Below are 144,179 nucleotides of genomic sequence, written 5' to 3' on the forward strand. Positions count from 1 at the left end.
TCTAAATTATAATGAAAACAGGCCTAATTTGAGTAACCGCCCCTTGTAATCCAACCCCTTTAAATCAGGTATCATTTTTGTAAACCTACGTTACAATCCCTCCAAGGCCAAAATATCCTTAATTGCAGTGTTAATGTAAGCCTAATTGAAATGAAATGAAAATCACTTATTGTCACGAGTCGGCTTCAATGAAGTTACTGTGAAAAGCCCCTAGTCGCCACATTCCAGCACCTGTCCGGGGAGGCTGGTACGGGAATCGAACCGTGCTGCTGGCCTGCTTTAAAAGTCAGCGATTTAGCCGAGTGAGCCAGAACTGCTCACAGTACTCCAAGTGGGGTCTAATCAGGGTTCTCTATAGCTGCAACCTAACCCCTGTCTTTATACTTCAACCCACTACATATAAAGGCAAGCATTCCATTAGCCTTTTTGATTATTTTCTGCATTCGTTTGTGGCATTTTAAGAATCTCTGCCCCTGAACCCTCAAGTCTCTTTGGAAATTCACTGTACCTAACCTCTTTCCATTTAGAAAGTATTCTGCTCTATCCTTTTTGCTGGAAAATGGATAACCTCACACTTGCTTACATTGAATTCCATCTGCCACAATTTTGCCCATGCACGTAGTCTATCAATATCTCCTTGCAATTTTCTGCTATCATCTAAGGCTGTCCACAATGCCAACTAACTTTGTATCATCAACAAATTTGGTATATGACTTACTATGCCATCATCCAAGTCATTAATTAATAGTGTGAATAATTGAGGCTCCAACACAAATTCCTGTGGTACATCACTAGTCACTCCTGCCAATTGGAGTAATTACCCATTATCCCCACTCTCTGTCGCCTACAAGGCAACTAAATTCCCAACCATGTCAATAATTTGCCCTCAAATCCTTGGGCTTCCACCTTAGTTAACAGTCTCTTATGTGGGACTTTATCTGGAACTACATAAATAACATCCATAGAGGCCTGTCTGCTACCTTACGTCACCTCTTCAAAAATTCAATATTAGTCAGGCATGATCTCTTCTTCACAATGCATGCTGGCTCTCCCTGATCGACTGAAATTTTTCAAGATGTTCCGTTACCCCATCCCTGATTATAGACTCAAAAGCATGAAATGGGAGCCAAGTCTTGGCATTTGTAATGAAGGAGTATGAAGTGGGGAGATACATCTCACTGCTCATTTTTTACTCTCTCTTCTTTCGTTATCAATTGTTTGCTCTTGGTATGTGTGACATTTGAACACGAGAAGTTTACATGTATGAGATGATCATTTTTGTGTGTTCAGAATGATTCCAGTGTTTTTCTAATGTGTATAATTTTTTTAATCTTTCATTCTGGTTTAGAAAACAAGCTGTTTGTACAATTTTAACCAGTCCTGGTAGGTAACTTATTAAAACAAAAAGTATAAAAAATTGACTCAATAGTAAATTCACCATTGCTTTTTGAGGACATGACTGTTTAGCACAGGGCTAAATTGCTGCCTTTGAAAGCAGACCAGGCAGGCCAGCAGCACGGTTTGATTCCCGTAACAGCCTCCCCGAACAGGCGCTGGAATGTGGCGATTAGGGGCTTTTCACAGTAACTTCATTTGAAGCATACGCGTGACAATAAGTGATTTTCATTTCACTTACTAGCCTAACTTGTTAAATAGAATTACTGTGTCCTGGTGTTTTAAATGCCACAGCCAATGGAAACAATTGCTCAGTGTTCACCTGTCAAGCCCCTTCAGAATTGTGTAGATTTCAATTAGATGATCTCTTATTCTTCCAATTCAAGAGAAAATAACCCCGATAAATTTCGTGTCTCATCATAACATAACCCCCTCATCCCACGGTCAATTTAACGAATCTTGCACCAGGTTACTTTTGCTGTTTCACTTTGGGGACCTTTAGAGTCACTTACTGAAATCCACCTTTTTGACTATTACCTATCCTAATACCTCTTTTTGTATCGCTATGTCAAATTTCGTCTGAAAATACGTCGATGAAGCTCTTTGGGGCGTTTTGTTTTACAAGGTTAAAGGTGTCCGCAGCAGTTGTGGGTGTACAGGCAGTACAAGCAGCCCCTTTACCAAGATGGCGGCCGGTGGGAGCTCATGGGGTCCTTTCTCACTTTTTGGCGCCAGCGGAAAAGGAGACTAGTCATATCCCTGATAAGCCACGTCGGCACTTTGTACCCATCAATTAAATTTCGCGGAACACAGCTCTTTGAGGTCCTGCGAGCGCTAACGTTACTGATACGAACTTTACAAAAAAATCGTCCTGTCGGTGCGAGTAGTTTAGCCGTTTTTGTTTCCGCGCGAAGAGAAATTGTTTTTCTTTTTGTCAGGCGGCAGGAGGAAGGGGAGGACATGTGTAGCCCAGGTCCTTCATGACCTCTGCCGGGATTGGAGGTTGAGCCATGGCGGCGGTCGGTTACTTCAAACCGGTTTAGATTGTGGGACGGCGCTTATATACATATATATGAACGCAGCGTGGGCAGGGCGCGTCCCGGCGGTCTGTTCATTGGCCTTCCTGCAGCTGAGGTGTTCGGTAACATGGTGAGTGCGATCGTGGCTGCGGCCAGGCCGGGATGGGTCTCACTCAGCCGAAGCTGCTCATCAACCTGTCTCAGGCTGGGATACACCAAAGGGCGACTCACATTTTAACCCCAGGAGGGTGCCAGGGCGGATCCTCCTTTGCACCCCGGGATCGGTTAATTCACGTCTGTAGAAAGAATGTTCTGTTTTTTAACTGCGTCCCCTCACTCCTGCCATCCCATTGGAGACCTGTTGACCAGTGAATCGCCTGGATCTGCTTCTGGGCACTGCAGCTGACAGTAGACCAGAATGAAATAGTAAAGATGTTTTTAAAAAGGACAAGCCATTCACAATACGTTGCTTTTTTACTTTTATGGATCGTTGTTTTATTGGGGCAAAACTTTACATCAGGAAACAAGTAGGTGGGGTGGAGTCCACGTTAAAGTGAATTGTCCATGGGGTTCACTGAGTGTCATTCGGGTACATTGATGCTACTGCTGTACTGTTGTGCTTGATAAAAATTAGAAGCAGGTGGAGGCGGTGGTTCGGCCCTTCAAGCCTGCTCTGCCATTCATTATGATCATGACTGATCATCGAGTTCAATACCCTGATCTCTCCTTTTTGCCATATCCCTTGATCCTTTTAGCCCCAAGAGCTGTATCTAATTCCTTCTTGAAATTACACAGCGTTTTGGCATCAGCTACTTTCTGTGGTAGCGAATTCCACAGATTCCCCACACTCTGGGTGAGGCAATTTCTCATCACCTCAGTCCTAAAAGGTTTACCCCTTATCCTTAAACTCTGACCCCTCGTTCTGGACTCCCAGCACAATTGGGAACATTATTTCTGAATCTACCCTGTCTCACCCTGTTAGACTTTTGTGAGTTTCTAGGAGATCCCTCTCACTCTTCTAAACTCCAGTGAGTACAATCCTAACCAATTTAGTCTCTCCTCATATGACAGTCCCACCATATCACCCAAATGATTGGGGTGTGTTGATCAATGATTTCACTTTGCTGAGAAGGTCTAGTACAAATTTAAAGCTTGCTTCCAATTTGAAATTGAGTGAAGCCTGATTTCCTGCCCTTGTCCATCTAGTTTAGGGGCCCCATTTAGGGGCAGCACGGTAGCATTGTGGATAGCACAATCGCTTCACAGCTCCAGGGTCCCAGGTTCGATTCTGGCTTGGGTCACTTTCTGTGCGGAGTCTGTACATCCTTCCCGTGTGTGCGTGGGTTTCCTCCGGGTGCTCCGGTTTCCTCCCACAGTCCAAAGATGTGCAGGTTAGGTGGATTGGCCATGATAAATTGCCCTTGGTGTCCAAAATTGCCCTTAGTGTTGGGTGGGGTTACTGGGTTATTGGGATAGGGTGGAGGTGTTAACCTTGGGTAGGGTGCTCTTTCCTGGAGCCGATGCAGACTCGATGGGCCGAATGGCCTCCTTCTGCACTGTAAATTCTATGTAGTACAAAATTGCTTCTTAAAATAATTTCCACACATAAAGTGTTAGCACCTCAGATACCCCAAAACATTTTGGAGCCAGATAACTGCTTTTGAGGCAACACTGAAAATGCTGGAAATACTTAATTGTTCAAGATTCTCTTTAGGTTAACGTGCAGGCTCAGTCAGCAGTTAGGAAGGCAAATACAGTGTTAGCATTCATGTTGAGAGGACTAGAATACAAGAGCAGGGATGTACTTCTGAGGCAGTGTAAGGCTCTGGTCAGACCCATGTGGAATATTGTGAGCAGTTTTGGGCCCCTTATCTAAGGAAGGATGTGCTGGCCTTGAAAAGGGTCCAGAGGAGGTTTACAAGAATGATCCCTGGAATTAAGAACCTGTCATATGAGGACTGTTTGAGGACTTGGGGTCTGTACTCATTGCAGTTTGGAAGTATAAGGAGGGATCTCATTGAAACATACAAGATACCGAGGCCTGGAGAGAGTGGACGTGGAGAGAATGTTTCTGCTAATCGGAAAAACTAGAACCAGGAGGGACCATCTCAGACTGAAGGGATGATCCTTTAAAACAGAGATAAGGATGAATTTCTTCAGCCAGAGGGTGGTGAATCTGTAGAACTCCTTGCCGCTGAATGCAGTGGAGGCCAAATCATTTGAGCGTCTTTTAGACAGAGATAGATCGGTTCTTGATTAATCAGGGAATCGGGGGTTATGAGGAGAAGGCAGAGAGTGGGGATGAGAAAAATATCAGCCATGATTGCATGGTGGAGCAGACTCTATGGGCTGAGTGGCCTAGTTCTGCTCCTATGTCTTATGGTCTTATGGTCTCAGGTCAGTTGACAAGGTCAATGATCTTTCATCAAAATGTTAAGAGCTCGAGTAATTTTAAGGAAATGCATTGGTGTGGGATGGGAGAGGAAAGAACAAAAATTTAGGCCTGTGGAAGACAGGAGTCATTAAAAGGCAAAGAGATGATCCATGAGGCAAAAAGAGGTCGGAAAGGAACAAGAGATGGATCTGGCTGTGAATGACCATAGCAGAATCATATCCTGTGTCCTCTGAACAGTAAAATAATAGGGAGCAGTTGTGATGTTTTTATGTTCTTGAACCAAATATTGAGTCCAAGAGACCATGAAGTGGCTAATTGAAAGATGATGCTTTATTCCTCGAGATTCTGAGCTTCAGTGGAGCCATGTAAACGGCAGAGGTCAGAGTGAACGTAGGGGGAAAAATAAAATTGCCAAGTGTCTGGAAACTTAGGGTTGGCCTTGTGGATTAAACTGTGGTCAGGCAAAGCAATCATCCAGTCTACATTTAGGCATCCAAATGTACAGATGACCACAACCACAGTAATAGTGAATGCAGTGTGCTAAATTGAAAGAAGTACAAGTAATATGCTGTTTTAACTAGCAGTGTTGGAGCCTTGGGTTTGGGAAGGAAGGAGGTGAAGAGGCATGTGTTGTATCTCCTATGCTTGCATGTGGGAAGGAGTGGCGGGAGGGTGGTAATTGACAATCGTAAAGTAGGTCCTTTTGGTATGTGGGAAAGAGCGAGGGGTGGTAATTAGTAACCATAAAGTAGGTCCTTTTGAAATGCTGAAAGGAAGGGGGAGGATCTTTGGTGGTGGAATCATGCTGGAGGTGACGTAAATGGCTGAGGATGCTCTATTGAATGCGGGTGCTGGTGGACTGGAGGTTGATGAAAAGAGGAACGGAAGAAGCGTGAGAAATTTGATGAACATGGTCAAGGGCACGGTCGCCTACAGTGGAATGGAACCCTTGGTTGAGGAAAAAGGAAGACATTTTGGAAGCCCTGGTATGGAAGGTGACATCATCAGGGAAAAGATAGCTCCTGGGAACAGGTAGTGAAAAGAGAGGGCTATGGCTGGGATAAAGTATAGTTTCCAACTAAGAAATCACAGACTGGGAAGAAGTTAAGTTTACAATATTTTCAAGAGTATGGAGGAATTTGACCCTGGCTGCAAGGAGAATAAAAATAGAAGCATGTTGCCAGATATATGGCTTGCAATCCTGAAATTCATCCTTCTGCCAACCAAAAAGTCTGTCATACAAGGTAACTGTAAAATTGCATTTAACTATCATTTATATCAGAAGTCTGAAACAGCCCCCCAGAAGCTGCCAATTTAAGAGTGATCTGATTACAAGTCTACAACATGTGAAAAGTAGATATATGTAACATCGTTCATTTGTATTTGAGGAGGAAAAAAGGAGTTGCCACACAAAAACAAGTCGTCCAGACCAAGATTGAGTTAGTATTTATTTTTCACATCAGAAAATGGTTCTCATCCTTTTTCCTTCGTTTGCTATGCAATCTAATCCTGAATGTTGGTATTGTTTCTGCCTTAACCACTAATGTTGGAGGTGAAAGCCAAAACCTCTCGGCTTTGTGTTCGAAGAACTTTTTTCTGCTCAAAATATTTTGCGTTCAATCTTGCATCTCTGAGTCTTTGTTCCTCAACTAATGGAAATAGTCTGTTTGTATGCAACTTGACTCATCCTTTCATAATTTTAAATACTTTTGTCAGATAACATAGTAATCTGTGTTCTTCTGAAGAATAATCCAATTTCTATTTATTTTTTAGTTTACACATTCACAGGATATGGGCGTTACTGAATGGTAAAGGCAAAATTGTCACCCAAATTTAAGAATTATCATTAACATAATTGTTTGGTGGTGCAGAACTTAAGCATTGGTGGAAAAAAGGGCCATTTTGTTTTTGTCAAAGCTTTTCTTGCACTCATCAGGACATTACGCAAGAATACAAATCCAAGGGAGACAACAAATTTATGTATGAGAAGAGAGTGCTGATTTGTTGGCAAGTAGACACTAATTGGTGGAGGCTTTTCCATGAAGAATGCACCAGTTGGTTGTGTCTGACAGTTAACTGCCAAGCATTGTTTGAAATTTAAACCAAGCAGCTAAACTCTGCCTGTAAAGAGCAGGACACTGTATATTAACAAATGTAGCTTCCAATACATGTAAATGCACCACGCTGCCTATCCTAAATTGGCTGTCAGCTTTATTCTTATCACACGGAGGATTATTTAGCAAATGTCCATTTGCAGAATCACGTCTAATGTGGGGCACTGTTTCGATGGGCTGGTTGGGTACACATTGTACCTTGCCCATTGTGAACAGCGGCTGGGGCATGCTGTTTGATAACGATCTGTCAGTCTTTTGGATGTATGGCCTACATATCTAGCATCACACTAGCATGGAAATTCATATACCAAATTACTCATTTGCATGATAGGCAGAATGTCTTTTTGGCTGTTAGTGGCAAATACCACTTGTGTTCTACTGCAAAGTAGCAGCGTGAAACAACTAGCTTTGCCTGTTGCTGTCAGTTTTGAGATACCTTGCCCTTCCAGGGTAATCTGAGGTAGATTGTGCACTTGTCAGGATCATGGGCGCATCCCATGACTTTGGGTGATATACAGCACAAAATGATCTGATTAGGGTAGCCATTATCCTGCAGGAACTAAGTAATTTAATTTTAAGGTGATTAGCAGTTTGATATTATGTGCTTACTTATTGCATGAATACACCTGAAATCCTTTGGTTGCTGAAATACAATTAATTTAAGAAATATTATCTGAGCAATTTAAAAACTTTGACATATGGTTCATGCTGACTTCTTTCCCTTCCAGGGTATTATAGGTGTGCAATTGGTGGTTACTATGGTAATGGCCAGTATCATACAGAAGATCACACCTCACTACTCATTTGCTCGCTGGTTGCTTTGTAATGGAAGGTATGGGCATTATTTTCTATTGGGGCATAATGGGACAACTGTTTTTCTATTTGTAGCTCATATTTGTGTATCTGATTTTGAGACGATGATCTTTTTGTCAGACTATTTACATCATGTAAGAGGAAATTTGCTCAAGTGTTATTTGGGCAGTGTGTTTCTCTTTTTCCCTAATTAGATTACTGTGTATCATTTCTTAATATGGGAAACCATGCTCCTTTTTTAAGGTTTAAGATTGACCTGAAAAGAGGTCTTGAGAACAATATTGCAGATGTTTGTAATCTAAAACAGAAAGCTTTCGCAGCATTCAGCAGTTAGGAAATAATGTCAAGACCATAAGTTGACATTCTGCATGTTGAACATTTTCTCCAAACTGGAAGGTAATACAGAAAAATAACATTTAAAAGGGGAATGAAGTGGAGTGTGGGGGTGGGGGTGGGGGTGGGGGTGGGGGTGGGGGTGGGGGTGGGGGTGGGGGTGGGGGTGGGGGTGGGGGTGGGGGGGGGGGGGGTGTGTGTGTGTGTGTGTGTGTGTGTGTGTGTGTGTGTGTGTGTGTGTGTGTGTGTGTGTGTGTGTGTGTGTGTGGTTCTTGATCAAGGTGGTAGTGGTGATGTTGCAGTCATCCTTTGCTTTTCCATGCTAAGGATGAGGGGGGCACAAAGAATTTGGTGTTCCTGATCAATAGCCAGTGTGCTTGTGTAGATTGTGTATATGTCTGGCAGGACAATAAAAGGCTTCATAGTGACTACCTGCTGTTAGTCACTGTCCTGATTCAAGCAGAATAAATGCATTGAGCAGGTTACTTGCAGATTGATTTTCATGGGACTCTTGGTTATTACCACGGCAAGAGACTCAAAGGAACAAAATTCCGAGAGAGAAGGAAGGCCCAAAAAAATTCTCTTGGAAGGCACACTTGGTGGTGGTGGTGTGAAACAGAGGGGGATCAATGCACTCCTATTTGTCTGCACCAAGACAGGATGTATTGTTTTGAGCTTCTTGAGTTGAGAATTCTGCATTCAAATGTGTATTTTTATGTTTAATCCTGTGTTAAACCTTCCTGGCACTGTTTAACATACTGTTGGACACCTTCCTTACTGGTCTTTGTTTCAAAATTCACCCTTTGTTCAGCATTCCTGAGTATTTTGTTTCTGACAATTTTTGACCTCGGTTTCTATTATATATACACTGTAGTGTGCTGGTACGGGAGTGAGTAATGAGTTATCTTGTGTTGGTTCTCATAGGAATTGTAACTGAATCAAATGCTCTTTTGTATAGGATCTTTTTTAAACTAATGTTAGTGGTTATCGCCTTGCTTGCCCTTGGAGTACGATGTTTGTTACAAATTTGGATTAGTTAATGTTTGTCACCTGATTTCTTATCATTCTTTTTCAAGAGGTAAATCGAACGCAAATTATTAGCTAGTCAAACATATATAGCATTCTTACGGATAACAAGGTGATAATTATTACCATTCATTCGAAAACTTTTATTGATGCTAAGATCAAGAAAGAAACCTAACCTGGAACAATCAATATGCAATTCAGACAATTATCTTGTTGCTTGAGGCCAATGTTTGATTTGCAGTGTATCCTGCACGTAGAAGGTCAATGAGATTGCATCCCTGTTTTAAAAAGTGCTTTAAATGTGGTTGATCTGTATTCTTGCTTACAATTGTTTGCTTGTAGTTTGTCTAAATCCTGGCCTCTGTGATGCTAGTTTATTGCCCACTCCTGATGTTTAAGAATCCATCTCCTTTGTTTCCCTTTTCCAGAATCGGGTAGTGATGTATGTTTGCAGCACAACTACTTCATGCAATCAGTTCTGAATGTTTAGTGGTATTGTGAAGGTCTAACTTTACTTTATTTGTTACACCAAATGGCATATAGTTGGGACCAAGAGGTTGTTGATAAACTCCATAGCTCTTTGAAGATATGATTAACCCTTGTATTGCGTACAGTAGAGGAGGATGCGAGCACAGTCCAGGAAACCTCTTCTCCATATATCAAGCTGTTATAAATGAAATGACTTGTCACTGTGAAGTCATGGCAACATCAGATGTCTAAGTCTTGCTTTTGACTACTTTTGTCAATCCAAACACCTCAGATAATTTGAAAGCGAGCTTTAGTTACCATTGTAGATCCAACTACAAGTAGGCCCCAGGCAGTCAACAGTTTGTCTGGCAATCTCTAGATTCCGGCTTCTTCACAAATCTGCATCAGTAGGATTTCTCCACCCTGAACAAGTGTGTGAGTTGTGTAAGTACTCTGTGTTCTCTGCAGAAGCAGACGATTAATTTTGCATGGAACCAATTATAACTGCTATAAGGTGTGTGAATGCTTTTAATTATAATGCTAGTCACAAACTAGAAATAGAAGCAGTTTTTGACACTGGCAATGGGCGTAATCTTGAGCTAGTCATTTCTTTTGTGTGTTGTATAGAGTGGCTGGGTAATCATCTTGACAATGGGGCCCAAGTCCTAGTGGAATCCTCTAACCATTTGGCCTTTTATTATTTTTTTGATAGTTTACTAAAAGCATTTAAAATACATTTTTAATAGATGATGGGAATTAATCCAGAATTGGAGAAATGCAGAGGTCTTAGAGCAGAGTTGTCCAGCCTCCTTACACAAGGCTCTTTGATGCAGCCCACCACATTGTTGGAGTCGGCCGTTGAAGACTTCATGAACATAATTTTTAAAAACGCTGCAAGCTTGATCATCCAATGGCAGGCAGGCTTCTCCATGCGTTTGGCTGCTAATAGCTCACCAGAGAGCTTCTGCAAGAAGGAACAAGCCTGCGATTGGACAAACCAAAAGCAGCGTGAGAGCTCAGAGCAACTACAACAAGTTGATGGGGAGGCGGGGTGATGATTGGATGTGGCTGAGCCAGACCTTGGAGGCAGCACCTGGCCTCCTGTTTAATTTACTCTGAGGCGGAGGGAGGCGTGGGGGAGAGAGAGGGAGTTGAACGAAGCTCGGGAGGCCTCGGGCGGACTCCCCAAATCCTGTCCCCCATCGATGAGGCACAAATCAGTAGTGTGTTTGAATATTTCCCACTAATTTGGATGAGTGCAGTTCCAACAGTACTCGTAGCTTGATACCAGTCAGGGCGAAGTAGCTGGCTTGATCAGAACCCTGTGCAAGACCTTGCTGGTTACTGCCTTCACCATTAGTGCACGGTGACAGCAGTATGTACCAAGCAACAACTTGCCAAGGCTCTTTCAACAGCACCTTCCAAATGGGCGACTTCTATCACCTAGAAGAACAAAGGATAGCAGACACATGGAAGCACCTCCACCGGCAGATTTCCCTCCAAATCACACATCACCCTCAGTTGTAAATATATTGTTGTTCCCTGATTATCACTGATTCTAAGTCCTGCTACTGCTACTTATTAGCCCAAGCCTGACTATTGTGATCTTGTCTCGTATGGACACGGACTGGTTCAGTATCTGAGGAGTCGCAAATGATACAGGACGAGGTGTAGTCAGCAGCGAACATCTCTAGTTCTGACCTCAGGAAGGCAGATAATTGATGAAGCAATTGAAGATGGTTGGGCCTAGGATACTACCTTGGGGAACTCTGCAGTGATGTTCAATGCAGAAGGGAATGCCAGGAGCAACACCACACATACTAAAAATGAGGTGTCAACCTGGTGAAGCGACAAAACAGGACCCCTTGTGTACCAAACAGCATAAGCAACAAGTAATAGGCAGAACTTAGTGATTCCACAATCAACAGAGCAGATCTAAGCTGTGCAGTCCCACCACATCCAGTCGTGTGTGAATGGTGGTGGACAATTAAACAACTCATTGGAGGAAGAAGCTTCATCCCCATCCTCAATGATGGAGGACCCCAGCACATTAATGCAAAATGCAAGGCTGAAGCATTCGCAACAATCTTCAGCCAGAAGTGCTGAATGGATGATCCATCTCCAATAAGAGAGAATCTAACCATCGGCACATGATAGTCAATGGCATTACCATCGCTGAATCACTCATGATCAATGTCCTGGGGGTTACTGTTGACTAGAAAATGAACGACTAGCTGCGGCTATAAAAGCAGGTCAGGGGCTAGGAATCCTGAAGTGCGTAAGTCGCTTCCTGACTTCCAAAGCCTGTCCACCATCTACAAGGCACAAGTCTGGAGTGTGATGGAATACTGTTGACTTGCCTGGATGAGTGTAGCTCTGACAGTACTCGGGCTCAACACCATCCAGGACTAAACAGCCCACTTGATTGCACCCCTTCCACAAATATTTGCTCCCTCCACCACCGACGCACTGTAGCAACAGTGTGTACTATCTACAAGATGCACTGCGTGAACTCAGCAACGTTCCTTCAGCAGCACCTTCCAAACCCATGACCGTTACCATCTGGAAGGACAGGGTAGCAGATGCACGGGAACACCACAACCTGGAAATCCCCCTTCAAATCATTCACCTCCCTGACTTAGAATTATATCACCATTACTTCACTTGCTGTTTCGAAGTCTGAAACTCCCTCCTTTAACAGCACTGTGGGTATACATACACCACATGGACTGCAGCAGTTCAACAAGACATCTCGTCTTCTCGGGGGAAGTTAGGATGGGCTATAATTGCTGGCTTAGCTAACGATGCCTACATCCCGTAAATTAGTAAAATAAAATGTCCTTGGACTGAGATGATTGACTTCCAACAACCACAACCATCTTGTTTTGTGTAGGTATGACTTCGACTATTGGAGAGGTTTCCTCTTGATTCCTATTGACTACAGTTTCGCTATAGCTCCTTGATGCTGCGCACGGTCAAATGCTGCTGGCAAGGACAGTCACCTCACCACTTAAGTTCAGCTCTTTTGTCCACGTTTGAACCAAGGCTATAATGAGGTCTGGAGCTGAGTGGCCCTGATGGAATGTAAGCTCAACATCAGTGAGCAGATTATTGCTGAGTAAGTGCAGTTTGATAGCACTGTTCACAACGCTGCCATCATTTTCCTGATGGCTGACAGTAGTCTGATGGGGCTTTGGCTAAGTTAGATATTGATTTATCCTGCTTTTTGTGGATAGGATGTATGTGGGCAGGTTTCCACATCACCCAGTAGATATCAGTGCTGTAGCAGTACTGGAAAATCTTGGCCAGGGGCACGGCCAGTTCTGGAGCGCATTTCTTCAGTACTGTTGTTGGAATGTTGTCAGGGCCCATAGCTTTTGGAGTTTCCAGTTCAGTCATCAGACTCTTGATATCATTTGGAGTGAATCGAATTGGCTGAAGACTGACATCTGTGATGGTGGAGACCTCAGTAGGAGGCCGAGGTGGATCATCCACTCAGCACTTCTCTCTGAAGATTGTTGCCTTGTCTTTAGCACTGATGGACTCTGATACCCCATTATTAAGGATGGGGATATTTGTGGAGCTTCCTCCTCCTGTTTAGTTATATAATAGTTCCACCACCATTCATAACTGGATGTGGCAGGATTTCAGAGCTAGGATCTGATCTGTTGGTTGTGGGATCGCTTGGGTCTATCACTTTGGTGTTTGAATGCAAGTAGTCTTGAGTTACAGCTTCACCAGGTTGACACCTCATTTTTATGTGTGCCTGATGCTGCTTCTGCATTTCACTCCTGTGCATTTTATTGAACCAGGATTAATCCCCGGCTTGATGGTAATAGCAGAGTTGGGGGATATGCCATGAGGTTACAGATTGTGGTTGAATATAATCTTTGGGCCATGAGCAGCAGCTCGTGGATGTCCAATTTTTTGATCTATTGAATCTGCTTGAAATCTATCCCATTCAGTACAGTGTTGGACCACACAACATGAAGGAGGAATGCTTAATATGCAGCTGGGACTCAGTCTCCACAAGGACTATTTGACCATCACTCCTCCAAGGCTGGTTTAGCTCACTGAGCTAAATCACTGGCTTTTAAAGCAGACCAAGCAGGCCAGCAGCACGGTTCAATTCCCGTACCAGCCTGCCCGGACAGGCGCCGGAATGTGGCGACTAGGGGCTTTTCACAGTAACTTAATTGTAGCCTACTCGTGACAATAAGCGATTTTCATTTCATTTTTCATTTTCAAGTACTGTCATCGGTACATAACATCTATGGCAGGTAGATTGGTCAGGCCAAGATCCAAGAAGGTTTCCCTCTTCTTTGTTTGCTCACTACCTGCCGCGGAGCCAATCTAGCAGCTATGCTTTTAGGGCTCGGCCAGTAGTGGTGCTTGAACCATCTTGGTGATGGACGTTGATATCTCACACACACAGTACATTCTGTACCCTGCCACCCTCAGTGCTTCCTCCAATTGGTAGTCAACATTGAGGAGTACTGATTTATCAGCTATGGAGGGACAGTACATGGTAGCAAGCAGAAGGTTTCCTTTCCCATATGTTATATGTTGACCTAATGCCATGAGACCTCATGTGGAATCAATGTTGATGACTCGGAGCAACTCCCTCCTGACTGTATAACCAGCACCTCTGATGGGTATGTCCTGCCCCACAGGCCAGGCATTGTGTTGGTGGTTCCTGGGCATTAGCTGTGAAGTATAGTTCGATGAGTTTGACTATGTCAGGCTGTTGCTTGACTAGTCTGTGGGACAGTTCTCCCAATTTTGGCATAAGCCCCAGATGTTAGTAAGGATAACCTGCAGGGTTAACAGGGCTGGATTTGGCATTGTTGTTTCTATGTCCTAGGTTTCATTCCTTTTAGACTTTATCACAGTTTAATACAACTGAGTGGCTTGCTAGGCCATATCAGCGGACAGTTAAGAATCAACCACATTGCTGTACGTCTGGAGTCACATTAAGGCCAGACCAGGTAAGGCAAATTTCTTTCCTAAAAAAACAACAGTGAACTAGATTGTTTTTTTTATGACAATGGACAATGACTTCATGGTCAACATTAATGAGACTAGCTTTGAATTCTGTTTTTATTACTTTAATTTAAATTCCATCAGATGCCATGATGGGATTTGAACCCATGTCCCCAGAGCCTTAACCTCTGCCTCTAGTTTACTAATCTAGTGAAATTACCATTCGCCATTGTCTCACCATACATTAGGCTTCTCTGCAAAATAAGAGCCACTTGGACCAAAGGAACAGTAGCAGAATCGATCCAAACTTCTTTAATGGATAGAAAAATGAGAGTTGTGGTGACGGCTTTTTCGGGCAGAAGGGAGATATGCAGTGGACTTAGAACTTAGAACTTAGAACAGTACAGCACAGAACAGGCCCTTCGGCCCTCAATGTTGTGCCGAGCAATGATCACCCTACTCAAACCCACGTATCCACCCTATACCCGTAACCCAACAACCCCCCCCTTAACCTTACTTTTTAGGACACTACGGGCAATTTAGCATGGCCAATCCACCTAACCCGCACATCTTTGGACTGTGGGAGGAAACCGGAGCACCCGGAGGAAACCCACGCACACACAGTTCTGAGGTTCAACCATTAACTAATGTTAAAGTGACTAGTCTGTAGTTGGTGAGAATGTCCTTACACCCCTTCTTTAACAAGGGTGTCACATTTGCAACTCGTTAATCCCCTCATACTTTCACTGTATCTAAAGCAGTTTGAAAGATTATGGAAAGCCCTTCTGCTATTTCCACTTTCTGAAGCAGGGGACCTAACCATCATTTTTCACCCCATCCATCCTCCCTATGATCTCTGCTTCTACTGCTATTTTGTCAACATCCTTTTCCTTGGTGAACACAAATAGAATGCACTCATTAAGTATTCTAGCCGTGTTCTGCACCTCTAAACATATATCACTCCCTCTGCCACTAATGGGCCGCACCCAGCCTTTTGCTACCTGCTGACTATTTACATGCCAGTAGAATATTGTTGCATTCCCTTTGATGTTAGCTGCTGTTCTATTTTTATATTCTCTCTTTGCCATCTGCGAAACATTAGTCCCAGTCCTGTTGAGATGCAAACCATCCAATATGAACAGGTGCTATCTGCCCCAGATTGGTCCCAATGTCCAAGAATCTAAAGCCCTCTCTCCTGAGCCATACCTCAAGTCACAGATGATCCTCCCTATCTTCATACTCGCATGTGACACTAGGAGTAATCCAGGGATTAATACCTTTTGAAGTTTACTTTTTAACTCTTTCCCCCTATATACACACACACACACACACACACACACACACACACACACACACACACAAGCTCCTGAGAATCTGACTGGGTGACCTGAATACCTGTCCCCTCTGTCGTCGGTACTGACGTATACCACAATTTCTGGCTTACTCCTCCTTGTAGAATATTCTGCATGCTGTGCATGATATCTTTTATCCTAGCAATAGGAGGCAACACACCATGCAGGGACTCTTGGTGATGGTTACAGAAACGACCGTCTGTTCCTCTAACTAGGGAATCTCCTATTTCCATTCCATTTCTAACATCTGCTGTTCCCACTTGTCCCTTCTCTTATCCATTGTTGCCCTTGGCTGGGCTGCACTCTTTCAAGGTCATATTACCCAGAAGTGTTCAGTGCTGAGTACCAGTTTGAAAGAGGCACATCCCCAAAACAGCTGCATTTCCTGCCTCCTGATGTTCCAGCTAGCTACCCATCTACTCTCCTGAGCTCTTCTAGCTTGTGGGGTGACCACATCGTGGAACATGTGAATCAGGAAACTCTGATCCATCCTGATGCTCTACAGTGACAAGCAGCTGCCCCTTGAGCTCAAGCAGCTGGAGGCACTTCAGACACATGTGGTCACCCAAGAAACATGAAATGTCCTCAAGTTCCCACATGGTGCAGGAATTGCAAACTGGTCAATTAAGATAGATTGGATGGATCTGTAGTTTGTTTCTGCCCCAATCATTTTTGTGTGATGGATTTGTAGAATAACTGACCCTCTTATTCTTTGAAGAGGCATGACATAGATACATTGGAAAAAAACATAATGGATAGTTTCTTTTTCTATTTTTATTGTTCTGGTTGTCTTACTAAAAGCTAAAAGATGAGTGTAGAGATTTAACTATAAGAGTTAGATATTTGGCAGGAAATTGTAACTGCAATGGTGTTTGACATTCAATGTATGGTGAAAGATGAATTTCTGGAAGCAATTGTAGGCAACCTAAACATACAGTTGCTTGATTAGGATGTAAGACCCTGAAGCAGTTACAGAAATGAGTGGACCATTTTGTGAAATGGTGATATTCCAACTACCAAATAGATACTCTGGTTCATGCCATCAGGCAGGCTGTGCATCTGTGCATCAAAGTAAAGCAAAAGCCTCCTGATGATGCCGGACATCTTTTGCTTTGACTATAACAAAATGAGGCCGATGCAAGTAAGTGGAATTCTAAGCTAGAGCTAGCTATCAAATGGCAACCCCAGCCCTATTGAAACTGAAGCACAACTGACTTGTTGCAAGAGATAAATACAGAATTATCCCACCCTGACTTATTTGTGTGATACTGATCTAATAATAATCTAATAATCTTTATTACTGTCACCAGTAGACTTACATTAACACTGCAACAAAGTTACTGTGAAAAGCCCCTAGTTGCCACATTCTGACACCTGTTCGGGTACACTGAGGGAGAATTCAGAATGTCCAATTCCCCTAACAGCACACCTTTCGGGACATGTGGGAGGAAACTGGAGCTCCCGGAGGAAACCCACGCAGACACGGGGCGAACGTGCAGGCACAAAATCGAACCTGGGACACTGGTGCTGTGAAGGCTCCCAAAGTAAAAACATTGTCGCCTTTCCGCTCTGTGCCAGCTCCAGTCAGCAACGGCCATTCCTGCGTCTTGGAGTCTCCCTGCTGTACGTGTTCCCTCCCCACACTGCTCACTGGGCCAGCGAGATGACGTGCAGCAAGAAGGTGGCAAGGCTGCCCATGGGGGCAGATAGTCCCCTCATTGCCCGGGGAGGCCCCCACTGTGGCAGCCCTCTGGTGATTTCTTGGGTGCACCTAATGTTGATATAAAAGAGCAACAAATGATTGAGAATAAAAATACTTAATTGGAGGGTCAATTTCAGTGGGGTAAATTGGAATTAAAAATTGCTAGGCATAACTGTAACTGAAACGTGGCCTGCCTTAAGGGGCTGTTTAGCACAGGGCTAAATTGCTGGCTTTGAAAGTAGACCAAGCAGGCCAGCAGCACGGTTCGATTCCCGTAACAGCCTCCCCGAACAGGCGCCGGAATGTGGCGACTAGGGGCTTTTCACAGTAACTTAATTTGAAGCCTACACGTGACAATAAGCAATCTTCTTCTTCATAAAAGAGAAGATAGTTTGGGCTACACTTGAGGTACATTCCCCAAGTGGGAACAGTAGGATAACCAAAACCAGAGCTCCCTGAATGACGATGGAGATGAAGAGTAAGATGAAACAAGAAAAAAGTGCATGTGACAGATGCCAGATTTGTTATACAGACAATGTTGAGAATTCAGAGGGAAAGTGAAAAAGCCAGTGTGAGAGAGTGAGCAGAAGCTGGTAGACATTTCTTCTCTCTTCCCATTTTTATTTTTGTATGCCTGTCACAATTTATGACTTTATATTGGTCAATAATTCCAATTCCATTTTGTATGTCTGCCAGCCTCTAGAATGTGTTCTCATTTTGTGTTTTTACCTTTTTCGTACTTGCATTTGTTACGGACGCCTGGTCAGATCCCAACAGCGGCCAAGATACTGGACCAGAACCGCAATTTTTTTTAGTTTAAGACTGCGGGAAGATTGATTCGCTCCAGGAATAATTGCATAAGAAATGAGGCTTGATTATTTTTATAAATAAAACCTTCTTAAAACACGAAAAACAATATTTAACTTCAAACCAACAAAAACAACGTACATGCATCTCGGAACCCTAACATACGATTTCCCATTAAACAGCACGTAAAATGAGCATACAGTTCACAAATCCACTTAGGCAGACAACAATGATACTTGCATTTACAGAATATATTCCTGTTGTTAGTATAGCTCCTTCAGATCCTTTTCCGTAAGCCTGTCTCTGTAGCAGCTTTCAGTGACCTCGCCCGGTGTTTTTCAAAATACTTCTACCTTGCCTGTTCGAACAGGATTCTTTTATCTCTCTAAGCTCCGCCCAGCCCCTCAAGGATGGTTCTGTACAGGCTTGTCCAGACTTTAACTCATCATCACTATCTCGGCTTTTGTTGGCCCACTCCTGTTTACACAAAATAACAGGGCCATTCCACGAATATGCAATTAACCTCCAATTTACAGACAAAAGAGGCTATCAGACTCTGTAATGGGATAATAGTTGGTCAGATCAGAGTGTCCTGGAGGACAATGGATCTTGCATGGATCACCCCGTCTGAGCAGGGGTATCCTGTTTTATTTCTGTTACCGAGTTTAAATCTGAATGGGACAATGTAACACGGGCCAGGTGTAGGCATAAATCTCTGACTCAGTGCTCGCATTCTTACCCTTCATTTCCTAACCCCTAAATTACTCACTACATCTTCGATCCCATTTCCAGATCCAATTTCTTAGCATCTCCCTATCGTAAAAGTTTTTTGTTCATGATTGTCCTTGGTTGACTCTTGTGCCACTTTCTAGTAAATTAGAATGCAGGTTCTAATTTGGTCCACTAGTCCAGCACTGGACTTGTGGAAGAAATAATGAAAGGGAGAAAAGGAAATTTAACTTTTTTTTGCTGATCGGAGCACCCTTTAAAGATGGCTCCCCGATCTCTGTGGAGTTGGCCTTGCTGGCTCTATCAGGCCCCACTCCCCCACAGTGACGGCGTAAACCATGGCTGCTGATTTTCAGAGTGTCTGAAAATCTGGAGTAAAAACCGGCTGTGCAGCTGGAGAATTACACACTGGGTTTCAGTCAGAGTCTAGCACTGACCAAACCAGAAAATTCTGCCCAAAGAAAATACAGTGTAGCAATAATAACATGGTTGATTTGTGTGACTTTTTGAGATGTGCTTGGTTCATCGTGACTGAGCCTGGGGCCAAATTGACTGACAGCGTTGGAAGACCTATAATCTGCAGCATTGCATCTGTTCAAAGTGGAACACTTCTTATGCGTGCTTGCTTTATTTATAATGCTGATTGTTTGAAAGGAAATCTTTTTGAATGTGGATAATTTTGGAACTTTATTGTTGCAGCTTGAAATGGCATCAGCATCCTACAGAAGAACAACTTCAGGCCCTTGCTGGAAAACAACAAAAAGCAAAATCCAGGAAAGACAGGTAATGACGATGAAATCACTTCTTGTACATTAAATATAGTTCATCTGTCTGATTGCCATCAAATTAACCCTTCTGCTTAAAATGTCCAAGCTCTAAGGATTTTCCCCCCCCGTTATTATTACTCTGTTATTAGTCCACAATCTGGTAAATCTGCTTTACCCTCTCCCCGTCTATATTTTCCTGTCTTGCCCTTGGGTGTCAGTAGTGGCTCATTGGTGTCGCTCTTGACTCTGAATCAGGAAAGTGGGGTTTCAAATTTCACTGAGATTTGAGTACAAAGTAGAAGTCAACACTTCTAGTGCAGGAAGGAATTGGAGATGAAGTCTGTTGGATGAGATGATAAACTGAGGTCCCCTAAGATTGTTGAAGTAGGGGCAGGAGTAGGCCACTCTGCCCATTAAGCTTGCTCCACTATTCAATAAAATCATTGCTGATCTGATTGTGGCCTTCCACTTCCTGCCTGCGCTGCATAACTTTCACTCCCCAGGAGTCAAATCTGTCCAACTCAGACTTGAATATATTCAATGACCAAGCCTTCACTGCCCTCTGGGAAAACAAATTCATAAGATTAACGATCCTCTGAGTGACGAAATTCCTCTTCATCTCCATCCTAAATGGGAGACCCTTGTCTTTAAGCTGTGTCCCTAGTTCTAGATTCCACTCCCCACGGTGCTAAGGAGAGAAGCCCCCCTCAGGACCTTATGTGTTTCAATAAAGTCATCCCTCATTCCTCTAAACTCCAATGAGTGTAGGCCTAACTAACTCAACCTTTTCCCCAGTGAATCTTCTCTGAACTGCTTCCAATGCAAGTGTATCCCTCCTTGAGTAAGGTGACCAAAACTGCACATAGTACTTTAGGTGCAGTCTCACCAATGTCCTATATAATTCTATCATGCCTTTGCTATTTTTATACTCCATTTTCCTTTCAAATAAAGGCCATAGCTCAATTTTATTTCCTGATTAATTGATATAACCACATGCTCACGTTTTGTATTTCATATACAAGGGCATCTAGGTCCCTCTGCACCACAACATTCTGCTTCTCTCTCCATTTAAAGAATATTCTGCTTTTCTATTTTTTCTCCCAAAGTGGAGAAAAAATTTACATTGTTTACATTTTTCCACATTGTGCACCATCTGCCAATGTTTCCAACTCATTTATCCTATCTATATCCCTTTGCAGAATCTTTGTATCCTCCTCACAACTTGCATGCCTGCCTATCTTTGGATCATCAGCAAAGTTAGCTACGATGCACTAGGTCCCTTCATTAATATAGATTCTAAAGGCCTAGCACTGATTCCTGTGGGACTCCACTAGTTAGTTTGCCAACCTGAAAATGATCCATTAATCCTGACTTCTGTTTTCTGTCAGCCAATCCTCTATCCATGCTAATATATCACCCCCAAACCATGAGCTCTTATCTTTTGTCGTAATTTTTAATATGGCATCTTATTGAATGTTTTTTTGGAAATCCATCTACTGGTATTCCTTTATTGACCCTGCATGTTCAGTCCTCAAAGATTGCTAATACATTTTGTCAAGCATGATTTCCCTTTCACAAAACTGCTGACTGTGTTAAGGTTTACTAAATGTCCTGCTGCTATCTCCTTAATAATGGATTCTAGCAATTTCCCAGTGACAGATGTTAGGCCTACTGCTTACTATTCTCTTTCTTTCTTTCTTTCTTTCTTGAATAGAGGGCATTTACATTTTTCCAGAATCTGGGAATTTTGGAAGAATCCAACAAAATGCACCCACTATCTCTGCAGCCACTTCTTTTTAAGACCCTAGGATGCCACCAGGTGACTTGCCAGCCTTTAGTCCTGTTGGTTTTCTCAGTATAAAACTGAGCCCGTCTGTGCTATGAGCTGTTAGTTAAAAATCCTACACACTGTCTCAAAGAAGAGCTGGGAAATTCTTACCAGTGTCCTGGCCAATACATAAAAACAAAGCAGATTATATAGCCATTATCCCACTGCTATTTGTGCTTCAAAACAGTATTTCATTGGCTGTAAAGCACTTTTGGTCATCCGAAGGTCCTAAAAGGTGCTATATAAATGTCTAACTGTCATCTTTATCCCTCTGCTCTGAACTCTCTGCTTACCCGTTTCTTTCTTTCCCATTTACATGCATGGTAGAAGGGATTAGCAAGTCAGTGTGAAAGGGTGAGGGGCACAAGGGAGGAAGTGAAATGATTAAAGGATGTTGAGGATGGCTGAGCTGTAAGCCAGTGGGTTGTGGTCTTTTTTTGGGGTCCATGGGTCATTACTGGCAGGTGAGGGAGAGATGTAGGCCACATCGCAGTTTTCTGTACTACATTTTGGGGACCAGTTGGGCAGTGATGTGAAAGGATGTGGTCGAAGTCAAATGGAAAGATGGAGGGCTTGATAGATATGGGATGGGAGAGGGAAAGGATAAACACAAGACCAAGAAGGAACAGATGGTTAGAAGGAGAAGGAAATGGCAATGTTTAGTTGCCTGCCCATCCTCTGCTTTGGGAAAGGTCTTATTATATATTAGCAGTTTCCTTAAACTCATGAATAAACCCTTAAGGGGTTCCTTCCCTTCTGAAGCTAGTTTGTAGCTCTAACTGGGAATCTACAATTTCAGCATGGAGATATTTTAGACCTCTGATCCTACAAGCCATATGTGTTTGTATTAACCACATCTTTGATCAAGCTGTTGCTCTCCCCTCTAAATCACTGCTAACAGTTTGAGGCCAATACCCAGGTCCTACTTTATTTTGCTGGTGTGAGTAGCCAGGTGAAGCCAAGAGCTGAAAATGCCTTTTCGGAGGTGCAAAGAGTTCCGACCACACTTGTTGAAGTGTGAGATTCTGTTCCTCAATCCAACCAGCTGAAACTTAAAAAGAAAAATTGTTTTGCACCAGTTGCAGCTGGTTTTGCTCATGAATTTGAGAGATATGACAATTTTCCTTCGAAGCAGAGCCTAGACTGTTTTCCCCGTGCAAAACAATGTCAAAGAACTGGTTGGTAATAGTTTTTCTTCCTTTATTTTATTTCCTGGCAAGGCACTTTCCAAGTTACGAGATTCGGTTTCTTTAATTGCTTAATAAAATGTGAACTTTGCTGGTTCAGTGTATTAGCCACCAGGTTACTGTACTCTTTACTTCCCTCACCTGTTCTTTTGGTACCTCTATTTTCAAACCTTTTACTCATGTATTTATAGAAATAAATGAAAACACTTGGGATAACATACTGCTTTAGAATGAAAGTCTGTTGAAACATCAAAGGATCAGTAAAAACAAAGTTAGATTTATTTAAAAGGTTTCTTTGTCATATGTAACCATGAAACTGACAAGTTGATCTCTGGATTATAGTGCATGCTGTTAAGGTGTCAACACAATGCAGTCTTCTCACTAGATAATGAGAATCATGCTAAGCTCTCACACTTTTGCTTCCTCTTTTGCTCACCCCTACCTCCTTCTTTCTCACTTTCTGAAGTCAAAAATTGTCAGCACAAACACCACTTACTTATCACTGATTTCAGCCCTATCTCTGGTCACTTTCAGTTTTGGAACCTCAATTCTTTTCAACCTCAGCTGTGTTTCCATACCATACCATATCCTTTCCTACACAGAGACCAACTGCTTCCATCTCAGAGTCATCACCCCTCTTTACCCCTCCATTTTATGTTGAAACACAATGCCTTGCTTTGTTGTTTCAATTCTTGATCACTGCAACACTGAATTCCCATTCTTCCCCCTCTACATAGTCAGTTTGTCCAAACCTCAGCTGCCTGTACCACACCAAGTTCCAACGGCCTCCATCCCCAATCTTGCTGACTTTTGTAGATGGCATGGGCAGTCTACAAAATTTAAAATTCTTGACTTTGCCCTTTTTCCTTGAATCAATCCACAGGTTCAAAGCCCTTTTAATGCCCTGCGTTTTCCTGTGAACTTTTCATTCTTCTGACCTTAGCATCATTTGCCCTCAGACCTTCCCGCCCCTTTTCATCCAATCATTATTACCCAAAGCTTTCTTGGTCTCATTCTGTAATTCTCTCGAATCCATCTACCCTCACCTCCTCCTTTGAGATCATCCTTAAAAAACGACTTTCCCAAGATTTTGGTGAACTCATTATGCTTTCTGACTTGGTTTCTGCTTTTCTCACATCTGTCAGTCTTAGATTTCCTAAATTAAAACTCCTATAAATGCATATTGTTGTAGTAGCAATAGTTACAGCCTCTCCAAGTAAGATGGAAGAACTTCAGTGTTTATTTGCAATGTTTAGACATGGTCAAAATTAATCATTGCCAGGGATGAGAAGGTAAGGATCTTCCATCTGGAATCGGAGTGAAGAAGCATGAGTTTCCATTTGTAGACTTACAGCCACTTATATCGTGGTTTTGCCAGGAAGTACAATGGGCACATAGAAAGCAAGCCAATGACTGTTCCTAAGGATATTGATCTGCATTTGGAAGCAAAGACCATTACAGAGGTGGATACACGAGGTAGGATATATGGCTGAAGATGCACATTTAATTATTTAATTGAAAAACCCCTTGAACTTCATGTGGTGAGTACTCTATACTCACTAATTTTCTTTCAATGTTACTGAGAAATTAGCTTTTATTTACACCCTGTGGTGTATATGGAAATATTTAAATTATGTTTTTATTTAAGTGGTTCTCCATTTCTCTTATCAGATTTGTACAAATGTGGCATAGATTTTTTCAAACATTTTGTTCATCCCGATCAATGCGATAGTCTTTAATTGATTTATCTTGTTCATACATCAAGGTGGAACAAGTCACTGCAAAATAATCCTTCAGGCATTTTTATTCACCGAGGTCATGTGAACTTTTTTGAGATCACCTCATTCTGTGAAAGATGCTGACCAGTTGTTAGCTGTTTTGTACTGATGTCAGCAATTCATTTCTTAGCCATCAAATGTTCTCATCTGTAATGCATAATAAAATTTCATAGAATTTACAATGTAGAAGGAGACCATTCGGCCCATCGAGTCTGCACCGGCCCTTCGAAAGAGCACACTATCTAAGCCCACACCTCCACCCTATCCCAGTAACCCCACCCAACCATTTTTTTGGACACTAAGGGTAAGTTAGTATAGCCAATCCTCCTAACCTGCACATCTTTGGACTGTGGGAGGAAACTGGAGCACCCGGAGAAAACCCGCGCAGACACGGGGAGAAAATGCAAACTCCACTCAAACAGTGACCCAAGCCAGGAATTGAACCTGGGATCCTGGAGCTGTGAAGCAACTGTGTTAACGACTGTGCTACCGTGCTGTCCTTGTCAGCCTTGTCCTGATGCAGTCTACATTTTTTTGAGTTTAAGGTGGTTCCCTGCTTGCCACATCAAGTTTTGTGATATGTTAGCTCATTCTATTTGTTCGATACCTCTTCTAGACATTTAGAACGATAGGAAAGTTCCAGCACAAAAGGAGACCATTAGATCTACCTCGTCCATGCCAACCCAAGGACACCCAGGGCCCTTTCTAATCCCATCTTCCTGCACCCAGCCCATAGCCCTGTAGCTTGCAGCACTTTAGTTGCAGATCCAGGTACTTTTTAAGCGTTTAGAGTCTCTGCATCCACCACCAGCTGGGGCAACAAATTCCAAACACCCACTACCCTCTGTGTAAAATAGTTCTTTCTTGTGTCCTCTCTACATCTTCTGCCACCTATCTTGAATGTATGCCCTCTGGTTCTGGAATTCCCCGCCTAGGGAAACAATTTTATCCTGTTCACTTTATCTTTTCCCCTCATATTTTATACACCTCAATCAAGTCACTCCTCAGCCTTCTTTGTTGCAAGGAAAATAACCCTGACCTATCCCATCTCTCCTCATAGCTATATGTTTCTAGCCCTGGCAACCTTCTTGTAGACCTCCTCTGCACTCTCTCTCCAGAGTAATTACGTCCTTTCCTGTAATGCGGTGACCAGAATTTCACACACCCAATCTCCAGGTGTGGCCTCACCAGTGTTTTATACAATTCCAACATTATATCTTACCTTTATATACTATACCTGTCTCAGTATATGGAAGGAGAGCATTCCATATGCTTTCTTTACAACATTGTCGACTTGAACTGCTGCCTTTTGGGCCCTGTGTGTTTGTACGCCAAGATCTCTCACTTCGTCTACCCCTCTTAGTATTTTCCCATTTATTGGGGACTCTCTATTACTGTTTGACTTCCCTAAATATATGACCTCCCATTTCTCTGTGTTAAAATCTATCTGCCACTTTATCGCCCACTCCACCAACTCATCTGTCTCGTTTTGGAGGTTATTGCTATCCTGTACACTGTGTCCACCACTCGGCCAATCTTTGTGTTTGCAAATTTCCCAATTGTGCTCTCCACATTCACATCCAAATGGTTAGTATATAACGCAAACAGTAAGGGTCTCAACACCGAGCTCTGTGGAACACCACTTGAAACAACATTCCATTGGCAAAGGCATCCATCACCCATTACGCTTTGTGTCTTGTTACTAAGCCAAATTTATATGCATTTTGCCATATTACCCCCTATCCAATTTGCCACATTACCCTGTTAAAAAAAATTACATTTTTGACCAATCTGCCATGTTGAAACTTGTCAAATGCCTTGCTAAATTCCATGTATACAACATCCACTGCATTCCCTTCATCAACCCTTTTTGTCGCTTCCTCAAATAATTAAATTACATTTGTGAGGCAAGACCTTTAACAAATCCATGCTAACCATCCCTGACTAGTCTATGCCTTTCTATGTGACAGTTAGTTCTATCTGTCAGGATTGATTCTACAAATTTGCTCACCACTGACATAAGACTAACCTGGCCTGTAATTGTTTGGCATTTCCTTTGATCCCTTTTTGAACAATGGAACTACATTTGTATTTCTCCGATACTTCCCCTGTATATAGTGAGGATTAGAAAATCATCCCAGAACATCTGTTATCTCCTCCCTGAATTCTTCAACAGCCTCGGAAAAGATCCATCTGACCCTGACAACCTACCAATTTACACGGATTCCAACCCTTCAAGTCAATACTTCCTTTTCTTTGTAAACACGGAGACAAAATAGTCATTTAAAACCCTTCCCACCATCTCTGCATCTTCACACAACTTGCCTTTTCCATCTCTGACAGGTCCCACCTTTCCCTTAACTAACCTTTTACCATTAATATATTGGGAAAGCATCTTTGGGTTTTCTTCAACTTTACTTGCTATTCTTTTTTCATGCCCTCTCTTTGATTTCCTTATTTCCTTTTTTACTTTTTCTCTACACTTGCTATACTCATCTAGGCTATCTGCAGTGCTTAGTTCTTTGTACTGGTTCTATATGTTCTTTTTCTGTTTGGTCCAGATTTGGCAGTATCACTCTTATTTTTGGAGGAGACATGTCTACTTTGTACAGTTTTGGTGCTTTCCACTGATTTATCCTCGGGCAGTGCTGGCGAGTCCATCTCAGCCAAGTCCCTTCTAATTCCTGCAAAATTTGCCTTTCCCCAGTTCAAAACTTTTACTCCTGCTTTATCTCTGCCTTTTTCCACAGTAATATTAAATCTTACTGAATTGTGATCACAAGCTCCAATATGGTCGCCAACTGTCACTTCACCCACTTGCCCTTCTTCTTTCCCCAAGACTAGGCCCTCTTGTTCGGTTTGTCACTAATTGGTTGAAAGGGGACACTGCATGAATTTCTGAATCCCAGTTGATATTGGGATAGTTAAAGTCTCCTACTGTTAGTCCCCTCTTGTTCTTACAGGCAGAAATGTGCCTACATATTTGTTCATCTGTCTTCCTTTTACTATTTGGGGTCTGTAGTATACTCCCAGCAGTGTGGCTGCCTCTTATTTATTTCTCAGCTCAACCCTTAAAACCTTATTTGTTGACCTATTTAGTGTATCATCCCGTCTCACAACTGGAATTGATCTTTAACCATTGGCGGTACTCCCCTTTCGTTTTTACCTCCCACTCTATCTTGTCTTAAGACTCTATAACCAGGGAAATTGAGCTACCAATTTTGCCCTTCTTTGGCCAGTTTTCCATTATTGCAATGCCGTTCTGCTGCCATTTGTCTACCTGTGCCCTTAACTTATCTACCTTGTTTCTAATACTCCTTGCGTTGAAGTATGAACAGTTTAACCCCATTATTTTCCCTTGCTGGATACTTTTTAAACTTTGCTTCTCCTGTAATTCTATCACTACATCTTCTACACCACTAGCTAACATTCCACCTCTATTTTCCTGATATGAATCTGGCCTATCTGATTCTACTCCTGGGATCCCATTCCACCTGCCACACTAGTTTAAATACTCCCCAACAGAACTAGCAAAGTCCCACAAGGACATTCGTCCTATGTGTCCTCCACTTTTTTTTCCCTTTGCTCCTAAATCATTAAGAGTACACTGACCTAGTGGTTAGGAACCCTGATCATCAGCCGAATCCAGAAGAACCTGATTGGTTAAATGTGATTGTGTTATTTTGAATTGATCTGACTTGATCCATTGCCTGATATATTTTGTGTGCTTTGCAGTGGCATTTATTAATTCATGATCAGAAGCAGGAACTGTAGCTGTTCTTCCCTCCATGTAGTGCATTACCCCCACCCTTCCAATTTTCTGTGCATGAAGCTAAAACAGCATATTTCATTTGGCCAGATTCCTTTTATTGTAAGGTGGTTCAAATGCCAGTGTAAATAATGCCTACAGACTGTACTGTAAGGTGATTTGATGCTAATGGGTACAGTGCTTTTAACATCGAAGAGGAGGATACAGTTAAAAGTAACGGTGCTGGACTACAAAAATGCAAAATTGAGCAAGATAAGAAGACACCTTGTCCAAATTAATCTTGTGGAGAAATTAGCAAACAGGTTGGCAGTCATAAATCTTGAAATCTGAAATGCATATGGTGGGGTAAATTTTACAGAAAGTATTGCTCACCGGTTTACAAGAAAAGTTACTTTTGAGCTGACCAACTTTTTAAAAAGCTGCCTTGCAGCCATAATACACTGGGGTGGCAACAGCTCCTGAACTCAAGTGGCTGCTGCTAGGATTACAAGCACTCCTGAGGAGATGATCTGTGATGCTGGGCATGCAAGTGAGTCCGAGGTTTTGACTCTGAGGGATTGGGGATCCGAGGGAGGATGGGGAGGTGGGGTCAGTTTATGGAGGAGGTATAAAGTGGGGCTACCACCTTTGAAAGGAAGTGTGTATTATTGCAGTGAGGTGGAAACAAGACTGCCACTGGGAAAGCCATGGTGCGGGTTCGCCGTCGGCAGGAATGGCCAGAAATTCCGGGCTAGTTCTAATAATACTAAAGATGATGAGGAATATAGAGAGGATGGTAGAAAGGTAAGTAGGGATATTTAAAGACTCAAGGGAAAATGTGAAAAAAGGCTGGCAGAATATATAAAAATCTATAATATTAATAATCTTTATTGTCACAAGTAGGCTTACATTAACACTGCGATACACACGCTATCGGAATTGTATGGATCAGGCTGGTTGGATCAGAGAGTCTTTATCTGTCCATTATTGTTTGTGTACTTTGCGTTTCTGTTAAAGGCAATGTGTGTGACAAATTTCAAAACCTTTTCATGAAGCCACCAATTGTATTAGCTAGGTAAAGGAATGCTATAGATGTCATATGTAAGAATTCTGCAAGTTGTCTCAGAAGAGACCTTTCTATAAAATTCAGCATATGGCAGAAGATGTTTAGAAGCATGGATTTAAAAAGTTAGTTGACAGCTGGGCAACAGAGTTAAAGCGCTTGAGTGTTCCTTGGAGTGAAGAAAGGTTGGAAGTTGTATAGGAGTATGTATCAATACTGGGCCTACCTTTGTTCTCTCTACATATGGATGATTTTAGCTTTGCCAGGGGAAACCTTGAAATTTGCTAAAGACCTGAACAGGTTTATTATTCCAGAAGAAAACTCTAAAGGCTATGGGAAAGCAGACAGATTCAAAGAATCGACAAATAGGTGGCAGTTGCAACATTATACAATGCAATATGAGAACTTGAGAGATTATCTTGGTTCAGAAGAGCAAAATCAGTGTGGGAGGAGATGAGAAATAATAAAGGGAAGCAGTCACTTGTGGATGTAGTTTATAGGCCTCCAATAGTAGTTACAATGTAGGACAGATTATATATGAAGAAATAATAAATAATGTGGGCTTGTAAGGAAGGCACTGCAATATCCGTGAGTGATTTTAATCTTCGTACATATATATGTACAGATAATACATATTAGATAAATCAAATTGGTAAAGGTAGCTTGGATGATGAGTTCACAGGGTGTAATCAGGGTAGTTTCTAAGCGCAATATATTCTAGAGCCAGCCAGCCAGGATTTGGTAATCAATGATGACATTGATTAATTAATGACCTTGCAGTGAAGGAGCCTCTAAGCACTAGTGATCAGAATGATAGAATTTCACATTCAGTTTGAGGGTGAGAAGAGTGGGTCTAAGACTTGTGCTTCAGCTTAGATAAAGACAATTCCAAGACTATAAAGACAGAATTGGCACCAGTGAATGAGGAAAATAGGTTAAAAGGTAGAATGGCAGAGGAGCAGTGGCAGACATTTATGGAAGTATTTCGTAACTCTCACAAAGATTCTTTCCATTTGGAAAGAAAGACTCTTGAGAAAGGTGCATCGTCTATGGCTAATTGAGGAAGTCTAGGATAATTTTGAATTGAAAGAAGATGGTAGAGTAGAAGATTGATCAAATTTTAGAAACCAGCAAAGAATAACAAAAAATAATGGGGGAGAAATTAGAATTAGAGAAAGCTAGCTAGAAATGTAACAGTTTCTACAAGTATATAAAAAAGAAAGAGGAGTTGAAGTGAACATGAGACTGGGTAAATTATAATTGAGTGCAAGAAAATGATGGAAGTGCTGAACAAGTACTTTGTATCAGTTTTCACTGTAGAAGACAAGAAAAGCATCCCAAGGATAGTAGATAATGAAGAGGAAAAAGGGAGTGAGGTACTTGAAGCAATTATGATCACTAAGGGAAGGCACCTGGAAAAATATTGTGACTAAAGGCTGACATTGCCTGGACCTAATTGCCTGCATTCTCTGGTTTTTAAAAAGTGGCTCAAGAGATGGTGGATGCATTGGTTATAATCTTCCAAAATTCCCTGGATTCTGGAGTGGTCCCAGTAGGCTGAAGTCCAGCAAATGTAAAATCTCTGTTCAAGAAAGGAGGTACAAAGAAAACAGGAGTTTTTAAACATCTGTCGTAGGGAAAATTTATTACTGAGGAAATAATTTAGAAAATTATATTTGATGGGAACTTGTCCACTTTGACAGGGAAAATATCAAAGTAGAAAATTATTTAATCGGATAAAGACTGCAGAAATCTAAGGTACAGAGGGAGCTGGGTGCCTGAGACACGAATCATAAAAAGATAGCATGCAGGTAAAGGAATTGATTGGGAAAGCAAATTAAATATTGGCCTTTATTGGATAGGGGATAGAGTTTAAAAGTAAGGAAGAATCTGTCTGTGTGGAGTTTGCACATTCTCCCTGTGTTTACGTGGGTTTCGGCCCCACAACCCAAAGTAGGTGATTGGCCACGCTAAATTGCCCCTTAATTGAAAAAAATGAATTCGGTACTCTAAATTTATTTTTAAAAAGTTAAGGAAGTACTGCTGCAGCAGTACAGGATTTTCGCTGAGATAACATCTGAAATTCTGTCTACAATTCTGATCTCTTAAGGAGGGATATCCTTGCATAGAAAGCAGTTTGGAGAAGATTCACGGTTGATTGCTGGGAGGAAGGGGTTGTACTATTATTGAAAGGTTGAGCAGGTTATGCTTATGCTCCGAGTTTAGAAGAATGAGAGGTGATCTTATTGAAATATGCGAGATTCAGAGGGGGTGACAGGGTAGATACTGAGACGATGATTCCTCTTGTTGGGGAGTATAGAACTAGGGGCACAGTAGGGATCTTCCATTTAAGATGATGACTAGGAATTTTTTTATCTGAGGGTCATTAGACCTCTGAATTCTCTGCTCCAGAGAATAGTGGAGGCTGAGTCATTGGATATATTCCAAGATGTATTGGACAGGATTTTTGATCATCAAAGTCTTAATTTATTAAAAATTATTTGTTCACAAGGTACGGGTGTCGCTGGCTAGGCCAGAATTTATTTCCCATTCCTGATTGCAGTTGGGATGGTAATGATGAGCCACCTTGAATTGCTGGGTATATATACGCATGGTACTGTAAAGAAGGACGTTTCAGGGTTTTGAAGGAGTGACAATATAGTTCCAAGTCAGGATAGTGTGTAGCTTGAAGGAGAGCTTGCAGGTTGTGGTGTTCCAATGCATTATCTGCCTTCTCCTTCTAGACGGTAGAGGATGTGGGTTTGAAAGGTGCTGTCAGAGCTTTGAGTAGGTGCAGTGTATCTTTTAGATGTCATTGTACGTTGGAGGGAGTGAATGTTTAAGGTGGGGTGCCAGTTGCCTTGTAGATGGTAGTCAGGCTTTGGGGAGAGAGGAGGTAAATTACTAATCGCAGAATTCCCAGCTGTTGAGCTGCCCGAGCTACAATATTTATATGGCTGGTCCAATTCGCTATCTAGTCAATAATAACCCCCAGGATGTTAGTAGGCGTGTAGTGTGATAATACCATTCAACATCAAGGGCAGATGATTAGACTCTCTTGTTGGAGGTGGTCTTGTGCCTGGCCCTTGTGTGGTGTGAATGTTACTTGCCACTTCGGTCCAAGCCTGAATGTTGTCCAGGGTTTGCTGCATATGGGCACTAAGTGCTTCAGTATCTGAGGAGTCAAGAATGGTGCATTGTGCAGTCATCAGCAAACATTCCCATAGAATCCCCACAGTCGGAAGGAGGCCATTCGGCCCAACGAGTCTGCAGCAACCCTCCAAATGAACACTCTACCATTGCCTACTCCCCTGCCCTATCTCCATAACCCCATGCATTGGCCATGATCAATCCACCTAAGCTGCACATCTTTGGACTGATCACTCCTGCCCTTATGATGAAGAGAATGTCATCGATGAAGCACCTGATGATGGTTGGGTTTCAGACACTACAGAAGTACTCCTGCAGCAATGTCCTGGAACTGAGATGATTGACCTCAGACAACCACAACTATCTTCCTTTGTGCTAAGTATGACTCGAACTAGTGGAGATTTTCTTACCCCGATTCCCATTCAGTTTTGCGAGGACTCCTTGATACCACACTCTTTCAAATACTCCTTTGATGTTAAGGGCAGACATCCTCTATGGGGAGCAAGCAGGAAGGTGAAGTTAAAGTCACAGTCTGATCAGCCATGATCTTATGGAATAGTGTAGCAGACTTGAGGAACCAAATACTAATTTCATATGATTTTATGGGTGTGTAGCATGCAAGACTAAAGACTCAAATTATTAGGCCACAGGTGGAGAACTATGTCCAATCTTTAGCATCAGAATGTTTTTGAGCAAATGCAACGTAACATGAAAGTTTCTAGTGATTTTTTTCTAATGTAGTTTTAGAGGATGATAACAAAGTGATAATGATGTTGGACTAGTTATCCAAAGGCCTGGACTAATGTTGTAGAGAAGCAAGTTTAAATCCCTTTACTACAGCTAGGGGAATTTGTAAATTGATTTAATTTTTAAAATGTGGAAAATCCGTATGATCATGAAATTACTGGATTGTCATAAAAATCCATCTGGTTCATTAATGTCCTTTTATGGGAAGAAATTTGCTCTCCTTACCTGGTCTGGCCAAGTTGTGACTCCATACCTAGGACAATGTTGTTGACTCTTAATTGCCTTCTGAAATGGCCTAACCAGTCACTTTTGTATCCACCTATTGCAGAAAAGTTAAAAAAAAACATCAGACCACCTGGCATTGACCATGACACTGGAAATCACAAAGGCACACTCTGACCAGTTCACCATTTGTCCTCGTCACTAACCTTTGGATACTTGTGCCAAAATTGAGAGAGCTGTCCCACAAACTAGTCAATCAACAGCCATACAGTCATACTCACCAAATCACACCTCATTTCCTCCACTACTGATTCACATAGGCAGCCTTGTCTGCCATCTACAAGAATGGATAGCCAGACCTCACCTAGGTTCCAAACAAGGAGAGCAGATGCACAGGAACACCAACACCTGCAGGATCCCTGCAAGTCATCACTGGCCTGACTTGGAACTATGTTGCTGTTCCTTCACTCTAACAGCACTGAGAGCGTGTACACCGCATGAACTGAGCAGTTTAAGAAAGCATAGCACCTCCACCTTTTGTAGGGCAATTAGGGGCAGGCAATAAATATTGGTATTGCCAGAGACACTCGGATCCCAGGATCCGAAAATAAAAATTTACCAGGAAGATGCTAGAGATGAGATGACATAGTTAAGAGGAGAGACAGCTATTTCCCCCGGAGCATAGAAGGCCAAGAGAAGAGGTTTTTGAAATAGTAGTGTTTTTATAGAGTGAATAGGGAAAGACTGTTTCTTTCATTTTGAGGTGTCTGTAATGAGGATTCGTCAATTTAAAATTATTGCTGAAAGTAATAAGAGGTTAAAAGAAATGTATTTGCACAGGCTTATTGGAGCATGTAATGCTTTGCCATAAGGAGTGGTTGAAGCAGGGACTTTAAAATGAACTTGAAAAGGGATATTGATGGGAGCAGAAACCGGAGAATCCAAACTTCCAAAGATCTTTTGAAATACACATTTGTTAGGACAGTGAGCATAGAATAACGACCAAAGTAGTCAACAAAGTAAACTCAATTCTGACAGAGCTTCTGTAAGCAAACTATATTGATGATGCGCACTAAATCCTGGCATCAAAAATGTTTTTAAATGTTCCAGAGTTATACTTGTGATAGAAGGAAAAAAATTGTTTTATTTATTGACATGGTATTTTCAATTTTGTGTCGAAGCATTTGTAAAGTACAATACTGTCTTTCTGAATAAATAAATATTCCTGTGATAACAGGCTTGTTTCGCTTAAAAATTGAAATAGGCATTAGAAAGAAATAAACAATTTTTTCTCTTCCCTTTCATTGTCTCCTGAATCGCATATGAAGCATGAGATGAGCCTTGATCCATGTTGTTATATTTGGATACAGTACTGTATGCATATATCCACTTATCCACAGCAACTTGAATAGAATGTCAAAACAGTTGGTTAATGTTTTTTTTTAAATAAACCGGATGTGGTGTAAACAGCTGACAGCTGATACTATTGTTCCTACTTCTGTGAAATAGTTTCAACACACTTGGTCATTGAAACAATTATTTTTTTCCACAGTTCTCCATTATTTCCCCGAGTATCAATGGTTGGTGGATTTTACTGCTTCAGCCACAATTGTTTATATCATTACAGAGGTCTACTACAGCCTGACAAACCCCCAAAATGAGATGAATATTAGCATAGTTTGGTGCCTGCTGGTCCTTGCCTTTGTCTTGTATCCTTTTAATAGCTGAAAAATGTAGCATTTGATTCCTGTATTGACTTCTCACTTTAATGTGTAAAATATACAAGGATTTGGCTGCGCTGAAAAGAAAATAATGGTTTGTATTGGGCTTCATTTAATTTAACCAGTGCCTGCAGTAATGCTCTAGTAGCATTTCTACAATACTTTCAATAATTAACTTGGTTTCATTGCCACGTGATCAACCTTTGTTAAACCAAAGTCCAATTCCAAAGCATGGCTCCATTGTTATTGAGCATATATTATGTACTATTAGCTTGATGGTTGGTGCAGTTTTATTTTTTTTAAGCATTATAATTGCTTGAGTTCTGTCCCACATCGTCTCCAGACTCACTTTTTCTACGCTGCCAGTGGCATCCCTCGAAAAAAAGAACAGGAGAATCATTGTGGTTATGATGTCTCCATGAGCAGCTAGGTAAAGTGTTTTGATATATAGTAATATGTGAGTGATTGGGATGACTCGTTGAATGTTATAGTAAAGAAAATCCAGCAATTTTATTCATAACCACCAACTTTCCACAAATTTAAGGGAAATCTCAATTATAAATTGCATGAAATGTTCCAGTGTAAGCATGTGCAATAACTTAATGCTAATAACCATTTGGCAGCGATTGTTATAATGATGCAAGTGAGTTCTTTCACGTGTATTCTTTAATGCCGTACCAAATATTTTTGTTGACCACAATGCTGATGAGTTTTAAATTATCTTAACAGAATGTAATGATTTGGGCTGTTCCTCGATGTAATAAACTAATTTATTGATCCTTGCAAATTTCAAACAGCAACTCCTTGTTAGCCTGTGAGAAAAAGGTGTTATTTATGGGCCAAAAGAATATCTAATGTACAAGAAAATTCTATTAGCACCATTGAGACAAGTGCAAGAATGACCGCAAGTGGATTGTGAGCATAAGTAGCTAAATTCAGTAACAACTTTTTCTTTTGACGATATTTGTGTTAGTTTGTTGAATTCCTTGAAGGTCATTAGTATTGCTGTAATTATTGATTTGACATATATCAATTATTGGAAGTTTTTATGTACCTTTTTTAAGAAGAGCCAAAAAATTGATATTTGCCCTAATTATCTTGATTAGAATGCTGAATTTTTGGCGACAAATATTTAAAGTTCAGTATTTAGTGAGAATGCATGTCGTTTATGATAGTTGCAAATTCATTAATGCAGTTTTGATTCCCATTGTCAATTTGCCGGTAAAAATATATAATCTTCAAAAATGCTTAATTCTGTTTTGCTCCCTTGTTACCCTGCCATTGTTGGTTTAACTAGGAAGACTGTAGCTTGATCCAATTTTGCTTCCTGCCCTTTGGCTAGTAATATATGCTAGGCTTACAGTGATGTGCGTTTGCCTTAGCTGATGTGGAGAGCAGCAATTTTAGTAATTTATCAAAGCAACTATAACCATGTTTGTTTCTGTGCCTTTTTGAAGGATACATTTGCATATTAATTTAGGGATAATATTACTGGACTGACAATCCAAAGAGTGGGAATTTAAATCTTGGCATGACCATTTGAGAATTTTATTCAGTTTCTCTAAAATCTGGGAATAAGCTGGTCCCAGTAAATGGTGGTAGAATGTTGTAACGTTCAACTGGTTCACTAATATCCTTTAGGGCAGAACCTCTCCTGTCTTTAGCTGGTCTGACCTACATGTGATTCTAATTCCAGAGCAGGATAGCTGACTGTTAGTCATGCTCACAAATGGCCCAGTCACTGTGTTATAGCAAACTACTACATTAACAATGGTTTTCGAGGCCAGCTAGCGATGGGCAATAAATGTTAACCTTGCAAACTATACCATCATTTGGAGAATAAATTAAAAAGAATTCCTTACACTGATTGGAAAAAAAGGTGTATAGTTTTTGTGTATATTTTTATTTGCTTGTCTCATTATTTTGACAGACCTTAACTGGTTTCCTTTCCACTTTCTTCCCTTCTGCAACTTTTCATTTTCTCATTGCTACCCTGTGCTAACCCTGAACGTTTTCTTTTTTTCCTGTTTTCCTTTTGTCATATATCAGTCTTTTGTTGGCACAATAAAAGGTAGTCATCAAAACCTTTTCAGTGATTGCTATCCAATATTACATTCTGAAAATATGACCCACATAATTAAATCACAAAAAATACAATGGGTCATTCAAACTCCGGTGCACTGTTGTAACTTTTCTGCCCTTTTAAGTGAAACATTGTTTTATATAAACGCATGGAGTCTCACACAGGCATAGTAAAATTCAAGTTTACCATTTGTGAATGCAAATTAATGAAAATGGTTTGAAATAAGTAAATTACCTTTTTTTAAAAGAACAGCTGTATTGTATGCTGTGAATGCAGAGAAACATTTTGAGATGCCGTGGAGAGGGGCAGTTTTAAAGAAAGCTGTGGAGAGAGACAGGGCTTTGGAGAAAAGGCTTTTGGTAGTGAAGTCTGATTTGCCAACCCATATGTTTTTTAGACCACAGAAAGGCAGTTTTCTTTCCCAGTAGGATGGGGGGGGGGAGTTAGATTTTAAAAGCAGAGCACAGAGAAATAAAAGAGTAAGATTTTAAAAGCAGAGCATTCTTGTCTGAAATAAAGGAAGAGAGGCTGAATCAACCCAGTTGAAGCTGCTATTTGAAGATACTCAGCCAGAGCCTGAAGGGGTCCCAACCAGAGCATTCATGTAGAGAGGGCTAGAATACAAGAGCAGGGGTGTGCTTCTGAGGCTGTATAAGGTTCTGGTCAGAACCCATTTGGAGTTCTGTGAACAGTTTTGGGCCCCGTATCAAAGGAAGGATGTGCTAGCCTTGGAAAGGGTCCAGAGGAGGTTCACAAGAATGATCCCTGGAATGAAGAGCTTGTCGTATGAGGAATGGTTGAGGACTCTGTGTCTGTACTCTTTGGAGTTTAGAAGGATGAGGGGGGAATCTTATTGAAACTTACAGAATACTGAGAGGCCTGGATAGAGTGGACGTGGAGAGGATGTTTCCATTATTAGGAAAAACTAGAACCAGAAGGCACAATCTCAGACTAAAGGAACAATCCTTTAAAAAAGAGATGTGGAGGAATTTCTTCAGCCAGAGGGTGGTGAATCTGTGGAACTCTTTGCCGCAGAAGGCTGTGGAGGTCAAATTACTGAGTGTCTTTAGGATAGAGATAGATAGGTTTTTGATTAATAATGGTATCGGGTTATGGGGAGAAGGTAGGAGAATGAGGATGAGAAAAATATCAGCCATGATTGAACAGCGGAACAGACTCAATGGACCGCGGTAGTGGCCTAATTCTGCCCCTATGCCTTATGCTCTTATGGTCTAAATCTATTTTATAAAGTAAGCTGCTAATTTTAAGATGGATTAAGAGCTGTATGTTTCCTTTCTTGTTGTTTAATGGAAAATTATATAGTTAAGTGGTAAGCTGTTCTTTTTTGGGTGCAAAGTTAAAAGTTTAATGTTGTATTTATAATAAAGGTTTTGTTTTAGAAATACCCAAGCCCTATTTTTTTTTTCATGCAATCACTCCTGGAGCGAATCATTATTTCGGGCGGCAGGGTAGCACAGTGAGTAGCACTGTTGTTTCACGGCTCCAGGATCGATTCCCGGCTTGGGTCACTGCCTGTGTGGAGTCTGCACGTTCTCCCTGTGTCTGCGTGGATTTCCTGCGGGTGCTCCGCTTTCATAGAACATAGAACGATACAGCGCAGTACAGGCCCTTCGGCCCTCGATGTTGCACCGACATGGAAAAAAATCTAAAGGCCATCTAACCTACACTATGCCCTTATCATCCATATGCTTATCCAATAAATTTTTAAATGCCCTCAATGTTGGCGTGTTCACTACTGCTGCAGGTAGGGCATTCCACGGCCTCACCACTCTTTGCGTAAAAAACCCACCTCTGACCTCTGTCCTATATCTATTACCCCTCAATTTAAGGCTATGTCCCCACGTGCTAGCCACCTCCATCCGCGGGAGAAGGCTCTCGCTGTCCACCCTATCTAACCCTCTGATCATTTTGTATGCCTCTATTAAGTCACCTCTTAACCTTCTTCTCTCTAACGAAAACAACCTCAAGTCCATCAGCCTTTCCTCATACGATTTTCCCTCCATACCAGGCAACATCCTGGTAAATCTCCTCTGCACCCGTTCCAAAGCTTCCACGTCCTTCCTATAATGAGGCGACCAGAACTGTACGCAATACTCCAAATGCGGCCGTACTAGAGTTTTGTACAACTGCAACATGACCTCATGGCTCCGGAACTCAATCCCTCTACCAATAAAGGCTAACACACCATAGGCCTTCTTCACAACCCTATCAACCTGGGTGGCAACTTTCAGGGATCTATGTACATGGACACCGAGATCCCTCTGCTCATCCACACTACCAAGAATTTTACCATTAGCCAAATATTCCGCATTTCTGTTATTCTTTCCAAAGTGAATCACCTCACACTTCTCCACATTAAACTCCATTTGCCACCTCTCAGCCCAGCTCTGCAGCTTATCTATGTCCCTCTGTAACCTGCAACATCCTTCCGCACTGTCTACAACTCCACCGACTTTAGTGTCGTCTGCAAATTTACTCACCCATCCTTCTGCGCCCTCCTCTAGGTCATTTATAAAAATGACAAACAGCAACGGCCCCAGAACAGATCCTTGTGGTACGCCACTCGTAACTGAACTCCATTCTGAACATTTCCCATCAACTACCACTCTCTGTCTTCTTTCAACTAGCCAATTTCTGATCCACATCTCTAAATCACCCTCAATCCCCAGCCTCCGTATTTTCTGCAATAGCCGACCGTGGGGAACCTTATCAAACGGTTTACTGAAATCCATATACACCACATCAACTGCTCTACCCTCGTCTACCTGTTCAGTCACCTTCTCAAAGAACTCGATAAGGTTTGTGAGGCATGACCTACCCTTCACAAAACCATGCTGACTGTCCCTAATCATATTATTCCTATCTAGATGATTATAAATCGTATCTTTTATAATCCTCTCCAAGACTTTACCCACCACAGACGTTAGGCTCACCGGCCTATAGTTACCGGGGTTATCTCTACTCCCCTTCTTGAACAAAGGGACCACATTTGCTATCCTCCAGTCCTCTGGCACTATTCCTGTAGCCAATGATGACCTAAAAATCAAAGCCAAAGGCTCAGCAATCTCTTCCCTGGCTTCCCAGAGAATCCTAGGATAAATCCCATCCGGCCCCGGGGACTTATCTATTTTCACCTTGTCCAGAATTGCCAACACTTCTTCTCTACGCACCTCAATGCCATCTATTCTAACAGCCTGGGTCTCAGCATTCTCCTCCACAATATTATCTTTTTCTTGAGTGAATACTGACGAAAGGTATTCATTTAGTATCTCGCTTATCTCCTCAGCCTCCACACACAACTTCCCACCACTGTCCTTGACTGGCCCTACTCTTACCCTAGTCATTCTTTTATTCCTGACATACCTATAGAAAGCTTTTGGGTTTTCCTTGATCCTACCTGCCAAAGACTTCTCATGTCCCCTCCTTGCTCGTCTCAGCTCTCTCTTTAGATCCTTCCTCGCTTCCTTGTAACTATCAAGCGCCCCAACTGAAACTTCATGCCTCATCTTCACATAGGCCTCCTTCTTCCTCTTAACAAGAGATTCCACTTCTTTGGTAAACCACGGTTCCTTCGCTCGACCCCTTCCTCCCTGCCTGACTGGTACGTACTTATCAAGAACATGCAATAGCTGTTCCTTGAACAAGCTCCACATATCCAGTGTGCCCAACCCTTGCAGCCTACTTCTCCAACCAACACATCCTAAGTCATGTCTAATGGCATCATAATTGCCCTTCCCCCAGCTATAACTCTTGCCCTGCGGGGTATACTTATCCCTTTCCATCACTAACGTAAAGGTCACTGAATTGTGGTCACTGTTTCCAAAGTGCTCACCTACCTCCAGATCTAACACCTGGCCTGGTTCATTACCCAAAACCAAATCCAATGTGGCCTCGCCTCTTGTTGGCCTGTCAACATATTGTGTCAGGAAACCCTCCTGCACACATTGTACAAAGAATGACCCATCTAATGTACTCGAACTATATCTTTTCCAGTCAATATTTGGAAAGTTAAAGTCTCCCATAACAACTATCCTGTTACTTTCGCTCTTTTCCAGAATCATCTTCGCCATCCTTTCCTCCACATCCCTAGAACTATTAGGTGGCCTATAGAAAACTCCCAACAGGGTGACCTCTCCTTTCCTGTTTCTAACCTCAGCCCATACTACCTCAGAAGAAGAGTCCCCATCTAGCATCCTTTCCGCCACCGTAATACTGTCCTTGACTAGCAGCGCCACACCTCCCCATCTTTTGCCCCCTTCTCTGAGCTTACTAAAACACCTAAACCCCGGAACCTGCAACAACCATTCCTGTCCCTGCTCTATCCATGTCTCTGAAATGGCCACAACATCGAAGTCCCAGGTACCAACCCATGCTGCCAGTTCCCCTACCTTATTTCGTATACTCCTGGCATTGAAGTAGACACACTTCAAACCACCTACCTGAACACTGGCACCCTCCTGCGAAGTCAAATCTGTGCTCCTGACCTCTATACTCTCAATCTCCCGTACCCCAAAACTACAATCCAGGTTCCCATGCCCCTGCTGAATTAGTTTAAACCCCCCCAAAGAGCACTAACAAATCTCCCCCCCAGGATATTGGTGCCCCTCCGGTTCAGATGTAGACCATCCTGTCTATAGAGGTCCCACCTTCCCCAGAAAGAGCCCCAGTTATCCAGAAATTTGAATCCCTCCCGCCTGCACCATCCCTGTAGCCACGTGTTTAATTGCTCTCTCTCCCTATTCCTCGTCTCACTATCATGTGGCACGGGCAACAACCCAGAGATAACAACTCTGTTTGTTCTCGCTCTGAGCTTCCATCCTAGCTCCCTAAAGGCCTGCCTGACATCCTTGTCCCCTTTCCTACCTATGTCGTTAGTGCCAATGTGGACTACGACTTGGGGCTGCTCCCCCTCCCCCTTAAGGACCCGGAAAACACGATCCGAGACATCACGTACCCTTGCACCTGGGAGGCAACATACCAAACGTGAGTCTCTCTCGCTCCCACAAAATCTCCTATCTGTGCCCCTGACTATTGAGTCCCCAATTACTAATGTTCTACTCCTTTCCCCCCTTCCCTTCTGAGCAACAGGGACAGACTCCGTGCCAGAGGCCCGTACCCCATGGCTTACCCCTGGTAAGTCGTCCCCCCCACAAGTATCCAAAACGGTATACTTGTTACTCAGGGGAACGACCGCAGGGGGTCCCTGCACTGACTGCTTCTTCCCAGTCCCTCTTACAGTTACCCATCTATCTCCAGTCTTTGGTGTAACTACTTCCCTGAAGCTCCTATCTATGACCCCCTCTGCCTCCCGAATGATCCAAAGTTCATCCAGCTCAAGCTCCAGGTCCCTAACACGGTTTTTGAGGAGCTGGAGTTGGGTGCACTTCCCACAGATGAAATCAGCAGGGACACTGACGGCGTCCCTCACCTCAAACATTCTGCAGGAGGAGCATTGTACTGCCTTCCCTGACATCACCTCTAGATTTAAAAAAAAAAACAAGAAAAAGAAAAAGAAAGGAAGAGCTTACCTGATATTACCTCAAACCCTGCTCCTGCTGAAAGTTAAGCAAATTTAAAGGCACTCACTCACCTTCACGACAGGCCCCTGCTCCCGCTTCCCAACCACCGTGGGGTAGGGTGGGAAACACTCATGAAGTGTTTCGGGTTTAACTGTCACTTGCCAACAGCCTCTCCACAAACCACCTTCAACTTAGGCTGACCGCACTGCACGTATGCAAATTTCCCCAGAACAGCTGATCAGTAGCTCTGCTCTGCTGCCCTCTGCTGGATGATTGCCTTCACTCAAACTCCTCGGGTCTCCTTCGCAGATTCACCTTCAACTTAGGCTGACCGCACTGCACGTATGCAAATTTCCCCAGAACAGCTGATCAGTAGCTCTGCTCTGCTGCCCTCTGCTGGATGATTGCCTTCACTCAAACTCCTCGGGTCTCCTTCGCAGATTCACCTTCAACTTAGGCTGACCGCACTGCACGTATGCAAATTTCCCCAGAACAGCTGATCAGTAGCTCTGCTCTGCTGCCCTCTGCTGGATGATTGCCTTCACTCAAACTCCTCGGGTCTCCTTCGCAGATTCACCTTCAACTTAGGCTGACCGCACTGCACGTATGCAAATTTCCCCTGAACAGCTGATCAGTAGCTCTGCTCTGCTGCCCTCTGCTGGATGATTGCCTTCACTCAAACTCCTCGGGTCTCCTTCGCAGATTCACCTTCAACTTAGGCTGACCGCACTGCACGTATGCAAATTTCCCCAGAACAGCTGATCAGTTCCTCCCACAAATCCCGAAAGACGTGCTGTTAGGTGAATTGGATATTCTGAATTCTCCCTCTGTGTACCCGAACAGGTGCCGGAATGTGGTGACTAGGGGCTTTTCACAGTAACTTAATTGCAGTGTTAATGTTAGCCTATTTGTGACAACAATAAAGATTTCTGCACAATCTTAAAATAAACTAAAATATTGGTATTTTGGTCCAGTATCCTAGCCACTGTTGTGGTCTGGTCTGGGATCGTAATAACTGCTTGTGCATGCAATAGCACACATTACCTCTATAAGGCCCTTATTCTTTGTTTAAAATCTACCACTCTGACCTAGTTAGTCAAGCATCATCATTGATGTAAATACATTTGTAGGAATTTTAGTTCCTGGGATGAATGTCCGAGGAATGTGTGGCTGAACATCCTGGAATGGATGTTCCGAGGCAGCTTGGATTTGAGTCTGTAAAGATCGGATCGTCCAGCAGCTGCCACACGAGCAGTCAGCTAAGTTATGAGAGGCAGTGGTTGGGAGAGTCCCTGCAGGCCAGAGGGGTGATGGAGAGTGTAGAATCATAGAATTTACAGTGCAGAAGGAGACCATTCGGCCCATCGAGTCTGCACCGGTCCTCGGAAAGAGCACCCTACTTAAGTCCACACCTCCATCCCATCCCCAGTAACCCCACCTAACCTTTTGGACACTAAGGGGCAATTTTGCAAAGCAAATCTACCTAACCTGCACATCTTTGGACTGTGGGAGGAAACTGGAGCACCCGGAGGAAATCCACGGGGGGTGGGGGGGTTGCAAACACCAGACAGACAGTCATCCGAGGCCGAAATTGAACCCCTGGAGTTGTGAAGCAGCAGTGCTAACCACTGTGCCACCCTAGACAGTCTCTGGAGGTTGGATCTGAACCCAGGTCCCTGGTGCTATGAGGCAGCAGTGTTAACCACTTTACCATCGTGTCTTCCCATTGGAAGATTGTAGGTACAAGTTTGAAACAGCCCAAACTTTCTTTATAGAATGTGGAGTACTCATCACTCCCATCCCACAAAAAATGTTTAAACTTTGCTGACAGCTTTTGCTGGTAAATGGAGCATTTACACCAGACACTCTGTTCACTCTGCAGTTGAATTACGTCAGAGTCCTAATGACTTTGGAAACCCAGATTCATAATTATTGATGACGTTCCTGCCTAACTCTGACTGGTGCCTCAACTACCCAAGAAGCATTGTTTTTATAATAGGAAAGACTGTTGAGTTCACTGCTCGTCCAATTTCTGCTGTGTAGAGGGAGTTATATTTTCTCTTTAGTTATCCAATTGCACAATGTGAACTTTTAACAAAATAATTTTCTTCCTAGATGCTGTTATTTAGTAACTAAAACAAAAAAATGCAAAATGTCATCCTTAAAATCAGAGCTGAAAAGTTTTTTTCAATATGTATTGTAAACCTTTTTGGAAGTGTTACTTACTTCCAAACAGTCACAATTCAGATCTCCTGAACTACATGACGCTTGATGCATGCAGAACAGTCAGTTATTGTACCTTGTTGTGGAGGATGTTTTAAATTGTAATTAAAGCTTCAGTGGTTTGTGATGTTATTAGAACCTCATGATTGAATTACAGTCTTGTAACTCCCCCCCTGCCATTGTCATTATTCTATGTTTTGGCTTTGTATGAAAGTGTTTTATTTGTGAGCCAAATCTTTCTTCAGCAGACAAGCAATGTATCAATGGTGATGCAATCTTACCCAGAGCGCCCTCAGGATTGGAATGTTACTCCCCATATGCAATATTGCAAACCTGATTGTTCCTTCTTGAGAGCCACACGTGATTAAAGGACTTTTTCCTGTTGAACTATTTTTGTAATAATGTAATGTTCTTAATTTGGAATTGAACAAATTGACGCATTGAGCATGCAAAATCTTCCACATGTGGGAACCTAGAAAGTTGATTTTAAATTGCGAGTTAATCAGATTGTATTACTATAATGACTTGCTTGTGATCAATTGCCCGTGATGTGCTGAATTTAAAGTCAGGGTAAAATAAGGACGCTTGTCACTGTCTTCAAAGAAGCAGCCAACACAGGTCGAGCAATCTCGATGGTCTGGATTATCTCCTTCACAACAGTAGTTCAAATCTGGTGTCAAATTAAGGAAATGTCTTGGCATGGAGCTGCAATAATGTCAGCAAGCAGGTATGGTCTCACTCACCTTAAAGTATTAATTTACAGTCAACTGGGAAGATAAAAGCACTTCATAAACTTTACCTTTTAATTTTAGAGAGCAAAATAAATGATTTATGATTACAGAAGGGGGAATGTTTGCTTATGATTACTCAGCATCATTTGTGACTTTGCAGATACTGAAGCAGTCCTTGTTGAAACGCCGCAAGACCTTGACAGTATTTAGGCTTGGCTGATAGGTGGCAAGTAACATATGTACCATGCAAGTGCCAGGCAATGACCATCTCTAACAATGGCGATACAGTGGTTAGCACTGCTGCCTCAGCGCCAGGGACCCGGGTTCAATTTCCGCCTCGGGCCACTGTCTGTGCGGAGTTTGTATGGTGTCGTCGTGTGTTGTCGTGTGTCGTCGTGTCTTCCCCCCCCCCCCCCCCCCCCCCCCCGGGTCTTCCTGGTCTCTTGGTGTCGAAACAGGTTAGGTGGGGTTACTGGTTTACGGGGATAAGGTGGGGCGGAGGCATAGGCAGGCGTTCTTAAAGAGGGCCGGTGCATATGCAATGGGCCGAATGGCTTCCTTCAGATTGTATTACTATCTGTGATGTATCACCGTAGTGATTCTATTCGAAGAAAAAATCTTACCATCTCCCCTTGACGTTCAGTGGCATTACCCTTCCTGACTCCCCAAAGTCTGCCCTCCATCTACAAGGGACAAGTCAGGAGTGTGATGGATTACATTCCATTTGCCTGGATGAGTGCAACTCCGACAACACTCAAGAGCTCAATGCAATCTAGGACAAAGCAGTCAAATTGACACTTCTGTCACCATTACCACAGCAAATTCCAGGCCATGATGACTGGTGAAAGTGCTTCATTTGGAATGATAATACAGAACTCGTTCTTTCCTCTGGTTACAATCTTAATTTACTACAAAATGTCATTGTATTTTGACTCAGTGGTGCCTGCTTATAGAGTGTAAAGATTATGGGTGAAGAGCTGGAGAAAGTCAGCAGCTTCAAGTACCTGGGGTCAGTAGTAGCAGAAGATGGAAGTATGGGAATGAAAATTAAAGGATTAGCCCTGGTTGGAGTACTTGAAAGAAATGCAGTGGAGTGTTGTTTTAGAAAATGCTGAAGCTGAAAAAAAATGCAGGATAGTTGCGAGAATGACCTTGTTATGCAGTGCAAAATCATGGGCATCATCAAAAAAAGAGGAGAGCTACCATTGAATACAAATGAGATATGGATGCTGATGGATGATATATGGAGTGATGAGAAAGGATAATATCAGACATCAGTACATCAGGAATCATTGAAGATTGGGAAGCACCAAGAAAATAGCTGAGATGAGATTTAAATGACATGGTCATTTGTTGCTGAGTGAAAGAGGACAAATGGTGAGAAATGGAGCTGGAACTGCCAGGAAGGTGTAGAAGATGAATTTTCGACATCAGATGAAAGAATGCAGTGGCATTGGAAGAGGAATGGGTGACTGATCGGAAAAGATGTAGAAGGGTGATCAACCAGCATTTTGGCGACCCCAAGTAAAATAAGGTAAGCTAAAAGAAAACCTTGGTTGGTTTAAAAAAAAATCAACCTTTGAAATGAAAAATGAAATGAAAATCGCTTATTGTCACAAGTAGGCTTCAAATGAAGTTACTGTGAAAAGCCCCCTAGTCGCCACATTCCGGCGCCTGTATAGGGAGGCTGGTACGGGAATTGAACCGTGCTGCTGGCCTGCCTTTGGAACAAATTTTTAAAAGATCAGAGGCATGTTTATCAGGGTGGATCCCATCTTCCAGATGGAGTTCAGGGCACAAATAATAAAGCAGGGATGTTATAACTTTTTAAGAGATGGAAACTTGAAACAGAAGGCAATAGCTAATATAGTGAATGAGGACATAGGTAGAATATGACCACTTTATTAAATATTTGATCCAGACAACCTGAAATTTTGAGCTGGCTATTTAAAGGATAATGTACTCCCACTGTTTCAGATCATTTAGTGTTGTGCACAGTTGAGAACTAACCTTATTGATACCTAAAAACGATAGGCTAAAGCCAGCAACTCTCAAAACAGAAATTATTTGCCTGTATCAGCACTTGTAAACATGATCTTCAGCATAGATCCTGCATAAAAGACCCAGAGTGTATAAATGATTTGTTATTTGTAGGGACCACATCTTTAAATTTATAGGTTTTTAAAAAACAAAGCCCGCTAGAGGTTCTTAATGAGGTTGAAAACCAAAATTACAGAATAAATATCCAGGTGAGGCTTGAATAATCAACTGATGAACCAAGTTGTATTCAAAAGTGGAATTGTAGTGCCATTTACAGTATTCAAGTAGACAGATGGGAGAGAAAACAATTGATTGGATTTACTGCAGCCATACTAGGAGCAGCAAAAATACCTGAAATTCGTGTACAATTGTTTGGCTCTGAATTATTTGTAGCGGTGAATCTCCGACCCATGTTCAACTGCTGTTCAGTTTTTGTTTGTTTCGTATCTTAAAAATAAAATAGTTTGAAATCCTGCACTTATTTGAACATGTTTTCCTTAACAAATGTTCTTCAGTAAGGTACTGTTTTCTCTGACCACTCACTACTTTAAAGCGGAAGAAGGTGGGGAGAGGTCACTCTGTATCACTTTCGGCTGCTTTTTCTTTGTAAAAGCAATGGTGATCCTAATTGTGACCGAGAATTATCTGGAGTTTGGACTGGAGACAGGTACTTGTGGCACTGACCCTAAAATTTTAGCTGCCTACTGTACACTGGAATATCAATTCCAGCCTTAAATCTCACCCTAACATTTTAGCTCATTACTGTACACTGGAATATCAAATTCCAGCCTTAAATCTCACCCTAAAACTTTAGCTGATTACTGTACACTGGAATATAAAATTTCAGCCTTAAATAAGTAACAGCCCTATAGCTCCATTTTTTTGCAGTACTATCACCTTTACTGGCATCAGTGCAAATATGTTTTTATTGTGTTTATTTATGGTGATGCTCACAATTTTTAAAATTACTTTTCCTGTAGCTGGTTTTCTACTTGCCTTGCACGCCATAATTCTTGCATGCTTTCTCTCTGGGGTGTTCACTTTCGCACCACTGGCAAATCAGTAGCTGGGAAGGGAGCACAATAGTAGAGAGAAAGGACCAAAAGAGCAACTGAGGAGGCAAGATTGAGTGAGACTATCAACTTGCACATATGGGGGTTGGGTGGGAGGTGATTGCAGTTAGTTGACTCGACTGGAGTGCTTTACACTTGATACGTTATTGATGGTTCTACATAGAGGTTAGAAGGAACCTGTAGAGGCTGAAACTGCACCAGGAAAATTAGTGCAGGTAGTACTGCATTGAGACTGCCAAGACTGGAATGGTTCGGGCAGCTATGTGACCAGAAGTCACAGATAGCCAAACACACTTTCTGTATCCTATATGAAATGTATAGATTTTTGAAAGCTGTGTATTGTCCTGTATCCATTATTTTACTCCTGGCTGGGTTTGATATAAAGCTTAATCATAGAGAAATACAGCACAGAACAGGCCCTTCGGCCCACGATGTTGTGCCGAACTTTTGTCCTAGGTTAATCATAGATCATAGAATTTTGGACACTAAGGGCAGTTTATCATGGTCAATCCACCCAACCTGCACATCTTTGGACTGTGAGAGGACACCGGAGTACCCGGAGGAAACCACGCACACACTGGGAGGATGTGCAGACTCCACACAGACAGTGACCCAAGCCGAAATCGAACCTGGGACCCTGGAGCTGTGAAGCAATTGTGCTATCCACAATGCTACCGTGCTGCCCTTAAGAACAAATTAATCTGCACTCCATTATTCTACCCTAATTCATGTACCTATCCAATAGCCGCTTGAAGGTCCCTAACGTTTCCGACTCAACTACTTCCACAGGCAGTGCATTCCATGCCCCCACTACTCTCTGGGTAAAGAACCTACCTCTGACATCCCCCCTATATCTTCCACCATTTACCTTAAATTTATGTCCCCTTGTAATGGTTTGTTCCACCCGGGGGAAAAGTCTCTGACTGTCTACTCTAGTAACTTAATTGTAAAAATAATTTCTTCCATACTGTTGAAACAGCTGCCTAACCTAGTTTTTCCATACAAACAAAATAGTGCTGAGTTCTGGATCAAATTGAAACCGTAGCATATTCATTGGGTGATTAATATATCTCTTCCAGCACTGTGCATAGCTGCAACACAAATAGCTATATTGTGACTACAATCCATGTGCTGGTAGGACTCTGGTCAAAGGATGGAATAACCACCTCCAGCAGGTCTCAAAAGTATGCTCAATCCCTTAAAAGAGGGGTAAATGGCCCTCCCAGTGGAGTGATTGAGAACTGCAGTTTTTTGAAGCTGTTGCTCTGGAAGTCCTTCTGCAGGTGGTCCTCTTATTTGACAACTAAGCAAAAGTATTCCATTCACTCAGGCGAGTTAGTGTCAGGAGTTGCACATTTGCACATTGCTGCATAACTTCTTGGCTGGCCTGCAGAAATGTTGGAGAGTGTGATCACTCTCCACTGCAGAGCTGCCTTTGGTTTGGGTCCTTAGTTTCCATAGGGAACTCTTTGATCTATAAAACCTTGGGCTTTGATTTGCAGTAGTTTTTGTTGTCTAGATTCACTGTTGGAGAATAAGGTTAAGGTAAGGAAACCTCAGGACTTGAACAGATTATGATCACTTTTTGGGGTAGAGTACTTCATTATTTTTCCATGTTGACTTGCGCAGAGCATGCTAATCCAGGAAACTGATTGACAGAATTATGTACAATCACCTGACTGAAGTCCCATAGCAAAGCAGCTGCTGATGTAGCAACGACTGAAGCACATCAGCTTCTGAGTTCAAGTCCCACTTCAGAGACATTAGCACAAAATCCAGCCTGACATTTGGAATGCAGTACTGGTGGACCCATCTTTAGGATGAGAAGTTAAACTGAGGTACCATCTGCTGTTTGGATCAACATTAAACAAAAATCCCAGAACATTATTTTGAAGGAGAGCAGAAGAGTTCTCCCCAGTATCCTGACCAATTATTATTCCTCAGATAACCTACTGAAGCAGATTAGCTGATTGTTATCACACTGCTACTTGAGTGACATTACTCTGCACAAAGGCCTGCTGCTTTTCCTATTTTACGATGGTATCTTACTTTAAACAGTATTTAATTGGCTGTCAAGTGCTTTTGGACCAGGTGAGGGTGCTAGAAAAAAAGAGTCTTTCTTTCATTTTAGTGTTATGATGTTCTAAATAGTTGTGTATTTTATTTACACAATGTATTGTAGTTGGTCCTTCTGAAATGTTATATTGAAACATCGCACATTCATTATTTTATTTTACTGATAAAACCTGATCTTTTTCTTTAAGTGCTGACAATATAATGTTTTTTTATGGATTCACTCCACGTGATATCAAACAGTGGTCATCATTTAGGTAGAAGGCTTTGGGTCCTGCCATCATGCCGGGTGCAGTACTGAAGACTTGTGCCCCAGATCTAGCTATGCCTCGGGTCAAACTATTCGAGTGCAGCAGGTATCAAGCATCACTTACTCAATAATAACCTCACCGGTGCTCCGATTGGGCTCTGACATCCATCATTACAGCCTTGGTCCAAATGTGGACAAAAGAGGTGAATTCCAGGGGTGAAGTGAGAATAACTGTTCTTAACATCACAGCAACATTTGACTGAGTATGGCCGAAATAAAATAAAAAGCAATCAGTGGGAATCCTGGGGAAAACCCTCCACTCGTTGCTGCCATATCTAGCACAAAGGAAGATAGTTTCAGTTGCTAAAGACAATTGTCTCAGCCCCAAGGCACAACTGCCGGAGTTCTCAGTGGAATGTACCAGGGCAAAGATTGAACCATTTGGAGCACTTTTTTTCCTGAAGTTGGTACATTGAACCAGGAAGTTTTCTGATTTGACCTACGGTCGATGGAATGCTTTTAAAAAATCTTTTGACGTAGGCGTCCCGGAGTGGTGGTGAGCCTTCAGTTGCAGTCTATTTCATGTAGGTACACCCACAATGTTATTGGGGAAGGAGTTCTCAGACTTTGACCCAATGACAGTAAAGGAATGGCAATGGAGTTCCGGGATAGTGTGTGATTTGGAGTGGGGAGATAGTTTGCAATATTCAAAATGGTTATTTTATTTTCTAGGTAAATATTTTACACAAAATTGTAACTTTATGCAAATTTATGTTATAGACCTTGTGGTGAAATGTGACGTTTTTGAGCATGCTGAAGCATAATTCTATGGGTACCTAATGTCTTGTGTTTTGCACTAGTGTCCATTTCTGGCATGACTTTAGATCAGGGGTGGGCAAGCTACGGCCCGCGGCCCGCCAAAGGACTTTATGCGGCCCACCAAGTCATTTAAAACAAATTTCTTTTTAAAAAAACATTTTTTTTTTTTTTTACTACTTACTGGTTACTTACTGGTATGGGTGGATACGTTGACTTGAGTAGGGTGATCATTGCTCGGCACAACATCGAGGGCCGAAGGGCCTGTTTTGTGCTGTACTGTTCTATGTTCTATATGAGGCGCCCAGAATCATAACCGGGTGAAGTAATTATTTTACTTAATATACTATGCGGCCCTTTAAAATTGTGAATTTCTGAATGTGGCCCTTGCACGGAAAAGTTTGCCCACCCCTGCTTTAGATGTTTTGTGTCCGCTCTTTGACTGGGCCAACATGGCAGTGTGCTCTCACTCACATATAAACTTTTCAGGTGAGGCAATTCCTCCTCGCCGCCAAACTGGCCTAACCTCACAAAGATTAAATAATTTTTGAGAAGTCTGAAACAAGCCTGTAAACACTCCGGTCAATAAGGCTATGTTCTTCTTAGTCAATACATTTGTTCATTTCAATTATTTCTTCAATTTGTTGCAGATTTTTTATATTGTTTCTGATCACGGAAGTTTTGATGAATTCTGGAAATTTATATCAAGCAGATAATTCCTCACAGGTGGCAAAGTACAGCACAGTTACACGTGGAATTATATTCCATTTTCTATACTGGCAGCTGTTAAGAATCCAGTATACATTCATTTCCAAGCTGAGCAGGCTCCCTCGGTTTCTGCTAGTGTTGGTCAGTTAGAAGATGTATGAGGGAGAGCTGGAATAACTTGAGTTTGGATTTTTGACTGTCACTTCAAAATCCACACCCAGTTCCCAAATAGGTATCTGCAGGAACTGCAATTACGCTGCATTATACACTTTGCATCTGATTCCAATGAAGTAACTAAGATCAAAATATAAATGCCTTGGAATTAGGAATTTATATTTTAGAACTAAAGTTAAGAGAGAATACACATGTATGGGCATATGTATGGTCCTCTTTCTCTTCCTTATCTTTGAGTTTACCATGTAGGCTGCCATGGTACTTCTCACCCAACTTGTAGTGGATTTTCACTTTATTTAGAGTGGGGGCAAATTTTCAATTCTATTTCAGTGCACTTTTTTTGATCTGCAGTATTAGCATTTTCATTCCATTGCCTATTTGTTGATTTTTTTTAATGGTTAAAGCAAGTTGATAACATTAAAAACAAATACTGTAGGAACATCAAGATCATTCAATACTCTTTTTTTTACGGTCCATAAGGACAACATATCCTTTTATATTATTCTGTGAATGTATGCAAAATATTGAATGAAATTCCTGTCAAATTAACTGCTATTTTTTTCACTCCCTTTTCTTAACCACCCATATTTAGGGTTTGCAAACTTTTCTGACAGCGCTTTGCAGTTCCTTGAGAAACAAGGCCTGGAATCCCAGTAGGTTGAATAACTTTTACTTTCACAATAACGGTTGTTTACATAATGACAAAAATAACCCTGCTTTTGTGATGTAATGCAAGTTTGTGATTTGTCAGTTGCTAGTGTGCAATTTCTGTTGTGCAGTTAATGCAATTTATTATAGTTCATATATTTCCAATTCATAAACATTTGGAAAGAATTAAATTTGAAGAATGGATACAGCAATTGTACAATTTTCATTTGATGCAATATCATTTTATCCTGACTGGCATATCTCTTATCAGCATTAAGAGTATGTATACTTCCATAGTATGCAGAGATAATTTATTCTAGAAGTTGCACACTTTGCCATTCGCCAGCAGATAAAGATGTTGGAATAAAGGTTAGGTTAGCAGACTTGTCCTCACCTGCCTACCTATCTTTACTAAGTTAAGGAATTTTGTTTATAATAAATTGTAAGCATAAAAATTATATTGTAATGTGCAGAAGTATGCCATTCAGACCATCGAATTTGCTCTGCCATTCCGTAACATCATGGCTGATTTGGTTGCGGTCTCAACTCTTTTCCCCCCCCCCCCCCCCACAAAAATAACCCTTGATCTGTCTAATTCTGCCTTAAATAAGTTCAATGACCCAGCCTCCATTACTTTCGGGGGAAGATAAATCCACATTCTAAAGGCCCTGTTGGAGAAAAGGTTTCTCCTCATTCTGTGTCCCCTCGTTCTAGTCTCTCTCACAAGTGGAAACATCGTCTTCACATCCTCTTGGTATCTACCCTAATAAATTACCCCTTAGGACTTTGATGTGTTAATAAGAGCTTCTCTCATTCTTCGAAGCTCAGGTGGGTATAGTCCCATACCTTTCTTCATAAGGTGAGCTTCTCATCCCAGGAATGAGCCGAGAGAACTTTCATTGAACTGCGTCTAACGGAATTATTTCAAATAAGGAGACCAAACCTGTACACAGTAATCCAGATATGATGTTGTTAATGCCTTTTCAGCTACAGTAAAGCTTTCCAACTTGTAGAATCATAGAATTTATGGTGCAGAAGTAGGCCATTCAGCCCATTGAGTCTGCACTGGCTCTTGGAAAGAGCACCCAACCCAAGCCCACACCTTCACCCTATCCCCATAACCCAGTAACCCCACCCAATACTAAGGGCAATTTTGGACACTAAGGGCAATTTAGCATGGCCAATCCACCTAACCTGCACATCTTTGGACTGTGGGAGGAAACCGGAGCACCTGGAGGAAACCCATGCACACACGGAGAGAACGTGCAGACACCGCACAGACAGTGACCCAAGCCGGGAATTGAACCTGGGACCTAGAGCTGAGAAGCAATTGTGCTAACCACTATGCTACCGTGCTGCCCAATGTAATTCCCCTTGCAATAAATGTCAACATTTCATTTGCTTTCTGAATCACATGCTTACCTGCACACTAACCTTTTGTGGTTCATTCACCAGAACACCCAGATCCCACTGCACCAGGACACCCAGATCCCTCTGTACCACTGGGTTCTGTAATCTCTCAATTTAAATAGTATACTGCTTTTCTATTCTTCCTGCCAAAATGGACAAGTTCACATTTTCCCACATTATACTCTGCCATATTTCTACCCTTTCACTTACATAGAACATAGAACACTACAGCGCAGTACGGGCCCTTCGGCCCTCGATGGTGCGCCGACCTGTGAAACCATCTGAAGCCTATCTGACCTACACTATTCCATTTTCATCCATATGTCTATCCAGTGACCACTTAAATGCCCTTAAAGTTGGCGAGTCTACTACTATTGCAGGCAGGGCGTTCCACACCCCTACTACTCTCTGAGTAAAGAAACTGCCTCTGACATCTGTCCTATATCTATCACCCCTCAATTTAAAGCTATGTCCCCTCGTGTTGGTCATCACCATCCGAGGAAAAAGACTCTCACTGTCCACCCTATCTAACCCCCTGACTATCTTATATGTCTCTATTAAGTCACCTCTCAGCCTTCTCCTCTCTAACGAAAACAACCTCAATTCCCTGAGCCTTTCCTCGTAAGACCTTCCCTCCATACCAGGCAACATCCTAGTAAATCTCCTCTGAACCCTTTCCAAAGCTTCCACATCCTTCCTATAATGTGGTGACCAGAACTGCACGCAGTACTCCAGGTGCGGCCGCACCAGAGTTATGTACAGCTGCAGCATGACCTTGTGGCTCCGAAACTCAATCCCCCTGCTGATAAAGGCTAGCACACCATATGCCTTCTTAACAGCCCTATTAACCTGGGTGGCAACTTTCAGGGATTTATGTACCTGGATGCCGAGATCTCTCTGTTCATCTACACTACCAAGAATCTTGCCATTAGCCCAGTACTCTGCATTCCTGTTACTCCTTCCAAAGTGAACCACCTCACACTTTTCCGCATTAAACTCCATCTGCCACCTCTCAGCCCAGCTCTGCAGCTTATCTATGTCCCTCTGTATCCTATAACATCCTTCAGCACTATCCACAACTCCACCGACCTTCGTGTCATCTGCAAATTTACTAACCCATCCTTCTATCTACACCCTCTTCCAGGTCATTTATAAAAATGACAAACAGTAGTGGCCCCAAAACAGATCCTTGCGGTACACCACTAGTAACTGAACTCCAGGATGAACATTTGCCATCAACCACCACCCTCTGTCTTCTTTCAGCTAGCCAATTACTGATCCAAACCGCTAAATCACCTTCAATCCCATACTTCCTTATTTTCTGCAATAGCCTACTGTGGGGAACCTTATCAAACTTATCAACTTTATTAAAGTTATCAACTTAGCCTACTTATATCTCCTTGTAGACTCTCTATCTCGTCTTGACAACTTATCTTGGTGTCATTGGCAATTAAGCTGCCATATATTTGGTTCCTTCGTCCAAATCGCTAATGTAGATTATAAATAGTTGAGACCCCAGCACTGATCCTTGTGGGTCTCCACAATTGTTGCAACTTGCCAACCCTAAAATGACCCATTCATCACCATGCTCTGCTTCCTATTACCTAACCAATCCTTTATCCATGCCAATATGCTACCTCTACCATGTAATCTTGTTTATCAATTTTTAATAAGGCTCCTTTTATCAAGTACGCTACACCTACAGATTCCCCATTATCCACCTTGCTTTGTTACTTAGTTAAACACCATTTTTCTTTCACAAACCAATGTCGACCCTGATCAAATTACGATTTTCTAAGTATCCTGCGATAACCTTTTGGTAATGGATTCTAGCACTTCTTCTGTGACAGATATTGGATTAACGTGCTTGTTGTTCCCTGCTTTCTGTCTCCCTCCTTTCTTGAAGGTGTTAAATTAGCTATTTTTGAACTCCACTGGAACCCTTCTAGAATCGAAGGTTATAACCAATGCCACTTTTGTTGCCACTTCTTTAAAGATCCTAAGATGAAGGCCATCTGGTCCTTGGATCTGTCGGTCTTTTGGGCCCAATTGTTTTCCCCAGCACCTTCTGCCTAGTGATGGTGATTGTTCCCCTCTTGATTTCACAGAATCACATAGTGCAGAAGTGGTCCTTTGACCCATCGAGTCTGCAATGACACGTGGAAAAACACCTGACCCATTACCTACTCCCATTTGCCAGCACTTGGCCCACAGCATTGAATGTTATGATGAGCCAAGTGCTCATCCAGATAATTTTTAAAGGATGTGAGGTAACCTGCCTCTACTGCCCTCCAAAGCAGTACATTCCAGACCGGTACCACTCTCTAGGTAAAATATGTTTTTTCTCACATCACCTCTCCCTTCCCCTCCTCAAAGTGTTGCCCCATACCTTGACCTGTGTGCCCTCTTGACTGATTCTTCAACAAAGGGGAGCCGCTGCCCTCTATCCACCCTGTCCATGCCCCTCATCTTCTACACCTCGATTAGGTCACCCCTCAGTCTTCTCTGCTCCAACGAAAACAAGCTAGGCCTATCCAACCTATTATGTTCTATCCCAGGCAACATCCTGGTAAATCTCCTCTGCACCCCCTCCAGTGCAATCACATCCTTCCTATAATGTGGCGACCAGAACTGCATACAGTACTCCCGCTGTGCCCTCACCAAAGTTGTATACGACTCCAATATAACCTCTGGATAAAAGCAAATTACTGCGGATGGTGGAATCTGAAAGCAAAAAGAAAATGCTCGGAAATCTCAGCAGGACTCGAAATCTGGAATCTGGACTCAAAACCGCTGCCAGGCCTGCTGAGATTTTCCAGCATTTTATTTTCGGTTCCAATATGACCTCCCCTGCTTGTACTCCAGCTGTGGCCTCACCAAAGTGGTCTACAACTCCAATATGACCTTCCCTGCTTTTGTAATCTATGCCTCGATTGATGAAGGCAAGTGTTCCATATGCTTTTTTCACTATCCTAGTAACCTGACCTTCGCCATCAGAGTTCTACGGACAAACACACTTTGTTCCTCAGAATTTCCGAGTATTTTCAAGTATCTTTGGGAGGTTTTGTAGGTCTTATACAGTTACGATCCCAGTTGATACAACTGGATAGGAAGATCCTAGAATGGAACCCTGGCTCAAAAGACCGTAGCTTTTACTAGTTTAAAAAAATAAAACTGGGAGAAACAGAGCCATTGCTCTTTAATTGGAAAATAACAGTTGGATATTCTAATTAATTTTAACAAGGAAAAACATTTATTGAATATGAAAAACTCCCCCTTGGCTTCAAAATGCACACATTTTAAGATTTAACATGGATTGCAAAATGGATTGAAGCTCCAATGACCCCATTAACACATGATTCCTTTTAAGCGCACACATTGACGGTGGTCAAATGCACACACTCAACTCTGAACCAAGTTGGTTTCTGGTTTCCTCCTCCGAATCTCCCCAGATGATTGTCACAAGCGAGTTTCCAAACTCCACTCCCAAAACACCATTTAAAATCTTCTATCACAGTGCTTTCCCTTATCGTTTTACATTCAGAAATCCAGATAAGGTTTTCCAAATGATACTTTAAACAAAACATGCACACCACTTTTAACAGTGAATCCAGTCCAGGATTTTACACCAGCCCCTTTAGGGTTTCTTTGTCTTAACTGCTGTACAAACTGTTCACAATCGCTTTAACTCTGAATTCCTAGACGGTACTAAAATGACATCAAACATTCCATTTACCTCTGAAACCTGCTGGCCCACTTTAAATCTAGTTATTGCATAGGGCAGCATGGTGGCGCAGTGGTTAGCACTGCTGCCTCATGGCACCGAGGACCCAGGTTCGATCCCGGCCCAGGTCACTGTCTGTGAAGTTTGTACATTCTCCCCGTGTTTGCGTGGGTCTCAACTCCACAACCCAAAAAGATGTGCAGGGTAGGTGAATTGGCCATGCAAAATTGCGCCTTAATTGGAAAATAAGTGTTGGATATTCTAAATTTATTTTTAAAAATCTAGTTACTGCAATTGTCTCTTTAACTCTGAACATTATTCTTCCTCGAATTCTTCTGAACAATACCTTGGCCTCTTTGCTTTTTCTTAAACATTGTGCCTCTCCCAATTCCCTGGTTATCTGGATTGTATATTGTTCCTTAGAAAGCTTGGACTTTGCAACTCCCTTGTCCTGTCCAGTTTCTCCTGACAGAGTTGAGACCCGTTCACTCCCCAGCACCCTGTCTCAAACTGTTCTGGCTTCAGTTAAAACTAAGAACTAAAGAAAGCCCTTCCCTCTGGAAAGTGACCGCCTGTCACTTACAACGATTTACTTCTATTTACTCTTGACGTTGTAACCCCCTCTAAGCACAATAGAACCACAGTTGGAATTGAAACCAACCCCGACACATACCATACCTTTTTCCAGCATGAACCTACCTATAGGTTTTTACCCTTCCTAGCACAAATATTTAACTAAACCCACTAAAAGCTATACCTCATTTCTAATGTTTACCAATACAACTATAAAGTCCTTAAAACTACCTTTGTTTTCCTAATATTACCGTGAAAACAAATACAAAACACCTGTTCAACGCTTCCGCCATTTACTTGTTTTCCATTATCAATGCCCTGGCTCACACTCTTAAGAGAACCATCACTAGCTTTCGTTAGTCTTTTCTTATTTAAATACTTGTGGAAACTATTAGTATTTGTTTTTATATTACTAGCTGGTATTCTCTCATGATTCTTTCTCCCTCTTTATTATTTCATTTCTTTGCTGGTTCTTAAAATTTGACCAATCTTCTAACCTACCACTAATACCACTTTACAGATTTGTTTCTTTCAATTTGATACTGTCCTCAACTTCCTTATTCAGCCATGGATGATGAATCCTTCTCAGAGTCTTATTCCCATTTGCTGAGTTATTAAATATCATCTTCGAAGTCTGCCACTGACTCTCTACTGTCTTAGCTTTAAACTCACTCCCAATTCACTTCAGCTAGGTATGCTTTGAGACTATTATAATTGCCTGTATTAAGGTTTCAAACACGAGTCTTAGACTTTCACTTTCCCCCTTCTGATGGAATATGACGTTCTATCATGTTATGATCACTGTCACCTGGAGACTTTTTTTTACTATGAGGATATTAATTAATCCTGCCTCATTACCAGGTCCAGAATCGTGTGTTCCCTGGTTGGCCCTAGAATGTACTGATCTCGGAAATTGCCCCGAATACACTCTACGAACTCAATGTTCCAGGCTATCTTTGCCAATCTGATTCAAAGTGTAGCACTTTTTTTATTTGTTATGGGATGTGGGCATTGCTGGCTAGGCCAACATTCGTTGCTCATCCCTAATTGCTCTTCTTGGTTTGGTATGCCATTTTAGAGGGCATTTAAGAGTCAACCACATGTGGATCTCTAGTCACATGTAGGCCAGACCAGGTAAGGACGGCAGATTTCCTTCCCAAAAGGACATTTATGGAGCCAGATTTCAATCAGCAATGGTTTCATGCTCATCATTAAACTTTTAATTTCAGATTTTTGTTGAATTAAAATGTCACCATCTGTCTTGGTGGGATTTGCACCCGGGTCCCCTGTGCCCTGGGTTACTAGTCCAGTAACAATATCACCACACCTTTGCCTCTCCTGGCAATGGCATCAATGACGTACCATGAATTGTCAAGTACAAATGATTCTTTAGTAATTTCAACATTTAAAAAAATGATCAGTAAATCTAGCATTCAGGTTTCTTTTTGTTCACTGATTATCATTTAATTTATGGTATTTGTCATTGAGGAAGCTTTTAAAATCTTTTTGAACAACCATTTTCAGTATTTTTGTACATGACTGATTTTTAAAAACAAATCTTCTATTTTGTTATTCCAGAGGTCCTGTCTCGAAACTGACCTTTAAAATGTTTCTGGCTGTTTTCTGTGCTCTCATTGGTGCTTTTTTGACATTTCCTGGCCTGCGATTGGCTCAAATGCATCTGGATGCTCTGAATCTTGCAAAAGAAAGGCTAACACAGTAAGAAAGTTATTATGATTAAATTAACAACATTAATTATCCCATGTGTAAATGTTATCTACAGTATAAAGCCTAAGCAAATTGGGTGGACTATTCGAGAATGTAATGTAGAATATGAGCAGGAGCAAATTTATTGTTTCTGTCGTCATATCCATGGAAGTCACATGGGTCAACAGACTCATGGAAAATCTGGGACTCACATTTCAGGATTGTATTGCGCCATTCCATGATTTTATTATCTTGCATGATAGATAACAGCTATCTCTGTCTCCTTGGTTCATATTGTATTTGCATTGATCCCATGTAAAAAGCCTTTGTCGTTGCAGTGTGGGTACAACAGCTGAATTTCCTAAAGATACATTTATTTCAGTCCTCAGATTAGCATTGCGCCAGTTTCTTCTCAACAAATTATAACTTTGTAACATGTCAGTTTTGGAACAGATTCCAGATCAGTTGCAGGAAAATTAACTTTTGAAATTAGAAAAATGTAAAGGCAACAGCCACGTCTTGTCTGCTTCACTACACAAGCTCTGTACCATCCCAATGACTTGTCTCTTTTTACAGCAACATGTGCTGATTTACTGCCAAGTATCTTTGCAACCAACTCGTTAGTTCTAATTTTCAGAGTTCAACTTGTCTGAAACAAAGTATTTGTGGTGAAGAAAATATATTCAGACTCCACCTCTTCTGAATTCAGATTGATCAGTAAAGAGACTGTCATTGCTGGATATGTCAACTTTATTCTCTGAAAATTGGTGCTTTTAAAGGTGAGATCTGACAGTGTCATTGATGTGTAATTGACATTCTGAAATTGATGGATGAAATTAAAGTTCTTATACAAGAGTACTAGATTGAGTTTAGAATTACACTCATAGATTCATAGGCACTTCAGAACAGAAGAAGGCCATTTTGCCAATCATGTCCATGCCGGTCAACAAAGATCTAACTGCACAAATCCCATTTTCAATCAACTTGGCCCATGGATCTGGAGGTTCTGGCAGTGCAAGTGCATGTCTAAATGCCTCTTAAATGTTACAAGAATTTCTTACTCAACCACCCTTTCAGGCATTGAGCTCCCGACTCCCGCCAACCTCTTGAGTGAAAAGGTTTCTCCTCAACTCCCCTCTTAGCCTTCCAGCTCTTATCTTGAATCTGTGCCCCTTCAATGGGTTAGCTGGTGTAATAGGCCCTGTGGTGGCTTTAATGTTCGTTACCAAGTGAGATTCTTTCTCCTATACTCTTACTAAATGCATCCTTGCTCATAGATGTGAACTTATTTTGCTTTTCTTTGCATTCTTCAAAATGCCAATGAATTCCAGGCCCAAAATGGATATAAGAAATCTGAACAAGTATTTTATGTCGGAATTCAATCTTTCCCTCTTGGAGAGTGACTAAATGCTCAGGATTTTCACTTCTGTTGAAAGAGAGATTCCATAAGCTGGGTACCTGTTAGCAGTTCAAATTAATGTCTCTGTCATTGCAACATGTGCTGAACAATTTGGTGTCTATTAACGCAGAATATCCCAAGAAGTAATCAAGAGTGTAATGTTACAGATTAAAGATCTGTCATGTTCTTGCTAAGCATGAAGAGCTTCATAGTGCCATGAGTCATAAAAACTGCAGCTCTTCCAGAACAATCTTGTCTGGATATCCAGACTTGTATAACATTTTATAGCTAGAGATAGGTTACTGGTATGCTCCAACTAAAGATGTAAATGCTAATCTTTTATGGGGTCTCATGTTTTGCTTTTCATGAGGTCACATTACGTCTTAACTTACATGCGCACGCATACTACTCCTCTCCAAACCTCATTACATACTTGCCAAATTCCAGAGGGGAGATAAAGAGTGACTGCCCTGACATCAGGGCAGCATTTGACCGAGTGTGGCACCAAAGAACCTGAATAAAATTGAAGTCAGTAGGGTTGGTAGAGGGGAGGGAGTGGGAGGAGGAGGAGGGAGGGAGGAAGGAGACTGACTAGTCATACCTAGCACAAAGGAGGATAGCTATGGTGGTTCGAGGCTAATCATCTGAGCCCCAGGACATCGGTGAAGGATGTCCTTGGGTCAGTGCCCTCAACTCAATTATTTTCAGCCTCATTATTAATTACCTACCATTGATGATATCAGAAAGAGGTTTATTTGCTGCGAAATGTTCAGTTCCTTTCACAACTCCTCAGGTAATGAATCAGCTTGTGTCCATATGCTGGTAGACCTGGACAACATTTACACTTGGGCTATAAATAGCAAGTAATATACATACCACATATTTGCCAGGCAAAGATCCTCGATCAAGGCAGAGGCAAACCACCTTTCATTGAAATTCAATGGCATTACCATCACTAAAAGCCCACCAAGTAAGTGCCCTTACTGTTTATTCCCTTATTTTCCCTGCCATTACCATTTTTAATCCGTGGGTGATTAATGGACATCTATCTTGAAGTCAAGCAGCAGAAAGAATGAGAAATTCATAAGTTACAGGAGAGAACACTCTGCTCGTTTGAAGAGGAGCTTCTGACTTTTCGGCAAAAGAGAGAGAGAGACGGGGTGGACTCTGTTTGACTGATTGGCCAAATGGTTATATTCTGCCCAGTATCAGGTGGTGGTTGGATCCTGCCTGAGTGGAATATTTTCAGAGACCCAAGGAGCTCAGTTTGATTCCTGGAATCACCGGGCTAAGGTCGGTCTCTCTGTTCTCCGTGTTTTCTCCAGAAAGGCTGTAAGTGCTCTATTCCTGGAACTGCAGTGAACCTGAATGAATATACAGTAAAAAAGTGAACTGAAAGCAAAGTTTGAAGAAGAGTAAGGTGCTAAAAGCCACCATATGAAACAAAGACTTTTTTTTCATTTTAATTTTGATTTTCTTTTAGCATGTGTGTGTGTCAAGTTTAAAGCAGGGAATTAGATCATAGTTAACCAGTTGTCGTTGCTGCAGATTACGTTATAATTCTTTTTATAAATAAACAGTAAATATGTTTAAATTTACAAACCTCCTGACTAATTATTGGGCAGCCAAGGGCCAAAGGCTTTAGGTATTTTTCTAAGAAATCTTGGTTAATTCACTGTTGTGATTCCGGGTGAAGTGGGCTGGAATTGACTGCGTGCTAGCCCTGGGTGTCGTAACAACCATCAGCATGCTGCGGGTTAGGAGGCATGATGGTGCAGTGGTTAGCACTGTTGTCTCACAGGACCGAGTGTTCGATCCGGACACTGTCTGTGGAGTTTGCACATTCTCCTCACGTTTGCATGGGTCTCATCCCCACAACCCAAAAATGTGCAGGCTAGGTGGATTGGCCATGCTAAATTGCCGCTTAAAATTGGATTTTAAAAATTAGAAAAGGAAGAAAAACGTCAGCTGTATAAATAACTATGGTCACGAGGCTATGTCAGATGTTGAATATTTTGTGGTGAGTAACTCATCTTCTGACTCCACAGAACCTTTCCTCCAACTACAAGGCATGCATTTGAGTGATGAAATACTCTCCACTTGCCTGGATGAATGCGGTTCCAATAATACTCAAAGCTCAAAACCATTCAGGACAATGTAGTTGCACGATTAACATTCCATACTCCACCTTCAACATCCAATTCCTCCAATATCGGCACACTATGTACAAGGTGCACTGAAACAATCGGCCAAGGTTGCTTCAACACACCTAAACACGTGACCTCTACCAACCAGTAGAACAAGGGCAGCAGGCGAAAAGGAATACCACTACCTGCGAGTTCCCCTCAAAGCCATATACCATATTGACTTGGAAATATATTGATGTACCCTCATCAATACTGGATCAAAAACCTGGAATTCTTTCCCTCTCAGCACCGTGGGTGTACCTACATAGCATGCACTGGAGAGTTTCAAGAAGGCAGCTCACCAGCACTTTATTAACCAGCAATAAATTTTAACCTTGTCAGTAATACACATCACATGAATAATAAAAATAATATTTTGATTCATAACCAAATCTGGGAGTGTGGATTTGTTTTGCAACAATAATTACTCTTCAGAAGTACCTGAAATGACTTTGTGGTGCTTTACAGCATTCTGAAGTTGTGAAAGAACATGTGTAAACATGTACTTCTCCATTCATATTTTTGTGCACAGTTGCAATCCTCAGTGGCTTTATCCTAGTGAAATATATATTAGCTGGAATTTTCTAATTTTTTGACGAAGAGTCAACTCTGGCAGGAAATGTTGTGTGGAGGCCACTGGCTCCATTAGTGGCTTTTCTCGCAATACTTTTTGGCACTTAGTTATAAAAATCAAAGAGGTGGGTCCCAGCATGTCACAAATGAAAAAACAAAATAGAATAAAAAGAATCCCCCCCCCCCCCCCCCCCCCCCCAAAAAACTTTCCAGCGTGTGAGGGCCTGTTCAATGTATTTAAATGTATTAATAATGCCAACCTCTGCTGATGAGGGTCTAGTTCTTGACATCAGACTATAACCATCTTTATATTGCGTGAAGTGTTTCCTCAACAGTGACCTATAGAAAAAGTGGTGTGTGGCTAGCCTTAGTTTTTGCTACGACTCTCCTGAAACTGACACTAATCTAGATGGGGCTGATGTTTCCATCAACAGCTGAACAAAGTCGACAAAGCAGAAGTGGAAAATAAATTGTCTTTTAAATAAGATGCAAGACCCTAAAAATCATAAAAAATAGAAGTGGGCTATCTGACCCATGGACCACTCTCCATGATTTAGTTAGACCATGCCTAACCTAATTGTGGCCTTAACTCCACTTTTCTGCCTGTCTCCCAAAACCCTTGCTTCCATCGTTGATCAGAAATCTTGTCAGACTCAGCCGTGAGTATATTCAATGACCAGTCTTCACTATCTATGGAAGAGAAGTCCAAAAACTAATAACCCTCAGAGAAGTTCTTCCTAATCTCCTCCTTAAATGGGAGAGCCTTTATTTTGAAACTCTGCCTCCTGATTCTTGATTTCCCCCATGAGCGGAAACATCTCCGCATCTACCCTTTCAAACCTGCTCAGAATTTTCTTTGTTTCAATAAAATCACCGCTCATTCTTCTAAACTTCAATGTATATAAGCCCAACCTGCTCAACCTTTTCCCATAAAACAACCCCTTGATTCCAGGAATCAACCTAGTAAACATTCACTTAAATTACTTCTATTGAAAGTAATGATGGTAAATCGCTCAGATCATTTTATAAGATCCCACAGCACTGTTTGTAGTAAGAGCCTCCGAGTTATTCCCAATGCCTTGGGCCAACAATTGTATCTCAATCAAAATCACACAAAAAAAGATTATCTGGTTATTATCCCTAATTTCCATTTATGAGAGCTCACTGCGTGCAAATTGGCTATTGTATTTCCTAGATAACAATAGTGACTAGGTGTCAAAAAGTACTTCAATGACTGTGAAGCACTTTGAGATGTATGGTGGTAGTGAAATATGTTCTATAAATGCAAATCTGCTGTTTTTAACTGAAAAGTAATAAAAAATATCTAAATGTGCATTTGATATGAACATGTCAGCCTTCTTCAGTTATAAAACTGTCACCTTTGAGTGAGCAAGTCATGAATTCAAGGCCCACGCTAGAGACTTCACATCATTGGGGCTAATATTTTGCTGCAGTATGGTGTGTGTGCTGCACTCTCTGTTAAGATGTTAAATCAAAGAACTGTTAATGAAAAATGAAAATCACGTACTGTCTCAAGTAGGCTTTAAATGAAATTATTGTGAAAAGCCCCTAGTTGCCACATTCCGGCGCCTGTTCGGGGAGCTCTATTACTTACGTGTAAACAGTTCTATTGCATTATTTGAAGAAGAACCAGGCAGGGCAGTTCTCTCAATATCCTGACCAATATTTATCCTTGAATTAACATCACGAAAACACATCACATGGCAATGTGAAAATAACTGCCACATTTCACTATGGCCGTGATTTCCGCGTTGCAGCCGGCGCACCTCCCGCTATTCCCGGAGAATAGGAGAGCCGCTGAATGGAGTTCATGGTGGACCCCAAACGGAGCATGATGCTCTCGACTCGTGCCACCTGGCGCAATCTGGATCACTCCCTCACTGGGCGTGAACCAGACTCGCATACTTAAATGTATTTAAACTCATTTAAACATGCGCATCCCGTTCAAAGCTGGAGGCCTGAATTCTCCCCTGAGGGTCCCAAAGGCACTGGGATGCCCCACAATGGGAAACCCTATTGACCAGCCGGCAAAACGGTGAATCCTGACGGCGTTCTGAACCAGAAATCTGGCTCGACGGGTCGGAGAAACCCACCCCGCATCTCCCGGCTTCCTTGATTAACAGGCCTCACTGGCACGGCGTGCACAAATCAGTACTGATTTCCAAAAACTGAAATTAGACGTGAATACCACATTGGGAAACTGACGCCATTGGACACCCCCCCGGCTGGGCATTGCCCCTGGCACTTCCCTGGCAGTGCCAAGGAGTGGTGCCTGAAGGGGGCCAGGGCCATGATAGGGCGGGGGTGCATGGTGGGGGGAACCTTCAGTGATCCCATAGCAGGGTATGCTCACTTGGGGGAGTTGCGATACCCCGCTGCCAACAAGGATGGATGGGGTGGGCCAGTATCACCCTCCATGCCTGCCTAGTGTGGGGGGGGGGGGGGGGGGGGGGGTGTGACGCGGTCATTAAGTGATGAGGGAGGTTACCCCTTCGATGCTGAGGATTGGGAGTGTTGCCCATGTCTGCAGGGGGTTGCGATGTCCATGGGTGGGGTTTGGGGGGGACCTTCAACTTCACTTTGAGATCCCTTTGAGCTGCCCTTTAAAAATGATACCCTGATCTCTGAGGAGATGATCTTGCTGGCATGTATAGTTCTGCACTCCCAAGTTCTGCACACCAAAAAAAAATCAAAACGTGGGAGAATTCAGTAAGAATCTTCCCAAGCTCCTAAAAACTGTGTGGGTGAATTGCAGTGGGAATCGTGCCGGAACAGCAGGCGGGATTCTCACCAGTTTCCCACCCAAAATGACAAAGAACAGTACAGCACAGGAACAGGCTCCTCGGCCTTCCACGCCTGCGCCGACCAGGATGTCTGTCTAAACTAAAACCTCCTGCACTTCTGGGATCCATAGCCCTCTAATCCGGTTCTTCATGTATTCATCAAGATGCCTCTCAAATGCTGCTCTTGTATCTGCTTTCACCACCTTCCCCGGCAGCGTGTTCCAGGCACTCGCCACCCCTGTGTACAAAAATAAAAATGCCTGCCTCGCACATCTCCTCTAAACTTTTCCCCTTGCACCTTAAATCTATGACCCCATGTAATTAACTTTTCCACCCTGGGAAAAAGCATCTGACTATCCACTCTGTCCACGCCACTCATATTAAGTCGTTTTGGGAGAATCTCGCCCGATATCATGACTGTAACTGAACTTCAAAAATACTGTTGGCTGTGCAGTGTTTTGATGTATTTTGCAGTCATGTCATTGCTACATAAATAAAATTAATCTCAGTTCCTCGCCCTCATTTTCTTTTCTGAAGAGAAAGGGGAAAAAAAAACTTATGGTTTAGGATGATCCTGTTAATTGATGATTTATTCTGTAGAAACCGGTGTTGAGGTGCATCCATTTTCAAATGAGGTTTTCACTAATTTATGTTGACTGTTCCCCATACCACCTTCACATACAGCTTTTTGTCAGTTCTATAATATGTACGTAGCTAATGCACGTTCTTTTCTTAATCTGTCTGCTGGCATGCAGACTTGCTAGTAATGGAACAATACTAGCATGCACTTTTATTGAGCATGAAGCAGGTCTTCTCATTTATAGCCACTGAACAGATTTGAGATTTCCCCCATCAATACTTGACCCAAAAAGACATTTTATTCCCGAAGGTATTTGCACACAATTGGTATTCTTCAAATACCAATTTGTTCATGTTTCAGTCTTATAATTACTATTATTTTCCTTCTGATTCTTAGTCTGGACCAAGAAAGGGTTTTCAATGTGAGTCATTTGTTTGTACTTTGCTGATATATAAATAAGAAAAGTATATTGCATGTTATAAAGGCAGGGACCATGTTCAGCATTTCTAATAACAAAATGATGCATGCTAATGTGAATGAGGTGCAGTGCAAGTATTATACAGTTCCACGATTCTTGTGTTTACCAGAATATTTATTCAATTAGTGAAAGAAACATGGTTGATCTGGAAGAAGGAAGTATGAGTTAATTCCATGACATCTTTCACATTTTCCAAAAAATTACTTTTAAAGTATTCAGTACTTTTGAAGTAATTGAACAAATCCCTGTTTATGTTGAATATGTGGCAGTCTTATGGTGGCATATGTGGCGATGGGTTTGTGAAATGGAAGGCCCGACTAACAACCATTGAGCTGAATGACCAGTTACTCTTGACAGTTTTGGTTGTGGGAGAGGATAATAGGAACAGGAGAAGCTTAACACCAAAATCCTAGAGAGCAGTCAGATGAGGTGAAAATCCTAAAGTACATAAACAGGTGTGAACCTCAACACAAGCACAAAAGAGTCAATGTTCTGAATGATTACTACCTCCAAGTATTCACAAGAAAAAACATGTACCTGTTCCGTCTTTCAGTGGAGCTAAATATAATGAAAGCAAGGACTTTGATATAAATGAGATGTAAGATCTAGATGGACCTAAAAGGGCTCAATACAAATAAATTCCTAGCGATAAATGATGTCAATCCCAGTATGCTGAGAGATATGAGAAAACTTAATGCAGCACTGAAAACCATTGAGGGAGCCAGCAGAAAATAGAGGTACCTGGAGATTTGAAACAAACTAATGTATTCAAAGTAAGAGGGGTCTGGATTTTGAAGAAGCAACTCAAATTATAGAATGCATTGGATAAAATATGTGATTGGGCAGATAGTGCTGAAAATTTATGATTATTACTGCTCCCTCCAAAAACCACAATGAAATAGTTTTATGGTGCCATAGGTAATGGCATTTTCCATCCATTAACTATGAGTGGGTGTAAAATTCTAGAGTCAGTTGTGTTGTGAAAACATTCCAGCAATAACCATAGGGACTGTGGAAATTGAGTATTCGGAACAGCCTATAAAAATAAAGGCTACTCTTTGGCATATGAGAATTTGCAGCATGAATTACAAAGCTAAAATTGCACATGTGAGAGGATATGTGATATGACCATATAAGAGGTACTGCTTGGAGTTATAGAGTGCCATTAACTTTGAAAATACTCCAAGGCACTTCACTGAGCAGTGGTAGAAGTATTGCAGAAGTCAAAAAGATAGCTTTTTAAGTGGCCTTTAAAACCTGGGGGAAGCAGTAAAGCAGATAGATTTAAAGGGATTGTTCTGAAAAGTAAGGCTGAGGTGGCTGAAGAGTTTGCTAACGAACTTGTGTTTGGACAGAGGGAGGTTGGGAGCACAATTGGAAATCCCCCTGCCAGCCCTGTAGTCATGTAATCTCCAGAGAGACAGAAAAAAGGGGAAAGCATTCCATGTTGCTTCATAAGAGACAGAGGGAATATTCAATTGTAAAACACAACTTGCTGCTTATAAAGCCATGCTACAGTCCCTTATTAACTACATTATAGACTTAAGGAATTTACTTGCAACATAAGAAAGGGCCTCCAATTTTCTGGCAGATCTTTTCCCCCTTTGTTGAAGAAGTGTGAAATGTGTGCCAAAGATTATTGGAAAATTGTATTTGGTGTAACTAGTACCTCGTTCTCACTATTTATTTGTATTCTGGGGTGCCTACCATCTGGACCAGTGACTTGGCACATTTTAGCCCCATTAATCACTTCACATTCTCTTCAAGTATTCTGTGTTCCTCCAGTTAAACCTTTGCATTCCTTTGTAGGCAGCAAAGGTAAATATTAATTGAGCGTTTCTATTTCCTCTAGTGTGAGGTGACACCCTTTATCTAGAGTGATTCCACCCCATCTTTACCTTTTTTCTCGTGCCTGTAAAATTCCTTGATGTTTTCTTTTCTGCTGACTGCCACATCCTTCAACTTTTATGCTGTCGTCCTTCTGCTTGGAGTTCTTAATCTCCCCTGAGGCTTTTCTATGATTGTTATACTTTATAGTTTTCCTTTAATATTATTCCTCTTCTGTTCATCACATCTTTTCACATTTAATTGTTTCTAATACTTTGCTATTTATTATGCAATCCACTTTTGACCCCCAGCCGCAATATATTTAAACTGCACCTGTTCATCACGTGCTTGGATGTTATTCAGGTGTTCTCATTCTTTTTTTTTGCCGACTCGATTAATCTTTCTACTGAGATTAGGTAAATTCCCATCTGCGTTTTTTACTGTTGTCATCTACTTTCCTTATTGGGTTGGATATGCTCTTACCTAAGGGCTCTGCTACTTTTTGATTATTCACTTGTCCTGCTTTGTTATCTCTGATCAGATCTGATACTGCATTCTCTCTTACTGATGCTGAAGTACACTGCTAAGGGAACGTTAGCTTTCTAGAAATCTTCCCTATTTTGACCACAAAGTTTTGTTTTAAAACAATGTCAGAGTGTATATATGGGTCTACATTTTGTGGTCAGTGGTGAAGTGGCAGCATTTGCTGCTTAGCTTGAAGAAAGCTGTCCACAAGGACATTGGTTTCAATTTGGTGCCAATGATAGGAGACCTTAGAGTCCAGCAATAGTAATGTATGTCAAATAAAACCTATTACATTGAAGATTTCTCTCTGACAACAAACCAGCGAGAAAAATGCATTGAATATCTTTCATGTTTTGATAATTTTCCAGAGGAATATTAAAATTTGTTTTTCCGGGCCAGAAAGGTAATTGTGACTTAGCACAACGTTTAAAATACAGTTATGCCTCATTCAAAAAGGCAAAACATTTTTGAGATTTTTACAGCTAGATTAATAAATGCAGTTTGCATCATTTTAAAAATTCTTTGTGGGTATTCGTGACGAGGCCCAACATTTATTGCCTATCCTTAATGACCCCTGGGAAGGTGGTGGTGAGCCACTTTCTTGAACTGCTGCAGTCTGTGGTTTAGGTACAGCCACCATGCCGATGGGAAGGAGTTCCAGGATCTTGACCCAGGAACAGTGTTTATAGTTCCAAGTCAGGATAGTGTGTATCTTGGAGGGAAACTCGCAAATTGTGGCGTTCACATGACTTTGTCCTCCTTGGTGATGGGGATGATGGGTTTGGAAGTTGCTGTCAAATAACACTTGACAAGATGTTGCAGTGCATCTTGTATATGGTACACACTGCTGCCACTGTCTTGGTAATGGAGGGAGTGACATTGAATGTGGTTGGTGGGGTGCCAGGCCACTTTCTCCTGGATAGCCTGAAACAAGTATTTTTGGAGTTTGACTCATCCAGGCAAGTGGAGAGTGTTCCATCACAGTCCTGACTTCTACCTTGTAGATGGTAGACAGGTTTTGGGGAGTTTCTGAACTGCTTTTGTAGCCACAGTGCTTATATGACTGTTCCAGTTAAGTAATGGTTCAGTGATAACACCCATGATTTTAATGGTCAGGATTCAGCGATAGTAGTGCTATTGAATGTGAAGCCAAGATGGTTAGGTTTTCTCCTATTGGAGATAATTAGTTATTGTCTGACACTTGCGCCGCACAAATGTTACGACTTATCAACCGGAGCCGGGGTTCAGGCACTCTCTGTAGCTAGGGGGAATGGAAATGTCAAATGTTCGCTATTAAAACATATTGCATCTGATACCTGTAAAACTTCTGTCACATTAATCTTCACATCGGGCCTGCCTGCATCCCCGCCCCGGGTACAGTGGCCGAAGATCAAAAGACCCTGATACAGACCCCGTTCAGAGGATGCATGTGAGCGCGCTGACAACAAAGACAGGAGTCCGACTTTGGCATAAACTGAGGAGCACCAGAGCTTACCCCACAGCGGGTTATCATCACTCTTGCCTCGTATATTGACCTGCTCATGGGGGTGTGGGGGGATCGAGGAATGAGGGGGTGGAAGGAGGGACTGGGAAAGGGAGGGATTGAGGGGTGATTGGAGGGGGGTTAGGGAGAGACGGATTTGGGAGGGACTGGGCAAAGGGGGGATTGGGGGAACAGGAGAGATTGGGTGGGAGGGAGTGATTGGGGTGGCCAGGAGGGATTGGGGAAGGGGGATTAGGGGCAAAGAATGAATGGGGAAGGGATTCCCTGCGAAGCGTGAGCATATGTGCATGACCCAGAGGTGGTGTTTGCACACACAATTGAACATTCATTGAGTGGAACCCCTTCCTGTAATGAGGAGCACTCCCAGATGCCCTGGTACAAGGTGAAGTACCTGGGCATACCGGCGATGGTGGCGAATCCTGCAGCCCGGGCATTTTGGTGGGCTTGGTCCAGCTCAAAGTTGATATAGTCAGCTGCCCGGGCATAAAGGGCTGTAGCTTGGGAAATGCAGTTCTAGCCCTGGAATGAACCAGTTTCATAGAAATTCAGGGCTGTGGTGACCTTCATGGCCACCTGGAGCGTGTGTCCTCTTCCTCCATGGGGAGCTAGGTCACTGGCGTCCCACTCTCGTTTCTTCCTTGGTCTGATGGGTGGCCAGGTCGTCAGTGTGTACCGCGGCCTCCTGCACATTGGATGTTGCCTCCATCCCGTGCCGACCCTGCCGCCGTCTTCTCTGGAATCTAGTCGTCTATGCTACCACCAGCACCATAGGGCAGCCTTAGCGGGACCAACATAACCAGCCATATTTTGTATACCTGTCAGGAATTGGAGAAGGTTATAGAATGACAATCAGTTAGGGTTCCCACCCCGGGATCTTTATCCCTCAAGCCTCCCCCACCCTATCCTTGCGTGTCCCACCTTCTCTGCCATCCACCCAGCCAGTTATGCCGGAAAACCTTGCTCTCCACACTCACCCCAGCCACAGTAGGACCCCCTAGACTCTAGACTTCTGCCGGGAACATTAGGGAGACCATGCTCAGGTACCCTCCCCGATCCACACATTTCCCCTATGGTCGCAAGGATATCCCCAGTAGGGTGTTTGATTGTTGGCTGCTGCTTCCATGGTGCTGATGCTTCTAGAGTTCAGGCACACTGTTCAGGCTTCAAAGTTTGATTTGAAATGCGATGCAATAATCATTGTCTGAAACATGGCACATGTACCCACGAGAATCGATAGGCGCATGTTGCGTTCACCCTGATTAGGTGAACTAAACAGAGACACAACGGATACATGAACGACGAGCTGCGAATGCTTTCGCAACCAGCAAGGTCAATTCCTCATTAGCAACAGCCTTCAACTATGAAGCTAGAGGCTGCTCACAATCAAAGGGAGTTAAAATGACCTTCAGCATAGAACCAAGAGCAGGGCTCTGTCCTGGAAGTGTTTGGTAGGGTAGACAGGCAGCAGTTGTATCCACAAAAGATGGCTTGAAGGCCTCGGAGACGAAAAGCTCCTCACCCCCCTCCCATAAGTCGCCAGCCCAGGGGCGACCCCCGACTTGGAACACTTTGGTTCTCCTGAGAGGTCTTCACCCCTCCCGCCCCCAGCTCCAGTGCCCTTGAGCTGCATGCTGCAAATTGGAAATGGCTACTCACCTCCTTGGATTTTTGTAGTCTCTTAAAGGAGTAAAGCGAGGTTGAAGCCGAGAGGTGTGCAGAGGGAATTCCAGAGCTTGGGGGCCATGTATTCAACGCACAGCCACCAATGGTGGAGCAATTGCGACTTGAAAAGGGGAAATTCTCATAACTGTGGGGATGGGACAAGTTGGATAACTCTTTCAAAAAGCTGACACAGAGGCGATAGGCCACGTGGTCTCCTGACACTTTGATGCTATGATACCAAGATAAATGTCAAGAAGGAAGAACATGCATTTATATTGTGGCTTTCATGACCGTTGGATGCCTTGAGGTGCTTCACAGTTGACAAATATTTTTAACTTATAATTTATTTTGTAATGTAGGCTAACTTTGCACTCGCTCAGTCCCACAGAGCACTGAGGTATGTGACAACAGCATCCGGTTTATTGGTGTCAATTAAAGACCAGAACTTTGAAAGAACTCCTCTTTTGAATAGTCCTCTGATATTGCTTACGCTCACCTTAGAAGCAGGGGTTGGCTCAGTCTAATGTCTCGTCGTTAAAAAACACCCCGGATAGGGAAGCACACCCTCAGTACTGCATTTAACATTGCTTGGATCATGTGCTCAAGTCTCTACTGGGCATTGAACCCATTGACTCAGTGATGATAGTGGTACCATCAAGCTTTGGATTGGATTGGATTAGTTTATTGTCACGTGTACCGAGGTACAGTGAAAAGTATTTTTCTGCAAGCAGCTCAACAGATCATTCAGTACATGGGAAGAAAAGGGAGGCTGAGACAGGGAGGAGTGATACAAAATGTATTTTTAAGGGCACAAATTGCAATTCCTACTCTATTTGCGGGCAATTCCTCCCTGAATGTTACGAACTTCCAGTAAGATAAGTTAAAAGTCTGTATACAAATGTGCTTTGTGAAAATCACACAGCTTCCTGGGATGCACAATTTCTTATACATTTTAGTTCAAAATAGAAGTTCATTCTTTATCAACTATAATTAAGCAGCCTTGAATTGTTATCCTTACTGATCAAAATGTTTAATAATAGCAAGATGCCTAGTTAACCATGTGCTTTTTGGGTTTCCTGACTTGTAGGACTCTGTTTCATTTAAACTTCCTGTCGCCACTAATTATAGTACTCCTCTGGGTGAAGCCCATTACAAAGGACTATATCATGAATCCGCCACTTGGTAAAGAAAGTATTCCTTTGTAAGTATATCTGTTTGATGAAGAGCCTACTTGCATAACAAATTCCATTCAGTTCACTTTCAAATGTAACCTACTGGGATTTTCCCCAGTTCGGCTCACCGGGGTGGGTGGGACAGTTTTTACTACTAGTTCATATTTGTTGAGCTTTTCTACTCAATGGAAACAAAAATAATTTAACTTTCAGCATTTAAACAAGCATGATCCAAATGTATTCACTTGCAGCTCTGACATGATTCAGTATTCAGATACATGAACATTTATTCAATGCTAAGGTCAGGCTGGTTAATTATGTGCTGATTATGCTGAGAATTGCAGAGTAAATTATTTGCAAGTTGCAAGCACAGTGTAAATTCAGCTGAAGATTTATTTAATTTTCTCCCACTTAAACAGGGAGGCAGTGAATCCAACCTCAACGAGTTATTGTAATTCAGTGGTTACAGTAGAGAAAAAAATTCCCACATTATTTTACAAACACTTCTCATTTTACTATTTATTGACCTAATGTGAGATTTTCAATACGACTAAAAGGTTTATAGTGATATTTTAGCTATTGAGAATGCAGTTGGAACTTTAACCAAAGTGGATAACAGTTTGGGATAAGTAAGACGGAATGGTGTGGAAGGTTCAGAAATTGCAGATGTGTTGAATTAATACTTAACATCAATCTTCATGAATAATAATTTGTAAATCTAGTTAAAACAGGAGATAGAGGTCATTAAACATATATATTTGATCTAAACTTAAAGCGTGGAGTTTTAAATGGTTGCTCGAACAAGAGCAGGCCCATGAGGTCAGATTGATCGAGTTGCAAAGATCTCTAAATGTCAGAGTACTTATTGGAATAGAGTTAAATCAAAACAGTTAACTCTTGTTAATTGATTTATTTAAAAGAGAGTCAAATAACTGCTCAAAAATTGATTTAACTAGAGACCGATAATTATATTTATTTTGTAAGTTTCATATAAGTTTCAGAGAACTACATAGAAATGCTTTGTGTTTGAAATTAACTAGAGTGGTTTGATCTGTTCTGAAATATTCCAGTCCTGGATTTTTTAGATGTCTTTTGTTTCAGTGATAAGGTCATTGAACTATTTTCAGAATGTCCGAGACTACATATGACTCATTGCGACTGTGGATTGTTATCCTACTTTGTGTTCTCCGACTGGCCTTAATTCGCCAACATCTACAAGCATACCTAAACTTGGCACAGAAGGGTGTGGAACAGATGAAGAAGGAGGCAGGACGAATCAGTACAAAGGATCTGCAAAAAATGGTAAGAGCTTGAGGCCAGAAATGTGGAATGCATGTATACTAAAAGTCTTAATGGGAATGAATAGCTAGAAGTTGTAGAAAAGAATAGGGCAAAATAAAACAGAGTTTGATGGTATTTGCGAATTGTGACACACCAGGGAAAAACCTGGACATGGCATTTGAAAATAACTGTAGTAGTATCAAAAATTATGGAGAGCAAAAAATGGATGTTTCTGCTACATGATTAATTTGAGCATGTGCATGTAATGTTACAAATGTTCAGGGGCTGGGCTGGGATAAGTAAGCCATCTAATGATGGCTTACTTAGTTATTGCTGCAGTTTCTCTTTTTATGAGCATTCTTGGCTGGTGCTTGGTCCAGAGAGAAAGCAGTTACAAAGAGCACATAGAATTTCAGAAAAGTTTTCAAACATGTGATTGTAAAGCTTTGTACCATCAGGTGTTGCATTGAATCCTGAATAGTTTGTTGGGCACGGTATGGAACACAGGGTTAAAACTAGTGTTTAATGTTTTGAATTTATTGTGAATATTGAGAGATTAGGCAAGAGCTTGGATACATTGTATTGTACAGATATTTGGAATAGGTGCCTGTGAAATGGGTCACAGTCAGGTGCTTGTAATTCTTTCAGGAAAAAGAGAAAGACTTGCATTTATATGGTACCTTTCAGAACCTCCCGATGTCCCTGAACACATCACAGCCAGTGAAGTAATATTGAAATGTAGTGAAGTGTAGTGACTGTTCTAATGTAGGAAATTCAGCCACCTCAAACAGCAATATGCGAGAACCCGATTTTGGCTATTGATTGAGGGGTAAATATTGGCATGGGTATCATAGAACTATAGAATACCTACAGTGCAGAAGGAGGCCATTCGACCCATCAAGTCTGCACTGACCCTCCAAAAGAAAGGAAAATATCTGCAAAGATATTTGCAGATAATTGCCTGCTTTTCTTCAAAGTAACGTCATGGGTCTTTTACATCCATGTGAGAAACTATACAATACTTCACTTTACCGACCCATCGGAAAATAAGACAGTTTTATCAAATATGTAAATTGCAACACACCTAATAACATTTTAGTAAAAATGTCCTGGCTGCTTAATTTCACTTTAGCCCATTTTACAGAAATAGAATGTGAGAGACTTATCTTTTGTTTTTAAACCAAGTAGCCTACTGAAACAGATAGAGTAACTCAGTTTCTTTTCTGCTTCGAGGTTGCCCGGGTTTTCTACTACCTTTGTGTGATTGCACTGCAGTATGTGACACCTATGATCATGCTTCTTCATGCAACATTGCTTTTAAAAACTCTGGGTGAGTGCAAATTATCAGTTCATTTTCTATTCGACTGCGTTTTCTTGCATTAATCTGTGTAAAACACAGTTAAGGTACAATTCTCATGAATTTTGTTCTTATGATATTTTAGAACTTAAAAACAAAACGCACCTGTTGAGTCAAAACCGACCAGGTTTGATTCCTGATTTCAGCCAGTCATTAGTGGACTGTAGCTGGCTTCAATGCCATGCAGAAGGAACAACGCAAAACATTTATGCTTTTGTTCACAGCCTAGTGATCCCTGTTGTAAAGCATGTGTGTGTGGGCATCATAGTTTTGTTTTGAGTTTGCCAGAGATGCTTCCATGGTAAATAGCTGCCACCACTCATTATGTTAGCTTACACTATTTATTCTCCTTATTTCCCCTTTTATTTGGCCATTCTTATTTTGATCCATCGATGATGAATGGACATGCCTCTTTTTAAGGCAAGCAGCCTGTGGGCTGGATTCTCCAAAAATGGGGTTATGTCCCCACGCCAGCGTAAAAACACTGGAGTTTCACACCCCAGTTTCCTGCAAACATATAAAAGGCTATTCACTTACCTGCAGGGGGCTAGCAGGGACCCAGGGAGCTTCACGCAGCCTTGGCTGCGGATACGGACTGGTGCACTTCCGGTTCCGGGTCTGCGCATGCGCACGACGGCGGCCTCCAGCGGCCGCACTGAACGCCATGGCGGACTGTGGACCAAGACCAACAAACAAGGCCTCCTCCCCGATCGGCCGCACGCTGCCGCATTGGACCAGCCCGATTGCTGCTCCGTCCGTTCATAAGGACCCCCCCCAGTGCTCGATCGTCCTGCCCCCATTAGGGCGGCCCCGGACTGAGTCCCGACCAGCCATACCATATTAGTTCCACGCCGTCAGGAATTCGGCTGGTCGGGCGCGGTGTATCGCTGGGAGGGCCTCTGGCAATGGCCCCCCAGCCATGCGGCGTAATTCGCGGACGAGCGCTTCTCTGGGCCCTGGGGAATCGTCGTAGCGGCACCGGGCCCAATTCAGTCGGGAACGTCGATTCTCCGCCCCCGCGCCAAACGTGAGTTCGGCGCGGTGCTGCTGAGGATCCAGCCCTGTGTCTTTAATTCAAGCAGAAGAATCAAAAGGTTTATGGAGAGATCACTTGCTGGTTTAAACTGGAGCTGCAGACTTTTAGGCACCAGTGAGCAAGATGGGCTGGGACTCAGTTTGATGGATTGGCTGGGGTTGGGGGGGGGGGGGGGGGGGGGGGGGTTGCAATGAATTGGCCCAAAAGACTGTTCTCGCCCAGTAACAGGTGGCAGTTGCAACTTATCCCACTGAAATACTTTTCAGAGACCTGAAGGTTTCAGTTTTGATTCTGGCAGCACAGTAGAAAGATCTAGCTAACTCTCTCCAGAAGTCTGTAGTGAGGGCTGTCCCTCTCCAGAAAGCCTGTGGGCCTTGTATTCCTGAAATTGCAGAGACCTGAAGACAAACCACAAACTGACAGCAAAGTTTGATGAGAAATAAAGTGCTTCTCCAGGAACGTTGTGAGTACTGTATGTCTAAACCACAGAGAAGACCATTACAGGCAGCAAGCCAAATATTTTAATCTGCGCGCTTACTGTGAAGGAAGTATGCTAGAAAAATGTCATCAGAAACAAAGGCTCTTTTTCTTTTCATTTAATGATTTTTACCCCTTTCCACCCCTCTGTGTCTGTCTGTCTTGTGTGTGTGTGTGATAGAGGGGCAAGTTAAAGTGAGAGTTAGGTATTAGTTAATTGTTATCCAACTGTGTATTTTATTTTAGTTCTTCTTAGAAATAAACAGTCATTGTGTTTGCATTTACAAACTAGGTGGCTAATTATTGGGAAGACTCAGGCCGATGACTTTGGGTATTTTTATAAGAATTATTGGTTAATTCACTTGTATTGTGTTTCTGGGATGAGTGGGGCTGGGATTGACCGCGCACTAGCCCAGGGTATCGTAACAGACATAAAGAATTGCCATTTGAGCAGGCTACTAAAGGGCTGCCAGCATCCATACCTTGGTAGTCCATTAAATTGGCACCTTCCAAGATAAATGAAAATTGGGCAGCAGAGGGAGGGATTGGGGAGCAGAGGGATTGGTTCTGCTGGAGGCTATCCTGTCCAGTTAAAACATGTTTTGTTTGAAGCTAGGTGCATCAATATGGAAAAGTTGCATGCAAAGCAATTGCTACTATTTCTTTATTTAATGAGCAATGTGAAAAAGATTAGCTCTCGGAAAACTTTTTTAAAAAATTGGGCAAGACACTTAAAGAATATTTGCTCCATTGTTACTGAGAATTGAGGGTGCCCTCTGTTGGCTGGTTTCATGTCCAATTCCTGTGACTGCAATTATTTTTCATCTTAGGAGTTCTATTTCCAGTTCATAATTTTGCTGCCTTTCTGTGTGACGTTTGATTTGTTGAAATGCAAGTAACACAATTCAAATCCTGAGACTGATGATAAAATGGACTTCTACTGCAACCGTATTGCATGTTTTATTAATCTCAGTGAATCCAGGAACCAATGGAATTTTGTGAATTCTGTTTTTTGTTTGTATATTTCCAGGTTCAATTTAAAGAAGAAAGAACGGTGCAAGAGTTTTAATTTTGTAAGGAAAGGGAAAATTGGACAAGCATAAGGGAACATAATGGCTACAGCGCATGGGGAGGGAGCTAGTGACAACAGCACATTGAGGGAGGGTACTGTTGGCAGCACACAGGTGGGGACTGCAGCCACAATGGAAAGAGAGAGGCCAGCAGAATCGAGGCACGTGGAAGGGGCAACAGGGCACAGAGAAGGAGTCGCCGGTATCAGAGCTTGGAGAGGGTTGCAGCATGAAAGATCATGTAGAGAAATGGGAGCAACAGGGGCAACACAACTCTGATGGATTGGGTACTGGCTTTAGAGGAGAAAGAGGCTGTGGTCATGGAGAGGGGGTTGTAGTTTGTAGTTGAAACGAACACTATGTCAACTTTTAAGTATAGGTTGGATGGATGATTTCAGAAAAAGAGACTAAAATGTTATGGAAAAGGTGGACATGTGCAATTTGAACTGCTGCTTGCTTGTAGGATTGATTTGGGCTAATGTCTCCATGTTATAATTCCTATTTAACCCTCTATATGTTTTGAATTGAAACATATGAGTGGTTCATTGTTGGAGCATTCAATGCCGAAGTAGCGGAGTCTCCCTTTTCAATCAAACGGTGACATTGTTGAATCTTGGCCTACCTGTCACTCAAATCCATTTGTCGGAATTGACAGTTTTAGTCCATGGTGAATGACTTAGAAATGTATTTGATTTGCATTGCTGGGATAGTACCCCTTCCTCCCCGTTCTTGTTGAAATGTCCTTTTTCATAGGTTAAGAAACTGATTAACAAACTGGTGTTTCATTTATCTTTCTTGAAATAGGTAACCATTCCTGGGGTGTCCTCTCAGAATCTTCCCATGTGTCTCCTACGGAGATTGCTGAAACCTCCAATTCCGTCAACTCGGCTATCCTTGGAGCTAATGAAAACAAAAAGCTAACAGTTACACAAATAACTATTGCACTGGGTGGTCTTCAGAATGTTTTCACTCCGTTACTTTTACGAGGTCTGCTCTCTTTTCTCATTTGGTGGATTGCAGCTTGCCTGTTTTCCACAAGTCTTTTTGGTCTTTTCTATCATCAGTACCTGACAGTCGCATAAGTGACTCGCATAATAAAGCTGGACTTCAAAATACTCATCTAGATTTGAACCTAAAATCAAAGCCACATCTTTGAGGTTAGAACAAAAGGAAAACTTTAAACCATTGTGAAAACAGCATATCGCTAAAATACAGAGCACAAATCAACCTGCTCATTTCAAATGCTTCCTCTGGTTCTCAGGATGAATAAATGTTTTAACAATTTGAAAACTAAAAGCAGGGATGATGTCATGTTTCTAATACCATAGATGGGTCATTTATCACTGGTCTTTGATGGAACTTTGGGATTACTGGAGGTTATCAACAAAAGATAATTTGCCCTAATTGGTTGGTAAACCAGCAGGCCAGAAGTAATGGTATGACCATGAATAGGATTAAACTTTGATAGTCTGAAATCCCCATTTCCGCTTAAATTTGCATTTGCTGTGAAATTACAGCTCATCTGATTTAAGTGGTGAAAATTTAGCAAAGGACTAGAAATGCAACATAAATCTTTGGAATTAACTTTATAAAATGCCAGTCTGGCTAATGTACAGTTTAATTTGAATCTCACCATTTGTGTTGCACCTCAGTTTTTCCCATCCTGCAGTAACTGGGTGCTGTTTCTTCATTGCAGAAGCATAGTTATTGAGAAAATGGGAAAGGGAACCATTTCCTTGCCCTTTCTTATCTTCACTCCCCAAGTGTATATGGGGCCTTATTTTGTCAGTTCCAAAGCCATGGGATTTTTGAATATAACATTGAGGAATGACTTTTAAATAGTTGTAAATTTTATGCTAATGGTGAACAAATCTAGTTTGAGCAACAAAAAAATTATATTCACAGATTCCTTAATAGAAACTGAGCCGTAAGTTAAAATGAGTTGTGTTTATCCTTTTGTTAGGCAATCCAGCATTTTTCACTGTGAAGAAGTCTTTGCAGTTGGAATTTAAATGTAACTACTGTATATTACAGTAAAGGTTAAATATTTCAGACTTTTAAAGGAGCACATTTATTTGAAGTTGTGGCTGTTGCTATAAGAGAGCTTGATTTATTGCTTGATGTGAGGCATTAGGTGGGTGATTTTTTTTTTAATTAAAAAAAATATTGTTTTTGTATTGTCCAAAAAGTACTGTAGAACTCTGATGATCTGACTGTCTGAGTACAGGAAGCATGTGTTTATAAAGCAAGTCAACTATGTCTGCTTTAAGTGAAAAGATTATGGTCCCCAATTCTTACATAACACACTCAAATCTAGTGAATCATCATGTCCTGTTCGTGATTTTTCTTTTTGTTGATGTTACAGAATCTTAACTTCTCTTAAGATATAATCTGTTACTGAATTCTGATTTTCATTTTAGACAGTCATCATATTACAAATGAAATGTTTAATGCACATCAACACCAATAATAAAGATTTTAGACAATGCCTTGCAGTTATAACACTTTTAAAATACCAAAACAGCTCAAAGGACTTTACCAGACGATCGGATGATATTAAGCAGCAAGTAGGAGAAAAGTCTTTTGAGCAATTTCACATGATAAAGGCTAATGTGATTAAAACATTTTCCATAAGCATTTTTAACAGTGAACCGGCAACATTTCCATTGCGATTTTAACATTTTAGGGATGCTGAACAATGAAAAGAGAAGACAATAGATAATTTTGAATTTCTTTAAAGCTATTTAAATATGTTTTAATAATCAATAGTCTATAAAAGCTAATGATTGCACTATTCCCCCCCACCCCTTTTATGTTGAATTTCAATATTTGGTATACAAAAAATTAACATGTTAGAAAATGCGTGAGAAAATGTAAAGTGCCAAGCAGCTTTTCTCTTTTTTTTGTTATATTTTATTTACCTTGTATATTTATTGCAATGCAGCATCTGTTCTTGTGGACCAATTAAAGGCTATGAGTTCAGTTAAAATGTGTAAGTTTACATTTTATACACAATTTATAGAAATGCTGCATGTGGTTAAATAGTCCTTAGGCTAGAAATTTTAATCCAGTTTGCTAAGGACATGCTAATGAGGAATTCATTTCAAGCTTCCGATAATCCTATTGGATTTTGCCATTTATAGTACAAATTGTTATAGCATCTTTGAACAATTCCGTTTAAGACACATCATAATCTGGTCAAAAAGTACAGAATGTTGTTCTATCCCTATTTTCTGATGAGTCTTTTGATACATCAGCTACCCATTTTAAACGATGCTTGCTTTGAACAGCAAGTTTAACTTTGCATCTAAATTTATATATATGAAGCACATTTACAGCAGATGCCAATTAAACTTACCAGGTAATAAAATTCAGCGAATAGAATGAAGTGCCAAAAACCAAATATTAAGGTCATCTGCTTGTCTCTTGTGAGACCTGCTTGCTTGTTAAACTTCTAATATCTAATTGTAATAGCTGCTACAATGGTGCCAGTTAACTCAGTTAGCTAGACAGCTAGCATGTGGATCCAGTAATGCCTACACCACTGGGCTTAATCCCCATTCTGGCTGAGATAGACTTGGGGCTTGTCTCCTCGCTGTACCTGTAGGGACAAAATTGTGTCGCTTTGTTGTGGTTCCACGAATAATCACCATGAACCTGCCTTTGTGTAGAGAACCAGAGAAGAAGAATAACCATTACACTGTATATGGTTCTTCTCCTAAGCATATAGTATAGGTCCTGTCATCTTCCTTGTTTATTCTAATAACATCCTCCTCTACGAATATGACTGCTTTACTGACCTCATGGTCGGGATGATGCAAAATCCCAGCCAAACGTTGACGTCGGTGTAAACACCGGAGTGGTGTACGCCGGCATCAATGGGCCTCCTGGGCCAGCAATTCACCGGTCTTCAGGGGGCTAGCACGGCGCCGGAGTGCTGCGCACTGCTCCAGCGCCGAAAGACGGCCCTCCATGCCGGTGCAGGTCTGCACATGCGTGTGGTTGCCGTCTCCGCACCGGTGCGGAGCAACATGTCGGGGTCCTTACAGCGGGCTGCGCGGAAGGAGGTAGGCCCCCTCCAGATCGTGGTCGATCGGTAGCCCCGATTGCGGACCTAGACCCCGTGGAGCCCCCCCCCACCAGGACGTCCACACGGTCGCGAGTCCGACCTCCCACCGGGTGGTACCAGGTTGGAACCACACCGGTGAAACTCGGTGGGTGTTCGGCCGGTCGCCCGCGGAGAATCGCCGCTGGGGCCTATCTCAGTGGCCCCCGACATCGGAGCAGCGTGGCGGGAATTTCCCATATCCCTGGCGATTCACCGACCCGGCGCAGGCTCAGAGAATCCCGCCCCATAGGTTTGGAGGAGATATCAAGTTTGGAGAAGGTATAGTCATGTTCTTGGAATTGTTGCCAGACTTGAAATCAAAATTGTCAAAAAATCTGAATCGGCCTTTAAATGGTTTAATTGTTTGTCATGACAGATTGATCTCTGTAAGCAAAATTATTTAGTTATTTATCAGTGTCTGTTCCACATTATAATGCAGAAAGGTAAGACAGATGTAATAATTTTATTGCATTATTGGAAAAATAGTGAATAATTGTTAACCCACTGGTCCTTCTTTCAAAAGCTATGATGTGGAGATGCCGGCGTTGGGCTGAGGTGAGCACAGTAAGAAGTCTTACAACACCAGGTAAAGTCCAACAGGTTTGTTTCGAATCACTAGCTTTCGGAGCACTGCTCCTTCACCTGAGGAAGGAGCAGTGCTCCGAAAGCTAGTGATTCAAAACAACCCTGTTAGACTTTAACCTGGTGTTGTAAGACTTCTTACAAAAGCTATGGACACGTTGTGGTTTGCTGCAGCTCATCTGGTCTGTTTATGAATTATTCAATGTTAGCTGAAGTCAACCATTGTCAGAATACTGTCGGAGAGCTTCAGGGTTGGGTAAAGTAAAACAAAGCAATTGGTTCCAAAACTTAATGCAAGACACTCCTACCCTCAAATCAAGATAATTTTAGTAATTATTAGTAAAGTACCTTGCACAGTGTGACTGCGCAAAGGCGAAATTCCATTTGTATGGTTATAGATCTGAAGTGGAATTACTAAGATAAGGTGACATGAAGTTTCTGAAGAGTATGAAGGAATCAAAATCTAATGGTACATAAACACTTGAGTTTCAGAATCAAAATTTGACCCATCATAGAGATGTCAGTGAAGTCAAAATTTGGGAGAGCATTTGAAAATTTATAATTCTGATTCATAGTCCTGAAGTTGGCATATCAAACAGTAGTATATAATTGGGTAATCTGTGCCACATGGTTAAACATCCACAGCCAACAGTAATTGTCTGAAGCCTTTCTAAACATGTATGTTTAGTTAGTGCGATATTGCACTCCAAGGACTTTGTTGCCATTTCTCTTTAATAAATCACTTTATTGATCTGAAGCAAACAGCACATTTCCTTTCTGGTGCATATGCGGGTGGCTGTTATTTGGTGCAATAAGATATATGTTGCAGTAAAACTAGTGTAAATTGGTCACATTATGGACTATACTAAATTGGTTACTTAAGACAGATGTTCCTTGAACCTAGGAAATATGTTTTGGATTTTCACTCTTAAATCGAACCAAGATGATGCCTGTAAATATTAATTTTATTTAATGTGGGTTCTTCATTCAATTTACTTATTTTATAGTGGAAACAATATTCCCTTTTAAAATTGAGTTGTGTGTGCCCTTTTTTGTATGCATGTAGCCCCTTTTAAATTAATTTCCGCAATGTCATTCTCAGAACAAGGCCTGCTGTGTCGCTGTGCAGCTCAGTGGTAACATCGAGAGTATGCAGTTGTCATGGCTAGTAATCCAGAGGCCTGAACTAGTAATTCAGAGAGTATAAATTCAAATCCTATCATTTTAATTCAACTTTTTAAAAAAATCAAACCTAGAAAGAAAAGTGTCCATAAAATTGCAGAATTTTTGTAAAAACTCAACAGGTTCACTGATATCCGTTTAAGGAAAGAAAACAAGCATCTTTATCTGGCAACTCCAGTCTTACACCCAATGTGATTTATTCTTAACTTGCAAGCCGCTCGGTATTATCAGACTATTATAAAGAAAACCGCTATGGTTCAGGAAGTTGCACCACCACCACCTAGCAAATCATAGACGACGAGTGCTGGCCTTGTCATCACTGTCCACATCACAAGAATTAATATGTGATTTAAATACACTCGCAACACTACATTCTGTCACATTTTGGATGCTCGTCAGGTACTAGGCCACAGTAACACTATTACATGGGCTAAAATTCATTGTTATTTTCTTGGTTGTAATACCTTGCTTTGCTACCTGTTCTATTCTAAATTCCAATTTGGGATATTCTTTACAGGAGAATTCTGTATGCTTAAAATTGTACTTTCTGTTTACCCATAGGGTATGATCATTTAATTATATGTATATATATTTCTATGTCTTTTTGATTCTCGTAGTTTTGTAATAAATATTCTATGTGAGGATGATCCCTAATATTACCATTTTATAATGCAGCTTTCCTATTGCAGAATTTGGCAAAAAAGATTATCCATTCATTCTCAGTTTCTAGTAAAGGCTGTCAATAGCAGAGATGCACAAATCGAACAATAGCATGATAATTCCACATTCATAGTCTCGCAAGTTTAAACATAAGGTTTGGCTGTATTTTTAATAAACAAACCTATTGACTTCCGGTGGCGGCTATGAAGGAGTAAGTCTCGCATTTGGTGGCTCCTGCTCTGGTTGGACTTTTGGACCTTTTCCCCCGATTTTCTACCGGACTTGAATTGTAAAATTGATGACAGAGGCAATTGTGTACTGAATTCCCACATCGGTGCATGGAGAGAAGGACTAGAAGTGCTCGTAAAGGCAGAAACAGAAAGACAGAGAAGGCTTGGGCTGAAGCTGCAGCAGGAGACAGCATGGCGGAGGACTGGACCTCTGATTTGTTGACCCAGTGGTCAACAGAGCAGCTGATGCAAGTTATTCAGGCTTTGCTAAGCAGAAACGGGACTGCTTGGACCTGATAAAAGAGTCAATTGAGCGACTGGAGCTTAGATTGGATTCCCAAGCTCGGGCAATCCAGAAGGTAGAGAAAGCGCTGGCTGAGCAGGAAGAACATCAAACTGCGGTGGAGTTGGAGGTGGGGATGCTGAGACCAGCAGAAGAAGCTCCTGGAGAAGATAGAGGACCTAGAGAATAGGTCCCGCCGGCAGAACTTGAGAATCGTTGGGCTCCCGGAGGGGTCCGAAGGAACGGACGCTGGTGCATACATCTCAGACATGTTTGAGAAGCTGCTGGGGGATGGGGCATTCTCACGGCCATTAGAGGTGGACAGGGCTCACAGAGCACTCGCGAGGAAGCCGTGAATGGGAGACACCCCCCCCCCCCCCCCCCCCGAGGGCAATGGTGGTGAGATTCTACAGGTACTTGGATAAGGAGCGACTTCAGTGGGCAAAGCAGACACAGAGCTGTAAGTGGGACAACAGTATCCTACGGGTTTACCAAGACCTGAGTGTGGAGTTGGCCAGGAGATGAGCGGGCTTCAACCAGATTAGGTCGATCCTTTTTAAGAAAAAGGTGAAGTTCGGAATGTTGTATCCGGCCCGTCTCTGGGTCACGCACGAGGAACAGCACTTTTATTTCAAGTCACCTGAGGATGCACTGGACATCGCGAAAAGGAAAGGACTGGTGGTGGACTGAGAACTTTTGAACTTTGCTGCAATGTTCTTGTTTTTTTTTTGTTTTTGTTTTTCTGTTTTTTTTTAAAGTTTCTCGGTTTTCGTTTTGTGGAAGCTGTTTGTAATGCCTTTTGCATTGATTTGGGACCAGTGGTAGAGCTGAATGAGTTATGGTTTTCATTTGCACTGTTGGGGAATGGAGGTGTGCCTGTTTAGATCTTGGTGATTTTCTGTCGGGCAATTGTGTGGGGATTGTTTGATGTTGGAGTATGTTTGCATGAGAGGGGGGGAGGGAACAATAGGTTGGCGACTATCCGGCGCCAGGGATTGGGGCCACCAAGCTAGCTGGGCGGGTTAACTCACTGAAGCGCAGTGGGGGATGTGCATATGTTTGGTTTATTGAAGGGGTTGGGTTACAGAATGTTACTGGGAGGGGGGATGGGGGTTAAATGTTCTGTTGACGAGGGAGGGACTTGGGCTAAGGGACAGAAAGTAGGTTGGGGGGCGGAGGCTGCCTTGGGCAGACCGGTGGAGGCACGGAGCATGGGCTGGAGGCGGGCCCAAAAAAGGGGATGGCTGATTGGTGAAGGGGGGGGGGGAATGAGCCCCCCAACTAGGCTGATCACCTGGAATGTTCGAGGGTTAAATGGGCCGGTCAAGAGGGCACGTGTGTTTGCGCATCTTAGGGGACTGAAGGTGGATGTGGTAATATTGCAGGAGATGCACCTTAGTAACTGACCAGATTAGATTGAGGAAAGGTTGGGTCAGTCAGGTCTTTCACTCGGAACTAGACTCAAAGACTAGAGGGGTCGCAATCCTGATCAATAAGCGGGTGGTGTTTGAGGCCGGTAAAATAGTTTCGGATGTGGGAGGTCGGTACATTCTGGTCAGAGTGGGAAACTGGAGGTGGTGCAGGTGGTATTAGTAAATGTGAATGCACCAAATTGGGATGATGTGGAGTTTATAAATAGGATGCTGGGGACGATACCGGACCTGGTCTTGCACAGGTTGGTCATGGGAGGGGACATCAACACAGTTATTGACCCTGGTTTGGACCGGTCAAGTTCAAAAACGGGCAGGGTGCCATCAAGGGCAAAGGAACTAAAAGGGTTAATGGAGCGGGGGGGGGGGGGGGGGGGGAGGATCCATGGAGATTTGGGCAGCCGAGGTTGAAGGAGTTCTACTCACACGTACATAAAGTGTACCCCCAGATTGATTTCTTTATTTTGAGCAGGGCCTTACTGGCCGGGGTGGTGGATACAGGGTACTCAGCGATCGCAATCTCAGACCATGCTCCGCAGGTTAACCTGCAGGTTAGTAAAGACAGTAACCAGCGCCTGCAATGGAGGTTAGATGTGGGACTTTTGGCTGACGAAGGGGTGTGCGAGCGGCTGAGGAAATGTATTCAGAACTACCTGCAGGTCAACGACACGGGGAAATTTCAGAAGCGGTGGTCTGGGAAGCACTGAAGGCGGTGGTCAGAGGAGAGCTGATCTCGATACGGACCCACAGGGAGAAGTTGGACAGGGCAGAGACGGACCGACTGGTAAAGGAGATACATAGATCTATAGGTGGTATGCGGAGACCCCAGAGGCAGGGCTTTTAAGGGAACGGCGGAGGCTACAGGCGGAGTTTGGTTTGTTAACCACAGGAGGGCGGTGGAGCAACTGAGAAAGGCAAGGGGGGGGCGATCTATGAGCATGGTGAGAAGGCCAGCAGAATGGTTGCACAGCAGCTTAGAAAGAGGGAGGCTGCCAGGGACATTGGGAAAGTAAATGACAGAGATGGGAACATGGTTGGAGATTCAGCAGGGGTGAATAAGGCGGTTAGGGATTTCTACGGCAGGCTGTACAGGTCGGATCCCCCTACGGGGCAGGAGGGGATGAGGCACTTGGAGGGGCTGAATTTCCCAAAGGTGGACGGGGAGCTGGTAGAAGGACTAGAGGCCCTGATCGGTTTGGAAGAGATAATGGAGGGTCTGAAGGCCATGCAGTCGGGTAACGCCCCAGGGCCGGATGGGTACCCAGTGGATTTTATAAAATGTTCTCTGGGATATTGGGGCCGGTGTTGATGAGAATGTTCAATGAGGCAAGTGAAAGAGGGGTGCTGCCCATGACGATGTCACGGGCCATGATTTTGCTGATTCTGAAGCGAGACAAAAACCCTGAGCTGTGTGAATCCTACAGGCCAATATCCCTGTTGAATGTGGATGCTAAGTAAGCATCCTCAAACAACCCCACCATCAGCAGCGCCAACCTATCTTTAAATTTCTTGTGGTACTCCCCCGGAAACCCATCTGGCCCTGCTACCTTCACCGATTGCATCCTCCCAATCGCATCTTTTATCTCCTGCTCCACTATTGCGCCCTCTAATATGGCCCTATCCTCCTCCCTGAACCTCGGGTATTCCAAACCGTCCAGGAATTCCTGCATTTCCCGATCCTCCCTCGGTGGCTCCAACCTATACAATCTCTCGTAGAACTCCTCAAACACCCTATTAATCTGATCTGGAACCACAAACAACTTTCCTGCCCTCCTGCACCTGGACAATTTCCCTCGCCGCTGTCTCCCTCTGAAGCTGTCCTGCCAAACTGGCCTGCCAACATACCTTCCTTCTCTCCATATTTGTGAACCGTTCCCCTTGCCCGCCTCAGTTGGCGTACCGCCTTGTGGACAGCCAGTCAAAGCTCGCCTATAACTCCTTCCTCTTTTCCAACTTGGTTGGATCCCCGTCTTCTGCATACCTCCTGTCTACCTACAACATCTCTCATCTATTACCCTTTGTCGCTCCACCTTCTCCTCCTTTTCCACCTTTGCCTGAAACAAGATCACCTCTCCCCTCACTACCGCCTTTAGAGCTTCCTAAACCGCCACCTGTGAAACCTACCTGTACAATTAAATCCCACGTATTTCTCAATTACATTCCCAATCTTATCACAGAACCCTCGGTCCCCCAACAGCCCCACATCTAATCTCCACCCGGTCTCTGCACAGCTCCCTTCTCCAACACCATATCTGCCCAAAGTGGCGCATGATCCGATATCCCAATTGCCGAATATTCCGATCCCCTGACGCAAGCCAACAACGCTTTCCCCACCACAAAAAAGTCGAATAGACCTGATGGACTGAGGCAAAAAAGGAATGCTCCCGGTCCCCCGGATGCAGAAACCTCAAGTGTCTACCCCTCCTATTTCTGCCATTACTCCAGCCAACGCCTTTGCCCTCTCTGACGGCACAAGCGAGCGCGGTAGTGACCTGTCCAACCTCGGCTTCTGCAACAAGTCCAGTCTCCACCCACTATCAATTTGTGAGAGTCCAAGTCGGGAATGGCCCCACACACCTTTACAAACCTTACATCATCCCAGTTGGGACCATACTCGCTTACCAATGCCACTAGCCTCCCCTCCAATGCCCCTGTCACTATCACATACCTACCTCCCTGCTCCGCAGCCACTTTCTCCATCTGGAACCGTACTCTTGCTAACCAGGACCGTTATCCCTTGAGCCCTGCCGTCAAATCCTGAAACAAACACCTGGCTAACGTAGCTCTCCCTAAGCCTCGCCTATTCCTTCACCCCCAAATCAGTCTCCTGCAGCATCGCCTCATCGGCCTTCAGATGTCAGCACCCTTGAACTCTTGACTGGGCCTCCCACCGCCTCGCGTTCCTAACCGTGGGTTCTCCCTCCCACCACCTCCGCCCACCCCACCCCCACCCAGCCCCTTCCGATCCACCATCATCATAACTCCAGGCCCTGCCCCATGAGCCTGACCCATCCCTATCCATTGTTAACATCGAACCCCCTCCCCTTCGCAGAATCTCCCCCTGCACTTCCTCTCAAAATCCTCACCCAGTAGTGATTTCTTCCCCTTTTTATATTACCTAGGCCAGGCATTCTCAAAGTCGGGGGCATGACCTGCGGGTGGGTGTCGGGAGGGTTGCGGAACCATCCGTCGCGGCGGTCCCGATTGAGCAAATCCACGTGCAATAGTCGCAGCAGCCAGCTTTTAATCATGCCGGCTGCAAGCGGCCTTCAAAATGGGCACGCACATATAAAAAAAAATGCAGCCGCACTGCGCATGCGTTCCCGCTCATCGGTGCGCATGTGCACCGATGAGCGGGCACGCATGAGCAGTGCTGCCGCATTTTTTAAAATCTGGTCGCAGCCTTTTTGAAGGCCGCAGTAGCCGGCATTGTTAAAAGCTGGCTGCAAAACGTTCGGGGAGAATAATGTGATTAGTTACTTTCTGAACTTTGATGCTGATGAAGTGGAAGTCTCTTACTCCAAGAATGGTGGGTGATCCAACGATGGTTTCATAGAACATACAGTGCAGAAGGAGGCCATTCGGCCCATCGAGCCCTCACCTCCACGCAGACAAGGGAAGAACATGCAGACTCCGCAGAGTGACCCAGCAGGGAATCTAACCTGGGACCCTGGCGCAACTATCCTCTTCAATAGCATTTGTAACTAAGCTGGGGTAAAAATAGTTAGTGCTGTGATTTAGAATAAAGTGCAGCATGATAGCTATAATTATTTAATGGCTTTACAAAATAATGCTACTGAAGTTGAAAGAATTAAAGTAGGTATAGTAGCTTAATCCATGCAACGACAGTGAAATCTGCTCAAGTGAATAAACTTGGTCATTAAAAATATCTATCAATGTGGGGAAAAATTACTAATAGTCAAATAAAAGCTTGTGGCATACAATTCAATGTGAAATTATTAAGTTTTTTTTGGATAGCAGTGCAATTACTCAAAATGTATTGGTTTATCGTAACTATTTTTCAAAATAACTTCTTTATTTTCCTCGGCTTTGGCTGCTTATACATATTTACATGAACAATTTTCAACATCTAACTGTGTGGCTGACTGACTGTTGACCACTGTTCTCACAGTGCATAGTGCGTGGTATGAATGCAGGCTAGAGGAGCTTCAAAAGCATTGGATTGATTTTTGAGAAAAGGTTGAGCAAGAGACGAAAGGGCAGAATGAAAGTCCTGCCTTTGGGCAGGTGAAGACAGCGCAGCATGTGAGAATTCTCTATACCTTGGAAAAGGGAGCAGAGTGGGAGTGAATGTATTCCACTCAAACATTTTGGTCTTCAGGAACATTATTACAAGTAGCCCACCTTTTGGATGAGATGTTAGCCGAGACCTCATCTCCCCTTTCATAGTGGAGGTAAACAAAATCCCATCACGCTTAAAAGAACAGAAAAGCTCTCCCCTGGTGCCCTGATTAATCTCTGAACCATAAACCAATTATCTGGTCCTTATCTCATTCCTTGTTGTTGGAGCTTGTGTGCAACTCGACTTCTGAAATTCCTTCATTACAGCAGTGACTACACTTCAAGAGTACTTCATTGGCTTTAAATTACATTGGGATGTCTTGAAGTCAAGAAAGGTGCTATATAAATGCAAGGTTTCTTCCTGATTGTAGCTTCTGAAATGAATTTGGCTGATGCGACCATCAATTCACTAGACATGTGATTGGAAGTAAACTGGTTTTAAGTCTTACAACTAAGCCAGCCTGCGACGAGAGGAACTGAGAGCAGGCTTACGGCTGCAGTGCTTTATACTTCCGGTTAGTGGGAGGAGCCATGGGCGGAGCCAAGGGTGGAGCCCAATACAAACTCCTCATCTCCCCCTATGGGCAAAGCCGCGCAACGGCTCACATACAGAGCCCACAAGGACAATACATGCAAGGCAATACTGTGTGAATTACGAGGCATATAATTCACCACATTGGCTGAGTAGTAAAAAAAATTTCACTTAAAAATATATTTATAGTCCTAAGAAAAGCATTGTGCGCTTGAGATTTAATTCACTTGAGACGTATTTGTTTATCCGGTATCATGAATGGGTACCATTAATTTTTTATAAATATAATTTTTATTGAAAAATTTTGAATTTATACAACAATAATGCACCACAGTAAAATACCAAAAATAACAATAATATTAACAATCATAAACATTCGCCCCACCTCCATGAACAACACAGCATTTTAACAACAACGCAAATTAACACAATATAAAGTTACAGAATAGACACTACAATAAGGAACACCCCTATCTTTGAGCCAGGAAGTCCAGAAAAGGGTGCCATCGTTTATAGAACCCTTGTATTGATCCTCTCAGGGCAAATTTGACCGTTTCCAATTTTATAAATCCCGCCATGTCACTGATCCAGGTCTCCACACTTGGGGGCCTTGCATCCTTCCACTGTAGCAGAATCCTTCGTCGGGCTACTAGGGACGCAAAGGCCAGGACACTGGCCTCTTTCGCCTCCTGCACTCCCGGCTCTACCGCAACTCCAAAAATCACGAGTCCCCACCCTGGTTTGACCCTGGATCCAACCATCCTCGACACTGTCCCCGCCACCCCCTTCCAGAATTCTTCCAGTGCTGGGCATGCCCAGAACATATGGGCATGGTTCGCTGGACTCCCTGAACATCTGGTGCACCTGTCCTCACCCCCAAAAAACCTACTCATCCTAGTCCTGGACATGTGGGCCCGGTGCAGCACCTTAAATTGGATGAGACTAAGCCTCGCACATGAGGAGGAAGAGTTGACTCTCTCCAAGGCATCCGCCCAAGTCCCGTCCTCTATCTGCTCCCCAAGTTCCTCCTCCCATTTAGCCTTCAGCTCCTCCACTGACGACTCCTCCACCTCCTGCATTACCTCATAGATGTCAGACACCTTCTCCTCTCCGACCCACACCCCCGAAAGCACTCTGTCCATCGTCCCCTGCGACGGCAGCAGAGGGAATCCCTCTACCTGTCGCCTAGCAAACGCCTTTACCTGCAAGTATCTGAACATGTTCCCTTGGGGAAGACCAAATTTATCTTCCAGTTCCCCCAGGCCCGCAAACCTCCCGCCAATAAACAGGTCCCCCAATTTGCTGATGCCCGCCCTTTGCCACCCCCTAAATCCCCCATCCTTGTTCCCCGGGATGAACCGATGGTTGCCACCCAGTGGAGCCTCCATCGAGCCCCCTGTTTCCCCCCGATGCCGTCTCCACTGTCCCCAGATTCTTAGGGTCGCCGCCACCACCGGGCTCGTGGTAAACCTCTTAGGGGAGAGCAGCAACGGTGCCATTACCATGGCACCCAGGCTCGTACCTCTACATGACGCCATCTCCATTCTTTTCCACGCCGCCCCTCCCCCCTCCATCACCCATTTACGCACCATTGACACATTGGCTGCCCAATAGTACCCCAGAAGGTTGGGCAGTGCCAGCCCGCCGCTATCCCTCCCTCGCTCCAGGAACACCCTCTTCACTCTCGGAGTCCCATGTGCCCACACAAAGCTCAAAATACTGCTAGTCACTCTCCTAAAGAAGGCCCTGGGGATAAAGATGGGCAGGCACTGAAAGAGGAACAAGAACCTCGGAAGCACCGTCATTTTGACGGACTGTACCCTTCCCGCCAACGATAATGGCAGCATGTCCCACCTCTTGAACTCTTCCTCCATCTGATCTACAAGTCTGGTGAAGTTATGCTTGTGAAGAGTCCCCCAGTCCCTGGCCACCTGCACCCCCAGGTACCTAAAGCTCTCCCCTGCCCGCCTAAACGGGAGCCTACCAATTCCTTCCTCCTGGTCTCCAGGATGCACCACAAACACCTCGTTCTTGCCTAAATTTAATTTATAACCTGAAAAGGTCCCAAACTCAGCTAGCAACTCCATCACTCCCGGCATCCCTCCCACCGGGTCCGCCACATACAGTAACAGGTCATCAGCATACAACGACACCCTATGTTCCTCTCCACCTCGCACCAAGCCTCTCCACCTCTCTGAATCCCTCAACGCCATTGCCAGCGGCTCGATTGCCAGTGCAAACAACAAGGGGGACAGGGGGCAACCCTGCCTGGTCCCTCGGTAAAGCCGGAAGTACTCCGACCTCCTCCTATTCGTGGCCATGCACGCCACTGGGGCTTCATAGCAGCCTTACCCATCTAATGACCCCTTCACCAAATCCAAACCTCCCCAACACCTCCCATAGGTACCCCCACTCCACTCTATCGAAGGCCTTCTCCGCATCCAGTGCCACCACTATCTCTGCCTCCCCCTCAATCGCCGGCATCATGATGACATTCGACAATCTCCGCACATTCGTGTTCAGCTGCCTTCCCTTCACGAAACCTGTCTGGTCCTCGTGCACAACCCCTGGCACACAGTCCTCTATCCTGGTGGCCAAGATTTTTGCCAGGACCTTAGCATCCACGTTGAGGAGAGATATGGGCCTGTATGAACCACACTGCTGGGGGTCCTTGTCCCTCTTTAAAATTAACAAGATCAGCGCCCGCGACATCATCGGGGGCAAAGTCCCCCCTTCCCACGCTTCATTGAGTGTCCGCACCAGCAAGGGGCCCACTAGGTCCACAAACTTTTTATAAAATTCCACCGGGAACCCATCCGGCCCCGGTGCCTTCCCTGACTGCATCTGCCCGATCCCCTTAACTAGCTCCTCCAGCTCAATCGGCGCACCCAACCCCTCCACCTTCTCCTCCTGCACCTTCGGGAAAGAAAGCCCGTCAAGGAACCTCTCCATTCTCCTCCTCTCCCCCGTTGGCTCCGACCGGTACAGTTCCCCGTAAAAGTCCTTGAAGACCTCATTCACCTCTACCCCCTTCCGCACCACATTCCCACTCCTGTCTCTTACTCCAGCAAGTTCCTTAGCCGCATCCCGCTTGCGGAGCTGATGAGCCAGCACCCTACTCGCCTTTTCACCATGGTCGTACACTGCCCCTTGTGCCTTCCTCCACTGTGCCTCCGCCTTTCTAGTGGTCAGCAAATCAAATTCAGCCTGCAGGCTGCGCCTCCCCCCCCCCCCCAACAGTCCCTCCTCTTATGCCTCTGCATACCTCCTGTCCACCTCCAGCATCTTTCCCACCAGTCTATCCCTCTCCCTCCTCTCGCTCCTCTCCCTGTGTGCCCGGATGGATATCAGCTCCCCACGAATCACTGCCTTCAGGGCTTCCCAGACCATCCCCACCTGAACCTCCCCCATGTCATTCACCTCGAGGTACCCCTCAATATTGCCCGGACCCTCCTACACACCTCCTCCTCCGCCAACAACCCCACATCCAACCGCCACAACGGACGTTGGTCCCGCACCTCCCCCATCTCCAACTCTATCCAATGCGGAGCGTGGGCGGAGATTGCAATGGCTGAATACTCAGCCTCCTCCACTCTCGGAATCAGTCCCCTACTCACCACGAAGAAATCTATCCGAGAGTAGACCCTATGTACGTGGGAGAAGAAAGAGTACTCGCGTGCCCTCGGCCTCACAAACCTCCATGGATCCACCCCACCCATCTGATCCATAAACCCTCTCAGTACCTTGGCCACCGCCGGCCTCCTACCCGTCCTAGATCCAGTGAAGGATCCAACACCGTATTAAAGTCCCCCCCCCCATGATCAGACCTCCCGCCTCCAGATCCGGGACCCATCCCAACATACGCCTCATAAAGCCCGCATCGTCCCAATTTGAGGCATACACACTAGCCAGTACCACCTTCTCTCCTTGTAGCCTGCCCCTAACCATAACATACCTACCCCCCTTATCCGCCACCACCCCCCGATGCCTCAAACAACACATTTTTCCCCACCAGAATCGCCACTCCCCGGTTCTTCACATCCAACCCAGAGTGGAAAACCTGCCCCACCCATCCCTTCCTCAGGCGGACCTGGTCCGCCACCTACAGGTGGGTCTCCTGAAGCATTGCCACATCTGCCTTTAGCCCCTTCAGGTGAGCCAGTACCCTCGACCGCTTCACCGGCCCATTCAACCATCTCGCATTCCAGGTGACCAACCGGATCAGAGGGCGTCCCGCCCCCCTCCCCCATTGACTAGCCATAGCCCGTCGACTGCCCGCCCCAGGCCAGTGCCCCCTGCCCGACCCAGTCCCCACAGCGACAACACCTCTCCTCTGTCCCCCCCAGCCCCCACCAGCTCCTTCCTGACCCTACCAGCAGCAACCCAGTATTCCCCTTTCCCCCCCTCCCTTCCCCCCCAGGCTAGGAACCCTCCCAGCCGCGAACCGTCCTCCATTGTACTTCCGTGGGTCAGTTAACTTCTGCTGACCCCGGAAACACCCGCCAATAACCCGACCGCTCCCAAAGTGGGATCATCCCCCAATCTATCCCTCCTCCAGGCACCGCTCCAGCGCGGGGAAGAACCAGTTAAGGCCCCGCCTCCCCATCACCGTCTCCGCCCCCCCAGCCCCGCAGCGCGGGAAACCAGAGGAAAGCCCGCGCTTTCGCACTGCCCCACCACACCCTTCTGACACAGCTCCCAAATAACAGCCCCACTCCATACCCCCAACCCGACATAGAATACAACAAACCCCCCCCGACCCTCCCCGCAAGATACACAACTCAACCAATGCCCCACAGCAGAAGAAAACAGCAGAACAGCACCTCCATAAATAACCATATCAAAATTGCAAAAGTACAAATAAAAAAGAACATAGCAACAGCAGAATCCAGCGCTAAGATATTACAACCGACCCCGCAACCCCAAACCCCTAGTTCAAGTCCAGTTTCTCCGTCCGCACGAAGGCCCACGCCTCCTCCGGGGAATCAAAATAATAATGCCGGTCCGAATAAGTTACCCACAGGCGCGCGGGCTGCAACATTCCGAACTTTATCTTTTGCCTGGAAAGCACCTCTTTCGTCCGATTAAACCCGGACCGCCGCTTAGCCACCTCCGCACTCCAATCCTGGTAGATCCGTACTACCCCATTCTCCCACTTGCTGCTCTTCACCTTCTTGGCCCAGTGCAGCACACAACTCACTGAACCGGTGGAACCTCACCAGCACCGCACGCGGGGGTTCATTGTCCTTAGGCCTCCTGGCCAGTACTCTGTGTGCTCCCTCCAGCTCCAAGGGCAGATGGAAAGACCCGGCCCCCACTAGCGAGATCAGCATTATAGCCACATAGGTTGTCAGGTCCGACTCCTCCAGCCCCTCTGCAAGGCCCAGGATCCGCAGGTTTTTCCACCTCATGCGGTGATCAAGCTCCTCGAAGCGTTCCTGCCACTTCTTGTGGAGTGCCTCGTGCCCCTCCACCTTACTCACGAGGACCACGGCCTCCTCCTCTCGTTCAGTGGCCTGCGTCTGCAACTCCTTGATGGCAGCACCCTGGGTGGTCTGAATCTCCGACAGCCTTCTGTTTGTTTCCTGCAGAGAGCTCAGTACCTCAGCCTTGAAGTCTGTGAAGCAGCACAGGAGAGCAGCTAGTTGCTCCTGGGCCCACTGTTTCCACTCCTCTGGAGCTCTGCCGGTGGCCATCTTGGATCCCTTCCCCCATTTTTTCTGGGGAGCTGCTGCTGCTTTTTCCCCCTTTCCACTTTGAGTTCAAGTCATGGACTGTGGGGAATGTCGTTCAGCGCACCTTCCCCACCGGGAGACGTCGAAAAATTTCCATTTTGGGCTCTAAAAAGAGCCGAAAAGTCCGCTTAAAACGGGAGCTCCCAAATGTGTGGCTTCCTACTTCATCACAGCCACCGGAAGTCATGGGTACCATTATGAACAAAACACAAGGCAATAGTACTGTATATAAAATAGTCCAACGATTTTGTGAATGATAGTCCATAAATACGAACTGTCAGGATTTTGATCAAGTCTGGAAGATTCTTGACATCGGGTTCATGAAGTAGGTTATAAAAGATCTTCATAAATTGGATTAGAACGTACAAATGTTAGTTACCATTAAAAATAGGCTCCAATATTTTCTATATTTTTAAAAGTCTGCGTTGGCACGAAATGCTGTTAAACCAAATGGTGTGCGACAGAGCCAACTCTTGTACACGCTCCTAAATTAACTGGCATAGTGAGTTCTCAACCTTGGTTTGGTGGTGCACCAACTGAATCAAAAAACACGTGTTTGCACTATCAAGTCTGAAGATGACATTTTGTACAGGGAAACCCAAAGAGAAAAGAAAATTACCATCTGTATTCCAGATTACATTTTTCAATTTGCCTACTCATCTAAGCTAGGTTTCCCTTCTTTTCAAGGACAACCAGTGAAACAGAATTCTTTTTAACAGCCTCATGTATTAAATTGAATTTAGTTGACTTGGGTTACTGAGAACTTCAGCTTTGTGACTGAACCCATAAAAAGGTTTATTGGTGATTATTACAAACCGGGTGTATTTTGCTTTAAAATATGCATCCACTGTAAATTTTCCAATGTCTTCAGTAATAGTTAAAATGTTTTTAATAGCTAGCGGCAATATAATATTTGAGGATTCTACAGTCCAAAGAGTTTAGCACAGATCACTGCTTCATGCTAACCATAAAGTTGCACTTTTCATTCAAAGGCAAGGTAATAGCAATTTAATTCTAGCACTGTTATTGCCTATGTACAATGTACTGTGATCAACTTCTTATGATTCATATTATCCAAGTGATTTCATGTTGATTTTGCCATTAAGACAAAAGCACATTATTGCTGTTGTACACCAATTCATAATATTTTTCAGAAAAAAATATTTAATTAGTTTCTGTTCCAGGTGAACCAGTAACATCTATAACCATTCTGCAAATGTTGCCTGATCTCTGTTACCAGTTTTTCTGTTTTAATTTGGTTTCCAGCTTTTGAACCTTGTAGGAGTGAGAAGCATGCTTAAGTATTTACATTCTAATGAATTTACCTCAAAATTTAACTAAAGCATTTCCAACTCCAAATATTGATCATCCCACTTTATTAATGTGGTTCCTAAATATATAATCAATATAGATCTATCCTTTACAAAACAGTACAACTGCCTGCTGTTTTATAGGTAATTTTAGCTGCTGTGGTGTATACTTGGTTCAGTGGTAACACTCGTGCATCCAAAACATAAAGTCCAAGCCCCTCTGTAGGACTGGAGCACATAATAGAACATAGAACAGTACAGCACAGAACAGGCCCTTCGGCCCTCGATGTTGTGCCGAACAATGATCACCCTACTTAAACCCACGTAACCCAACAACCCCCCCCCCCCCCCTTAACCTTACTTTTTAGGACACTATGGGCAATTTAGCATGGCCAATCCACCTAACCCGCACATCTTTGGACTGTGGGAGGAAACCGGAGCACCCGGAGGAAACCCACGCACACACGGGGAGGACGTGCAGACTCCACACAGACAGTGACCCAGCCGGGAATTGAACCTGGGACCCTGGAGCTGTGAAGCATTGATGCTAACCACCATGCTACCGTGAGGCCCCCTAGGTTGACACCTCAATGTAACACCAATTGTCAGAAGTCCCATCTGAATATTCAGGTGGATATAAGTAAACTTGTGAAACAATTGAAAAAGATCTGCAGTTCTCTCCTGTGACCAAAACTGGTTGGTCAGTTAACTTGTCTCTGTGGCATCTTGCTATGTGTGCATTTATGACTGTTGACAAATGTTACAACAGTGGCCACACTTCAACAGTAAGTCATTGCTTGTGAAGTACTTTGGAAAGACCGGAAGATACGAAAGATACTTTATATTATAAATGGTAGTTTGTTAATTTTTTTATACCACAACAGAATCATACATGTTTCATGACTGATATGTAGATTTTCTTACATCACATATCGCTGCTATGCTTTTATGTGTGCCTCGAAGTAGAGAATCCTCTTGCATTCTACAGTAACCCCAATCACCACTATTCCTCATTCATGATATGCAACCTTTTCATCAAGATTTTCACCTGTATACTCCAGGGTTTATCATTGTAAAGAAAAACTTACTGACATTCATCCTAAATTTTACTTGTGCCAATTTTAAATTGTGTTTTCGCTTATGCTTATAGTTCAATTTGAATTTCTTAATTCACTTTTTTGCTATTTTCTATCTTGTTTACCTCCATAAAATCATATCCCAGTCATCTCCTTTTTCGGCTGAAAACCTTTTTTTACTATGAGTCAGCCTTGTGCCAGTTCTTTGAGTGTCAAAAATGTAAATGGATTCAGAAGCCAACTCCAATGTGCCAACATCTGACTTCAGGGCACATTTGCTGTGTGCGCGTGACTACATACAGAGAAGCAGATTCATGATGAGACTATTTAATTGTGTATTCCTGCGATACTTTAACCAACATTTTAATTTTGCAGCATATATATGGATTTCTCAGAGTTCCAGAAACTTACCAAAGCAAGTAGACTCAATGAGCCCCATATGTTGTCATTCAAAGACAGGTATACAACAGTAATACACTGTGCCCACAGCTGGTTTCTTGCACTAGGAAAGGGTTTAATGAGAGTCTCTTCTGTGCATGTTGCAAGAATTGAGGCAAGATCAGGATAGGTGGTGCCGTGACTGCCTTAGGTTGGACCACAGGCAAGGAGAAATATAATCATTGGCACCAGCAACAGACTGCTGTGGAGTGACCTATTGATTGTCAGCAAATAGGTGAACAGTCGAGGAAACCAAGCAATAGAAGATATTACCTGTTTAACTGGGTGCATAGACAGAGAATAAACTGTTGATCTTTCAGAAGAGCAGTGTTTGCAAAGGCTTGGTTTACTACATCAAGTAGTGGCAGATAGGTGCAGCCTGTGAGAAGACCTGCTAACTGGGATCTGGGAGGTTGCACATTACAAGTGGCTATGAAAATATTCACCACCCTCAACTTCCCGGCAGGAGCCTACTAGATCTCCTAGTCGGGATGTTTTCCAGACAGTTATGTCAACTTTGCCTGCAATGGCATTACAGAATGAGTATGCCTTTAGGTCTGTGCATGATCAGTCTCACAGGTGCATGGTGCCATCAACTACATACATCTGTCCACTCCAAGATAAACCAGGATTATTTGTAAGAACAAAGAACAATACAGCACAGGAACAGGCCCTTCAGCCCTCGAATCCTGAATCGGTCATGATACCACCCTTGGCCAAAAGCCTAAAGAACAGTAGAGCACAGGAACAGGCCCTTCAGTCCTCGTAAGGTGCAAGGGATTCTAATTGTTCAAAGTTCAGCTGTTGTGCAAATACAGGGAAAGATTTATGCAGCTGATTTATGCAGATTTTCTGTGAGCTGCTGAAGTGCTTTTATGGGAAGGCAGTATAAACTACCCAACCTCTTTGGACTTGAAGGCTGGCTGCTAGGAAACAAAGAATACTCCCTCTAAACCTGATGATGATACTCATGAGAAAGCCCATCAATAAAACCCAAGAGCAGTGCACTACATGACCACCAAGTGTGTCATTGTGAAAGTGATTGGTATGCTTCAGATACACTTAAGGTCCTCGGACAGATTTGGAGGTGGACTTCAGAACTTACTAGCTCGGAGACCCCAGAATGATTGTGGTGTACAGCACTCTGCTTAGCAGAGCAGAAGGGAAGATTCAAACTGCATGTGTAAGCGGGTGCAGAACACACGTGGTCTTCAGACAAAGCTCATGAAGAGGAGGTGGAGACAGAAGATGATGATCTCAATGGTGCATCAGCCACTTGGTGCTGCTTAGAATGAGTAAGATTGGCTTTTTCTTACTGTCAGGTTCAGTTAGCCAATGTAATTCAACCAATGTTACCATGCATCAAATGACCACCTGACAGAAGTCCGTCATATCGCGACAGAAGCTGGGTGTTCCTTATACGATGGGTTTCAAAATGCCCTCGATGTAGCCGGAGAGGTTCTCACACAGGGTCCCATTGCCTGATACGATAGGACGGTCTGGTGTGTTGGCCTTCAACCAACGTTATACACCAGATACATCAATGACATTTTTTTCCTTTGGACCCGCAGTGAAGAATCACTGAAACGACTACATGATGACATCAATAAGTTCCATCCCACCATCAGACTCACCATGGACTACTCTCCAGAATCGGTTGCATTCTTAGACACACTCATCTCCATCAAGGATGGTCACCTCAGCACTTTGCTTTACCGCAAGCCAACGGATAACCTCACAATGCTCCACTTCTGCAGCTTCCACCCTAAACACATTAAAGAAGCCATCCCCTATGGACAAGCCCTCTGTATATACAGGATCTGCTCAGACGAGGAGGAGCGTAACAGATATCAACAGAAGCTGAAAGATGCCATCGTACAAACGGGATATGGCGCTTGACTCATCGATCGACAGTTCCAACGCACCACAGCAAAAAACCGCACCGACCTCAGAAGACAAACATGGGACACAACCGACAGAGTACCATTCGTCATCCAATACTTCCCTGGAGCGGAGAAGCTACGACATCTTCTTTGCAGCCTTCAACGTGTCATCGATGAAGACGAACATCTTGCCAAGGTCATCCCCACACACCCACTACTTGCCTTCAAACAACCGTGCAACATCAAACAAACCATTGCTTGCAGCAAATTACCCAGCCTTCAGAACAGCGACCATGACACCACACAACCCTGCCATTGCAATCTCTGCAAGACATGCCAGATCATCGACATGGATACCACCATTCCACGTGAGAGCACCACCCACCAGGTACATGGTACATACTTGTGCGACTCGGTCAACGTTGTCTACCTCATATGCTGCAGGAAAGGATGTCCCGAAGCGTGGTACATTGGCGAGACCATGCAGACGCTGCGACAACAGATGAATGGACATCGCACGACAATCGCCAGGCAGGAATGTTTCCTTCCAGACGGGGAACACTTCAGCAGTCAAGGGCATTCAGCCTTTGATCTTCGGGTAAGTGTTCTCCAAGGCAGCCCTCAGGGTGCTCGACAACGCAGAATCGCCGAGCAGAAACTTATCGCCAAGTTCCGCACACATGAGTACGGCCTCAACCGGGACCTTGGATTCTTGTCGCATTACATTCACCCCCCACCATCTGGCCTGGGCTTGCGAAATCCTACCAACTGTCCTGGTTTGAGGCAATTCACCTCTTTAACCTGTGATTATCCCTCTGGTGGATCTGTAAAGACTTAATTACCTGCAAAGACTCACATTCAAAGTATTGTCTTGCATCTTTGACTTTGTCTATATATATGTTTCTGGAACATACCTCTCCGTTCACCTGAGCAAGGAGCAGTGCTCCCGAAAGCTAGTGATTCGAAACAAACCTGTTGGACTTTAACCTGGTGTTGTAAGACTTCTTACTGAGCAATACACTATCACTGATGCTTAGTTTGTTCTGTCAAGGCCACTCCGATCCTGATTAGAACCTTGACCAAACGTGGACAAAAGGGCTGAATTCCAGAGATGAAGTGAAAGTGACTGCCCTCAACATGAAGGCGCACGAGGTGTAGCATCAAGGGGTTTTAGCAAATTGAATTCAATGGGAATCAAAGGGTAAACTCTCCACCAGTTTGAGTCATACCTTTCACAAAGGGAGATGATTGTGGTTACCTACGCCCCAGGATATCACTGCAGGAGTTCCTCAGGGAAATGTCCTAATCAATTACTTTCTCTTTATCATAAAGTCAGGAGAAGTTTGCTGATGATTGCACAATATTTATCATTCATGACTCCTCAGGAAGTGAAGCAGTCTATATCTATATGCAGCAAGACCTGGACAACATTCAAGCTTGAGCTGATAAGTGTTTAGTAACATGCGTGTAACACAATTGCCAGACAATGACCATCTCCAACAAGAGAGAATTTAACCTTCTCTCCTGACATTCAACATCATTACCATTGTTGAGGGTACCGCCACCATTATCAGTTTAAAAGTTTCCTTCGCCAATGAAGCATAGTGGCAGCAGTGTGTATTATCTACAAGATGCACTGCAGCAACTCACCTCACTTCTTTTGACAACACCCGCAAAACCTGAGTACATGGGCAACAGGTACATCGGAACACCACCACTTACAGGTTCCCTGCCAGGCCACATATCATCCTGACTTGGAACAATATCACCACTACTTCATTTTTTCTGGGTCAAAATCCTGGAACTTCCTTCCTAACAGCACTGAGGTTGTACCTACACCAGATGGACTGCAGCAGTTCAACAAGTCAGCCCACTAGCACCTTCTCAAGGGTAATTAGGGATGACTAACAGATGTTGGCATTGCCAGCTATCCCCACATCCCATGAAAGAATTAAACAACACCTGCTTTGTCAAAGAGCTGCCTTACAGCTATCGTATCTCTTGGCGTCTGAGCGTCAGGTAACATTTTCCTGTTCTGACAAAATGTCATTAACCTAAACAGTTAACTTTTGTCCTTCCTTCCCAGACGCTGCCTGACCTCCTGAGTATTTCCAATATATTTTCTTTCTACTTTGGATAGTGTGTGCATTACCAAATCCTTTCAAACCAGCAGTATATGCAAAGTTAGTCAAATGATCCAAGTAAGTGACATTTTAAAACAAAAACATTCATCACTTTCCTCTGAAGAGGAAGGATCAGTTGAAAGGATGCAAAGTGTTTCCCGGTACCAGGGATCCAAAAAGTACTGGGTTGTATTGGGATGGCACAAAAAGACAACACAGCCCAATCACTTCCTGCTGATGAGAAAGGTGATCTATTTCCTAGCATTGTACAGTTGGGTTATTCAACCTAAGATACCAGAATTATTCTTATTTTGGAGACTCACCATCCTTTGGGCACATCTGCTCAAAAAATTTGAAGCCTTTGAGAAACTTGAAGATTTTGGCATGAATATGCTGCTTACTAGGTTTTTAGTATGATTACACTTACTACAGCTATTTAGTAGAATTTATATAGTACTTAGATTTGATGTCCTCCACTTTACTCACATTACTTCCAGGTATTTCTTCCATTTCTTTGCAATGACTAAATGCTCAGATAACTACACGGAATTGTCTTTGGAGAATAGGTTTTTAAAAATTCTCTGGGTGATTAAGCTTCTAAGCTACAAGTATAGCAAGATATTCACCTTTTAAATTTTTAATGTTGAGTTAGTTTCACTAAGGATATATGAATAATGTTTGAAATAACCTGACTAAAGGTTAATCATTTTCTTCACTGGTTAATGGACGGGTTGGTCTCGGTAATATCTATGTTGGTTTTTCTCTTTCTTAGATTATGCTGCTCTCTTTTGTAACTGTAAGTCTTGCAGCACCGCACTGAGTTGTTGGCCTACATTGTGTACTTGAATCCATAATGATGCCTGAGCCCAAAACATTCTGACAGAGTTGAGAGTGCTATCAGCTGATACTACAGGCTGAATTTTATGGGGGGATGGTCCCAACTGGAAGTCTGTATCCAAAAGGCTATCCCATGACGACACAGTGCAGGTGGCCTTAACTATCTGAGAGTGAGACTTCCACCCTTCAGTAGAAGGATACCCCACCCGCTTGCAGTCCCGGCAGCACCACAAGAGAGTAGTGGATATTTCTAGGACTGCAAAGAGGCACACAAAGAATGGCACGGGTGTCAGAGACAGATAAGTGCCAGGGTTTTTTTATGGGGAAGTATCAGGCACCTCAGGGAGGTGAAAAATCAACCTTCTGACCCTGGCAGAATTGGAGCCTTGAATGACCATCTCTTAAGAGCTTCAATAGATTAACTGGGGTGAACAGGGCCTTGGACAGAAAGCCCACCCTTTTCCTAATTAAGGCCTTTAAGTGCCCATTCAATGGAAACCTAAGGGCCTTTTCCTGCCTGCCTCAGTATTTAGGCTGGCAAGCAGATTGCTACTTCAAAGGGAAAGCCCCTGTTATGGGTCAGGGTTTAGAGAACCCCAAAGTATATCTTGGAGTTCACCTGACACAACTTTTAATAGATTTTGGTTATGGGGAGCACAAGGGCCCACTTTACAGGTGTGATGCAACAAATAACTAAAAGTATTTTTAAACAAAAACAATGTTTATTCTATGAATCCAGTTAACATTTTATAAACACACAGTAAACAGTTTATCAACTACCAACGCTGAAACCCTTCCCCAAAAAAAGAGACAGTATCTATAGGTAACCCTTAGTAACTTCCCTAACAACATCCATAAAGTAAAAACTATTTTTAAATAAAGACAGCAGGTTTAAATTCTCCCCAGAAACAGGTATTACTTTGAAATAATCAAGTGATCTTCAGGTTGCAGAGAGAAAGATCAATACACAGATCTGCTTGGTTCACATGCAGCTCTCCAACTGAAAGCAAAACTAAACACAGAGCCAAAACCAGCTTTCAACACAAAACAAAAGTAAAACGCAGAGCAGTTCCCAGCTCCACCCACACACTGACATCACTGCAGCTATTTGATAAACACCCATTTCTTAAAGATATATCCACCTGACACCCCCCTCAAAAAGAAAGTTCAATCTTGGGTGGGAATGGTGGATGGGGAGGGGACGTCACCTCCATCAGAAGGTCAGATGGCCCTTTCTTTTTGGGGTGTCCTCCCAATAAGGTCTGGTGATTTCTAGATGTCCCTTGCATCACCCCCCCCCCCCCCCCCCCCCTTTATCCCCCAAGACCCCAATCTACTCCTCATGATTGCTGCCATTTACCTGTCCTCCAGATCCCGGTACTTAGTTGTAGACAGCTCCCTGCAGTGCCTCCTCAGGCCACTGCCATGCCCTGTCTGGTACTGGAGAGCTGCTGGCCAATCTCCAGGCAGAGTTCAATCTATACCTTATTCTAGGGCATTCTATTTTCCCTTAAATTGAAAGTGACAGGTTAAAAGATAACCATCCTATAAAGTCTCACATTTGTAACACAATGTCCAGAAGGAGGATGAAATTGATGGTGAGCTATGGAGCTTATGAGGGAAAAATGCTGAAGTATAAAATCCAATTTCCAGCGGTCTGAATTTAACTTTATTGAAACTCTGGTAGAAAATTTATTTTTTAAAAAGACATGAGGATAATTTTATTTTAAACAACGTCCTTTGGTCCTTTCAAGTAGTGCCCAATGGAAGAACCTTTATTGATCAAAATTCTCTGTGTCCATAGAAATCCTAAGAATCGCTATTGTCCTCATTATCCTTATTTCCAATGAGGAAAGTATCAGAGTGGGCAATCGTTCCTCATACCTCAAACCTGTAGACTTAGAAATGAAGCTACCTTTGCAACTTTGTTATCTCCCGTACAGTACCATTTAATACCATTTAACTGCTATCACCATCCATTGTTAGATCTGCCTTGATAACACCAAATACTATCCGGCTCATTTTCCATGGCCAAAACAACCTTCAACAGCAGTGTTATCTAAGAGAGCAGAGATAACCCAAGGCTTCTTTTTTTTTTGTTATCAACAATCTCTTAAAACTCTTCTCACCTTCTCTTTCAACCTTACCTGCAAAGTGTGAGGAATTCATGGACTTTTTCCATTATGATTCATACCATTGTTCAGCTTGCCTCCTTCATGCTATACCTGCTCCAGCCTGCACTTCCCCTCCCCTATATTTTATGACCCTGCAAATTTCCCTTTTTCCTTAGGGACCCTCTTCCTCCTTTCAAAAATCACATTCATAAAACCTTAGCCTTTACAATTGTGCTCTTGTATACAACTTCCCCGTCTTGTTTTCTTCTCCAGCCTTTGAATGTGTTGCATCTGAATCTACACGCAATTTCCTACAACTTCTATTGATCAATCAGATTTCCACCCCTGCCACAACATCAAAATAGCCGCAATCGAAGTTGCAAATAACAGCCGTCGACACCGACAATAATGTATTCTCTTTCTTCATCCCCCATAAATTCAGTGCAGCCTTTGACAAGTTTGATCACAGCACCCTTTTCAATACCTCTCTTTCATTGACCAGCTCAGTGGAACCACTTTCACTTGCATACACTTTTTAACATCCAATTCTGGTCAAACATCTGCTGCAATCCCTTCTCTTTCTGCAGTTGCATATTTTTTTATTTTTTTAAAATAATTTTTATTGTAATTTTTACAAAATATAAACATCTTAACTCTATTAACAAACCCCCCCAACTTCAAGAGCAACTTCAAACAAAAGGAAAAAGAAAAAAAAAACAAAAGTGCACCCAAACAACAAAAGGGAAAGAGATAGCACCCGCCACATCCCACAGACCCATGGACACAGTTCTCCCTCCCCCCAATCCAAACCCCCCCCTCCCTCCCCTTCCCCCCCCCCCCCCCCCCCCCAACCCCCGGGTTGCTGCTGCTGTCGGCCTATTTCCCTACCATTCCGCCAGGAAGTCCAGGAAAGGCTGCCACCGCCTGAAAAACCCTTGTACTGATCCTCTCAGGGCAAATTTCACCCTCTCCAATTTAATGAACCCCGCCGTATCATTGATCCAGGCCTCCACGCTTGGGGGCCTCGCATCCTTCCATTGGAGCAAGATCCTCCGCCGGGCTACTAGGGACGCAAAGGCCAGAACACCGGCCTCTATCGCCTCCTGCACTCCCGGCTCCACTGCAACCCCAAAAATTGCGAGTCCCCAGCCTGGCTCGACCCTGGATCCCACCTCCCTTGACACCGTCCTTGCAACCCCCTTCCAAAACTCCCCCAATGCTGGGCACGCCCAAAACATATGGGCATGGTTCGCTGAGCTCCCCGAGCACCTAGCACACCTGTCCTCACCCCCGAAAAACCTACTCATCCTCGACCCAGTCATGTGGGCCCTATGCAGCACCTTGAACTGTATGAGGCTAAGCCTCGCACAGGAAGAGGAGGAATTCACTCTCTCCAGGGCATCCGCCCATGTCCCCTCCTCAATCTCCTCACCCAGCTCCTCTTCCCATTTACCCTTCAGTTCCTCCACCGAGGCCTCGTCTACCTCCTGCATTACCCGGTATATGTCCGAAATCCTCCCTCCTCCAACCCACACCCCCGAGAGCACCCTGTCCCGTACCCCACATGGGGACAACAAGGGGAACCCCTCCATCTGCCACCTGGCAAACGCCCTAACCTGCATGTACCGAAACATGTTCCCCGGGGGAGCCCAAACTTCCCCTCCAACTCCCCCAAGCTCACGAACCTCCCGTCCACAAACAGGTTCCTCAACCTCCTAACCCCTGCCCTGTGCCAGCCCAGAAATCCGCCATCAATGCTCCCTGGGACAAACCGATGGTTCCCCCGTATCGGGGCCTCCATCGAGCCCCACATTTCTCCCCTGTGCCGTCTCCATTGCCCCCAAATTTTGAGGGTAGCCGCCACCACCGGGCTCGTGGTATACCTCGTTGGAGGGAGCGGCAACGGCGCCGTTACTAGCGCCTCCAAGCTCGTGCCCACACAAGACGCCGCCTCCATCCTCTTCCATGCTGCCCCCTCCTCGTCCATTACCCACTTACGCACCATCGCTGCATTGGCAGCCCAATAGTACCCACAGAGGTTGGGCAACGCCAGCCCCCCTATCCCTGCCTCATTCCAGGAACACTCTTCTAACCCTCGGAGTCCCATGCGCCCACACAAATCCCGTGATACTCCTGTTGACCCTCCTAAAAAAAGGCCTTCGGGATAAGGGTGGGAAGGCACTGGAACAGGAACAAAAACCTCGGGAGCACCGTCATCTTAACGGAGTGCACCCTCCCCGCCAGTGACAGCGGTAACATATCCCACCTCTTAAACTCCTCCTCCATCTGCTCCACCAACCTTGTGAGGTTGAGCTAGTGCAGGGCCCCCCAGCTCCCCGCCACCTGGACCCCTAGGTACCTGAAGCTCTTCCCTGCCTGCTTCAATGGGAGTCTACCAATCCCCTCCTCTTGATCCCCCGGATGTACCACAAACACCTCACTCTTGCCCAAGTTCAACTTATACCCCGAGAAACCCCCAAATTCACTAAGAATCCTCATTACCTCCGGCATCCCCCCACCGGGTCCGCCACATACAGCAACAGGTCGTCCACGTACAACGACACTCGATGCTCCTCCCCACCCCGCACCAGGCCCCTCCAGTTCCCTGACTCCCTCAATGCCATGGCCAGGGGCTCAATTGCCAACGCGAAGAGCAAGGGGGACAGGGGGCACCCCTGTCTCGTCCCCCAGTACAGCCGAAAGTACTCCGACCTCCTCCTATTCGTGGCTACACTCGCCATCGGGGCCTCGTAGAGCAGCCTCACCCACCGGAAAAACCCCTCCCCAAACTCAAACCTCTCCAACACCTCCCACAAATACTCCCACTTAACCCTATCGAAGGCCTTCTCTGCATCTAATGCCACCAGTATCTCCGCCTCCCCTTCCACAGCTGGCATCATAATAACGTTGAGGAGCCTTCGTACGTTTGTATTCAGCTGCCTTCCCTTCACAAACCCCGTCTGGTCCTCATGAATGACCCTGGGCACACAATCCTCTATTCTAATGGCCAGGATCTTTGCCAGCAGCTTAGCATCGGCGTTCAGCAGCAAAATCGGCCTATATGATCCGCACTGCAGAGGGTCCTTGTCCCGCTTCAGGATCAAGGAAATCAGCGCCCGTGACATAATTGGGGGCAAAGCCCCCCCAGCCCCCCCCCCCCCCCCCCCCCCCCCCCCCCCCCCCCCCCACCCTCCCTTGCCTCGTTAAAGGTCCGGACCAACAGGGGGCCCAACAGGTCCAAATACCTTTTAGAAAATTCCACCGGAAACCTGTCCGACCCCGGCGCCTTCCCCGACTGCATGCTCCCTACCCCTTTGACCACCTCCTCGAGCTCGATCGGTACCCCTAGTCCCTCCACCTGCTCCTCTTCCACCCTCGGGAATCACAGCTTGTCCAAGAAGCGCCCCATTCCACCCCCCTCCACCGGGGGCTCCGACCGGTACAGTTCCCCATAGAAGTCTCTGAAGGTCCCATTAACATCTACTCCCCTCCGCACCACCTTCCCAGCCTTATCCGTCACTCCCCCAATCTCCCTGGCCGCGTCCCGCTTTCGGAGCTGGTGTGCCAGCATCCTGCTCGCCTTCTCCTCGTATTCATACACCGCCCCCTGTGCTTTCCCGCACTGAGCTTCCGCCTTTCTGGTAGTCAATAGGTCAAATCTGGCCTGAAGGCTACGCCTCTCCCCCAGCAATCCCTCCTCTGGGGCCTCCGAATATCTCCTATCCACCTGCACCACCTCACCTATCAGTCTCTCCCTCTCCCTCAGCTCCCCCTTCTCCCTATGGGTTCGGATGGAGATCAATTCCTCCCTCATCACCGCCTTCAATGCCTCCCAGACCGTCCCCACTCGAACCTCCCCATTATCATTGGCCTCAAGGTACCTCTCAATACACCCCCGAACCCTCTCGGCCACCTCCTCATCTACCAGCAGCCCCACCTCCATGCGCCAGAGCGGACGTTGGTCCCTCTCTTCCCTCAGCCCGAGGTCCATCCAGTGCGGGGCATGATCTGAAATGGCAATGGCGGAGTATTCCACATCCTCCACCCTCGACACCAACCCCCTGCTCAGGACAAAAAAATCAATCCTCGAGTAGGCCTTATGTACGTGGGAGAAAAACGAGTATTCCCTGGCCCTTGGCCTCGCAAACCTCCAGGGGTCCACCCCCCCCCCCCAAATCTGGTCCATGAAGCCCCTCAGCACCTTAGCCGCCGCCGGCCTCCTACCCGTCCGGGACTTGGATCGATCCAATGGGGCATCCAGTACTGTGTTGAAGTCCCCCCCCATGATCAGGCCCCCCCCACCTCCAGGTCCGGAATGCGGCCCAACATACGCCGCATAAACCCCGCATCGTCCCAATTTTGGGCATAAACATTCACCAACACCACCCGCTCCCCCTGCAGCTTGCCACTCACCATCACATATCTCCCGCCACTGTCAGCCACCACATTTAAAGCCTCAAACGACACCTTCTTCCCCACCAGGATCGCCACCCCCTTCCTCTTCTCATCCAGCCCTGAGTGGAATACTTGGCCCACCCATCCCTTCCTCAGCCGAACCTGGTCCACCACTCTCAGGTGTGTCTCCTGGAGCATGGCCTCATCCGCCTTCAGTCCCTTCAGGTGCGCAAATACCCGGGCCCATTTGACCGGCCCATTCAGCCCCCTCACATTCCAGGTTATCAGCCGGATCCGAGGGCTCCCTGCCCCCCTCCCCTGCCGATTAGCCATACCCCATCACTTGCCCACCCCCAGCCAGCATCCCCCGCTCTGCCAGTTTCCCACGGCGGCAACTCCCCCACCCCCCTCCAGCACCCCCTGCATCCTCCAGCTCCTTCCTGACCGTTTCAGCAGCAACCCGGTAACCCCCCCCCCTCCCCTCCCCCCCCAGGCTAGGACCCCTCCTAGCCGCGCCCCTCCCTCCACAGCACTCCCATGAGCCAGCTAACTTCTGCTGACCCCGGCGACTCCCGCCCTACCTTCGGCTCCTCCCTACGTGGGACTGCCCCTCCTCCATTGTGCCCGTCAACGGGTCCACCCTCCCCCTGCTCTTGCACGGGAAAAGAAAACAGCCAGCAACGACCCGCGCTTCTCAGCCCCGGCCCCGCCCCACCATCTCACAGCGCGGGAAACCCGCAGAAAGCCCGCGCTTTCGCCCTGCCGGGCCCCGCCTCCTCCAGGGCCACTCCCATTGTCAGTCCCCCCCCACCAGCTCCCCGAACTCCCTGTTTACCCCTCTGCCCGAACCCGTCCACCCGATCCCTGCTTAAAAACCCATATAGAAAAAACAGTACGACATCACCCCACCCACCCTAAGGCCAACCCACTTCTTACACTAAACCAAGCAAATGCAAATACAGTATTATACAACATCCCCCATCCTAGACCCTCAGTTTGAGTCCAATTTCTCGGCTTGCACAAAGGCCCACGCCTCCTCCGGGGACTCAAAATAATGGTGCCGATCCTTATAGGTGACCCACAGACGCGCCGGCTGCAACATGCCGAACCTCACACTCCGTCTGTGGAGCACCGCCTTCATCCGGTTAAACCCGGCACTCCGCCTCGCCACCTCCACACTCCAGTCCTGGAAGATCCGCACCTCCGTGTTCTCCCACTTGCTGCTCCGCTCCTTCTTGGCCCACCGGAGCACACACTCACGATCCACGAACCGATGAAACCTCACCAACACCGCCCGCGGCGGCTCGTTTGGCTTGGGCCTCCTAGCCAGAATTCTGTGGGCCCCCTCTAACTCCAGGGGCCCCTGGAAGGACCCAGCCCCCATCAGCTAGTTTAACATAATCACCACATTGGCCGCTAGGTCCGACCCCTCCAGCCCCTCTGTGAGGCCCAGGATCCGCAAATTCTTCCTCCTCGACCGGTTGTCCAGCTCCTCGAACCGCTCCTGCCCTCTTTTATGGAGCGTCTCATGCATCTCCACCTTCCCCGCCACGGCCACAACCTCGTCCTCCCTTTCGGAGGCCTGCTGCTGCAGCTCCCGGATCGCAGCCCCCTGGGCTGTCTGGGTCTCCATCAGTTCCCTGTTAGTTACCTTCAGGGACTCCAGCAGCTCCAACTTCAGCTCCTGGAAGCAGCGCAGCAGAATCGCCTGCTGCTCCTGGACCCACTTCCTCAGCTCCTCGAGGCCTCTGCCGGCCGCCATTTTATCTTCCTGCCCCCGTTTTTTCAGAGGCGCTTTCTTCGGTTTTTTCTCTGCCCCACTCCTGGTCTGGACCATGGGACCATTGGGGTCGACTCCTGTCTTCTTCCCCGCTACAGCTTCGTTGGGGGCCCTGAAAAGAGCCCCAAAGTCCGTTCTCCGCGTGAGCCGCCGAATGTGCGGCTTAACTGCTCATTGCCGCCACCGGAAGTCCTGCAGTTGCATATTGGCCGCTGAGTAGCCCTCCCCCTCAACCATGGATCTGTGATTCCTTCCTCTTCCCAATCTACATGCTGTCCCTTGGTAATAACAGCTTTGTAAATTGCATAGATTTACTGATGACAGCATGAAAACCATCCCACCATCTCTTTTCAGACTTCCACTGTCCCTGGATTGTCAGACTATTTATCCAGTATTCATTCCAAACTGATTGAGCCTCAATTTCCACCAATTAGACATCGGGAAGACTGAAGTCACTGAGTTCCCCCACAAACTCCATTTCAACATCTCCTGACACTGTGTTACAAATGTGAGACATTATAAGAGGCTACATTTTAACCTGTCTCCTTTAATTTAAGGTAAAGCAGAATGTTCTAGAATGAGAGCTAATAAAATCATATTGAATTCTGCCTGGAGACAGGCCCAATATGATTTTGTTGCCATGGGAACAGAGGCCTAGTTTGAAACCCACAGAAACTCAAGTGCCAGTTTTCACACATTGACAGAAAAGAGGGGCAGCTGCTTTTGCCTGACACGGATTATTGGACTCAGTTAGAGAGTGATACATGGAGAGGAAGACTGAAAGCAGCTGTTGCTGTGACAAGCAGAGGGAAAGATGGTTTTTGTGTTCACCAACCGCCAGAATGCTGGTGAAAATGGATTCCCTGTTTTAAGAGCCTGGCTTTTGGAATTTAAAGACCAAGGAGGTGGTTCAATGAAACTTAGGAGATTGAGTGAAGGGACTTTCAGAATGACAGTGCAAAGCACATCCCGATGTGGCAGGGAGATCAAAGGGACCCTGCTGAAACAGTGGGAGGGATTTGGACTTTATCTACAAGTATTTGTTGAGAGTGTGACGTAACATATAAATGTGGCATGGGGCTTTTTGCTGTGTTAGGTAGTTAATGGGGAAAGTATAATTTCTGTAATTTAGTTTATCAGTTGTCTACTAAATAAAGTTTAGTCAATATTTATTTTAGTTTGTCTAATACAGTAAAAGTCTTAAAACATGAAATCTTGTGTGATTTCCATCAGTCACTGCGAAATTCAGATCTCTATTTAAAAGTTAGCAGTCTCTGCGGGAATTGTAACAACTGCCTCAATCTGAAATACACAGGACATCAAGGTTCCAAACAATTTGACCCCGAGCTCAACTTGCAACCCTAAATATTCTTGATTGTGAAAAGTGTCCACTTCCGTCTCTCAATAGAAATCGTTGATTAGCCACAAGTGTGGCTATAGTGACATCGTTTTAGCTACACTTACAAATTTTAGTAGAAAACCCCTTGCAAACAATAGTGGCAAGTGCACTTCACTTATAAACTTACTTGACAAATATCAAACGTTCAGCGCAAAACTTTGTAATTTTGGAGGTTAAATGCATCATGGATGGTACCACAAACCAGGGAACTATATAATTTTACACACATCATCATTTTCTAAGTTGTCTTTTCTCTATCACTAAAGTTTGCAACTCTGGGATGAATTTATCAGACGTAGCGTATCTCAATGCTCAGCATGTTTCAGAGTGATTGCTGAGAATGTTTACTTGTGCAACAATACTTATTTGTGGGGTGGCACAGTGGTTAACACTGTTGCCTCACAGGGCCAGGGAGCTGGGTTCAATTCTGGCCTTGGGTGACTATCTGTGTGGAGTTTGCATTTTCTTCCCGTGTCTGCATGGGCTTCCTGCAGGTGCTCTGGGTTCCCCCACAGTCCCAAGATGTGCAGGTTAGGTGGATTGACCATGATAAATTGCCCCTTAGTGTCTAGGGATGTGCAGGTTAAGTTATGGATGAATAGCAGAGTGGATCAGTGCAGACTCGCAGGGCTGAATGCCGTCCTTCTGCACTGTAGGAATTCTATGATTCTATTCTATGATTCTACTCACAAGATTTGAATCTGTTCTCCATCCAGAGTATGGCTGGATTGTGCCTGCCCTTTGCCATGTTGTGCCCTGTGGTGTTGCTCATTATTGGTTCACAGCTCCTTCTTTAATACAATGTTTCTGGTGTTTCCATGGTGCGAGACCCTAGCATTTCTGCACCATTTTAGCAAATAACCAGGAAAATAAAACACACGTAATGATGAAAGACATTTCCAAACTTTGAAACAAGCTTTGAAAGGTATCAGTGAGGGGATTTGAAATCAGTTCTAACTGCTACGATCCTTGTTTATGTTAGACTCTGAAACCTTTCTACTATGCCTTTCCTTCAGTTACCATAGGTTATCAGTCTGTTTTCTCCTTTACAATCCTCTTGCAACTCCGACACTTAAAAGTTTTTTTAAAATCACAAAATGATGAGTTAATAATTTAATAATTTAAGTGTCTTCATCATTGCTGCAGGTACATCATTCAACACCTCTTTGTGCCCTTCTCCTCTCTGATAAGCTTACAAAACTCTCTTCTCTTTAGAAAAATGAGAGGTGACCTGATTGAGACATATAAGATTCTCAGGGGACTTGACAGGGTAGATGCTGAGAGGATGTTTCCTCTTGTGGGAGAGTCTAGGACAGAAGGTATAAAAGTCTGAGAACACGCACGAACAGATTCAAAAACAGCTTCTAAACGACTGACCTGATTGATATTACACTCCTGTATGCTTCACCCAATGCCGATGTCTATGCATTTACATTGTGTACCTTGTGTTGCCCTATTATGTATTTTATTTGATTTTTATTTTATTTTATTTTCATCGACTAAACGATCTGTTGGAGCTACTCCCAGAAAAATGCTTTTCACTGTACCTCGGTACACGTGACAATAAACAAATCCAATCCAATCCAAAGCGTTGCCGATTGAAGACAGAGATGAGGATGAATTTCTTCTCTGAGGTTAGAGAACCTGTGGAACTATTTAGTGCAGAGAGTTGTAGAGGCTGGGCCATTAAGTATGTTCGAGGCTGAGATAAACAGGTTTTTATTCAGTAAGGGAATCAAGGGTTATGGGATAAGATGGGAAAATGAAGTTGAAGATTTCATCAGATCAGCCATGATCTCATTGAATGGCGGAGCAGACTTGATGGGCCAAGTGACCTACTTCTGCTCCTACGTCTTCTGTTATTGTCCTTTAAATTTCAATTAATGCTTTTCATAATCCCTTTTTGCATTTTTCAGATTCTGGACCTTTCTCTGCTTGATATTCTGCTGCAAATTATTTCTCTTTTTAACATTTGGCAAAAGTTTTGAATATGCTTTCATTAGAACGTTAGAATGTCTATAAAACACGTTAAATTGTACATAGTCTGAAAACCAATAGACGGAATGTCCTGGATGCTTTTTATTTCAGCTTGTGTATATTTTTTCTAACATTGTTAATAAATACCTTTGAATAATCTGACTTGAAAATAAGGCAGTTCATATGCTCTGCCTTACAGCATGCACATAATCACTTATGTGGAAGAAACTTTTATATTAAGTAATATTTTGGAAATCATCATCAGATCTTCATGCATTTACAATTCTTTCTAATCGGACTTACCAAATAGGCCAAAAATGTTTCTTAAAAAAACCTACAAAAAAGGCAAGTTATATGGATCAGATTAGCTGCTTTCTTCAACAATTACTGATTTGATTATTTTTTACTCTTTCTTGAGATGTGGGTCTGTTGCCAAGGCCCGCATTCACTGCCCATCTCTAATTGCCCTTGTACGGAATGACTTGCTAGGTCATTTCAGAGGGCAATTAAAAGACAGCCATGGGCCTGGAGTCACTAATCGACCAGGCAGGTAAGGCTGGCAGATGAGGTTTTAGTGAACCAGATGGGTTTTTGCATCCATCATAGAATTTACAGTGCGGAAGGAGGCCATTCGGCCCATCGGGTCTGCATCGGCTCATGGAAAAAACACCCCATTTAAGCCCATACTTCTAACCTATCCCCGCAATCCAGTCACCCCAACTAACCTTTTTGGATTCTAAGGGCAATTTAGCATGGCCAATCCACCTAACCTGCACATCTTTGGACTGTGGGAGGAAACCGGAGCACCCGGAGGAAACCCAGGCACACACGGGGGCGAACGTGCAGACACAACACAGACAGTGATCCAAGCCGGGAATCGAATCTGGGACCCTGGAGCTGTGAAGCAACTGTGCTAACCACTGTGCTACCACGCTACCCTCAATTTATCATTGACTGTGATCATGATTACTGAATCTATTTAATAATTGAATTTCAATTCCACCAGCTGCCATGGTGGGATTTGAACCCATGTCTCACAGGGCATTAGCTTGGGCCTTTGGATTACTAGACCCATGACAGTACCACTATCGCTCCTTAAAGTTTTAGCAATCAACCAAAATGTCTTTGTTTAATTTTTTTTTTAAACTTTCAAAGAACTGTAGTGGAGATATTTAAATTATTAACTCATTTATTATTCTATTTTCCAGATAGAAAATTGAACTCCAGTGGATTTAGCATTCTTCCAGGAAGAATGCAAAGAAATTGGCGGGGGTGCAGAAAAGATTCACGAGGATGGTTCCAGGGACAAGCAACTCTAGTTATGAAGGTAGATTGGAGAAGTTAAAACTGTTTTCCTTCATGATGAATTTGATCGAGGTATGCGATATCATGAGGGGTCTGAACAGAGCAAATTGGCTGAATGGTCTCCTTCTGTGCTGTAACAGTTCGGAGAGCTCGAGAAGTGCAATTACAGTGTCTGAAAGACCATTTTAACCAATATTGAAAGTGGACCAGGCGGCATGGTGGCGCAGTGGTCAGCACTGCTGCCTCACAGCACCGAGGACCCAGGTTTAATCCCTGCCCCTGGTCACTATCCGTGTGCATAATGCGCATTCTCCTCATGTCTGCGTGGGTCTCACCCCCACAACCCAAAGATGTGCAGGGTAGGTGGATTGGCCAGGCTAAACTGCCCCTTAATAAGAAAAAAACAATTGGGCACTTTACATTTAAACAAAAAAAGGGAAAGTGGACAAATTGAACTTAAATACTCATTGCAACATTTTTGTAACACAAATGAAATAAGTCACTGTTGTTACTGGTAACAGACTTGGTTTTTTGAAATATTGAAGATGCGCAGTTACAGCAATCATTATATTTTCTGGCAATAAGAAGGCGGGATGGGTGACGCTGAAATTAGAGAAGAAAGTTGATGAGACCATCAATTCACGAGACACGTGCTTTTAAGATATGAACAGTGGTTTTAATCTACTTACAGCAGAGCCAGCCTGTAACACGATGGACCCTGGATGAACTGGTCGGCTGGCTCTGGGCATCGATCTTTATACAGCAGTCCAGGGGAAGGAGCCGTGGGCGGAGCCAAGGGTGGAGCCCTGTACAAACATTCCCAGTGCTACTCCCCCTAGTGGTCGGGCAACGCAACTGCGCTTACAATAATATGGTATCATATATATTACAGTGTGAATTATATTCACCACATTCACCCCCTACAAAAAATCAAGTCCGGCGGGAGTGGTGGTTCACAAATTGAGTCTGTCCGGTGGTCGAGTCGTCCGCTGTGATCTGCGGAGCACCGGGGTTGCAGCCTCTTGTGGTGGCTGGATGGGTGTTGTGGGTTGGGGTACGATGGGGGCAATTGCGTCCGAGCTCCATACCCATCTGGTTCGACTGGGGGCTGGGGGCGCTGGGAGCTAGCCGGTGTGGGTGCGCAAAACAATTGTAGCGAGCTAGTGGACTCAGGAGCGCGAGGGGGCGGCTGGGTGGGGTGTAGAGTGAGGGGTACCTCTGCAGTGATAGTGGGGGTGCTGGATCCTGCGGGTGCTAGGTCCCGGAGGGATACGGTGTCCTGACGGCCGTCAGGGAACTCCACGAAGGTGTACTGGGGGTTTGAATGAAGCAGGCGCACCTTCTCTACAAGGGGGTCAGTTTTGTGCGTCCTGACGTGCTTCCTGAGGAGTACAGGGCCCGGTGTCTTCAGCCATGCCGGAAGTGAGACCCCCGTGGTAGTGCCCCTGGAAAAACAAAAGAGCTGCTCGTGAGGGGTCTGGTTGGTCGCGGTGCATAAGAGGGACCTAATAGCGTGGAGCGCGTCTGTGAGGACATCCTGCCAATGGGAGACTGGGAGATTCCTGGATCGGAGGGTCAGTAGGATGGTCTTCCAGACCGTCGCATTCTCCCTCTCCACCTGCCGTTCCCCCTGGGGTTGTAGCTGTTAGTCCTGCTCGAGGCGATGCCCTTGTCGAGCAGGTACTGATGCAGCTCGTTGCTCATGAAGGACAAACCCCGGTCGCTGTGTACTTAGCTGGGGAAACCAAACAGGGTGAAGAAACTACGCAGGGCCCTAATGACTGTGTGGGAGGTCATATCGGTGCACGGGATAGCAAAGGGGAAGCGGGAGAACTCGTCTATAACGTTTAGGAAGTAAACGTTCCTGTTAGTTGAGGGGAGTGGCCCTTTGAAATCGATCGCGAGGCGTTCAAAGGGCCTAGAAGCCTTGACCAGGTGGGCCCTGTCTGGTCTATAGAAGTGCGGTTTGCACTCCGCACAGATCGGGCAGTCTCTGTTGACAGCTTTTACCTCCTCAGTGGAGAAAGGCAGATTTCGGGCTTTGATGTAATGGGCGAGCCGGGTGACCCCCGGGTGGCAGAGATCGTTGTGGATGACTTTTAGGCGGTCGCTCTGTGCGCTGACACACGTCCCGCGGGATAGGGCATCTGGGGGCTCATTGAGCTTTCCCGGTCGATACTTAATATCGTAGCTATAGGTGGAGAGTTCGATCCTCCACCGCAGAATTTTATCATTTTAAATTTTGCGCCTTTGCGAGTTGTCAAACATGAAGGCAACCGATCTTTGGTCGATGATGAGGGTGAACCTCCTACCTGCAAGGTAGTGCCTCCAGTGACGAATAGCCTCCACAATGGCTTGTGCTTCGTTTTCGACTGCTGAGTGTCGGAGTTCCGAAGCAGAGAGGGTTTGGGAGAAGAATTCGACTGGTCTCCCTGCCTGATTTAATGTGGCTGCAAGAGCTACCTCTGAGGCGTCGCTCTCAACCTGAAAGGGGGTGGATTCATCCACCGCCCGCATGGCCGCTTTGGCAATGTCCTCCTTGATGCAGTTGAAGGCCTGGCGCGCCTCAGCTGACAGGGGAAATAGTGTGGCCTTAAAGAGTGGGCGGGCTTTGTCCGCATGTTGAGGGACCCACTGAGAGTAGTAGGAAAAGAATCCCACGCACCGTTTGAGGGCCTTGGGACAATGAGGGAGAGGGAGTTCTAATAGGGGGTGCATACGGTCTGGGTCGGGGCCCAGGACTCCGTTTTCACAACATAGCCGAGGATGGCTAGTCTGGTCATGCAGAAAACGCATTTCTCCTTGTTATAGGTTAGATTTAGATTCTGAGCCGTCTGGAGTAAACGGTAGAGGTTGGCGTTGTGGTTCTGCTGGTCATAGCCGCAGATGGTAACGTTATCCAAGTATGGGAACGTGGCCCGCAGCCCGTACTGGTCTACCATTCGGTCCATTGCTCGTTGGAACACCGAAACCCCATTTGTGACGCCGAAGGGAACCCGGAGGAAATGGAAGAGGCGGCCATCTGCCTCGAATGCCGTGTAGTGGCGGTCCTCCGGGCGGATTGGGAGCTGGTGGTATGTAGACTTCAGATCCACCGTGGAAAAAATCCGATACTGGGCGATCTGGTTTACCATGTCTGCAATCCTGGGGCGGGCGTACACGTCAAGGAGCGTAAACCTATTAATGCTCTGACTATAGTCTACGACCATGCGGAAATTTTTCCCGGTCTTGACGACCGCCACCTGAGCTCTCCAGGGTCTGTTGCTGGCCTCTATGATCCCCTCACAGAGGAGCCTTCGGACCTCCGATCGGATGAATACCCTATCCTGCAGGCTGTACCGCCTGCTGCGAGTGGCTACGGGTTTACAGTGAGGTTGGCAAAGAGAGGAGAGGGGGGGGATTTGCAACGTGGCTAGGCTGAAGATAGTGAGTGGGGGTGGGGGTCTTGAGATTACACTGGAAATCAAGGCCTAATAAGAGTGGGGCGCAGAGTTCGGGCAGGACGTAGAGCTGGAATTTGGCATAGCTAGCGCCTTGGATTGTGAGCGTCGCGGCGGTGTGCCCTTGGATCTGGACAGAGTGGGAGCCCGAAGCGAGGGAGATAGTTTGCCGCGCAGGGAAAACGGGGAGCGAACAGCATCTTACCAGATCTGGGTGTACGAAGCTCTTTTCTTTCCAGAGTCGAAAAGGCACGGTGTGCTGTACCTGTTGATTTGGACCATCGCCATTGAGTTGCGGAGATGCTTCGGGCGCGATTGGTCCAGTGTGACTGCGCTGAGTTGCGGGTAGTCGGCGGCTCGATCAGCTGTGCTGGAGTGGCCCCGTGATGACTGCCCTCTGGGTTTGTAGTCGTCGAGGTGAGTTTCAGAGTTCGAAGGGGATGGATCCCAAGATGGTCGCCCCATGAGTCGCACATGGCCGGCCGCATGGAGGAGGATTGCCAAGATGGCCACCCCCATGCGTCGCACATGGCTGGACGCATGGAGGATTGCCAAGATGGCTGCCCCCATGAATCACACATGTCGGATGGGTGCGGAGTCGGCATACAGGCTGCAGCATTTCGGGGCCTGCAGGCCTGTGAATTCAGGGAACGAGTGCTTTGAGCCATGGGAGGGTTAGAGGCTGGGGTGGAACAAGTGCTTTGAGCCGTGGGAGGGTTAGAGGCTGGGGCTTTCTTCGCCAGACACACTTTGGCATAGTGTCCTTTTCGCCCGCAGCTGCTGCAGGTCACATTGCGGGCCGGGCAGTGCTGCCGCGAGTGCTGATTCTGGCCGCAAAAGTAGCAGGCTGGGGCAGCATTGTGGCTGGGCGGCCGCGCGGCGCAGGCGTGGGGCAGTCGCTGGTCGGGGGCCCATGACTGGGTCCGCGGGGAACGAGGTGAGGCTGCAGAAGGAGACCTCCATAGTTGTAGCAAGTTCAACAGTCGCTTCATGATTTAGGGCCCCCTTTTCCAGCAGTCGCTGGCGCACGTAATTCGATCTAAGGCCTGCAACAAAGGCATCGCGTACAGCAAGTTCTCTATGTTCTGCCGCGGTAACCGCCTGGTAATTACAGTCACTAGATAAAGTTTTTAGCTCTCTCAGGAATTTTGCTAGCAATTCCGTAGGCTGCTGGCGGCGAGTAGTAAACACGTGTCGTGCATAGACCTCATTAACAGGTCTCACATACATTTTGGCGAGTAGCGCTAGGGCTTCAGTATAGGAGCTGGTACAGTTTAGTTGAGTAGAAATTCTGTGGCTCACCCTCGCGTGCAGTAGGCTCAGTTTCTGCTCCTCCATTGTTTTGGCTGTGCTTACTTCCGCCAGGTAGGCTTTAAAACGCCGGAGCCAATGAGAAAAAAATTATTTTGCCTCTGCATCTTCTGGGTCGAGTTCCAGTCGCTCAGGCTTGAGGGCTGATTCCATGATTGATCCTGACTGTTTCTTAAGTAGATTAAATTGAAGAGACCATCAATTCACGAGACACGTGCTTTAAGATAAGAACAGTTGTTTTGATCTACTTACAACAGAGCCAGCCTGTAACACAATGAACCCTGGATGAACTGGTCGGCTAGCTCTGGGCATCGATCTTTATACAGCAGTCCAGGGGGAGGAGCCGTGGGCGGACCCAAGGGTGGAGCCCTGTACAAACTCCTATGCATTCCCAGTGCTACTCCCCCTAGTGGCCGGGCAACGCAACTGTGCTTACAATAATATGGTATCATATATATTACAGTGTGAATTACATTCACCACAAAAGTGTCAAAGAGAAAGTCATACTGCAATTACAGGAAATACAACCTGAGAAGGAATTGTTTGGTTTAATTTCAGGTATGGTCCATAAGTTGATTTAGCCTCACCAGCGTGGTAATCTACAGAGTTGTATCACTGCTGGCGACAGATTTGGCAGTCTGTTCAACACATTTTCATGTTTTACCCGCAGCTGTAAAAATTGAAATGAGTGGTGTTTCTTCCTTAATGGTTATTTCGCCACCAGCCCCAAAATGGTGCCTAAACCTAAGTGCAGCCAAGCTTACAAAATACATGTCCTGCATTATAGTAGAAATAATTCATCTGTCAATATTGCTGGAAATGTTGAAAGTGGTCTGAGTTGTACTGTGGCATGTGGGCCTTACAGCTCTGTAAATTGTTGAGTCAGGCTGCCCGTTACAACGAGTAAAATACAGACTCCATCGCTAAGCCATGGATTATGAGCACACCAAGACCTGCACACTGGATTGGTTGAGCAAATTGTAGTAATCTCAATACAAGTCACTCAGCTGTGAAAAGCTTTCTTGCCAATATGACTTCAACTAACAACATTTACTGTCAAATTCCATATTCCTAATATCATGCCCAATATTATTACTCTGATAGGCAAAGGGCTAAAAAACTGAAATGAAAATGAAAATGGGGGAAATACCCAGCAGGTCATTCAGACTAAATCTACCAAAGATTTAATCCGACACTCATTCAGCATTTTAAAAAATTCTTTCACATGATGTGGGCATTGCTGGCTAGGTCAGTGTTTTTGCCTATCCCCAGCTGTTGAGTAACCTGTCGTGCACTTTGAGGATTTTTATTACTCACTTATGCAACCTGTTAAATACTTGAAACAGCGACGCCGTTGTCTTCAGTTCGCGTAACAAATCTTGTTACCTTGACACCTATTCCTGAGAGAGTTTAAAAAAAAATCAATTTTAAAGTACCAAATTATTTTTTTCCACTTAAGAGGCAATTTAGCGTGGCCAATCCACCTACCCTACAGACTTTCTTTTTGGGGTTGTGGGGGTGGGACCCACGCAGACACGGGAAGAATGTGCAAATTCCACACGCACAGTGACCCAGGGCCGTGATCGAACATGGGTCCTCGGCGCTGTGAAGCAGCAGTGCTAACCACTGCGCCACCCATGTTCCTGAAAATGTTGCTCACGTTTCCCATTATCAACATCAGGTCAGTGATCTAAAGCCCAACACTGTTGACAGGTAACCATTGCAAATATAATCTCCAGTCTTGAAAGCCTTGACATTGCAGTTGTAAAGGGATTTGACAGCAAATGTAATGTAGCACGTTCAGAGCAATTTAGAAGACTCTCGTTTTCCCTAAAATTCATAATTCAATAAGAATTCCATTTGAGCCTCTACACCTATTATAATTCTCCCCAGAGTGGACTGACACACCCACCTGCTGCAGCACAGCACCACACATATCTCAGAGAGGAATCCTTTGATACTCTCCAATCTTTGATCCATGGACTTGTGAAACAGAGTAGTACTATGCATATCCTATTACTGTTCCAGCGCTCTTACTTTGAAAGTTGTCCACTGATCTCCATTCCCACTGGTGCTTCGACTTTTGATGCCTATACCCATAACAGTTTCTCCAATTCACATTGCTGCATTTGTAGTGATGCATTCTCTGTGCCTGGTTGATCGATTTGATTGATTGATTTGATTTATTGTCACATGCGCCGAAGTACAGTGAAAAGTATTTTTCTGCGGCCAAGGGAACGTACACAGTGCGTACATAGTTGATAAAAAAAGAATAATCGACAGAGTACATTGATAAATGGTACATTGCCAAACAGTGATTGGTTACAGTGCGGGACAAGCGGCCAAACAAAGCGAATACATGAGCAAGAGCAGCATAGGATGTCGTGAATAATGTTCTTACAGGGAACAGATCAGTCCAAGGGAGAGTCGTTGAGGAGTCTAGTAGCTGTGAGGAAGTAGCAGTTCCTTTGTCTGGATGTGCGGGTCTTCAGACCAGTAAAGGTTCACGTGGTAATGGAAGTGTAGACAGTGTCAATGCAGATATCACAATCTTGGTGATGCTTCTGCTAGGGCTAGAAAAATGGTGCTTGTATATTCTATTTGTGATAGTTGTTGTGCTTTAATTCCAGATGATCAAGGCACACCAATGAGAAGGATAAAATATTAAGGATCTAACACACATTTCAAATCAACAATGAAGATTAATATATTAATGAATATCAAGTTGCTGTGGCAAGTAAAGACATGGCAATCTACATTGTTTTATACTGATGATTCCAAAATCATTGTTTTGAAACATCTTCTACAGAAATGCAAATATGTTGAGCATGAAAGTCCTCACTGTGAAAGATATTGAGATCCGTTGCTGAAGGGAATGGAGTGCACTGCTCCCAGTCTGATTGCAGACCAAAGCTACAGCTGCATTGGGAGGCCTCAGCTCTGCAGAGGTTTCTGCTGTCACAGCCTAGTTCCCTTAATCTCCTTGTGCCTCACACATGGTCAGTCATGGAGAGGTGTGTGGAAAATTACAGCATCCATCACATCATAACCTCCACCAGCGCAGATACATAAACAATGGTGGGTTCTTGCATACATCTAGATATGGTGGCATTGGGTAAAGGACATGCACTAGTGAGCAGGGGTAGTTGAGAGAAGCAGAGGTAGCCATGCTCAGCTGGGCATTGATTCAGAACCTTAGGGGTTCTGAGGCCTGGAGGCTCTACTTTAACCAGCAGCAAGGCATGCATGTCAGAGTTCCTTAAAGCACTGCAGGATTGTGGTCTGAGAATAAAGGAATCCATTCATTTCATGTGTCCACTATGTCTCAGAGCTTTGAACACATGAGCTCCTCCATTGAGAGTGGTCAACTTTGTGAAGGGATGAATGTGGCAGCATTCAGAATGGGTGCAGGAATGGCGCATTGACGTGCACAGATACATGCCGCACTCTGGAGCACGGACTGGTCAGTGGTGTTGATGGCACAGAGGTGCACCAAGTGGATGCCAGTTGTGCCGAAGTTCCCCTCTGGTGATCCAGGGCACCGTTAAAAGATTGAGGCAATCAACAAAGTGGATGAGGGTGCCATCCCTCATGGCATGTCATCATCAACAACCTCTTTGGCCCCTCTACTTGAAGGACCATCTATGCAGCAGGGCTCGATGATGGAGGTTGCTCATGAATTCACCCTGGTGCACATCCCATGAAAAGATCAAGAAACCTCCCCAAAATTGTGTCATCCACAAATTTGGTTGTTGCGTTTTTGATTCCAAAATCCAAATCGTTGATGTAAATTGTGAACAGCAGTGGGCCTATCATTGATCACCATGAACCATCACTTCCCACCTTCAGTCACTCTGAATAGTTACCCTTCACTCCTGCTCTATGCTTTATGTCATTCACCTGAGGAAGGAGCAGTGCTCCGAAAGCTAGTGTTTGAAACAAACATGTTGGACTTTAACCTGGTGTTGTAAGACTTTTTACTGTGCTCACCCCAGTCCAACGCCGGCATCTCCACATTGTGTCTTGAAATCGGCTCGTAATCCATTCTGCCACTTGTCCCCTGACTCCACATTCTGTGCCCTTAGTCGTTAGTTTATTATGCAACACAGACGCAGAGCTATGCTTTTTTATTTTGGAAAATATGCTTTTTCAAATTTCAGCTGACAGAAAATGTCATAATTTGAATTGAGACAGAGCAAACGCCTTAAAAATGTAAGGCCACGTTCCAGGGTGAGAAACAAACAAATCACCCCCAGGGGTGTGTGAGAAGAAAAACGTTTCCTCACCCATTGAAACTTGTAACTGTCCAAGGAAAAGACATAAAAAATGCAAAGCACTGGATATTAAAACAATGGCTACCGCAGACAGACCCACCCAAAATCCCTTGGAAATACGAAATGGGAGAAGCATTTCAAGGCAAGTCTGCCCAGCCACTAGGGAGAGATTTCAAGTGACATAAACAGTGTTGAGGAATCCTTCAATAGAGGAATCAGACTAAAAGCTGCTCTTATTTTATTGTTATAATGATATAGGCACCAATTGCTCCCAATGGGTTGGACAAACATGTGGGTTCATTTATTTAGACGAGATACATGGGATCATTTATACATAGGTAGAAAGCTTGAAGACATCAGCAGTAGAGCTGTGCGCATGTGCTCTGCTCAAAAGTAAAAGTGAAACTAAGACTAGATCACATGACACACTTCCCTTCCAGTGATGTCATACTGCTATGTCTGAAAGGCACATTACAACGTCCCAGTTTCTTTTTTTAAGCGAATTTCCCCTTTCCAAGGAAATGCGGCTATTTACAATATATGTTCATGTTTCATTACCATTATATAAGTGCATAGAACTGGTGAATCTGTAAGTCTCTAAAGTGCAGAGATAATCTGCTCGCATGCCCAGATCTTGCAATGGTAACCTTGCCTGGAGATTTCTTTAATTGTTCACAGTGATCTGTAGGATTGCCATTCTTGGATGTTCCTCCTGGTTGCATTTGGGATCTAGTTCTCAATGCAATAGGGCTGCGTGATGGTCGAGGAGCTGGAATCTCAGTTATGTCTCACATTGCACTTTTGTGTGTGTAATGACTTTATAGGAACTTGGTTCTGAACAAATCATTGACTCCTCAGCTGGTTGCTACGCACATTCTGTGGGATCCTGGATGCAAACTTGTTGGCCCAAATGTAAATTTGGCAGTTCTGTACTTGATTTTATACCACGTATGTTGGTCATCTTCTCTTGTAGTTTTAAAGGTTGCTCTCTAGTTTCTGAAAATGTAGAATGGATAAGAGCAGATAAACTGGTACATACTGGACTGCCAAATATGAGCTCTGCCAGTGATAGAATAGATGCAATTAAAGGTGCCACTCAGAGGTAGCATTGCAATATGCAGGTCTTGCATGTTCTGTTTACATTTGTGAATTAGGGATTTCACCATGTGAATTATTCATTCAGCTCAGTTGTTAGCCATAGGATATCACGAAGAAGAAGTAGTATGATCGATTCCACTTTTCACACATATCCTGAAATGCCTTACCAATGACTTGGAAACCTTTATCAGTAATGATCTCTATAGGCATACCAAATAAACTGAAAATAGCACTTTTGAGTGTCCATGACAGTTATACTTGATGTATGTGCAATTGTTGAATGATGGGATACTTAAAGTAGTCAGAGATAACAATGAAGTCAGTGCCATGGATTTGAAGAAGATCAGATATGACATCAGAAGAGGATGTGTAGGAATTGCACGTGGGATCAATGGTGTTTTGCGCTGACTTGACATATGAAATTGACATGTCTTGCACTTCTTGATGATGACTTCAATGTCATTTTTCATACAAAGCCAAATAGACTGTCTCTCTTGCAAGTTTTTGCACCCAATCTATGCCCATTTGTGAGAGATGCTGAAGAATATTAGTTTGTAATGATGACCTACCTGCTTTTATGCCTACCTTGTCCCAGTAAGGCCAAAATGGAATCATATTTGTGGACCTATTGAATTTAAACAGGCCCCCGGCCCACCTCCCTCCACCTGGAAGTGGTTTTTCACAGTTTCTGTAGTGTAAAATATTTTACTCTTTCTTTGTGTAGCCGTTGTGATTTGAATTGTGCAAAATATCCCAGATCAATTGATGGAATTGTGTTCTCCTGCAGGACTAATGTTGCAGCTCCCGTGAAGCTTCCAATTTTGTTGAGCCATTCGGGATATTTCAATGTTAGGTTGTAAATGACGATCTGTAGTTTGAGGTCTGACTGATTACATGAAGTCAGTGCAAGGGCATGGCATGTTGGTAGACCTAAAATCGCTGGGCCTTAAGTCTCCATGATGTAGAACATCTGTGACACCCAGGAAGATTGATTGTACTTGCACCCCAGGAATATGGATCCTGCGCAATTGAACCGTTGTATACTGAATGTTTTGCAGTAATAAGTTTGGGCATGGTCTTCCATATCTGTGACACATGTCTTTTAGAACCACAGAGGTATGTTGATCCTTCCCCTGCGTCATCCTTGACGAATAAAAAGTACAGTAAGAAGTCTTACAACACCAGGTTAAAGTCCAACAGGTTTGTTTCAAACACGAGCTTTCGGAGTACGGCTCCTTCTTCAGGTGAATGGAAAGGCTTGTTCCAGAAATGTTTATATAGACACAGTCAGAGATGCCCCGGATGCACAGTCAGAGATGCCCCGGAATGCGAGGGGCATTCCGGGGCATCTCTGACTGTGTCTATATAAACATTTCTGGAACAAGCCTTTCCATTCACCTGAAGAAGGAGCCGTGCTCCGAAAGCTCGTGTTTGAAACAAACCTGTTGGACTTTAACCTGGTGTTGTAAGACTTCTTACTGTGCTCACCCCAGTCCAACGCCGGCATCTCCACATCATGAATAAAAAGTAGTTAGCAACTTTCTCAGTGCAGGTAATTTTATCACATGTCTCAGTGCGTGTGCATGCACATGTGTACATGCGTGTGTGTACATGAGTGCCTGTGTGGAATGACTGTATGCGAAATGACTGCATGAGCGCTGAATGCTTGACATCATATTTTTATTGTTTTTCTTAGGTTTAGTAGTCAATATATTTGCTCTTTCTTCGACTCCGGAAAACCTGGTTTGATTGGCTTATTTTTGCTTACAGCACATCCCTATGAAAATGGAACTCAAATCTTTGTTGTTCCCAACCAAGGAGGTGGAATAAGGGGGAGCCAGTTCACCTCTTCTAACCTGGTCCTAACAGGCAACTTATTAAAGACCTTTTGAAAATCCTGATAATTGCATCTACAGCATTACCATTGTCTGTTCTATCATTTACCTTGTCACAAAATTAAAAAGGTTGGTCAAGCAAGATTTTGATACCCATGCTGACTGTTTATTTTCTTTTCATTTCTGAATGCCCTTCTATTCTCTCCTTTATTACTTATTTGATTATTTCCCGACCACCAACATTGAACTAATTTGTCTATAATTTTGTGTACACGTTCTGCCTCCTTTTTAAATATCGGAATGGCATTAACTATCTGCCAATTCTCTGGTAATACATTATTTTCTTCCATTGTATTATCTATGCATTCTAATGCCTCTGATGTCTCTTCTCTATGAGTGGATGCGACTGATGTGGACTTGAGGCTTTCTCCTCTTTGAGTTTCTGAATCAGAGATTTCCTAATGTTGATGGTGTCCTGATGAGACGTTTGACCGCTGACACCTGCTGGAATCACCTTCTTGAACAGCATGGATCCCTCCCGACTTTGCATGTTTCTCCTCCTTCTCTTCCTCCGGCTTTTCCTGCAATGAGCTGTGCATATTCTAGCACCACACCCTCTTTAAGATCCACTCCTCTTCGGAGGGCCATGCTATGGAGAATGCAGCAGACCACCACAATGCGTGAGACTTTAGCAGGAGTGTTCTGTAGGGCACCATCTAACCAGTCCAGTACATCTTCAGAAGCCCAATGGCCTGCTTGATGATGGTCCCTGTAGCATTTTTGCAGTTGGAGGTAGAGGGTTCTCAGAATCATAGAATTATTGTGGTGTAGAAGGAGGCCATTTGGCCCATTGTCTCTGCACTGACTCTCCAAATGAGCACAATGATTTAGTGCCATTCCCCTGCCTTTTCTCCCCATACCCTTGCACATTGTTTCTTTTCTTTAATTAATTTACGGGATGTGGGCATCGCTGGTTAGGCCAGCATTTATTGCCCATCCCTAGTTGCCCTTCAGAAAGTGGTGGTGGGTTGCCTTCTTGAACCACTGCAATCCTTGAAGTGGAGGTACAACTACTGTGCTGTAGAGAGGGAATTCCAGGATGTTGCCCCAGCGAATGTGAAGGAACGGCAATATATTTCCAAGTCAGGGTGGTGAGTGACTTGGAGGGGAACCTCCAGGTGTTGGGGTTCCCAGGTATCTTCTGCTCTTGTCCTTCTAGATGGTATGGTCGTGGGTTTGGAACGTGCTGTCTGTAGTGATATGCATCACTGTATATACACAAGGGGTTAATGTAAATACACCAACTAAGTAACCACTAGAGAGAGCACCAGAGTTGTCATGACATGCAGACACGCAACCAATGGGTCATTAACACAGGACACAACCAATGGGCAATCAGAACACCCAGAGATGGCATTACCACAAGGGGGCATTACACAACCAATATAAAAAGGACAAGGCACACAGGCTCTGCCTCTCCCACCGGCAGAAACCAAGAGAGCAAGACAGGATTGATTATCAGCAATATCACACCCTAGCACGTGGTTTAGAGCAAGCTTGTATAGTTAGCAGAATAGACTGAGTTACTTGAGGCAGATTAGTAGTGTCGAACTCATTTAAGAGCATTGTTAATCGTTCTATAAATACGTTAAACTTATCTCCGAGTCTGGAGCATCTTTCAGCAGAGCCTACATCAAGTGGCAGCTTATGTTACAAGCAATAACATAACACAACATGGTACAGGTGTGACTGCTCAATTTCCCTAGTTCAACTCAGCAAGGTTAGAGACAACCAGCAAGCGAATCCAGGTACGATGAACAAGATTCAGGCTCCTCATCAACTCAGGACCACCGGTAATCTTAGTGCTAGCTGGGTTTGTTCAAACAAAAATTCCAACTATACATGGAAACATCCGACCTGAATGGCTCGACCGATGCTCGGAAGATAGCTCTTCTACTCACCATTGCGGGTGAACATGCGATAGAGTTATTCAACTCGTTTCAATACTCAGAAGGGCAGGACAAAACAAAATACCAGACCATCCTGGACAAATTCAACAGCCACTACGAGGTGGACACAAACAAAATGGGTAAAAATGGAGCAAATACTCACCACGAGGCAGAGGCAGAGGTAGAGTTGAAACAGAAGAAGGCGGCAGTTTTGAATGGCAGCTATCTTGCACGTGTGCAGTCTGACCAGTCCTCACGTGCACTTCCCTAAAAGACGCAAACCGGTGTTTTGCGCATGCGCGAGAAGTCGCGAAAAGAGCGCACAGTAAAGGAACCTCGGCGTGCGCATGTGCAATTGAGTCCTACGCATTACATCACGAGCCTCATGATGTCAGAGGCCCTGGACCACGCCCACTTAAAGAGGAAATGTCCAAAAATTAAAAAGAACAGTTTTAAAGCCACAAAACACAATTCTTTCACCTCGAAAGACAGAACAATGCCTGAACTTCTACCAGATGTTGTGAATAACCTTCACAGCACCCTGGAACAAGCAGTTTGCAGCACCTGAAGTGAAGAGCACAATGACAAATCCAAAACCAAAGAAGATGATTTGTTAATTGAACAAGAAGAAAACAATGCCACACAGCGAGTACTGGACGACTCCGTTGGCATCAGGAATGTGCAACACCAAATGCATGACTCTGATCAAGGCAGTGCTACAGATCCAGACGATGACTACCTGGATAATGCATACCGAGTAGGCATCATCACGAAGTGTGAATACGCCACACCGGGCACATTGCAAGTCCCGTCAATCCTTGCCATGGATTTCGAGGACGAATGGAATGCAGTGATGGATGTCAACCAATGCCCCATACACTTCAAACTGCACACAGGTGCCTCCACCAACCTGATCTCGCAGTCAGACTTTCCGAGAATCAAGAAGGCTCCCAAGATCCTTCCAGCTGCCTGCAAACTCCAGGACTACACTGACAATACAATTAAGGCACTAGGGTCCTGCCACCTGACAGTGTCCAACCGACACATACAGACAAACCTACACATGGAGATTGTTCAGCCAAACAGGGCGTCCCTGCTAGGTGCACATGCCTGCAAGGAACTGAACCTCATCCGACAGGTCTACACCATGACGCCATCTCATCCGGATCCTCAGGCCAGCATCGATGACATCCTGACCCAGTACCCAGATGTCTTCAGCAGGATGGGCACACTTCCGTACGAGTACAGGATTCTACTGCGGCCTGATGCCAAACCAGTGGTCCACGCACCGTGAAGAGTCCCCAACTCCACACAGAGAGCGATGAAAGACTCCACAGCGAGACCACTGCACGACTCCACACAGAGAGTGATGAAAGACTCCATAGAGAGAGCGATACAAGCCTCCACAGAGAGCTCGTTGACAGACTCCACAATGGAAGCAACTCAAGACTCCATAGCGAAGTCCATGCATGAACAAGACCATGAAGATCTATCATCCTTATCTGAGCAACCAGCAGCAGACTATGAAAGTTTACCCAGCTCATTTAACCAACAAGAAGACACTGAATCTCTACCCACTGTATGTGAAACAAGTGATGAAGGAATCACAATTCCTATACAAGATGTACAAGATCACAGTGAGACTGACAGATCTCAGCTCGTATGTACAGAGGCACTCAACATTCAAAGTGAAACTGCTCTTGAGTCCAGTGAGACCACGTCAATTAAAACCTCATCCACTTGAGCCTATCCACAAGAAAATGAAATCTTGAAGATTTTAGACGAGGAGCATCAAGAAACCAATGATGATTCAAGTGAGCCAGAAATGACTCCAGAAGAGGAGCACCAAGGAATCAAAGAGGAATCACATCAACCACAAAGGAGTGATGTCACCAAGATCAATGCAACTTCCGGTCATTCTCACAATCCTCAAGAAGAAACGCTCAGTGAAGCATCAAATGCCACAAAGGACACTGACACAAGTAACTTTGAGAATGACTCGAATTATCCACACGGAACAGTCATTGAGCGCGATAAGCACAACAAAAACAACAACAATAATACAACAACTTGTATGACATGGTACAACTCTGCACATGAAGGACAATGTAACAGCACAGCTCAAAACAATGGCAACAGCACTAACATACCATGGCATGACAACGAATCCCACCAATTCACGTTTACTCCACTACAAACAAGCAAACCAGCTTTCAAGAAAGATGACATACAGAATCGCTACCATAAGCATAGAAAAAAGTCTAAATTGGACAACGGAGTGAGTCGACCATTCATACATGTCATGATGACTTCTTGGTTACTTAAACAGAAGAACACTGACGACGTTCACAAAGAAATGGCAACATCAACATCATTGGTTTGCACTGAGTGCTGAGCTTGTTGCATTTGAGTGCTACAGTGAGAGTTTGGTGACTGAAGGAGTTAGGTGAGGAGGGAGTAAGGTGCTCCTTACATTTCATTTCCTATATTTATCAAAGAGCGTGAAGGGAGCCAGGAGTTTAGAGTACAGCTGACTGGAAGCAGAGTCGGAGGGCGGAGGTCCAGTTGGTCCACGGGGCAGCTAATTCTGTAAAGTAAGAGAGGATGGAGGCTAGGGCAGTTGCATGCTCCTTCTGTAGGGTGTGGGTGGTGAGGGATACCACTGGTGTCCCCGCTGACTATACCTGCGGGAAGTGCACCCAACTCCAGCTCCTCAGAGACCGTGTTAAGGAACTGGAGCTGGAGCTGGATGAACTTCGTTCGGATCATCCAGGAGGCAGAGGGGGTTATCGAGAAGAGTTACAGGGAGGTAGCCACACCCAAGGTACTGGACAAGAGTAGCTGGGTTACAGTCAGGGGAAAGAAAACTAACAGGCAGACAGTGCAGGGATCCCTCGTGGCCGTTCCCCTTCAAAACAAGTATACCGTTTTGGATGCTGTTTGGGGGGATGACCTACCGGGGGAAGGCCCCAGCGACCAGGTCTCTGGCACTGAGTCTGGCTCTGGGGCTCAGAAGGGAAGGGGGGAACATAGAAAAGCAATAGTAATAGGAGACTCAATGGTTAGGGGAATAGATAGGAGATTCTGTGGTCGCTAGCGAGACTCCCGAAAGGTATGTTGCCTCCCGGGTGACAGGGCCAGGGATGTCTCGGATCGTGTCTTCAGGATCCTGAAGGGGAGGGTGAGCAGCCAGAAGTCGTGGTGCACATTGGTACCAACGATGTAGGTAGGAAAAAGGGTGTGGAGGTAATAAACAGGTTAAGGGAGTTAGGCTGGAAGTTAAAGGCCAGGACAGACAGAGTTGTCATCTCTGGTTTGTTGCCGGTGCCACGTGATAGCGAGGCTAGGAATAGGGAGAGAGTGCAGTTGAACACGAGGCTGCAGGAATGGTGTAGGAGGGAGGGCTTCAGGTATTTGGATAATTGGAGCGCATTCTGGGGAAGGTGGGACCTGTACAAGCAGGATGGGTTGCATCTGAACCAGAGGGGCACCAATAACCTGGGGGGGAGGTTTTCTAGTACTCTTTGGGAGGGTTTAAACTAATTTGGCAGGGGAATGGGAACCGGATTTGTAGTCCAGCAACTAAGGAAGCCGATATTCAGGACGCCAAAGCACGTAGTGATGCAGTGGGGAAGGTAACACTGACAAAGGAGAGTACTTGCAGGCAAGGAGATGGGTTGAAGTGTGTATACTTTAATGCAAGAAGCATCAGGAATAAGGTGGGTGAACTTAAGGCATGGATCGGTACTTGGGACTACGATGTGGTGGCCATCACGGAAACTTGGATAGAAGAGGGGCAGAAATGGTTGTTGGAGGTCCCTGGTTATAGATGTTTCAACAAGATTAGGGAGGATGGTAAAAGAGGTGGGGGGGGGGGGGGGGGGTGGCATTGTTAATTAGAGATAGTATAACAGCTGCAGAAAGGCAGTTCGAGGGGGATCTGCTTACTGAGGTAATATGGGTTGAAGTCAGAAATAGGAAAGGAGCAGTCACCTTGTTGGGAGTTTTCTATAGGCCCCCCAATAGCAGCAGAGATGTGGAGGAACAGATTGGGAAACAGATTTTGGAAAGGTGCAGAAGTCACAGGGTAGTAATCATGGGTGACTTCAACTTCCCAAACATTGAGTGGAACCTCTTTAGATCAAATAGTTTGGATGGGGTAGTGTTTGTGCAGTGTGTCCAGGAAGCTTTTCTAACACAGTATGTAGATTGTCCGACCAGAGGAGAGGCCATATTGGATTTAGTACTTGGTAATGAACCAGGGCAGGTGATAGATTTGTTAGTGGGGGAGCATTTTGGAGGTAGTGACCACAATTCTGTGACTTTCACTTTAGTTATGGAGAGGGATAGGTGCGTGCAACAGGGCAAGATTTACAATTGGGGGAAGGGTAAATACAATGCTGTCAGACATGAATTGAAGCGCAGAAGTTGGGAACATAGGCTGTCAGGGAAGGACACAAGTGAAATGTGGAACTTGTTCAAGGAACAGGTACTGCGTGTCTTTGATATGTATGTCCCTGTCAGGCAGGGAAGAGATGGTCGAGTGAGGGAACCATGGTTGACAAGAGAGGTTGAATGTCTTGTTAAGAGGAAGAAGGAGACTTATGTAAGGCTGAAGAAACAAGGTTCAGACAGGGCGCTGGAGGGATACAAGATAGTCAGGAGGGAACTGAAGAAAGGGATTAGGAGAGCTAAGAGAGGGCATGAAAAATCTTTGGCAGGTAGGATCAAGGAAAACCCCAAGGCCTTTTACACATATGTAAGAAATATGAGAATGACTAGAGCGAGGGTAGGTCCGATCAAGGACAGTAGCGGGAGATTGTGTATTGAGTCTGAAGAGATAGGAGAGGTCTTGAACAAGTATTTTTCTTCAGTATTTACAAACGAGAAGGGCCATATTGTTGGAGAGGACAGTGTGAAACAGACTGATAAGCTCGAGGAGATATTTGTCAGGAAGGAAGATGTGTTGCACGTTTTGAAAAACTTGAGGATAGACAAGTCTCCCGGGCCTGACGGGATATATCCAAGGATTCTATGGGAAGCAAGAAATGAAATTTCAGAGCCGTTGGCAATGATCTTTTCGTCCTCGCTGTCAACAGGGGTGGTACCAGAGGATTGGAGAGTGGCGAATGTCGTGCCCCTGTTCAAAAAAGGGAATAGGGATAACCCTGGGAATTACAGGCCAGTTAGTCTTACTTCGGTGGTAGGCAAAGTAATGGAAAGGGTACTGAGGGATAGGATTTCTGAGCATCTGGAAAGGCACTGCTCGATTAGTGATAGTCAGCACGGATTTGTGAGGGGTAGGTCTTGCCTTACAAGTCTTATTGACTTCTTTGAGGAGGTGACCAAGCATGTGGATGAAGGTAAAGCAGTGGATGTAGTGTACATGCATTTTAGTAAGGCATTTGATAAGGTTTCCCATTGTAGGCTTGTGCAGAAAGTAAGGAGGCATGGGATAGTGGGAAATTTGGCCAGTTGAATAACAAACTGGCTAACCGATAGAAGACAGAGAGTGGTGGTGGATGGCAAATATTCAGCCTGGAGCCCAGTTATCAGTGGCGTACCGCAGGGATCAGTTCTGGGTCCTCTGCTGTTTGTGATTTTCATTAACGACTTGGATGAGGGAGTTGAAGGGTGGGTCAGTAAATTTGCAGATGATTCGAAGATTGGTGGAGTTGTGAATAGTGAGGAGGGCTGTTGTCGGCTTCAAAGAGACATAGATAGGATGCAGAGCTGTGCTGAGAAGTGGCAGATGGAGTTTAACCCTGACAAGTGTGAGGTTGTCCATTTTGGAAGGACAAATATGAATGCGGAATACAGGGTTAACGGTAGGGTTCTTGGCAATGTGGAGGAGCAGAGAGATCTTGGGGTCTATGTTCATAGATCTTTGAAAGTTGCCACTCAAGTGGATAGAGCTGTGAAGAAGGCCTATGGTGTGCTAGCGTTCATTAGCAGAGGGATTGAATTTAAGAGCCGTGAGGTGATGATGCAGCTGTACAAAACCTTGGTCAGGCCACATTTGGAGTACTGTGTGCAGTTCTGGTCGCCTCATTTTCAGAAGGATGTGGAAGCTTTGGAAATTTATCAGGATGTTGCCTGGAATGGAGAGTAGGTCATACGAGGAAAGGTTGAGTGTGCTAGGCCTTTTCTCATTAGAACGGAGAAGGATGAGGGGCGACTTGATAGAGGTTTATAAGATGATCAGGGGAATAGATAGAGTAGACAGTCAGAGACTTTTTCCCCGGGTGGAACAAACCATTACAAGGGGACATAAATTTAAGGTAAATGGTGGAAGATATAGGGGGGATGTCAGAGGTAGGTTCTTTACCCAGAGAGTAGTGGGGGCATGGAATGCACTGCCTGTGGAAGTAATTGAGTCGGAAACATTAGGGACCTTCAAGCGGCTATTGGATAGGTACATGGATTAGGGTAGAATAATGGAGTGTAGATTAACTTCTTAAGGGCAGCACGGTAGCATTGTGGATAGCACAATTGCTTCACAGCTCCAGGGTCCCAAGTTCGATTTCGACTTGGGTCACTGTCTGTGTGGAGTCTGCACATCCTCCCCGTGTGTGCGTGGGTTTCCTCCGGATACTCCGGTTTCCTCCCACAGTCCAAAGATGTACAGGTTGGGTGGATTGGCCATGAAAAATTGCCCTTAGTGTCCAAAATTCTATGATTAACCTAGGACAAAAGTTCGGCACAACATCGTGGGCCGAAGGGCCTGTTCTGTGCTGTATTTCTCTATCTCTATCTACCACTTCAACAACAGAAGAAGAAAGCAACTCAACCGTACAAATTCATAAGATTGGACTCATAGATATTAATTTGTATGGTATAATCATCAATATCATCACAACTTGTATATGTCATCCTTCATCTACCTGTTTTCTACAATTTTCTTTAAGTAATTACAGAAAATATGTAACATGAAAAAAGGGGGAATGTAGTGATTATGCATCACTGTATATACACAAGGGGTTCATGTAAATACACTACAACTAAGTAACCACTAGAGGGAGCACCAGAGATGTCATGACATGCAGACATGCAACCAATGGGTCATTAGAACAGGACACAACCAATGGGCAATCAGGACACCCAGAGGTTGCATTACCACAAGGGGGCAGTACACGACCCATATAAAAAGGACCAGGCACACAGACTCTGCCTCTTCCACCGGCAGAAACCAAAAGAGCAAGACAGGGTTGATTATCAGCAATATCACACCCTAACACGTGGTCTAGAGCAAGCTTGTATAGTTAGCAAAATAGACTGAGTTACTAGAGGCAGATTAGTAGAGTATCGAACTCATTTAAGAGCATTGTTAATCGTTCAATAAATACGTTAAACTTATCTCTGAGTCTTTCAGCAGAGCCTACATCAAGTGGCAGCTTATGTTACTAGCAATAACATAACACAACACTGTCGAAGGAACCTTGGTAAGTTACTTCAGTGCATCTTGTAGCTGGTACATATGGCTGCCACTGTTCGTCGGTGATGGAGGATTTGAATATTTGTGGAAGGGGGAGCAATCTAGCGGGCTGCTTTGTCCTGGATGGTGTTGAGCTTCTTGAGTGTTGTTCAGTTGCACTCATCCAAACAAGTGGAGTGTATTCTATTACACTCCTGACTAGTGTCTTGTCCACAGTAAGAAGTCTTACAACACCAGGTTAAAGTCCAACAGGTTTGTTTCAAACACGAGCTTTCGGAGCGCAGCTCCTTCCTCAGGCGAAGCTCGTGTTTGAAACAAACCTGTCGGACTTTAACCTGGTGTTGTAAGACTTCTTACTGTGCTCACCCCAGTCCAACGCCGGCATCTCCACATGGTGTCTTGTCGATAGTGGAGTGCTTTTGGAGGGTCAGGAGGTGAGTTACTCGCCGTGGATTCCTAGCCTTTGACCTGTCATGGTAGCCACAGTATTAATATGGCTAGTCCAGTTCAGTTTCTGATTAATGGTAATCCCCAGGGTTAATTGTGGGGGATTCATCGATGGTAATGCCATTGAATGTCAAGGGGGAGGTTAGATCTTCTCTTGTAGGATATGATCATTGCCTGGCAATTGTGTGACATGAATGTAACATGCCACTGTCAGGCCAAGCCTGGTTATAGTACAGGTTGTGCTGCATTTGGAAATGGACTGCTTCATTATCAGAGGAATCGTGAATGGTGCTGAACATTGTGTATTCATCCGCAAACATCCCCATTTCTGACCTTATTATGGAAGGGAGGTCATTGATGAAGCAGCTGAAGATGGTTGGGCCTAGGACACTACCCTGAGGAACTCCTGCAGTGATGTCCTAGAGCTGAGATGATTGACCTCCAACCACCACAACCATCTTTCTTTGTGCTAAGTATGGCTCAAACCAGCAGAGAGTTTCCCCCTGATTCCCATTGACTCCAGTTTAACTCAGGCTCCTTGATGCCATACTCAGTCAAATGCTACCTTAATGCCAAGGGCAGTCACTCTCACCTCAATCATCTGATGCTCTCTTGAATGCCTTAATTAAACCTGCCTCCAACACACTTCCAGGTTGAGCATTCCAGACCCAAAACACTCATGAAAAAGTTTTTTCTAAAATCACATTTGCTTCTATTTCAAATTACTTTTAATCATGCCAATGACTGGATGTTGGATTCCTTCTGCCACCTAAAGTGGAGTATTCTTCGTTCAAATCCAGGGGACTTTGAGCATTTTTCCTAGTCCACCAGAACTGCCATGCTGGCACCTGGATCTAATTTAAAATTTGTTGGATGGCCATTGACAAAGATGTCTGCATTCCAGAATGAGAAACCACAATCCTCAACCTCGTGGATTACTTTTGGGCCTGCTGTGTGTTTCTGGGATTTTGACTTGCGTAGTTTGTCATAGTGTCCCATCCTGTTATGGTGGAAGCATTTGGCTGTGCTGCTCGGACATTGATCTCTCCTGTGAGGGAGATTTGCATCTGCTGGCCGGTTAATGAATTGCTTCATTGCTTTCCTTGACTTAGATTGACCCTGTGTCTTGTGTCTTGATAAACTGGGCTTCAGTGGTGGCTTCTACCCATGTTTTTTTCTCTCCCCTTAAGATTGTCCTGTGCTGCTCATGGAGTTCAGGTCTTATTGAGCTTGTAATTAGTAGCTTGTAGTTAGAATGCAGCATCTCTTACACCCACCACTATTCTATCTCTGATGAGTTCAAATGTTACCTTTCCATATTTACACAACTCTGCCATCCCACAGAGAAGCAATTGACAGATTCCCCTGGCAGTTGGACTCTCTTATTGAATTTGGCTCTTTCCAGTATTTCATTGTTTGTCAAGTTAAAATAAATGTCAAAAGATTTTAAACCCTCCTTGAATTTGGCAGGTGATTTAGTAATATCATGACTTAGAATTGTGTCATCTGCAATTGGGCCGACAGAGTAAAGCAACGTGTTCACCTGCTCTTCTTCTGACCTTTCATTTCAACCAAAAGCATTGCCGTATCTTTAAAATATTTTCCTCCAAAGACGCCAATTTTGTGATTGTTTTGGTTACTCCAAATTGTGTTGGAAG

General features: G+C 44.2%; 1 protein-coding gene and 1 long non-coding RNA gene across 9 annotated transcripts; both read left to right on the plus strand.

Moving 5' to 3' along the window:
- The first annotated feature begins 2,348 nt into the window (after nucleotides 1-2,348).
- Nucleotides 2,349-84,040, plus strand: tmem161b (transmembrane protein 161B). Of its 8 annotated transcripts, none has more exons than XM_038805323.1 (12): nucleotides 2,349-2,544; nucleotides 7,652-7,755; nucleotides 19,836-19,919; nucleotides 24,297-24,394; nucleotides 35,179-35,335; nucleotides 48,480-48,631; nucleotides 53,651-53,711; nucleotides 60,992-61,132; nucleotides 75,746-75,859; nucleotides 76,958-77,132; nucleotides 78,345-78,441; nucleotides 81,856-84,040. In XM_038805323.1, exons 1-12 carry the CDS (start codon nucleotides 2,542-2,544, stop codon nucleotides 82,131-82,133), a joined length of 1,464 nt encoding a protein of 487 aa, XP_038661251.1. In that variant the 5' UTR covers nucleotides 2,349-2,541; the 3' UTR covers nucleotides 82,134-84,040. The 8 variants fall into 8 exon arrangements, with proteins under 8 accessions (XP_038661251.1, XP_038661254.1, XP_038661256.1 ...); XM_038805326.1 differs by having other exon boundaries at nucleotides 35,254-35,335; XM_038805327.1 differs by having other exon boundaries at nucleotides 2,451-2,544; nucleotides 24,265-24,394.
- Nucleotides 84,041-120,634: 36,594 nt separating this feature from the next.
- On the plus strand, nucleotides 120,635-132,832 carry LOC119970540. The gene is made up of 2 exons (XR_005461641.1): nucleotides 120,635-120,754; nucleotides 132,626-132,832. It is a non-coding gene; the product is annotated as an uncharacterized LOC119970540 (long non-coding RNA).
- Nucleotides 132,833-144,179: the final 11,347 nt, after the last annotated feature.

This window comes from Scyliorhinus canicula, chromosome 8 (genome assembly GCF_902713615.1).
Source record: "Scyliorhinus canicula chromosome 8, sScyCan1.1, whole genome shotgun sequence".
In the NCBI taxonomy this organism is placed as follows: domain Eukaryota; kingdom Metazoa; phylum Chordata; class Chondrichthyes; order Carcharhiniformes; family Scyliorhinidae; genus Scyliorhinus; species Scyliorhinus canicula.

Bases quoted from the DNA above. Each gene is read 5' to 3' on its own strand.
- tmem161b (XM_038805323.1), top strand. The intron at 24,395-35,178 runs GTAGGATATATG...TTTTTTCCACAG, and splicing joins TACAGAGGTGGATACACGAG to TTCTCCATTATTTCCCCGAG. The intron at 48,632-53,650 runs GTACTTGTGGCA...ACCCATATTTAG, and splicing joins GGAGTTTGGACTGGAGACAG to GGTTTGCAAACTTTTCTGAC.